The sequence below is a fragment of the Oryzias latipes genome, chromosome 13 (assembly GCF_002234675.1).
Source record: "Oryzias latipes chromosome 13, ASM223467v1".
NCBI lineage: Eukaryota > Metazoa > Chordata > Actinopteri > Beloniformes > Adrianichthyidae > Oryzias > Oryzias latipes.
Genome location: NC_019871.2, coordinates 7,988,272 through 8,117,537, shown reverse-complemented (window position 1 = coordinate 8,117,537; position 129,266 = coordinate 7,988,272). Strand labels below are relative to the sequence as shown.

Here is a 129,266-nt window from a genome sequence, read left to right as displayed (position 1 = left end):
AAACCAGAGTTCCACAAAATGTTATAAATCAACCAAAAAAGGCGCTGTGGTAATCAAAACAGCCTAGCATATACGGTATTTCTTCTCATAAGAAATGGGTTGATGAGCTAATGCATCCTAGCCCAGTCACCTCATATGTAACTGTCCCTTTTAAGAGCCTTTCTAAAGAGGTGCATGCTAAGGAGCCCGGTGCTTTGAAAACCTTTCTCCCAATACATGTTGTCCTAGCTGTGAGTTAAGATCAGCAATAGAACAGATCCACCGTTTTCTGCAAGAAGAATACCTCCCTGAGAAGTTTTTTTTCCCCCACACTGTGCTCACTTTTCTTTGAAGTTGCATGTTCGGTTAATTAGTAACTCATTTGCTAAATTAGTTGTAGCACTCCACCCAGTTTGCTGACTCTGCAACATCGAGGAATATTACAGACATTTAATAATTTTCTACCAAGATGCAAAAAGTAAAGGTTGAGAAAATATCAATGGTAAACTTGAAATGTTTTACTTTCCATATAAGTCATTGCAATCAGCAGAAAGGATCTTCTGCTCTAGTTCCTAATATTTCAATTTTCTGGATCAATAGTGGTAAAGTAGTTGCATAATAATCCGAGGGTAAGTCCCTCGTGGCTTTCTTTTCTTGAGTAATCCTCTTGTTCTCCTATCCACTATAAATTAAACAAAGAACTTTTGTTGAGTATGTGAGTCTATGTTAACAGGCATCTTAATTTGCAAACCTCGTATAAATTTCACATGTTTCTTTGAGACATTTATTCAGAAGAAACTGTGTTTTGAGCTTGATGCCAAATAGTAGCTTTTAGTGACATGAAGGGCCGTGCAGCTTCAGTGGACATCTTGTGCACAAGATTCCAAAATGTAAGCCTTGCAATGATTCACAACTCTGTTCTTTGTTTTCTGATTTTGAAATGTTTTAATTCATTGAATCTCACTTGATGAACAATTAAGGCCTTTGACACTGCTGAAATTTGGTTTAAATATAAGTAAAAGCTAAACATAAAGAAATACGCATAAAGGACTTAAAAACTAAAATATAAAGTTTAAAGAAAGACCAATACAGTGAAAAAAAAAATATTGTTAAAGTTTTTTAAAGTCCAATGAAATTCCCAAAGAGGCCTTTATTGTGCCATGGGAGCTCATTTGAAGCTGTATAACAGAAAAAGCACGATCCCATCTGACCTGACAATTATTGCAGGGATACTCATGAGCATCTGCTCAGCTGATCTGGGTTCATTTTTGAAAATAAGGGGGAAAATTGAGGTAGAAAAGACCTGCTCTTAAAGAGATTTAAGGAATAAAAACTATTTTAAAATGAAACCTAAACTTTACAGTTTGCAAGAGCAGCTGAGCTAAAACATAGTAAAAGCGCTAATGCTTTGAAGTGCTGGTTAAAACACGTACATATTTTAACATACTCTGCATTACAATATTCTAACTAAGTGGTGATAAAGGCATGAAATCACGTTTCAAAATGCTGGCACAACAAAATTGGCCTTACATAATTGTGTAAATGAAGAATAAATAATTGAGATTTTTTTTTTTTTTGGTTTGGTTTTTACTTTTTCATTAAAAAAAAGAGGAGGAAGCATTGAATATCGTGCAGAAAAACCTGGTAGGAAACGGAATTACCAGATTAATAGTCATGCATTTTTTTGGTTTAGATGAAAAATTTGTCTGGGATTTTGATCGTTTAAACAAATAGTTTGCCTAAAATGTGCTTGCTTCTTCCGCATTCTGAACATTGATGCATGTTCCGGATTTTTTAAACACTCGATGATCAGACTTGAAGTTCTTGAGGACAGTTTTCCAAACTTTGAGTTTCGGAAATATGAATGACTTTGCAAACTTTTTCCTCTTCATTAGGCTTAAAGAGGAGAACCGGGTCTCACTTTCTGCTCACAGCATACTAAAGTATATCTTTGAAGTCCTGACATACATTGGCACATAAAAGCTAAACTTTTGAACAAGATTAAAACACAGCAAGTAAACTTAAAGAGTGAAGGGTTTAAGCCTCTTACTAATTTAAACACATTCTACTATACAAATTAACCAGAAAAAAAACGTCATACAAAATCAAAAAATAAGTTTAGCATTCACAGGACATATAATTGAGGTTTAAAACAAGACAAAGGTGTTTTTGGTGCTTTTTTTCTATTGAGAAGAAGACAATCTACAGAACTAGAGTTTAATCACAACTGCACTATCCCAAAAGACTTTGCCTTTTAATAGAACACAGTCAGTGTCCTGCTTTGTGGCTCATTCACAGTTCCTGCTCATCAGCTGGTTCTGATTCAGGTAATTACTGTCATCAGACACACCTGGGAGATGCCCTTTATGGACATTCATTCAGTTTCTGTCAGATTTTCTCAATAGAGCATCAGACAAAGTAAAGCCTCGTTCGCTGAGGCCTGTTTACCTTTCAGTCTTCAAGTGTGACTGTAGATGTCCTGCATAACCCGGCCTCTGCACTCCTCTTTAGAATTGGATTATTGCCTCTGTGGAGAACTGTTTATGATCCCTGCTTCGTTTATTAGACCTGGACCTCCTGCTCTGACCCAAATTCCACCTCTGCATTCTGTCACTTGGACGTCTACCTCATGTTCAGGTAAGTATCCTTTTAATTGACTGCTGTTCCTACAGCTAAGGACTACTATTCCCATGTTGCACAAGAAAGTACACTGAGATGCTCCATTAGATCTTTTTCTTCCTTCCCCCACTGAGCCTGTCTTTTTTTTTTCTTCTTCTCTTGTGGTCCAGAGCCTAACATTAAGTTACAGAATTGAAACACTTCTACTATTGCATAATCAAAGTTGATATCTAAGGGGCAGGCTTAGATATAATTAGTTACGCAAATGCTAACGTGACTGTACATAACAGTATTGATGTAAATATAAATGTCTGACCTATTCTGTGAGACAGATTGTCCCGTTCTTGAAACATATTTGAAAAAATATGGGAAAAGAAAAAAGTTAATTCCTTTTCTTTTTCTTTTTTTTTTTTTTTTAATAGTTTGGTGTAAAAATAACCAAACAAAGGTTATCACATCAATCATGCAGTCATGACTGCATTTTTCAACCATAGAGCTGCGGTGAAAGTAACACCACAACACTGATCCATTATCGAGACTGGTAGTTTGAACCATTTACAGAGTATGCTGTCTTTGAATGACATCTGACATCTTTTTATTTACCGTACATTATTTGCAGTTCCAGTCTTCCACTAATTTTTATTTTGAATGACTACACTAAGACGAGCAGAGACGTGTTTTCATTATTAAAAATTATTCATTAACTTGGGACTTGGGATTAATTCTGCCACTTTTTCTCAGTACATGCCACATTTCAAGTTTACTCTGCTGAGTTACCTGCTTGTATGTGGTTACGTGGAGCTGAAATGTTTACATGAAATTCACTGAAAAGAATGTAACTAAACTAAAAAGCAGAAGCAGGAAACGCCTCAAAAGAAATTTCCCCCAAAAAATGGTATTTTGAAAAATGTTTGCACTGGTGCTGAAAATTCACACCCTGTCATTGGTGAAAATTCTGTTATTTAGGTCATGTTATTGCAGGATTCTGTTCTTCAGGGCAACTCGACTTTGAAAGCTGTTGATTTTTTTTTTTGCTTTATTTCAAGTAGCTTCTGAACTGAAAAAGCTACGTACTTGGATGAGCAGAAAAAGCGGACCAACTTTTTAGAATGCCACCCTCTACAAACAAGAATCCTGTATTTTAACATTTTATTTTTTTCTTAAAGACAAAACTTTAATGTCTTTTCATCTTTGGAACATTATTTTCAGGTTTAATATATAAGAGTTAGTGCCACATTAGCAAACAAAGTGTGATTTAACATTTTCAGCTTCATGCACTTTAGCTGGTGGATAATGAGGGCTCTTGCAAATGAACTTTAAGATAAAACTGCACTTCCTGAATGTTTTTTAGAAAATGTGCTAAACAAAAGATGCTTGAAAGATGGTTGAAATTGGTAACATTCATGTCTGAGTTCAAAATGTCTTATTCAAATGTATGTTTTCATTTGCCAAATGTAACCATGCAACCTTGTCAGTGGCCTTGTGCGGGGGTGTCCCCCCTGTAATTGGAAGGTCGTGAGTTCAAATCCAAGCCGAGTTGTACCAAAGACTCTAAAAAATGGGACCCAGTGCCTCCCATTGGGTCCCATTTTTGTTAGGGGTTAAACCACCAAATGGTTCCCGAATGCGGTTGTGTCTGCAACTCACCGCTCCCCTAGGGGTGGGTCAAATGCGGAGAACAAATTTCACACACCTAGGCGTGTAACAGATGATGGGACTTTGAATTTCAGAATTGCTTAAGAAGTGATGCATGTCTTGTAGCAAAATTTTTACTTTGATTAAATTGAGGTATTTATTATTTTGAAACCATATTATAGTTTATGTTGGCGTTTCATAAACGATACTTTTAAAAAGTAATCCAAACTTTCAATCATTAAGCTCTTGCCTTTTTCTTTTTTTTTCCCTTCAACAATGCTGCTTTTAAGTCCAAGGTTTGGCAGCTGTAGAGTAAACTGTCAGACCAGCAATGACCTGAAACCTGTGAGAACAACTTTTCAGTTTCTGGGAAACTGTACTGTTGCCATCTCTGATTGCAACTTTTCTCAGGCAGTCTGGGGAAGTTTTAGGGTGGGTCAGAGTAAAGGCCCACATTCGTAAGTCTAAACATATAAGTTCTCATTACTGATCAGATTCTAAAGTACTACAGGAGAAAGTCATCCAACAGCATCCCAGGAAACATAAAAACCTTATTTTAAAAGCTTAAATTGTTTCTCATCCTTATAGATTCCTAAACTTCTGAGTGTGTTTGGCACCAACATCACTCTTTCCATCTTCAGAACCTGCTGTTTCTGTTTCAGGGTCATGGGGTTGCTGGGGCAAACCCAGATTCTTTTAAGCAAATGCGGGGTATACCATGACCTGATTGCCAGTCTGTTGCAAGGTGGCATTACTATGTCATGCTATACATAAGTAGTAAACTATATCCATATATATGATAATATTTTACCTTTGGCACACTAAAGAACACTTTCAAAAAAACATGAAATATGAGTTATTTTTGCAGCTCATTGTCCTACCAGGAAGTGGGACGACTCGATCTCTGAGGCTCAGCATTTTGCTCTTTGAGCGTGCCACCCATTTGGTATTGTCATTCTAGAGCCGGCGTTGGCAACGTATTTGAGTTTAACCCACGAAAACAAACATCCAAACTTTTGCAGAATGACTGTATATTGTGAATATAAAATAAAAGCATTTTACTGATGACTGCAAGCTCCATGGAGAAAGTGAGTGTGTGCGTTAGCTTGGGGGCGGTGCTGGCAACGCAGACTCTTCCTGGAAGGGGCTGTTCCTCACTTTGTGATCTCCCAACGTCGGAACCCACTCGTTTTCGTGGATTGGGACGAGCTGGTGCTCTGAGCGCAGGAATACTAGAGGAATACTCAGATGAATGAATGAATGGATCAAAATACCGTTTTGGGGTTGTTTTTGTGAGGAATAAACATTATAATACACTTAATTGCTCAAAGTTTATTTTGATATAAGCCCTCTAATGTTTCATGACAAATTCTAGGAACTCCTGGAATTGTGTTGGCACGGAATTCAATTTTCATGTGCACTCACTCATCACCTGCATTTTTATTTTTTAGGATGTTGTTGGAAAAAAATGTTAATAACCACTAACTAAAGTTGTTAGCGGTTATTAAAAAAGTTGTTTTTATTTAACCTTTTTATGTACCCAGGAAATGTCTCATTGAGATTAAGTATATCTTCTTCAAGGGAGTCCTGGCTCAATATTGTGTAAATATCTTCAGCCATTATTGTAATTATTATGTTTTTAATAGCTTACCTGGTTAAAAAAAAGTCAGACAAACTTATTTGGTCCAGATTACTTTATGAGTAAAATAAGATCTACAGGAGTCCAATTTTTGGTATTCAATGAGCAAATATTGTCTTTTTGTGATCTGCATTGATGGTAATGTTTACAGGGCTGCAGAGTAAGATTGTGAGGATTTAGGAGATAAGACCTTTAAATGGGCAGTTCAGTTTTGCAGTGCAGAATGGAATTACCATTTCAAGTACAAGCATTAAGGTCACCCTAAAGCCTTTAGATTGTCCCCTGATGATTATCATGAATGAGATTCTGGCTCCATCCAGCATTTTGATGCTTACTTTCACCGCAGCTCTGTGGTGGAAAAATGCAGTCATGACTGCATGATTGATGTGATAATCTTTGAGCATATAAAGCACACCACACAGACAGGTTAACAAGGTGGAAAGTATTTTTTTTTTCTATTAAAGATTTAGTTTGCATAAGTTGTGTAATAAATCTAGATCAGGAAGAGTTCAAAAAAGTCATTGAAAACCTGGTCCAAACCTAATACTGCCATGACATGTAGGTCCATGATAAATGTAAGGAAACACCCAACCAGAGTGAAAACTCCCTCTGGAGTCTGAGGCTTTAGGATTTGAGCATTCCATTAGCTTCCAAAATTTTTTTGTTCTTATAATAAAAATATAAAATCAAATTGAATCAGTTTAAAGAATGGGAGCCAGGAATAAATTTCCCTTGCCCTCCTGTGACTAACCTGTCCAGGGTGTACCCCGTCTTGGGACGGGCTCCGTAAACCTTGTGAGCCCCAAAGGGACCTAGCAGGTTAGGGAAATGGATGTATGGAAGCCTTGTCCTGTAAATATTTGCAAATACCTTTGAAACTACTGCTCAAACGATTACCTAAAGTACATCTTAAATTAACATTTTTAATCAACCTTACTTAATTCGGTCAAAGTGACCCTCTCCTTTTTCTTTATTTATTTCTGACATATTCCAATTGTTTAATGCATTCAAAGTTCAGACTAGTAAGACATTAACTAAAAAACAATACAATCTTACACCTTACTCTTCTCACATTTTTTTTCCTAAACTTTGAAAAACAAAATCTTTTGAAACGATACCTTTTTATTAAAAAAAAAATTATCAATAAGTAATTAATAAAAAAAGTCACCTGTTAACTTTGAGAAGGGACTAAAAACAACTGTTCCCTGTAAATGTTTTTTTTTTTTTTGTTTGTCAAAAATATTTGGCCCTGTGCTTTTTCTTTGACTATATAAATAATCCAAATACAGGCGCTGCTATTTATCTATCATTCATTCATTCATTCATTCATTCATTCATTCATTCATTCATTCATTCATTCATTCATTCATTCATTCATTCATTTTCTAATCTGTTTTTACCTTTCGGGGTCACGAGGCTGCTTGAGCCTTTCCTGGCCACTTGTGGGCGAAGGCAGGGGACACCCTGGACAGTTCGCCAGTCTGTCGAAGGCTGCTATTTTAGCCTTGGGAAAAATGTTCAGTGGCCCCTTCTAACTAGTGTTTCTGTTCACGATTTCGGTTTATCTAACCCATTTCTTGTATTGATTTTATTGTCTCATATAATTATGATTTAGATTTTTTTTTCTTTTAATGTACACTATTCAAAATTACAAGACTGTTTTTGTTGTTACCTTAACTTTAAATTCTAAAGAGGAACAATAAACTATGTAATCCAAACCCTAATAATGTAAACACAGTGTACAAAGAAACGCGGAAAAAAACATTTAAAAGTCTGAGCTCTGTTTGCAGAATGTAAATGTAAAAGGAAGTGCATTTTTCATTTAAAGATTAAAATAATCATTGATGTTATGGTCTGTAAGCAAATGACTTGCCTGCTGACGTGTCAATTTAACTGAATATAATTTGTGAAAAATAGTGGTGGGCTATAGTGGGTAGCACTCTCATTGAAAAAACCCTGGTTCAAATCCAGGCAGGGTCCTTTATGTGTGAAATTTGTATGTTCTCCTTGTATCTGCATATATTCTTTTCCATGTACTTCGTTTTCCTTTAAAAGTCTAGTAGTGGTTTTAAAATTGTCAGTTTGGTGTGAATGTGAGTGCGTGGGTGTATGTGTCTGGGGTGGACTGGCAGCCATACCCAACAGTGGCTGGGGAGGCAATCATTACCCCAAATGGGACGAGGTGGGCTTTTAAAATGGACGGATGGATGTCCTGATGTTTACTAAGAACCTTTTGAATTCATAATTTATTATTATAATGTCACCCCCAGACACCTCTTTGGCTCACTCTACCATCAGCCGAAATCTAAAGATCTTGCTAAGTGTGGTTTAAAAAAAAAAAGCTAGATTCTTGATGTAGTTCGTAATTGATGCTAGAGAGGAGAGAAAAAATAGCAGGTACTTGTCAGAAGCAGATATGAAGTACAAGGATCTTGCATAGAATCAGTTAATTGGGCAAGAAAGCTGATAACTGACTGAAAAAGTAATTAATTTCAAATTTTCTTTTAATGGTTTAAATGGGATTAAAAATGTTACAGGAAATACCGTGTCTTTTGCACTGCTGGTCGTTTCTCTGTAAGCGCAAAATTCTCAAGCCAGGCTGTTTAGTTCCACCAGCGAAATTACAACTGTTGTCAAAGACTAAATACTGCTTTAAGCAAAAAAACAAAACAAAACAGTACACTTAGTTTTTTCCACAGTTTATTCACAGAACTAAAATGTGTTATGCCATAGACAAAGCAACATGAGCTCCAAAAAAGTGTTGTTGGGAACATTTCTCATTCAGCAGAAGAAAACCAACAAAACACCAATTTTATTTTCATCACAAAGCACATTTCTTTTTGTTATAGAACTAAAGACATAAACATGTTATGCAATTGTGAAAACATAATCTCCAAAAAAGGTTGTAGTGAAACTTTTTTTATTCAGAACCAGCAAACTTTTGCACCAAGGTTTCCCTGTGTATTTCAATGAAGGCAAAAATCCTGGAATATCTTGAAAAGTTCAAGGACTTGAAGGACCAAAAGTTATAGGTGGAAAAAGCTGAACGAGCTGAACATTTTAATAGTTGATTGGTGAAAATAGCTGAAAAAATGTAGGAGTTAAGCACCAAAAAATGGTGGAGGATACTATAGTAACAAAAGAAATAAAGAGAAACAGGAAAACAATTGGTTGAATGCTTCATAGCATTCAACCAATAAAAATTAGACATTTAGGAAAACAAAAGTAATTTTAGAAAGCGAAATGAGATATTAAGACTAACCACAATAAGAAACTGGAAAAGGTAAGTACTATGGGACATCGCTGATTGGATAATGATGTTAGATCTTTGACAATTTTTTTTTTTGTTTTTAAATGCGTCTTCAATGTTCGCATACTTAACAAAAACGTATGACTAGTACACATCATATCCAGTATCGCTTCATGTCGAAACTTTCGGTTGAAATAATGGACAAACATCATCATAAATTAATTGATGTCCCATAGTACAGACCTTTCCCGGTTTCTTTTTTTTGTTTGATTTTTAACATTTTGATTTCTCGGAGAAAAAAAAAAAAAAAAAAAGAAAAAAAAAAACGTCAGGGAAAGTGGAAAATGTAGGTCAATGCAAATTGGATGACATTTGCTCATCATTTCAACCAAAAGTTGTTTGGCATAAATTCAGACTGGATGCCCTCCATGTGACCCAAAAGTCATTCAATCAACGATGTCCAACAATACATCGCTACCTTTCCGGTTTCTGATTGGGAAATCAGCATTTCATTTTGGTTCCTGGAAATTACTTTTGTTTTTCAAAATGTTTCATTTTCATTTTGTTTCATTTTTCTGGAGTTTTGTTTTGATTTCTAAAATGTAAAGATGTAATTTTGATTATTTTTAATTGTTGTTGGGATCTTTAAAATGTGTTAGCGTTAAGTGATTTGCGCTTTTGGGCCACCGTAGTTTTCTCCCAATCTTCATTGTTTTGCAGTCTCAGCAATCGCTTCAAAAACATTTGAGAGCAATTTGAAGCTCTGACTCGTGTGTTATTCAGAACCTTTTATTGTAAATATGGTTCTTCATAAACAAGTCAACATAGCGGGGGATATTTTCTGATTTTTCAAACACTAAACTCTACTTGATTTGTCATTTGCTGTTCCCATCATCTGTTTCTTTCACAAAGCACCAACAAATCATTGAGGCCAAATGGCATTACACTGTGGCTTGGAATGCGGTGCATGCTTTTGCAGCCGGCCTACAGAGAGATGCATGATGAAAATGAATTAACTATGAGAGATTAATTAAAATAGACTGACTTAAACATTGCAAGTTTCAGACAAGTTGAAAAGGGTTGAAACAAATCAAAACAAAGTAATGACTGAAACACAAGCATATGGCCCGCTAATGGGAAGCAGGTTGGGATTGTTGCTAAGTGACAGGGTTCTAAGATGAGGCTCCATAGTTTGGCTGTGGTTTTACAGGGGAAAACACTTCTCCTCTCTAGTCTGAGCTGCTCTTGTTCCCCATAGTGCTGTGGTTGATGCTGAAGGGGCAGGACAGAAGGCAGGCCTGGTCAAATGAAAAACAGACCCCCTACACCCCAGTATTGCCTATTTCTCCCTGTGGCTTTTTTGTTTTCAAAGAAAAAAAAAAAAGGAACACACCAAAAATAGATTTGGGGCTCGCGTGCCAATGGGTTTTGAAAACTTTTTTCCACACCCTCTAGTCACGCAAGTAGCCTGGCAGGACCTTGAAGGGAAAGGGAGAGAAGGGAAAAACCAGAACTCAAAAGACAAGAGGATCATGGAGGAGGAAGAAAGTCTCTTTCAGTGTTTGGAGGGAGGATCATGGTAAGCTGAGAAAGAAGCATCCCTGGACCCTGAGCTAAAAGTACAGGCAAGAGAGACTTGTGTGCAAGCTCCAGGTATGAAGGGTTTATGAGTAATCCAAGCAAGAGGATGAGAACCTCTCTCTGGTCTGGCCTACTTTTAACTGAATATAAGTCTTGGCTTCTCCAGAGCCTGATCCTAACTGAAGGGCCTGCAGACAAAGCAAATGCAAACATCCCTGTTCTCTTTCTTCACACCGAACGGGTCTCTGCAGCTGGACTTAATCTTTTACGTGTCGCATCATATTGAACTGCATGTCCTCCAGATGAGATCACCACCTAGATTATACATAAAGTTGCTGCTAAACTCTAGCCAGCTACCTGTTTTTGTAGTATCATTATAGTAAGAGTTTTAGGAAATTAAAGGGGAGGGGGGTATCATGGCCTCAGAAGCCATCCTAAAGCTGTCACATCCTCCAGTTTGAATAAGGAGGACTTTTTTTCAAGGCTTTGTAAGCCAAACGCTGGGAGATTCAAGTCAATATCTTTTGATTTTTTTGTAAAAAAGTACTCTTGTGCTTTAAAATGTGTTATATAAATTTGTTTTCTACCTTGTGATTTCAAATCATCGACTCTGCTCATATTTTGATTTTTTTTTTTAACCATCAATGTATACAAGTTATACAGCCCTTTAACTGGACTGACTGACGTCATTTTGTAGAAAAAAATCTACAAAATTATTAAGCAATTTTAGTGTAAAGGTTTGAATTTATTTCAATAAGATTTTATACCTTAAAGTGTAGTAACAAAAATATAATCATTACAGCACATTTTCCTATTTATGGAGCTCTTGTTTTGCCTGCAGAAATGTTTTGAGACAAAAACAGACTACTTTTCTTTCATTTCCTTGGAGTGAGTGTGATTGGATTCTAAGCCAATACTTCATGGATTTGTTTGACATCCCACTTTAAAGTGACTGACAATTTACGTCACGGGAAAGTCCAAAAATCGGAGCCAAGATTCAGTTGAAAAAAGAAACAAAATGGATTTAATCGGCTGCAGATTCACTGATCACTTTACTGAAAGCTGTTGAAGGTATATTCACTTTGACATTTACACACAAACAACAGGTATGCTACAAACTGAAAGCACAAGAAACGCTTAAATATGTGACAGATGTCTAACCTTTAGAGTCCAACTGAAGTTTTAGCAGACATTTACATGCAGATGAAGATGTGGCATCTGAGGGACTAATCCTCATACTGCTTATCAAATGCTGAAATAAATAAATTTAGATTAAGTAGTATCAAACTATACTATGAAAGATTGGATTGGATTAGATTGGATAAGTGTGTTTTAAAAAGATGAATAAACAATATTGGCTCAAAGGTATTACTTGAGTTTGCAACAAGAATTCATACCAATAATCAGGGTAGTGAAACTCAAATTTGCTGTAATACTATGACACCGCAATGATGACTTGACCTTAAGCTATAATAAATAAACATTTTTTATAAAAGCCCAAGTGAAGTAGCCAAGGCACTTGATTTATTGAAATCACATCTTCCAATCAAAGGGCTCAAATTACAAACCAGATTTTTTTTTCTGAGGCTTCCTTATGGTTACCAAAAAGAATACATTGTGAGGCTCATTAACTCAAATAATAAACAACCAAGTCTTTTCTCAGCTGAAAACAAAGAAAACCAACATCTGATCCTTTGTATTTTTGGCAGTCGGTTATCATGGCCAAAGAAAAGATCATTTATCTGTATAGAACAACTGCCTTCCAAAGGGATTCTGAAAAATGAATTATGCATCGCTGGAGCTACATCACTTGATCCATTTTTAAGTAGTCTATTAGCAGGTGATCAGTGGTGATCTTAAAATTAATTTATTCGCCATAGACTGTGATGAGCTTTCATTTAATCATGAAGTGTTTAATCTTGTCATGCTCACAGATGTTTGAAGAATTTCAAGCTCAAGAGTTTAATTACAAAGGGGTAAAGACAAACACTGTGCCTGACATGCAATTAGACAAATGAGGCCGATTTGAATAAGCAGTCATACAACTTGAAAAGCTTTTGGCTCACAGAATACGGCTGCACTGAGAACTATCAGAATGCTACTAGCAAAATGGAAATATTCACACATGCAATCAGAAAGCATGATCAGAGAACTGCAGGTTTCCCTCTCTTATGTTGCATCCATTCAAAAATGTTAGAAATTAGGTCATCCAACGAAGCATCGAAAATGATCAATGTGGAAAATAAAACGTATTTTTCTGCAACAGTTTTAAGGATTTCAAAAGTAGAAACTTTCTTAAAGTAAAGAGTGGCTTAAGCTTTAACGTCATTAGCTTTACTCATACTGGGTCATCTAACATAGCACAAGGGTTACGGGAAGGCAAAACATTATTTAAACATTGTAAATTAAAAATGGGTATTTATGAAACTCATTCTTTTTTGGAAGGTTTGGGTACCTTATTGAGTACCCCACTATAGGACACACACGATTGTAAAATAAATCTGGTGTGTTTCACCAAAAATGAACAGTCTATTATCTTTCTTATGTCAACTATAGGGAGCGCCAAACTATTAGGCGCAATAGGCGAGACAAATTAGTTGGAAATGGATCCATCAGTCAGACTTATAAACTTTGTTCACAGTAATTGTAGAACTTGTTTGTAACGTGGTATTCGTTTGCCACATTTGAAGCGATAGCGACAGTAATGTATTCACAATATCTACTGTCAACCTTGTTTGCACCTTGTATAAAAATAACAGACTGTTACCGCTAAAACTAACATTACAGTGAGTACGCTAACTCCAAACCGTTGGTAACATGTAAATTAAAACACCGTTACACATTGGCGTATTTACAATAAACCCAACCTTGTTTGTAATTCTTTAAAAAAGACTGACATTGTCAAGATTTCCAGGTTTGATTTGTTTCCCCTGCACTTGTACACGTTGCACCTTCGCTTTTATAAGTATGAAGCAGGATTTCACTCAGGCTTTGTCTTCTTTTTTAACATAGCACCGTGTACCTCTCATAATCACTTCAACATCAGTAGACACAAATGTAGTTAATCATAATAAAGGAGCTCTGGATTATAAGGCACATGTCCGTTTTTCGAAAAAAATAAAATAAATTAAGGCTTTTAGATGTGTCATCGTACGGAAAATACAGGATTTCTGTGGCTTTTTCTTTCATTAACAGAAGGGAACCAACAATTTTGTCCAGTGTGTGATGCGCAGTGCTTCCATCAAACCAGTATGACAGCAAAAATGACGGAAAATGACTTTTGAATTCCATTTACTTTTATTCTTCTAGGGAGAAAAATTGGCAGTTTGAAACTTTTTCAAGGGGAAAAAATAAAAAGGAAGTAATTCTGGTAGCATCACGGCAAGCCTTAAGGAGATGTGAAGTTAAGTGAATGTGTAAGAGAGGAGGGAACGGCAGCCTGGCACTTAAGCATGTCTAACGGAACAACCTCCTGTGTATTCACTTTGTGTTGACAGGAAAATGATAGATTTCATTGAGTTTACGCAGACCCTTTAATTTAAGCTTGAGTAATGACTTAGCTTTTGCCCTCTTACTCATGAGTCTTGTTGTGTATATACTGGCATGAGATCCAAGGTGCTCCGTTTGGGTCACAGCGTTCGTCTCATAAACCTGAGTCTGCTATGACGCTCAAACCCCAGTGTGCTCTCACCAATTCCACCCAATCCACCTGTTTTCAGGCTGGAAACCAAAACACATACAAACTCACCTCTGTGTGTGTGTGCAGTTTCTCAGAACACCACAGAGATTAGGTTCCAGCTCAATAACAAGTCAGAGGCAGATCTTGGCAGAAAGGCAGAGTGATGCTGGTCAGTTTCAGCCCCGCTGCACTTGGCCAGCAGGCAGGCTGTTCAACCTTGAAGTTAAAGACCAGGTTTACATGGCAGGTGCAGGAACGTATGTGCTTGTTATGAAATGTGAAAGTTCAGAATTGTTTAAAGCAATTTTATGTGAGGCAAAACGTAAAAAGTGTGGCCGCAGGAAAATTTTTGCATTACTTTTAGATTAAAAAAACACTTATGTACATGATACATGATACTTATACATGATATTTGCTTAATAACTAACAATAATGGATAAGTGTATATGATCTACTTGCTTATAAAGGAAAGACTTACAGTTCAATATTTGAGCATTTACTGAGATCCATGGGCAGTCAATCCCCTGATGATAGGGGTATCATCATTGACTAAGATTAAGAAACCATCAATAAAAGCTTTTGAAGCAACTCTGCTATTCTCATTTCTCACCCTTCAATGGTCTTCTGACCCCCTCCAGCCTCTCCATATAAAATGTTCTAGCTCCGCCCCTGCCTAGGTAAACTAAACTTTCTTTCTTTTCTAATTTTTTAAGTCATGAAGAGGAACTTTTGTAATGGCAATCACTACATTTCTTAGGCATCTGCATAGCCATTATTGCAAATGACTTACTCGTGGGATTTTTTTTTTTTTTACATCATACCGAGGTCTAAATTACACTTGATAGCTGTCATTAAAATAAAATACTGTCTAGAATGCTTTAAGACTGACACAATTCTGAGGTGGACTGTTCTGACCCTTTTTTTCCCCCACGCCTCATTCTTTTGAATTTTTTTATTTCTTTGCCGTTACTTCACGAACTTACAAAAAATGATGTTTGACCTTTTTTTCTTTATTTTTAACTCAAACTCAACAAAAGGGAAATTCAGATGGAATCGTAGCTGAAATCTGTGGAGTATGACTCTTGTCGTGTCTGTGAGGACAAAACAGAGGCAACAATGTGATCATAAGCACTTTAATCAGGCACTTTTTTCTCAAAACATTTTTCTGGACAAAGGTTTAATGATATGCGGGATCATCTGCAGATTATCTGCAGCATTGACGAGCTTGAAAAGGCAAGTGGCAGCTCATTTTTTAGACACCTGTTGAATAGAAATCAACAAAAGCAAGAAGATACTAATTTTATTGAACAGATAATCATATATGCTTTGCTATGGTCTATATAAACACCCTTTACCTTTCTGCTTCTAAAAAATGTCTTCATGGAAATGCCAAGTGTTAAAAAGGGCACTGGGTGATGTAATATGTTTTGTAAAGGCTGCAAGAAAACCCACACATTTATAATCATGAACACTTATGGATGTAGGCATCTCTGTAAAATCACAAAACATTCCCCAATAATGGCATTTAACATTAAGAAGAATGTCTCTTTTAAGCTAAATATGCTTAGTATAATTTCAGTAAAAGTAGAATTGTAGACCTAAAGTGACATCATCAAGTTATGCTCATAAGTACAAAACACTAAAGCTATCTGAATTAGGATTTTTAAGCCTCCTGCAAATTTTAGTACAAACGAGTGAATAAAAATAATAAAATCAATGTGTGGGGTGTGCAACAAAAACAAAAAAAAAGGGGTTATATTAGCTATTGCGTGTTCCTCAACTTGCAACATAAAAAGCTGTAAGGCTTGTTGTGAAATGTTAAAGCCAAGCTGGCTGGGTGCACAGGATCAGCGGGGGTTCAGGTCTGTTTTTTTTCCATGGCACCATTTCAAACGATGCAGGCGAGAACGAGAACTCCTAGCTTTTCACATTCAGCTCAACACTTAAATTAGAAAGAAATATCACACAACATTCCGATGCAGTTTTTGATTTGCACTGATTTCTCTTCTGGAAATATATACACTTATTTTCTATAAAAAAATGATGAAAATTCATAAAATCTTCATGAGGAGTTTCTGTTTTAGACCACAAAGTTAGGAGTACAAGAGATACCACAAACTTACAGTACAAAGTATACAGTACAAGCTACAAATATACAGATATAGAAATATACTCTGTGGTTCTTGCAACTCTTTAACACTTAGATGAAAAGTTTTTGTCAGAAACCACATGAAAGCGTAAAAAAATAAATGATAGTTTTGTACAAAAATTTGACACAGTCAACATGAATGTGCAAATGAACACCAATGTACATTAGCGAAAGGTTTTGCTCACAAATAAAGGCATAGTCCATATTTTTTGCCTATATTTATGAAGGTTTTCATCAAAAAGTACCACAGCTTAATTGATTCCCTAGTGTAACAGTGTGTGCTTGATCTCTTGAGAAACAGTCAATTCAAGTTAGACCCTGTGGTCATACAGTAGAGCAGGTATGAGACAGCAGTGACTTCATTTTTTTCCACTGGTATGAGTTCAAATCCTCAACTCTGCCTCCTCACTGTTTTCCAAGTTGTGTTCACTTGTGCTTATCATGCAGGCAGAGGGACCCTGGGAAACATTGAAAGGTGTAACTGCAGGGGAACGTGCCGCCAAAGGTGAAAGAGAAGGGGAGAAACTAGGAGACATCGCAATGGAGGAGATGGATCCCTCAACGCTGATTGGAGATCTTCGTAACGAGGCCAAATGTGAAAAAGTCCTGGATTTGGCAGGTTTTGGAGGTACAGTTTTAGCCCCAGGATGGGCCACAGATGTTATGAGAGGAGGCGGATCGATCCTCGACTCTCCTTTTGCTTTTTGATGAAAAGGTCTGCGAGGATGAGGAGCGGTTTCATCCTTTAAATGGGCTATTTCAGTAAAAACATTAGCTAAGGGTTGGAACTGGGGGCACCAGTTGAGCAGATAGTCCCAGTTATAGCTGCCCCTTAGCTCCTCATCACTGGCCACGATGGCTGTGAGGCAGCCATCCACAGCGGGCTTCCCATCCTCAGGGAAAGCATAGTTCTTGGAGTGGGAGATGCTGAGTCCTCTACCCACACCCACATACCCACCTCCTTCATCCCTGTAAACCGGCACCTGACCAGATAATAAACTCCCATTCAGACCACCTGATTTTTTACCTTTGAACCAATCCATGGGGGGCTCACAGGATACATCTGATAGCTGATCAGAATCTTGCTGGATTCCAGAGTCTGGACCTCTGGCAGAAATGCGCTCCTGCATGGAGGAGGAGATACTCGACACTCTGGGATATTCATTAATCATCCTGATCTCGTCATCCTCTGCGGCCTCTGCAGAGCCACGGCCACTGGAGTGGGAAGGGTCAAGGGATCCCCCACGAGTGTACGGACCTCCGCTACTGCTGGTCTGATCAGCTGCATATCCAGGAAGAGCCTGATGGTAAATCATTTCATTTGCTGCCAGTTTGGTCTCCTCAAGATTATGCAGCAGGGTGCCAGGCTTTGAGGTTTGTTTATGTGTGTTTTGCTCTCTTTTATGGCGCCTTAGTTTAACAAAAAACAGTACCACAGCAGTTAGTATTAGCATAATTATGGTCCCAAGAGAAACCGCAATGACACTGACGAGCAGCATGTTCATGTCTGTGCTGAAACCAAATGTGGTATGACTAACATCTATAGTGACTTTGGCCACCGCTGTGCGAGAAGTCCGCAGAGGGCTGTGAGCGGTCACATCCAGTGTCATAAGACGTGCCTCCCTTTTGGAGCGACTCACGTGTCTGGTGTTGCTGTCCGTCTTTAAGGAGATTGTTCCAGTTGAGCTATTGACTTCAAAGTAAGGCGAAGATTCTGATAATGAATACAGGACAATGCCATCGACCCCTTCATCCTCATCTCTGGCTTGAACTGTTCCAATGACCTGACCTTTTTTAGCTCCTTCTGGGACTTCAAACAACAACTCAGAGGAAGTGAAGACTGGATCGTATTCATCTTCTCCTGTAATGTAAACCTGGACTGTCACAGTTGCAGAATAGTTGCCAGGGTCCACAGCTATGGCCACAAAATGGAAGGAGTTCTTCTTCTCGAAGTCAAATGCAGATCGAGTCCGTACCTCTCCTGATGTTTGATTAATGAGAATGCCCTCTACCCCTTCTTTAGGGGAATCTAACATGTGATATGTCAGCATCCCAAAAGCACCTCTGTCCTGGTCAATAGCATGAAGGATGGTAACTAAAGAATTTTCGGGCTGGTTCTCCTTGATGCTTGCAGTAATGTGCTGAAGAGGAAAGAAGGGCTTGTGGTCATTGATATCCTTCACTTCAATATGGACTGGGGCCAAAGCATAATGTCCCTGTCCATCAACAGCCTGGACAACAATGGTGTGGGACAGCTGTGTCTTGCTGTCTAAAGGTCTTTGCAACCTCAATGCTCCAGTCCAACTGTCCATCTGGAAAAGATGTGTCTCGTCTCCTGAGCTTATAAAGTATTGCACCTCTCCATTGGGTGCAGAGTCTGGATCACTGGCAGATAAATGCAAGATCTCTGTCCCAGCTGCAGTGCCCTCACTCAGCACAACAGTGTAATCGGTGCGGCTGAAAGCTGGAGGGTTATCATTGGCATCTTTAACACTTATTAGGACAGACACGCTGGAACTGTGCTGAGGGATTCCACGATCAGACACCACAACGGTAAGGTTATAACTTGGCAGTGCTTCAAAGTCCAGCTTCTCCACGAGGATCAGGCTGCCAACTGTCTGGAAGCCACGTCCCTCTAGGAAGTGCACGCTGCTCTCAATCTGGAATGCATTACCAAGGTTTCCACTTGCAATGGCAAAATCAAAACCGCAGTTGTCCCTAAACAGGTCTCCATCTACTGGGTCTAAGGTCAGAACAGTGGATCCGAGAAGGCCGTCTTCAGACACTGTGGCAGTGTACTTTGACTGCTTAAAGATTGGGGCATTGTCGTTGACATCGGACACTTGAATCTGGACTGTGGTAGTAGACGACAGAGGTGGAAAACCCTGGTCCTGTGCCTCAACAACCACCAGTATGGAGGGATGCTCATAATCAAATTCTGTATTTTGCCCTGTAAAGAGGGTGCCTGTAGAAACCAAAACATCTGTTCAGTTTCAATACTGAATTAATGAAATAATGATTAATGCACCTGCTATTTCTTTTTTTCATCTTGAATGTAGGTTCAAGCATAAACTGCAGATCATCTTGATGCTACGTACACTCCAGGCATGTAATGCACGTTCAAAAACACACTGAACGCAGGTTTTTGAATATGCTTTTAGCCTATGATGTTCACACCTGACTGTCGCTACCCAGTACTATTGCATGTACCAGGTAGTGACACACCTGTGTGAACACTGTATGCTAAAAGCACATTCAAGAACCTGTGTACAGTGCGTTCTTAAAACACGGATCACATGCTTGGTGTGTATGTAGCTTAAGAACAATCAGTATTTTCAATCATGCATCTCAAATCAAATCAAACTTTATTTATATAGCACTTTTCCTATAAAAGCACAAAAAAAAGTGCTTAAATTAAAACAAAACAAAATAAATACCTACAAACAACCCATCCCCCACCCCTTTCACACCTTCCACCCCCTAACTGATGGGGAAAGACAATGAGAAATGGGAAATAGGCTGAGCACGAACACAAAATGTTTGTTATTGGAAACGCTAATAATAATTAAAACTTCCTAAGCTAACAATGTAAAATCTACATTTCAGTTACTTCAACTTAATAAAGTGATTAAAATTTGTTTTTTTAAACATACCAACAACCTAGACAAAAATCGAAGGTGGGACTTTTGGGTGAGGATTTATTATAAATGCAAAATTACCGTTGCTAGGATCAATGTAGAAAATGCCTTTGGTCGTTGACATCACTCTGTATGTTATCTTTCCATTGTTGCCAGAGTCTCGGTCAGTGGCTGTAACAGTGATGATTGCACTCCCTGCCGGAAGATGCTCTACTACGGTAACCTGAAAAGAGACGGGGTGTGTAAATGTACAAGACCATTTCCTGTACCAAAAAGATTCTCTCTGTTCTGAGTCACTGGGACATTCTCCAGCTGTTATCTTGGAAAGTATGGTACACTTTGTCCATCACAAAATGACAAATAATTTGACTCTGAGGCACGTAAGCTGTTTCAGACACAACCAAACACAGCTGAGACCGAAAACCAGAAAATCTACACTGAAGCAAAAATGTTATACACCACCCTGCAGCTAATATCAAGACTACTACTTGCAAACACTTGTAAAAAATAATGTGTGATCTAATGACACAGGTGTAAAAGTATTGTCACCTGGTATAAATCATGAGTGAAGGAGGGGGCGTTATCATTGACATCATCCACCAGCACAGTGAGGTTTGCTTCACTTTGATGTGTAGAGTCGGACGTGCGGACCGTCAGAGTGTACCACGTTCTTTCTTCGTAGTCCAATTGTCCCGTTAAAGACACCCCTCCTCCAAAGTGGTGGATCCCAAACATGTCCTGGCTGCTTCCATCCAGGTGTAGTGTGTAGGAAAGAGGAGGTCCCGAGTCCACATCATTTCCGGTTACTTGGGTGATGACTGTGCCAAGCAGAGTATCTGTAGGTGTAGTAAAGAAGAAAGGTAAAAGAAGAAAATAAAAACTGAGATTCAGGTTGCAATTTAAATGAAGCAAAGAATGGTATTTATAGAAGAAGAAAAAAAGGAAGAAATATCCTGCATTGGACCCTTACTTAAGAGACAGGAAATGAAGAGAGAGGTACTGGCAATAACTTGTTTTATAAAAAGGTCAGATTTTCCTCACTGAGCCCTTCTGGGTGAGTTTCCAGGGAGTGTGATGTGAGGCTATAGAGTCAGAACACTGAATTGACTTCCACTGCAAAGCTTACCCTCAGGAACTCTGATCTCCCGAGGCAGAGGAATCATGGGACGGTTGTCATTGAGATCCACGATGATCACAGTGAGAGTAGCAGAGCCAGCGAGCCGCGGGGTCCCTCTGTCTGTTGCCGTAACAACAAGCCTCGTGCCACAAAAGGAAAATCAAAATCTGACCTTAGTTTGAACTTTGTAGCATAATGTTTTATTCCCAACTACTTGTTGTTTTTTTAACAAGATTTTATTAATAATAAACCGAAGGCATACAGCAAATATAGAAATGGTCTGCAATAATGCAAAAAAATGAATTCCAGTCCATTGTATTTACAGAACACATTTTTAACAATTTTAACCGTTAACATTTGAACTATCCTGCATAGATAAAATTTTAACTTTTGTTTCTATTTCTTTTAGCATTTCAAAAAGTATTCTTATAAGTCCAAATTTTGCTTGAAAACCCACTCCAATGAAAATTGCTTTTGGTCATTTTAACATGTTCTTGTGCCATTTCTCCTACGATGGAGGACATATAAAAAGAAACTTAAGCTTAAAATTACATTTCTGAATATGCTTAACCATGCTTTATTATATGCTTAAATATTTTAATCAAATATCTAAAATAAAATGATTGTAAATCAGGAGAAGAAACATGCCATTTAAAAAGCTTGTAGGTGTGACGTGGAACCTACAACGGCAGGTCACAACCTCCCTGCTCCGCTCCGCACTTATGCATCCACTTGCAGACAACTACAGTAGATCCATGTACATCTTCGTTTTCCTCGTCTGGAATCTGGCTTAAAACTGTACGAATGGATAGCTCCAATGTTGCTTGTCATTTTTGCTGCACCGCTAATGTTAGGTTGGGGTTCTGAGGGACTGTAAGCTAGTGGTAATGAAAAAGATAAGTGGGGGAAGGCTTACTCCAGACCAAAGGTCCCACCCACAACTAATAAAATACTGCTGCTCTGCCTAGAAAATGTCCTAAAAAAACAAGGTTTTTATTTTATTTTTTGCCATAAATTGCATAACTAAAAATGCTGTGGTAATGCTTTTACAATAGATCAAAAGATGATCAGGGTGGGTCTATAAAAAGAAACCTGAAAGCCAGATTACTTGATCGTCTTTTTTGATAAAAAAGAAAAGAAAAGCAGACTTAGCAAAGCAAACAGAGTCAGCAGGAAAACTCACTTTGTTTGGGTCCAGATCTCTCTGTCCATTATAGCTGCTGTGGAGATGCTGCCAGTCAGCGGATCTATTTTAAATAAGTTGCTCTGAGATGATGACCTGATGGAGTAAGTCACCTGACCATTTTGACCCTGGTCCAGGTCATTTGCCGCAATCTGTGGAAATTACCACCACATTATGGAAACAAAAACACAGAAATATGAGCAACAGCTGTTTCAGTGAAACACGAACTAGTGAGCAATATTGAACTTGGATGTCAAGAGTTCATAAAAAATTAATATAGAGTGTTCAGCCCTCATTTGGGACTCTGGGATTACATGGAGCTTGACAGAGTCATTTCTCCTTAGGGCTGTACCAATCTGTTAACTTTTTTTCAAGTTTGAAGTGTTTCCTTTTAATTCCATGAAATCAGACTTAAACAACAGCCAGTTATAACAAACATGCGAGGGATGAGCTACTGCACCTGAATGATGGGGAAATCATGACTTTGAGCCTCTCTAATGAACGCCACATAGTTCTGGAGCTGGAAACGTGGCAAGTTGTCATTAACGTCCTGCAGAATTAGGTTGACAGCCATGTAGGAGCTGGAGGACGCAGTCTCAGCTTTCACCACTAGGCGGAGTCTGGGGGTCTCTTCAAAGTCAAGCCCCTCAGATTTCTGGACCCATATTTCACCTAATTAAAAAAAAAAAACACACACACAATCAAGTCTTTATTGCACTGTAAGTCTGACAGGTTCCCTGTCTGATTTAATTTGAGTTCTTACCAGTGACAGGGTTTATTCCAAAAGCATCCATTCTGTTTCCACTGAAGATGCTGTGGCTGATTCCAGTTTTGGAGCCATCAGGATACTGGGCTTGAATTTTTGTTACTACTGTGCCTTCAGAAGAAAACCAAACAAACATTTCAGTATTTTTACATTAAGCAAACATAAACAATCCAGTGAAAAACGACTTATGTGAATCAAACCTTTTACAGCATTTTCTTGAAGACTGACATCTCTGGCCACACGGGAGAAGCGAATCCCCTGGTAACTCTGCTCCCTGATATAAATGATAACTACTCCCAAAGAAGACTGAGCTGGTTTTCCTTGGTCCATAGCCTGAACTATCAAAGTCCTTTGGCTTTGGGTCAAGGTCTGAGGCTTTTCTGTGGCCTGTATGTCTCCTGTTAAAGAGTTGATGGTGAAACCCCTAACAGGGATGGCAAAACGATAAAAAACTGATCCGTTTGCCCCAAAGTCTTTGTCCTCCGCCTTCATTGTGGCCAACACTCGACGAGTAGACAGGTTGCTCACAGAGATGTTCACAATAAGTGGGTCTTGAATGAAGAAGGGGGCATTGTCATTCACATCCTGAATGTAGATGGTCACTTGAGCGGTGGAGTTGCGTGGGTCTGCAGGGGAGGAGTCCGTAGCACACACCTCAAAGGTGTAGGAGGCTGTCCTCTCTCTGTCTAGAGGTGCTGCTGTGATAATGCGGCCTGTGTTCTCATCAATGACAAACATGCTCTTGGAGCCTCGGCTCAGAAAGTACATCACCTGGCTGTTGGGACCGAAGTCTGCATCTCTGGCTTTCACCTCTAAAACCAAAGAACCAATGGGAACACCTTCGGAAATATCTGCGGTGTAGCTATTGCTCTGAAACTGTGGGCTGTTGTCATTGATGTCCAACACTGCAACCTTTACAGTGGAGGTGCTGCTCAGGGAAGGGCGACCTTGGTCCTGCGCCACGATCGTAAGAGAGTATCCAGCTGTCTTCTCACGGTCCAGAGGCCTTGAAGTGGACAGAACACCTGAGTGTCTGTCAAGGTGGAAATCTCCAGATGGATCTCCAGCTGCCAGTGGAGGAATGAAAAATGTTTACTTTGAGTAAAAAAAGTCACAAACCAAAACATCGAAATAAGTGGAAAATAACTATAAAGACATTTCACCAGCAATTCGGTAGTTTATTTCCCCACTGCTCCCTGCATCCGGATCTGTGGCTCTGAGGGTGAACAGAGGTAGAGCTTCTTGGTTTTCAGGGACCTCAACATTGTAGTAGAGACGACCAAAGATGGGGGCATTGTCGTTCACATCCACCACCTTGATCTTTACAGTCGCTTTAGCATAGTTTGGTGGGAGGCCTCCATCTTTTGCATATACTGTCATATAAATAAATAAAAAAAACATGAATTCCATGCATACTGTCAACGTGCAATTTCATTAAAATACATTATGTTTTCCTAAGGTTTATTACAGTCCCACAATAAAATGATGAGCAACCTGTCACAGTATAGCAGTCCTGAGACTCTCTGTCCAAAGATTTGGTTGTCGTTATGACACCAGTGACTGAGTTGATGCTGAAAGCTCCATGTGAAATACCACCATATGTTATTTGCCCATTTATTCCTGAAAAAAGACAAGAAAATCCACAAATCCTCCAATTAAAACAAGTTCATATTGACGGCGAATGATCAAAACAATGAATGAAAAACATTTCCCTTTGAATAGCTGAAAACATTTTTTGTTTGTCCTGAAATGTGCTGTTGAAGTATGTGGCAGAGTGTCATGATGCCAGATTGCCAGAACTCTTACAGGTAGGAAGTCTGGCAATCTCACCTGTTTACCTTACTAATTGCTTTTCAGTAGAAAGTTTATAACCATTGGGGTTTATTTGATTCTGAATAAGTCAAGAGGAATGCATCCTCGTTGTTTTCCTGAACCCTCCCTCCTGAGAAGCCTCCATTAAAAACACTGATAAAGTCACGTCTGGTGAGGACTAATTCAACAAAAATATAGATCATAAAGGAATTGAAAATTTAGTGCTGTCATGTAGTTCATTTTTGAACAATTAATTAATTTTGGCCTGTAATTAATCCAATTAGTTCATTTGGAACCTGATACTTGCTGTTCGCATAAATTAATTAATTCGACGGAACGGAATATTATCTTGTGGGAACAAGATAAATTTTACTTTTTTAATGTCAGGACACGGGCTCCGTAAATAAACAATTAAAAAAAAATGTGGTACATTTCCCCTCTAAAATGATGCTTTGTTTAACTTATCATGATACTTAGATACCACTTTCCTCTGTTGCAGCAGTGCAGTTTAGTCCGGGCTCTGCAGCTGTTACAATGACAACACATTGCACAGCGAATTAGTCCACTTTTTATAAAAACGATCTTTATCCCTTGCCTGACAGATAATAGTTTGGCTTTATCGTATTGTTTTGGGTTAATTCTGTTAAGAACTACTAAGTCGCACACTGATGATGTCACAGCATCGACAGACGTGTGCTGCATACAGGAACAGCGAAAAAAGGTAAAACCCAATTTTAGCTGAGTCCAAATAAAGCTTTCCTGCAAGCAAACTGTCGGACTATTTTCTTTATATTTGAGAGAACACAAGTATAGGTATAGATTTAAAATGAAATTATGCACAATTAAAAAAAAAATTGACAGGAAAAATGTTTATTACAAAACTGAGATGGCATTTCGTCTTAACCTTGATCCGAGTCCGAGGCAGACACCGTCAACACAGTTGTTCCTGCAGGCTGATTCTCAGAGATTTGGGCTTCGTACTGGGCCTCTTCAAACAATGGGGTCTCATCATTTACATCAATCACGTGGATGCGCAGCAGTTGACTGGACGAGTGTTGGGGTATCCCATGATCCTCAGCGACTATGGTGAGGTTGAAGACATCCTGCTCCTCACGGTCCAGAGGCTTGGAAATGGAAAGGGAGCCTGTGTAGAAATGAGTCAGAAATTAAATGTTGTAAACGATCTGAACACAAAAAAAACTACAAAGTGTCTCCAAGGCGTTTCCAGAGTGTGCAAAACGTTTCCGTGTGAGGACCAAATCAATGCTAACACCCTCCACCCGTACGGCCTTCCCTACCTGAGCGCAACCACCACCACTGCAGCAGCAGTTTAAATGGTGTGGCCACAGTTTACGAGATTTTCCACTGAAGAACGCCGCAGTCATTGAGAGAGAAGCAGTAAACACATACTCTTGACACGCAACAGCCAGGCCTTCCGTGCTCTGTAGGAATTAAAGGCACTCCAGCCTTTTTATAACCGTGCCCTTAGAGAGCAGAACTTACATTGATTCAATTTCAGTTTCATGCTCCAAAATGAAATGCAACTGTTAAAGTAAGGGATGGCCCGCTCTGTTTTGCTTTTAACTTCTTTGTACATGCTTTTTCGTGTCCTTCTAAAACTGACATAACTTGCCCTTAAGCTTTAATCTGGTAAAAGTTTAAAGCTTGGATGTTTTTCACCTTAAACTGATCCTTCTATGATCCTGCTATGTCCATGGTCAACATATGGGTATTAAGAAAGAACAGACAAGGACATATTGGAAAATATTTTTGTTTTGGAGGGTTTTATTTGCAACATCTAAAGCATGCATGGGACTGTGGCGCCAGCCCTTTGGACCACAAGCTGAGGGACGGCAGAGGTTGCTCAGATAACACGCAAATCTTGTCTGATGCTTTGAAGCCGTGATCAGATCTTAATGAGTTTATCTCTGAACGTTGGTTTTTTTCTGCACGGAGAACGTTTTTATAAGTCTACTGACCACATTTCTAACATAACCTGACAACAATGAACTGTGACCATATACATGCCTTACAATGGCTTGACTGTTCACTCTATTGTAGGTAATGAAATGGACGTCTTAGCAGGTCTTCTGCCTCTGACCCCAAAACAGGAGCAGACCAGGTGCACAGTGAATTAACTCTGTCATTCTAACAAGAAACCAATGTGGTTGAAAACACTTCAAGATGAGTTCTGTGGAGAAAAAGAAGTGACATGCATGACGGACTCTGAGCTGGCTGCTTTGTCCTGTTGGGGGAAATAAAGGGAAAGCGAGCAAACGTCAGCACGTGTCTCAGACACCATAACATAACCCACAGGATCAAGCAGCCAAAGGTCAGTGTTGACTAGGTGACAGGCTAATGCAAGCTCACAAATACATGAGTGTGCTCGTGTCTGCTTATACATAAACACACTTACAGACATGCATATAATCACACACACACACACCTACACACACACACAAGCATGTGCAACTGATCCCTTCTCTAATGATTACCAGAAGCCTGAGCAGGAGGTTCTTTGGTCTTTCATGGGAATAGATCCACAGTAACAGATGATAGGTTGTTGTGTGTGCTCGTGTGCTTGCAGATTCTATTGCATGCAGGAGTGTGTGTGCACGATATTTGGCACACTGCACTGTCTAGCATCCAACTGAGACAGATAAGTCATAAAAGGTGAAGTGAATGTTGTGTACCCACGAGTAGGTAGACTAGTTAAACCTGAGAAATATGATTTTAATCCATAACAACAGTTGTTTTAGGCTACCCATCAAACGTTGCCAAAACCCTTAACTATTATGCTACCTTTACACCAACCTCAGCAACACGCCTTTAAGTGACCAACAAAATTTTGCGTTTTGGGCTTCTTCGTTCAAAACTTGCATTCACACATCATTATGCAAGCTTTTAAGTCCATTTTCGGGCTCTATGTACAAAAGGCTCAGCCATTGAACGCAGGTTTAAAGTCAAATAGTTTAACTTTGATGTATAGATGGTGTTCTTTTTAAGTTACAGAATGACTGACCGCTTAAATATTGATAATGAAGGAGAAATTAGTTATAGCAGTTTGTGCCCGTCTGCAATTATGTGACAAGTCTTTTATAAGTCGGAATGGAGCTGTGAAAGAAAAAGCCTGGCTGCACAAGATTCACAAGACTTGCGACATTCCAAACCTCTTCCAACTATGAGTAGATGCGCTAATATCAGGTATTGACAGTACAGTCTGACCACCATATGCTAAATGTCCATTCAAAAGCCCATGTTCAATGCATTCCTGAACACTTGCCCGGTGTAAACATAGCTAATACCATGATCCGGGTGAATACTAGATCCTGACTGGCTGCTGGGTGTGCATTAAAAAGTTATAATGCAAAGAAGTTCCGGTCACATAGCTTAAATGTTCTATATCACTGCGCTGGCTTCTTTAAAACAAACTTTTGTTTCATCATCTGGACAAAAACGAGCGGTAAGAAGTGCCGCACCACGTAACAAATAGTCCGCTTTTAGTGAAAAAAAGCAATCCAAAACGAAAAAAATAAGAATAAAGTACCAAAAACTGATTGAATGTTTAATTTGTAAGTGACCACGGTATAAGCAGGATAATGGCCCTCAAAGTGGGAATTATCAGAATTAACGTACTTCACAGAAGGTTCACATTGGACAGTTCAGGCTTCCACAGTGCCGTTCATTTCTCACAATGCACACGTTGTCGATACCTCACATAATAGCCTCATATTCATTGCATGTTGCAAATATTTAGCCTTAACACTCCTTACTTCAAACATAAGGAAGAATATGCAGCACAAAGAAAAAAAACTTGTTAAATTAGGGGACAAAAAGAAATCTTAACATTTCCCACACCTTTTCCTTCCAGGCTTGTCAGTGGGCAAAACACAATTCGTGCATAAATCCCAAATGTTGATCAGCATATTTTCTACAATTGGACTAATTATGGTTTTTGTTGCAAGAAACTAAAATTCTCAGAAACGATGATTCGTGATTATCTTTAACGATCCAGAGAACTGTAAAAAAGATAGTTTTATTACCTAAAAATTCATTTTGTGTTTTATTTTGGCAGGAAAACAAGGACATTTTTTTTAATACTGTACATCGTTTTGACTTTTTCCCTTTTCCAAAATCTGAGGTTTTTGAGATATGGTATCAAATTTTTGGTCAAATCTTTGGGGAACCCCCTCTGCTGGGTCTATGCAGAGTTGAGAAGAAACCCCTGCAGACCAGTCTGTGCCATAGGGCAATGGTTTTTTGAAAGCTGTTGTGCTTCAAGCTTTCTGTGTGCTGTTGGTCTGAAAAATAAATCATTAGTGGAGCGAAGGAAGGAGAAATCTGTGTTACTGCTACTATGCTTGTTGTTCCCACAATAGAAAATATCCACAAAGTCATCTTCATTCTTTTCAGATATTATAGTATTTTAAAGGCTGTAAAACCCTCACTACACACTTTATACACTTTTCTCTGACAGAAATTAAGATTTTCACACTTTTTTCCCTTGTTTAAACTCGCAAAGTTCAAACCTACATAGAAATTATAAGTTAAGTATTTTAGAATGAAACCAAAAATCTGTTGGCGACTGATGATTTGTTTTTTCATTTTTTTGAGCTAGACTCCTTCTGTACTGGACACAGAACACAATGAACTGTTCACAAAAAAAGTATGGCAAAATAGCACTAAAATCAAATCCGTGAAACGGTGAGACTTTAAAAGGTGAACCGCGTTAAAGAGACTGTGCTGCTTGACTTACCTGTATTAGAGTTGAGGCTGAATGTCCCTCTTGTGTTGCCTGACTGGATTCTGTACGTCACTCTTCCATTCTCCCCTTGGTCTGCATCTCTGGCAATGACGAAAAGCACCACAAAGCCCATTGTCTGGTCCTCCATCACACTAACGGCTGTGGGGGACATGAAGACCGGCAGGTTGTCGTTTTCGTCGGTTACATACACGCTGGCTGTCACAGAACTCCAGCGCCTCTGGCTCACATCAACAGCAGAGTCGGTTGCCTTTACAACCAGAATCAATGTGGAAGTGGTTTCATAGTCCAGCTTATGACCCAAAGAAAGAATACCAGTGACAGGGTCAAGGGTCAAAAGGCCAGGGGTGCTTGGAGATTGGTGGAGAATAGAATATTTTATTGCACTATTTGCCCCGCTGCCATCTCTGTCTGTAGCCTGGAAAGTATAAACGGAGGACCCAGGGTCCATGTTCTCAGATATCACAATGGTGATAGGATCCTCTGCAAACTCAGGAGTGTGGTCATTGTTGTCCTCAATGATAATGTCCAAGTGGACCAAGCTACTTCTGGGAGGGACCAGGGAAAAGTCATCCACCTCAATTTCAAGGTTGTAGCGAACCTCCTGCTCATAGTCGAGAGGATGAGCTAAGTAGACATCACCAGTTAGACGGTCCAAAACAAAAGTCCCATCTCTGTCTGTACCTCCCACGACTGTGTAGGTCACCTTGCCCTCCTCCAAGCCTCCTCTGTCATGAAGGCAAACAGAGCCAATAATAGAGCCTGGACTTGTGTCCTCCACAGAGTTGAAAGATATTGAATGAAACTTGGTCTGTGTTTGAGGTCTGTTGATGCTAAGAACCTGCAATACAGAGAAAAATCTGCTGTTTATTAAATATCTGGTGACAACCTGAATTTATAGTTTTTAAATTTAGCATTTTTTTAAATCATGGAAACCAACAAACATTTTTGCTTTCTTGTCTCATTTGTGCTGCATGTGTTCACTGCAGTAAATGAAACCTGTTACAAAAGGCTTTGATAGGCTTAAATAACAAGACTCCCAACATTAATCACACTAAAACTGACAGTCTTGTTGATGCCAGGAAAACAATGGACGATAAAAGGAACATTATAGGAAGACAAAATGGGGAATGGGCTTTTATGAAACGGTAGGCACACCGTATATTTCACAGTGTACACTTCCTTTGAAAAGGATTTAGGATTCTCAAGAATATGTAGCATTGCATTAAATACAACACATTTGAAGCAGGAAGAAAAGGAGGAAAAGTCTGAAATCTGATTGAGTTTTCAGTAAAATTACTGCTTTGGAACATGAGTTGACTTTTATAGCAAAATAGGGCTCAAAAAAAGGTTGTTGACAATCTGTAATTGCTTTCACATTAGAATGAAAAGAAGTGCTCCAAAAATAAATTGATATATTCCAATCCTATTATTGAGATGATTAGACATGATTAAAGGGAAATTACATAAGTGCGTCAGCAAGCAAGAACAACACTACAATAGTAAATCCAATTAAGTTATCATTATGACTTTCTTTTTTGTGGGTGTAGAAGGCAGAGGAATTGAACAAGCACTTGCAGGGGCTGTTTATGTGCCAGTTTTATTTGCCTTAATCCTATAAATCTGAATTCCCTTCAGAAGTTTTTGACTGTATTTATATCTGTTTTATATTAAATATTAACTTTAATCACCATCAGAGGCATACTTTTTTATGTTGAATCCAAGTAAAGCCTGTATGAAGGCTACTGTATAAAAAGTACTGAAGTCATCAAGTATGACCCTGATCAGAGCAGTCTGCAGCTGGCCCTCATCATAAGCCAGCTGGGAGTATTTGATTCAGACCCACTTTTCTATGTCAGATAAAAATTTCCCTTTTAAAAATTCACAAGGGAAAAAAGGAGAGGGAATGGGAGGGTACCTTGTCAGAAGTGAGGCTGATATGTCGGCAGCTAGTCTGAGGGGCCCAGAGACATGGATCCTCTGAGCCCTAAGTCTATTCTTTGATATTAAATAGGTGTATAGTAAATGTGTTTATGCTGGCTGCACTCCAGTGGGAGTCTGACCTGAATGGCGAGGGAGCAGGAGGCGCTGCGAGGGGGCAGTCCTCTGTCAGTAGCTGTCACCATCAGAGAGTATTCAGCTCTTTCCGAGTAGCTAAAGGGGGATGATGAACGCAGCTCACCGTTGATTGCATTTAAAGAGAAACGCTCTGCTCTGGGACCTTGGGAAGACAAAAAAGTCAACAATGGACAAAATAAGTGGATGGATGGATAGATGGATGGATGGACGGACGGAGGGAGGGAGGGAGGGAGGGAGGGATGGATGGACAGATGGATGGATGGATGAATGGATGTGTGTATGGATAGATTGATGGATGGATGGATGGATGGATGGATGGATGGATGGACGGATGGATAGATGGATGAATGGATGTGTGTATGGATAGATTGGTGGATGGATGGATGAGAAAAAAAAGTTTGACTTTTTGTGGCAATAAAAAGCAGCTCTCTGTGATCTCTTTTTTTTTTTTTACAAAAGACAAAATTAAAAAGGAAACAATTTCAAACAATTTATAGTTCATGCACCATTCTATTATCAGTGATATTACACAGATATTACTTGATTTTCTCCTTATGGAGGACATACCTGACAAAGAGTAGAAGACAGTGCCATTCTCTCCTTCATCAGGGTCTTTAGCTTGGAGTGTGCCTAACAAAACCCCAGGAGACTGACCTTCTGTTACCTTCAGAAAAACCAACACACATATAGATGTTACAAAAATAACATGATCTTTATTTTTGTGGACATTTTTACTCCCAGACTTGCATAATGAATACCTGTATAATGATGGATTTCCCTGGTTGGCCGTGAATGAAAGTGGGGTCATTGTCGTTGTCATCTAGGACAGTAATGAAGACCGTCCCTGTCGCAGTACGAGAGGGTGAACCTCCGTCGTGTACAACCACCGCCAGCTGGTGGCTTGACTGTTGCTCTCTGTCAAGAGTCATCCTTGTGCTGATTTCACCTGCAGAGTGAAATCAGCGATGAGTTTATGCAGGGACACTCGTCCAATAGAATGCTAATGAGAGACTTAACAGCCAGCAGACTTTGATCAATGAAACACAACTAAGAGACACACATGGTGTGCATATTCATATATTCATATCCACACATTTTCACACACTCCCAGTCATCAAGAAAAGGATTTGGGGGTCTTACAGATGCTGCAGCGATTCATAATCACAGCCAGAAACGGATCACAAAGCATAGAAAGAACCTCCACCTGAAGCTTCGACAGGCTAATTAGAGCCCAGCTCCAAGCAGGGCAATTGTCACCATCATTTATCTCATTTATGACAGAGAGGAAGAGGAAAATTTATCTCTCTAAAGTTTAGAGAGATAAATTTTCCTCTTCCTCTCTTTCAAGGTTTAGACTCTAAACCTTGAAAGTTGACTTAATAGTATTTTTCTAAATATTAACAAGTAGTTAGATTAACATTTTATTTAATGGAAAAACTTCAGCCATAGAATTTTCTAACTTGCAAAAAAATCTATAAATTCTGTCGGAGTAGATTGAGCCAGATACCAAGCTATAGCCCATGATCTTTCTTAATGACCCAATCTGATAACAATTGTGTTAACATGTTCTTGTGGCATTTTCTGATGATGGCGGAGATATATAATAAAATTTAGGCTTAATATTGCATTTCTGAATACTCAAAAAGTTGTGAATTGGTAGCAGATGAAAAAATCCTGTTGGAGTGACAAAGCCATAAGCTTCCTGCTCTGCTACATTCTGATTCTTGCAGACAAATGTTTTCCTTGTTTGAGCCTGCATCTGGCTCAAAACTGTATGACTGGACAGCTCCATTGCTTTCCATTTTTGTTGGACTGCTGAAGTAAGGTTGAGACTGTGAGAGGCTTTAAGCTAGCGTTAGAGAGTGCAACAGATGGATGACGGGAGGTAGGGGCGGGCTTGCTCTGCACCAACAGTCCTGGCCACACTTCAGAAGGGAATTTCCAATGAATTGTTGTTTCTCCACAGAAATTATGTCCTATAAAGTGTTTCTTTTTTATTTGTATTTCAACGAAAAACGTCATAATCATTATTAAAAGACCAGTGGGAACGTTTATAGGATAAACCAAAAGATGATCGCAGTGGGACTTAAAGTGATCAGGCATGAACTCTTCTCCACTTAGGTCGCTATTTCCAATTTCGGTAACCATCAGGATTTTTTTCCTACTAACCTGTGTGGGTGTTTATCTGGAAGTGGCGGTTGGGATGAAGGAAGGAGTAACTGAGGCGTCCGTTAGGACCACTGTCTCTGTCTTTGGCCAGGACGTGGCCAAATCCTGTGCCTGCCGGTAGGTTCTCTCTGACAGCCATGAAAATCCTCTCCTGCGTGAAACGAGGTGAGTTGTCGTTCTCATCAGTCACCGATATCCGCACTGTGGCACTGCCTGTCTTCCTTAAATGTCCATGACCTACACTGGCCAGCACTGTTAGCAAATACATGTCCTTCACTTCTCTGTCCAGGGTGCTCTTTACAAACAGCCAGCCACTGTCAGATGCAATTCCAAATGCTCCAGCATCTCCATCTGGACGCAGGTGATATGTCAGAGGAATCAGGAGACCTGAGCCTGGAATGTCCCTGCTTAACGCTCTCACTTGCAGGAAGCGTGTGTTCATTGGTGTTCCTTCTTTTAGGTCTACGCAGTAATTTAAGGTATCAAAAACTGGTCCTTGGTTGTTTTCTGCTTGGATGTGAACCACCAGCATGAGAGTGGAACTCAGCTGTGGTACTCCGCTGTCCTTTGCGATCACCTGAAGGTCATAACGTGGGGTAGTTTCGTAGCACAGGCTCCCCACCAATCGAATTTCTCCACTATTACGGTCTATGCTGAAGACCTTCTGGAGTCCGATTGGAAAGGAAAGATCAAAACTTAGTTCCTCGTTGACTCCAGAATCTTTATCTTCAGCTTGAACACGATACACGACTGTACCCATTTCCGTGTGCTCTGGAAGCAGCAGGGACTCTGATGATGAGGGCAAAAATACAGGCGGGTTGTCATTGACGTCTGCAATATTGATGTGGACTCGGGTTTGGCCGAAAACCGGGGGACTGCCACTTCGAGCTTGTAGGTCCAGATTAAGAGACGCTTGAGATTCATGATCAAGGGGCAGACTGGTCCTTAAAGCTCCAGTGTCAGGGTCGACAGTGAAATACCCAGTGGGGTCCCCAGAGCTGATTGCATAAGAAATGTCTCTGGAAATGCCTGGAAAGTGGGAAAGAAGGCAAAAATGAGAAAAAAATCACTGGGAGTCCCTTACTTAAATTTTTCATGCAATTTTTATGATCCAATTTCAACTTTTTGCTCTCGAACTTTCTTGTGTTTAGAAAAAAGGGCCCTATTTCTCATTAAAATGCTGGTAGAGAATGCATTACAACCCAAAAAAACCAAATTTTTGTCATTGTACCCACCTGTTTTACTGCTTGCCTGAACGGTGCCTACCATTGTCCCCCGCAGGGCATCTTCTGATACAGTGAAGTGGTATTGAGTTTGCTCAAAGACAGGTGGTGCAACCAGCCCTGCTACTATGCTTATGTTAACCTTTGCATTGACTAAGGCAAACAGACCGCCGCCATCTTGAGCAGACACGACAATGGGAATGACCGAGTTGGCTTTACCATAGATTGACCGAGACAGAGAGATGACGCCTATAAAAAGAATAGGACAAAAATATATTTAAGTCATTTAGTATTCTGGTTTTTAATGTAAAACAATTATTAATTTTACCAACCTGTGTCTTTATTGAGAGTAAAATACGGGGAGTCTCCTCCAGGCACTGTTTTATATGTGATTCTACCATTCTCCCCTAGGTCAGGGTCATAGGCCATCACTTTGGCGACATACGTCCCTGGGGCGCTCTGTGTGCTCAAGTTAACAGCATAGCCGAGTGGGTAGAAGGCGGGTCGATTATCGTTTATGTCCTCCAGATCTACCCTCACATAGGCTTCAGAGCTTAATCCACCCTGAAGAGGAAACAAAAGGCTCTTTTGTTAACACCTTCACATAGTTATGACCAGAAAAAACCCATCGGAAAGCAGGATTTGGGCTGTGTTATTACTGCAAGTACAACATATTAATGGTGGAAGTAAAAACGCAGTTAAAATTTCAATGTATTGCCTTTAAAATCTGGTCCCAGCAGGTTTGTTCAAGAGTGCAGATTGATAGTTTCCCTTGAGAAAGAGCAATATGCCATGACCTGTGTAGGATGAGGACGCTTGCAGCAACTTCAAGATCTTTCATAGGGTTTTCATTTGCAGTGAATACAGTGCCGGCTTTTCATTTGGACCAGGTGGCAAAAAGTAGGGGGGCAGCAGTCCAGCTTGTTAAAATATCACTGCCTGACAGTTGAGGTATTTCTCCATCTGATTGCTTTAACATGCCCACTGTAGTTTTCTTTTTATTTTGAACCTTTTATTCTTAAAGTATTTTTTGGCAGGCTGTGAACAGGATGGTTGAGAAAGTCTACCTACCATGGAGAGCAATTCAAACTTTTTAACTTGGCTGCTCAGATCGGTTTCTATGCCGTTTCTCTTTCCTCTCTGTCAGTAGGAAAACCGTGGCTGCTGTGTTTATGGGATTAAACTGTGGCTCAGTGGATTCATATTAAGCATGATTTTAAATATTGATGACTTACCCCATCCACCGCCATAACAGTAAAGTCGAAACTGTCTGGCCCTTGATCCCTGTCTAGGACGGCATTAGTGCAGATCTGGCCAGTTTCTTTGCCAATAGTGAACTGAGAGGAAATGGCAATGTTACTGCCAGAGGCAAGGGAGTATGTTACCGACCCAAAGGTGCCCCCGTCTGCATCCACCGCAGTCACCTATAAGCAAAAAAAACAAACATCAGACTTGAAAATTTCATTCTGTACACTAAATGAGTTGAAAAAGCTATTTATTGATGTAGATTTGAGTAATATGAGCATCATGGCCATCACAAATTGTAAGAAAAGCATCACTCATGCTTTGAAAGCATCGTTAGACCCATTCTTTGTTGTTTATCTGAGCCAGAACATGAGCCAAGCAGGCCTGTTGGCAGAGAAAGCCTGCAAGGCAAACAAGGAGGTTGGCAGGATAGAGGGTGATTTCTCCAGGCTCTGGGAGGGATGCCAACAGGAAATACAGCCTGGTCTCAGAAGGACAGTGACGGGGGTTGCTGGACGATTGTAGGAAACCTCACTCACACCCAGCATTGCTCATAATTTTTTTAAATGTTAAGTTATGTGCATGGCGTGGTTATGATAACAATGCATATTGACAGTGAGGCAGAACTGTTAAAGCTATCAGTCAAAGAGTTCTCTTAATTACAGTTGGGTCTCCCAAGACAGCGCAAAGCAAACAGACCAATCAGATCTGGCCCCTGTGCATCAGCGGCATAATTGCAAGCAAGTGTTGGTCATAGATCGCAGACTACAGGAGGGTTAAACCTCACGTGTTGATTGGAATTTTTCCTCCTTCCACGTTTTATAAATGGAGCATTTCAACAAAAACACTAATTGGAAGAAATGCTCTGGTGCTCCAACTCTAAGCAGCAGGTAGACTGCTCTGCACAAGACAGGACACTCATCAGGAACCCGGCCAAGAAAAACACGGAAAGCCAAACATTTCATCAAACGCTGACTTTTTTTTTTTAAGATGGCATCAGCGCAACTGTGAAAAGTTGGAAATCATTCACAGAAGGTGATGAGTTTGGCTATGGCCATTCAGCCTCCATCCCCCTTCCTGTGCAGATGGCAGATGAGGGACACAGCAGAAAGCATGGCCCAGACTCTTGAACGTAACTCCTGCAGGAGGGCGAGTGGTTTGCTGGAGCGAGAGTTGTGAAGCTGGCAGAGACGCTAGCCAGAGAAAAGAATAATAAACCACATGAGGAAAGAGGAAACCAAGAGCATTTTATTCTAGTTGTGCTGCTTACTGTAATGTTTTATCATTTTGTGGAGCACCTTGGACTTTCTGTGTGTGTTGCTAATATCTACATTGTCGCCTAATTTTAAGCTGGGAATAAGCATTGACAACATATGACAACAAACAAGAAATGTAAATAAAGGAAACAAGAATTTTTCAAAACAAACTACCAAAAAGTCATCTTCATTTAAGATTTTTTTTTTGTTAAGATTTAAAGAAGGTGCTAAATGTTAGGCTACGTTCACACAGGGTATGCAACATGGGTTCAAGAACACACTAAACACGGGTTCTTGAATGCACTTTGCTTGGGAGTTCATTTACTACACACTACACAGCGTATTATATAGTGAGTTTGCCATTTTGTAGTGCTGTCCAAATCTACAATTCCAAAATAAATTGCCATAGAAATTTCCCAGAAGTCTCTGCAAAAAACCAGTGTGCATCAATGCCCAATCGATTGGAAAACATAGACCACAATTCAATGTGTTTGAACAATTTTTGTTAAAAGAAAGGTATTTAAATGTATTTTTTTTAATAAACCATCCAGGTTTTTGTCATCAGAATACACTGGTTCGTAAACTTATCGTATTTATTAGGTTTTAATTCTGTGAAATCGGTGATGTCCTATTTGCTTTTTTTTTTTTTAAAAAGCAGTGGTGTTGAACTGCTTTTAAAATCCAGGGTAATAAATAGTCCTGCACTATAGTTTTTTTGTAGTTAAAAGTTAGTTGAAGTGGATGCTATCCATGCATCACTTCTAAATTTGAGTCCCTGATTGGTCACAGTTCAACTTGGTTTAACTTTTAATGTATGTTCAAAGGCTGCTGGATTTAAAGTAGAGCTCAAAAATTATCTTAAAAATGTGTGTAGCTACACATAAACACATGTTTTGAACCCAGAAGCCCAATACATCTATTTAAGTGTGTTTACATAGGCTTTTCTTTAAAAGTGGTTGCTTGAACACACGTTGCTATTTGAGGAGGCTCATCCTGCTCTGTTTAGGCCTAAATATTGTTCACCTTTCGGCATTTCCCCTTTCCGCCACAGCGATCCAGCTTTCACTGATTTGCACAGGTGGTTTGGCAGAGATTTTTACCCTGAATGCCCTAAATCCTCTGTGAAAATGTACCCACATGGTACATTCCACTTACACATAAAATAAAATAAAAATAGAAACACAAAGATTAGAAAAAAAGGCAAAAAACTATTATACTTTTATAGAACTTTAAGCTCTCTATTACAATTTAGTTACAAGGAATGACTTTGATGCTTTCCATTGGAACAATTATGCTTCCTCACTGTGTTTCATTTGAAAATTCGCACAGAATATGTTCGATAAATCAAGATTGCATGACATTAAACCGCATAATCACATTTTCATAAACTACCAGTACAATGTTGAAGCTGTTCTTAAAAAATCAGCTCTGAATTCCACAGACACTGAAACTTTTGTTTTCATTTATTTGGGGGAAACGTAACATATTAGCTGGAACAAAGAAAAATCTGTCTGTCTGGGGGACTAATCTTGTCAGTTATACAAACAAAATGTTTTTATGACTAAACAGTGAAATGAGTAAAGCAATTAGAAAAACCACAAATCAAGTGAGATAAAGACAACCTAACATAGTCTAGATGTTCGTACCAAACACATAAAAAGAGAAAATAAGACAACTTCCACTTTTACTCAAACAGAAGTGCTTATTTATGTCTTTCTCAGAGTTTTTTTTTCTTGCATTTTCATTCCATTTGTAATCACTGCTTGTGCAACATGCAGAGAATATTTTAGTGGTTCATCATAGATGACACATGCACTCTGTAAACTTTAATATATCAGGAAATGGAAGGGTAATATTTGACACTCCTTACATAAAGAGGAATTTCCTGTACAGAAAGATATCACCCTTTTTCATATCAATCTTCATATTTAAATTCATAGTCTGTTTATCTAATATTTCCTTCTTAGTGTGTGCAGTTTAAGGAACTTTATGGTCAACTATAGATCAAACTTTCAGAAGTAAGAACAAACCTAACTCATCTGCTGCAAGAAGACGTATTCTCGCTGCAATTCCTTGGTAAAGAAATGCAGTCCAATTGCTGTTTGACACTTCATATCTGAGAGTGAGGTACGATTGGAGCCGTCTTATCAGCAGGAGAAACCCAATGTTTGGCAGAATGCTCAGTAAAACAAGCAAGAAAAAAATGCAAAGATAACTGGGGCACTTTGTGGTTCCTGCATCAGATTTCAGGAGCCTTTTGGAGAAAACGTTCTGACTGACTGACTGAAGATGATTCACAGTTGTGGAAACGCCTGTATATGTTTATGTAATGTGCCAAAAGTGAATGATGATCCGAAAACGTCTGGATGCTTTTAGTTCTGCTCAATTAAATATCGTTACTTTGTGGTCTGAGAAAAAGGCAGTTGTGATACAGAACAGGGCAACAATTGTGGTGATTTTTCCATATTAATTTTGGAGGACGAGACATTGAGACGCACTTCGTATGATAGACCCAGTGGCCTTTTCGTTAAAACATCAGATATGTTATTGTAACCGTATTTGCTCAAGCTACTGCTTCTTTCACAACTATCACTGTGCAGCCTCCCCAAAAAAGTCTTTGGAAACAGGCAGAATAAAAACACCATGATGCAAAACTAAAATCACTGCAGCCAACAAGGGGGTTAAATGAGGGCAACATAGTTTTTAATCATCTTCCCTGTATTTTGGAGTGCCCAGTTAAACAATTCTTTCTCATGCAGTTCTCACTGAAACTAGCCAATCAGGGCCATGCCAGGGCCAATCCAAACTGGCCACAAATGATGGAGTGTGCATGTAAATGTTTGCCAACTGGGAAATGATCACACACATCAATCAAATTTGGTTTGCACATGTTTTGGAATGCAACTTAGATGCATCAGCAAAGACACAAACAGTAAGGACAAAGCTTCGCATTTCAGTTTCCTTTTGCTTGAGTTAAAAAAAAGCACGAGAATGAATTTTTCCTGTGGTCTGATTGTATCAGACCCTAAATATTATTGTGTTCTTGTTGCAAATCGACCATTTTCAAGTAATTTTGTGTTTGTTGCTACTGTGACTCTTGCTCTGGTTAAACAAAATGCAACACTTGGGCATGGAAACATTTTTTTTTTTACTGGGAGGCATTTGAACTGAAATTTATGACTTCTTTGTTTAATTTCATCAGATATTTATATATGTACTGGAAAAAGAAGTGACGTCGATTTAATAAACTGCTCCCTAGAGGGGTATTGTGCGTGTCTTCTCAAAGGCTCGTTGATTTAGGAAACCTCAATGACATTAATAATAAAGAGGGCTAAATGCATCCAACGTGGTTGTTGTAGTAACTATATGATGAGTAACTTACACTTTCATGACGGGGTTTTATACAGCTGTCAGTGTTTTTTTTAATGGCAGTGATTTGATGCATCATGTTAAAGATTGATGAAATGACACGGATCATTAGAGCAGTTGCAGCAAGGAGGAAAGCGTAGGTTCAAAGAAAACACAGCAAGTGGGTGAGCTGCAGAAATCTGGACTGAAAGACGCTTTGAGCTTTCGCAGCTGCTGTGAAGCACACGGCCCTCTCCCTCTATTGTCCTGGCATCAGTTCAGAGGAAAGCAGGGATGAGGAAAACAAGGTGAAGACCCCCTCGAGGCCTCTTTCTGTACTTGCTAAGACGGCAGACATGCAGGTCAGCGACTCGGTGACATGTCCACCACCGCACGAAAGACAGAAAGAGACCACATCAGGCTGGTGGAAGGAAGGAGCCCACACACTGTTGATGAGCGCATCAAAATGACACACATTTGACACACAGATTGCAATGTGTGGATTTAGAGCAAACATATGGAAGAGACTAATTTTTTTAGTCAAGGAAATAACCTTAAAGCATATGAGACTATTTGATATTAGTTCCCTGTAAAAGCAGACGTCAAACGGTTTGTCCCACACGGACACATCTGATATTTAAAATCATGGCTATTTTGAAGTTTACAGCTATAGATATGCATTATGTATTCAGTAGACATTGATTCAAAGAACTCTATTGGACATTGATGCCATTCATTCATTCATTCATTCATTCATTCATTCATTCATTCATTCATTCATTCATTCATTCATTCATTCATTCATTCATTCAATAAACAGAAAAGAGTAAAAACAATCGGGCATGACTCAATTTAAAAACAGGTTTTCAGCAGGTTTCAGAATAATTAACTCAAGACATTTATAAGAAAAAACAGAACAATCATCCATTCAAGAACCATTCAAGTAGAAACAGCATGAAGGGAAGTTAGAAGCAACGTCAGTGGTTGCAGCAGTATCTGTCTTTCAAATAAAGTATAGAGGCTTTTTTAAAACTTCTTAGTGATGTTACAGTCCTAATGGCTTGTGGAAGTTCATTCTAGGTTTTAGTGAACAAAAAAGGAGGATTTCTGTTTGTAGGAGTTCCTAAAAGTACCCCAATAGACACCTAAATTACCTAACTATTAAATGGCTACAAGTAGATGTGTGGGAGACTTCTATATTTCAGAACACTATTGGTAGACCCATAATAGTGTAACAAAATTGAGTTTACTGATTCATCTACAAAAGATGTATAAGTCTTCTAATAGACATCTTGTGCCTGGTGGGGTGGTGCATGCTTCGTCAATGTGCAATAAAATGTAATTGCTTGTGCACAAAGTGTGCGCACACAACATACATTTGCTTTAAAAAATGCAAAGACATAACCCCAATGGTTTGGCAGTTAATGCAAGCAGTTAAAAAAAGTATTTTGTCTATTTTTTTTTTTTTTTGAGTTTGACAAATGTAAGATTGTGTTTTTAAATAAACGGTTTATATGGAGGCCAAGGGTAATCAAAAACACTAGCATGTACCCCAGAAGGCCATTAATATTCATGGAGCCAGAAGATAGCCAGAAGACACCTTCTCACATGTGTGTGCTGAGGAAGGCAAAAATGTTGACCTTTAACAAAGTGGAGATGGCCACACATCGGACAAACACACAGTGGTTTGTCTCTACTCTTGTAAAGAAACGGGTGTTTTTGGTTCAGAGTAAGGGTGCTTATATCATCTCATAGGGAAATGTTTTTGATAACTAGATATAGTTATCGCTTTCCTCGTTGAGCTACCAGCTGGACAGCTTCAATATTGCTCCCCATTTTTGTTGCACCACTGATGTTAGGTTGAGTGTGTGAGGGGCTATAAACTAGTTGGAGAGAATGGAAACGGAAAGCTCTCAGTTATGGGTGATGGGAAGTGGGGAGGGGGTTGATCTGCACCAATGTCCCGCCCACAACTCAGATGCGAATTTCCAAGGAACTACTGCCACTCTGCAGAAAGTATGTCCCAAAGTTTTAAACTTTGCAAACAGCACTACCATAATTCCACCGTGAACGCTTTTGAAACAGATCAAAAATGATCAGAGTGGAACTTTAAAGGAAAGTTCATTGTTTTGTCCTCAGGTTCTTGATGTAGATTTAGTCAGTTTGTCAAGAGCACGAACCAAATATTCTAAATAAACGAGACAAAGAAATGTTGATCCCTGAAAAAAATACTGCTTTTTCCTTTTTAGCCATGTAGTCACTGTCATTAACGTGAAGAGCGAGCTTCAACGGCAGAAGGTTAAATGTTTCAAAGTCTAAAAATCTGGCAGAAAACAGGAAGGAGGAACCATGGCAGACAGGGATTTAAATAAAGAGGCTTGATGGTTAATAGCAAGAAATAGACTTTTGATTGCTTTATTTTTTTTGTCAACTTCACTTATGGAATTAAGCTTATACTAATGTGTGCATATACAGTATCCAGATAGTCTTTCAACATGAAAGCTGGTAGGTGGCCTGTGTTTCTTAAAACTTTCATTAGAGTTTAAGACTTTCCTGTAGTTGAAGCATCTGGTTCTCATCTGAACCAGGCATCTGGAAACAATTAAGCAGCAAACCATTTAACCAGAGAAGGATTCTAAAAAAGCCTAATGAACGGAGAAGAGAGATATATGGCAGTGAAATAAAAAAAAGTTATTTCTAGACTGAATGAAATAGAAAAGGCACTTGTGTAAAATAATCCTGTTGCTTTCAAAACAGCTGGACTGGCCATTCTGTAAGGATCAGTTTGACACATGGCTGTAATCATCAACAAACATCAAGCTGACAATTTTATGGAAAGTTTGCCATCTTGTAAAACAAGATCAAATTACCATGAAGAAATTATAATTCCACATAAAATCTGGATAATTTCATACTGTCTAGTTGTAATCTATACTTCTTGTAACCTATTTTAGCTAAATCATTTCCAAATGCCGTATTTTTTTAGACTACAAGTTGCTCCAGAGTATAAAGCTACGTTAACACTGGCCTCGGCAATGCACATTCAAGTGGTCTGTTGTCAATGTGCCTATATGCGCAGTTTGGGCTTCTGCGTTCAAAAGTCTTGCGTTTACAACGTTTTTAAGTCAGTTCTTGTGCTCTATGTACAAAATTGAATCCACGTTGACGGTTAAACTTGTTGAACTTTTACTCGAATTTGGTAGTGTCATATGGATGGAGTCCCCTGTAAAATCCCCCTCCAATGGAAATCAAGTTTTTTGAGTTTTTAACTTTTTTTTTAAATGAAAGTGAACAAACGTAATAAAAAAGAATTTCATTTTTGCATTTCTGAGTATTTCTCCTTTTAAAAAGTTGTCAAACTGTCACAAAAACACATGGTTTGAATCAATGAGCTGTTGTGAGGTCACAACACCCAAGAGCGTCAGCGCAAGCTCCCTGATCTGCCCCGTCCGGCGCGCACAGGCTTAGGTGCGGGAGAAGAGAAGATCGCATGTTACTACATTGGCCGCACATATTATAAGCGCGTCCAAGGCTGGATTTTGTTGTTGGACGTACATCTTTAAAATTAAACAAAGTTAAAGTCCCAAATGTGTTCTCCGCATTTGTGTTCTCTCTCTGACCGAGTTTGAAGGCTTGCTGTCCCGCATTAACCAGAGAGGGTGAAAATCTCTTATTGCCTCGATGAAAATAAGAACAATATAAAGTTCAGCAGGCCCGAGCAGGCTGGCTGCCCATCCCGCTAAGCACGTTCTTGAATGTGCGTGCGCTCATTGAGCCTCAAGCTGCATTCATACCGAACGCGAGTCGTGTGTCCGGGCGTCGACTTTCACTGTTAGGTTGATGTACAGTTGCTATCAAAGCTGCTGCACTGTGATTTGAGTGTCGGCCGTGTTGAGAGTTCAAAAATCTGACCTTTGTGTGTAGTGACTCGATCAGTAAGTGGAGTACAAATCCAACATGAAGGATCGATCTGATCGTTCTCGTTCACAACTTCCATCCATCCATTTTTTAACCCACTATATTCCTTCAAGGGTAATAGGGTTACAGAAGCCTATTTGGTTATTGTTGGGCGAAGGGTTTCTATTTGGTGAAAAGCCATCAAATTAATACATTTTTTACTATAATCCAGTCTATACCAGTTAATTACATATCATCCAGTAGTGATCTGAGTTTTTATAGCCTATTTTAGCAATATAAATTCCAACAAACCAATTTAGTAAGACACAACAACAGAACCGGAACTACAACAAATGTAAAATGACCAACACTGATTGCACATTTTAAATCAAATTATGACTTGAAATAATAAAGAAGCAATGCAACTATAAGCTTTTTTCTAATAAGAGTCACTAGAAGATATCTGCATGAGTGTAAATGTTAGCAGTGAAAAGCCCACCTGCCAAACACACTGCTCAACATCTGAAACACTTCTGCCAAGCATTTTGCACACAGTCTCAGTTCTTTTACAGGTTTTATATCAGATAAAAAGATAAAAATGACACAAACTATAGCCGTCTGTGCTCTATCTTATGCTAGTCTAAAAGAGTCACGAAATAAAGCTTGATGGATGTTTCATCCTAAACTGCTGAGTATACGCTATTTTTAAAGGTAATACTTTTCCCCCGTCATGTTTTTGTTTTTTTAACAGAGCAAATTTTTTTAAGTCAGTGGTATTTAAAATGTTAAAAATGTTTAACTTCTGTAAGGCCTGAAGAATCTGACTTTCCCTGAGAACTACAGAATCACTCACTGAAGCATTGGTGCAGTGACCTCTCGTGAACCCAAAGTTTGGTCTGTGAGATGAGCCAATGTTCGACACCTGTGTGAGGATTCACTCACAACACTACAGGGAAGTGACCTTGCATCCGACATCCACAGCGGTAGCCAGGTCAGACTCTGTTTTGGCCCTGGTTCAGCCACTCATGCCTTCCGCAGCATCCAATAGCAGCTCTGATCGGCTGAGGCAGACCAGGCAGCAGATCTCTGGTTTGAGTAGGTGGGAGGGGGACGCTAATCTGAACCATGCAGGAGCACTGATGTGGGTTAGGCAAGTGCTACAGCGGCCAATGGTGGGTGGGAGAATGCCCACTGGGCCCACCATTCACACACAAAGTGCAGATGCAGAACCAGATAGGAGCTGGTTACCACATATCCACGAGCCAGATTAAAGAGATAGATAGCTCTTTATTACTTGGAGATTGACTGTTTTTTTTTGCACCACATCATGCAGTACAGTGATCAAAATGTCTTTTGATAAGATTTGTGATCACAAAGATGAGTTCAGAGTCCTATAAATTAGGTTATCAAGATAAAAAGAAACTGGGCTGCATGGTGGCATAGTGGTTAGCACTCTTATAGAGCGGGAAGTCGAGAGTGCTTTCCCGCTGTGGTTCTAATCCCAGTAGGAAGGTGCTAGTTCTAATCCCAGCTGGGACCTTTCTGTGTCAGAGTGTGCATGTTTTCCTCGTGCATGTTTGGGTTATCCCGGGGCACTCCGGCTTCCTCCCACAGTCCAAAAACCTGTTTCGTAGTAGGGTAATTGAAGATCTCTAGTGTGAATGTGTGAGTAGCTGCTTCTCCATTACACGTACTGTATGTGCAAAACTTTATAAAAATTCTAGAAATGTTTAAAAACACAATTTTGCAATTACATGGATTCCATTAAATCATAAAATGTGAAAAAAACACAAACCAACTCATGCAATAAGTCACTTTTAAAAACATGGTGACAGATCTGAACAATACTTTGATTTCCAGCAGATATATTTAAAATTAGCTCGTCATCATCTATTAAAGGAGACCTCTTGTGGCGCCTGCTGTGCATTGCCCAAGGCAGTCAGTTCCTACCAAGAAGCGCATTGCCATTCAGTTGTTGGTCACTTGACTTATTTGATTCGAAAAAAGTGTTTCCATTACAGTTCTGTAAAATATGTCAATTTCGATACGCCCTAAAAAAACACCTACTTCAAGCGCAATTTTATTTTCGATAATCCAAGTTTTTTCTAAATTCTCGTGTTTCCATTAGGCAAGATTATTATCGCAAATCCAATTGCGCAATTTTAGAGTCAATGGAAAGACTTCGGCAACCGCATGATCCCAAAAGGGATACACGCTCCTCCACTAGCTTATAGCCCAGGGGTCGGGAACCCATGGCCACATCTGGCTCGCAGACACATTTTTAATTATAAAAAAAAATAAAAGTTTCATTTGACCAGTCTTTCTAGGGCGCGATGCGATACCAGTTTGTAACGGCCTGAAACAAGCTATTGCCGTCCTGGCAGATGTGCGCTACCGTCTTTGAGAAGGAGCCGAAGGAAAAGGGGAGGGGTAGTGGGCGCAGGCAGCAAGGTGAAGCGGCGCACTGATTAGAACACGCTGCCCGTCACATACCACACACTGCAGCGTGTGAGTAGTGCTGTGCTGACAATGTTTGGCTCTACGTATGCATGTGCGCAGTCTTTCTCACATTTAAAGACCAACCTATGATCACGTTTCTAAACACCTGCATGAAGCTTAAACTCACCACGTATCAACCAGACTAGACCATCAGCAAAACCACCACGCAGCACCAGAAGTCGCATTAATGGTAAGAAATACTCATCATTTATTAGCAACAGCACAACGTGGTGTCCCTTTCCCACTCTGAGGTACGGAAACTTAATCTCTTTCAAGGTTCTTTATTTTGGTTACTGCAGGCTGTAACCAACGCCGTACAACTTATTTAGCAACTCTTGAATCTTGAATCGCAGAGAGCGCTCTCCTCAATTTTTTATTCCCCCGCTGACGCACCAGCCCTCCTATTTCCCTTATTCGGCCCATAGCTGAATCCTTTCGGTCTAAACTACCCAACGATAGGCTGAGCGACAGAACTGAGGGCAAACCAGCATCTCTGCTTGATGCGTTCAATGAACTCCGGAACTTAGAACGCGACCCAACAGTCACCCAGTCCAACTCAGTCCGCTACAATGACAATGTTATTAAAAAGAATTCACAGACTTATTGTACTTTAAAAGTGTTGAAATTACATAAAATGCACACGATCACTTGTATTTTTAGTTTTAAACATATTGTATGGCCTTCACGAAATGACATTTAAAAATATGTGGTGTTCATGACTCTCTCAGCCACAACGGTTCCTGACCGCTGTTATAGCCCTTCACAACCTCAACCAAATATTTGGGCAATATTGGAGCCATCCAGCCGTAAAGTTTCCAGCCAGATGCCAACTCAGACAAGGAAAACAGAGACGTACATGGATCTAGTCGTCTACAAGTAGATTCATCAGAATGGAGCAGAGCCGGGAGGTTGCAGCTTGGTGTTTTATGTTCTGCGCTACAGCTAAAAGCTTTTTACAACAGATTTTTTAAATCTGCTTCAGATTAACAATTTGATCAAATAAATACCCAGGAATGCAGTTTTAAGCTAAAATTGGCTTTATATACTGTATGTCCTCCATCATGAGAAAAATGCCACAAAACATGTTAAAATCATCAAAAACACAATTTTTATCAGAGTGGGTCTTTAAACCAAAATGTGTTTGCACAAAACAGTCAGTTTTGGGTCATATCTTAAGCATGGAAAATTGACTTTATAAACATGTACTAGAAAAAATCATTTGTATGTGTTGGATTTATTTCTTTTTTTTCAAGGAAAATGTTGCGCTGACAGTTAGAAAAACGTGTTTTTTTTTTTTTTTTTGTTGTTTTTTTTTTAACTTGTCCTGTCCAACAGCTGGGCAGACAGACGAGAGCTGAGGGCCTCTTGTGTTGGACATATTTTGCTTTAACAAGAGGGGTTATTAATCTTCTGACAAACCAAAGGTATGTCTGAATAAACCCCTTTTGTAATTGAGGCCAAACTTTATTAATTTCAATCATGTCTGAAAATCTTTGGTGTTGGACCGGACGGAAAAGGAAAGAGGGGAAGAAGAGAGAGGGACGTTAGAGAGAGGGGGGGGTAGGGGGTGATAATAGGAGGGGAAGGGGGATAAGACCATGAAGCAGCATACAGCAACAAGTTTACTGGTTGTTAATCATTATGGTAAGGTTCAAATGCAGTACAAAAAGGGCGGGGCCCGTCCACACACACACTCAAATGTTATAAACACACCTGCTAGCTGCAAAAATGTCCACCTGTCGACATGTACACAAAACAGATAGTGTTCACACACGCATACTTATGCCTTAAAACCAACTAGTGTGAAATATTTCAGTCATTCAGTCATGCAAGCTATTAGTGCAAAGGTGAGCTAACACCAGTGCTCAGGTGAGGTTTTATGTTCTTCTAAAATGGATGGTGGAACGTGAAAAGAAGGAGGGAGAGTGCCCAGCCATCCCCACCCCAAGACCCCCACCGCAGCAGCAGTGGCAGCCGGAATCCCCCCAACGCCACAGGGAACCGGCAGGGAACAACCGCCGCCCGGGCGACCAAGCCCGCCACCCAGGCCAGGGCCAGCAGGGCCGCCGCAAGGCCCCCAGAGCCAGAGGCCAGGGAAGCACGGAGGGAAAGAGAGCGCCGCCCCAGCCCAACCAGGAGAGCAGCCCCCCCGCCGCGCCGGGAGAACCCAACGCAGAGCCCCACCGGAGAAGGACGCCCACAGCCCCAAACGAGCACCCCACCACCACCCAGGAGTTCCGGGCATCCCCCCGCCCCAACCCCAGGTACGAGCCAGGACCCCCCAAGGGAGACCCGCTCCGCACTCCAGGCAGCCATCCGCCCGGCCCACGGTTGGTCCAGGGAGGAGCGAGGCAGGGGGCCCGCCGCCCCCGCCCAGGAGGGGGGAACCCCGGGGAAAAAAAGAGGGCCCACAAGGGGTGTTATAAATATGGCCCGACCAGGCTCGGCCTCAGTTGGAAATTTGGCGGGGCCCAGCACTCAGGAGCAAGGACCAGAACCCACCCCCCAGGGACCAGACACCCCCGGCTCAGATGTAATGTGAACTCCCCCACCGCGCGGAGAGAGCACCGCCGGGCCCAGGAAGCCGGCACCCCGGGGACACGGCCGCCGTTGCAAAGGGGCCCGCACCCCCCACCAGGGAAGAGGCAGGGGACAGATGGACCCAGGTCCCACCTTCCTTACAAAATGTGTGTGCGTGTATGTGTGTTTGAGATGGTGTGTGTGTGCATGTGTGTGTGTTTATGTTGGGATGTATATATTGAGGGGGGAGGGGTGTGTGTACTAAGGGGGGTGCAGTTAAAATTGGCGGGTAGGGCACTAAGGGGACATCTCCTGATTACTCACAGTGACGTCCCCTCACCCTCCCCACCAAGGGGCCCTAAATGTCTAAGGTGCGGTTAAAATTGGCGGGTAGGGTGCTAGGAGGACATCCGCTGCTTGCTGGCAGTGATGTCCAAGCACCCCCCCTACCAAGGGCCCTACATGTCTAAGGTGCAAATAAAACCGAAAGAGGGGGGGCCCACTCCATATGGCAACCATAGGAGGGGGGCCACTGCCTAGTAAACCCCCCCCCAAGGCTCATCGCAGGCTAAGCCCCCCACCCCCTCACCCTATTATGAGGTTATATGAGGAAGGGGGTAAGTTGGGGACAGCTGATAGACTGTCCCCCGGTGGTCAAACAGCTGTCCCCCGCCCCCCCCCAGCAAGGGGGCCAGGCCCACCCAGCCCAGGGGCCCCACCCCCGGAGGCGCCGACACCCCAGGCCCAGCACCACCCCCCCCACACAGAGAGAGAGGAGCCAGAAAGCGCCGCCCCCCCCCCCCCCCCGGAGCAAGCCCCGGTCCCCACCCCCAAACGCCGGCCCTAAAAGAGCTCTGGTCAGGCCTCGACGGGACCGAGGCAGCCAACCGGCCGGGGAAACCGCCGATGGCCTCAGCGGAGACCCCGACCCGTCAACCCCCCCTGCCCCGAAAAACGTGTTTTTTTTTGTTTTTTGTTTTTTTAGAAAAACGTGTTTACGGACAATCATGGGGCCATGGTCTTTTGTTGCTGGAAAATAGTAATTAAAACGGACAGTGACAGAGTACTGTGCATTTGCTTTTTGTTAAGTTTAGACTCACAGTCTCACAAATTTACACCGACCCAGAAAATTTGCATCAAGCAAAACACAAAGATTTCTAATGCTTTAACATTGCATTCAATTTTTTTTAGATTGGATTTTTGCGAAGTACCAAAAATAACTTAAAATATTCACTTTGATCAGTAGTAATTTAATAAACACAAATTACAGGAAATCTGTTTTCCCTTTTTTTTTTTCAAACACTGGCTCAACTTCATGGCATTTCCTCTATTTATAACTTTTTCTGGCAGCATCTACGATGACGTTACCCTGGGTTTATTACTCACTCTTCCATGTGGCACAGTTGCTTTATTCAATGTTTGCTTGGAAAAGAAATAAATTCATCCATCAGCCAAATATACCAGCAAACATACTAACCCAGTTTATCCATTACTTAAACTTGCCCTGTCACAAAGATTTAACTACTATATCATTTATTAACTACAACTATGTTTGTCTCCAGAAAACAGATCAATTCAGTTTTATGAAGCTGCCTGTCATGTAAATCAGCCATGAAATAGGCTGTTTTCTGGCACAGTGAGGAATTTCATCATCCATGTAAACATCCAAGCATTTTAGTGTAAGCATACTGATTAAAAAGAAATGACTACATCCCAGCTCTCACAGTCAGAACCTCTCAGACACTGCTGCACAGCACCACTTGCATGGTGACAAAATCGGTTCTGGGAGGAGACAATTTAATCGCTGTTCAGAGTTGCTGTCTGAGGAGTAAGAAAGTGGGCAAAAAAGGAGGGATTGAAGAACGGCCAAGGGCAAAAGGGTGATGAGGGACTACTGGAAGTAAACAGTCACTCTGTGACTAAATGAGAAACTCTGCAAACAAACCAAGAGTGATCAGGCTGAGTGTTGGACTAAACCGGCTTTCATAGTATTATAGAACTGAAAGTCCTAGAATCTTGCACTTTTCTCTTTCTTTTTATGTATTTTTAAGCACACCCATACGGCTTCACACCTTTACTTGAACTTTACTAAAAATCAAACAATTTTATTCGTTATAGGTTTCCAGCAAGTCTAGATAGCACTTTTCAGAGCATTCTGACCTTAAATTCTCTTCTAAAATTGTAACGGTTTCAGTTTCTTTTCTTTTGTGTTTGGTTCTTTGTTGATTCTGTAAAGGTTTGAGTTGACTTCCTGTTTTATTTTGTAGAGTTTCCTGTTTTGTTGTAGTAGTGAGATTTACCTTGGGTCCCCATCTGTCCTGATTGTGTTCACCTGTGTCTCGTCTGTCTGTGTGTTGTCTTTCCCTTCCTCCTGTGCTGGTCCATAGTTTGATGTTATGCTGTTCCCCTGTCTCTGTGTAGCTCTGATGTCTCCCCTTTTGAGTAATTTGAGTTTAGAGTATTATAGCCTGCTTAAGCAGTGGTTTTTGGTTTTGTAGTTTTGTTTATTAAAGCCCCCGTTCCCCTGCAACTTCCTGCCTCCTCTTCTCTGCGCCTGGGTGCTTTCCTCAATCTCTCGTCATAACAAAAATGGCATTTAAACCATTGACTGTATGTCAACTATGAAAAATTACTTTAAGTCAATGCAGTCGCCATTTTTTTCTCGATATGGATGTCGCCGTGTTGGAGCCAGATGATTCAAATCGGTCTGAGTCATATGGGAAACTATCCCACCAATCAGAAGGAGACTTAATTTAAGTTCACACCCCTATCACTGGATAGCGGGCTTTGGAGAATCTGTCAATCAAATATTTTGAATATTGAATGTGGGAGCCAGCAGGCACCTATTAAGGCATCTGACTGGCTAGTTTATAACTTAAATAACTTGTAATAAAGAAAAAAATATCATGAACAAAATTTAGGATTAACAAGAACATGTTAAAAAAAGGTACAAGAGCAATAATGGTTATTCTCACAAATATAATGACTGAGTAATAGCTGTTTATTTCTCAATAGAAGTCTATGGTTTTTAGGCTTCTTGGTACCAGCAGGTACCAGGGGCGACGAGTCACTCAGTCCAGTTTCTCATATACAGTCAATAATTAAAAAAATATGATCAGTCAAAAAAAACATTTCATAAAATAAAACAAAACCAAAAGTTCTTATAATAATTTTTGAATACATAATATTAATAAATGCAGTAAATAAATAAAGTATTATTTTAGTATCGGGGGTATATATGACTTGAACCTTTGGTCCCATTTTTTTCCTTAAATATTTGCCTCGATCAGAGTTGATAGGGTTGTGTAGAGCAGTGTTTTTCAACCTTTTTTGAGCCACGGCACACTTTAACCTTGACAAAAATCCCGCGGCACACCAGCATCCAAACATTTAAAAAAAGGAGAAACTCATAGTCTGTATTGATCTACAGCCTTTCCGCAATCTCAGATATATTTTTGTGATAATTGTGGCAGAAAAAGCTGGAAGTTGCAGCTGTTTTTTCTAAAAGATGTAATAAAAGTTAAGTTAAAAGATTTAAAAACTGTTTTATGTGTGTTCGTTGTCGTCTCAAGACGTTTAACAAGGACGACTCATTGTACGCTGAGACACTGTCACTTTAACCCAATGCATCATGGGAGATGTAGTGCAAACAGCCGCAGACAGACTCTCTTCTCTGAGCTACATTGTTTTGTTCACTTTTTCCATGGTCTGATACCGGATTGTGTGGAAAGCTACACCGCTAAAGACGAACTTTAGCTGGTATTTTTGTTGGAACTGAGCGACTTTATGAGCAGAATCAGAACAAAGAAGTGAAGACTTTAACCACTTCTGATTGGTCAGACTGACGTGTGATTAAGCCTCCAAGAATGATTGTTAGAGACAGTTAAAGGGGCGGGACCTTTCCGAAAACAGCTGTAGCTGCAGCTAAATCTCGGTACTGTTATTCTTATCAAAATGTCTTTAATAGAATTAAATAAACACAAAGAAAAAAGTATTTTGCGAACTTTCATATTCCTAACTACTCAGTATTTTATCAGGGCCTGTTTGGATGAATAAAGAGCTGATATCCTGGAGAGATGGTAAATGGTTTAAGATCATTTAATGAGGGCAATTTCCCACGGCACACCTGACCATCTCCCAGGGCACACTAGTGTGCCGCGGCACACAGGTCGAAAAACACTGGTGTAGAGAGTATGAACTATTGTACAGTGTTGCATGAGGAATGTGCAATAAATCAAAGTCTTCTGCAGAAAGTCTGGAGGTGCTACAGGAATTTCTGAGCATGCCGGCCCATTGGCTTCCTTGCCATCTGCTAAACAATATTTCACATAGCTATAACAGAATTTTGTAGCCCTGCATAAATAAATGGCATCAGCTGACTCAGAAGCGCCCAGAAAATATCCTGATAAACTGAGAAAGATAATCACAGAGAATAATTATCATCCAGATGAATGAATGATGTATGAAACCGGCCTCTTCTGGAAGAAATCAGGCTGCTGCCGGACTGACCCGTGCCAGACACTCAAATCGCGCTGCAGGACCTCTTGCATTTAACTGATAAAGGAGGCGCTCCTGGTTTTAAGGCACAGTGACACTCCTAATTTGCGTTAATAAGTACGTCTATTCCTCTGAATAAAAAAAAACAACTCTTTATGTTGAGCAATATTCCAATGTTCTTTATTAAATGTTTTACAAAGCATCCTGTTTCAGAAGGGTTTTTAATGAGTAAGAATCAGTAACGGGCATTCTTCGGTTGCAGGCGGTGGGGGGTGGTTCTCTGAATTCGTGGATTCTGCCTATTGGCGGGTGTCTCTGGTCCCTAAACTCTTTGAATAGAGGTGGAATACTGTACATAGTTTGTGCAAAAATGCAATAATTTGAGGTGTAAATTGGTAAAACTTGTGATAGCAGTAATACATTTTCTTAGAAATGTGTTTCTGTTCTCACTGTTTGAATCTGTTTCTTTGGTTTCACCAAGTCGCAAAACTTTCACGTCAACACTGATTCACACTGAGTGAACGGAGGATCGTCCACTGATTACCAGATGAGTGCAGACAGACACAAATGAAAAATATTCTGTAATTTTCCAGTTTCCTGCCAGGCTAGCTACAAACAACAGCTGTTGTACTGGTGGCATGCCATCATTACAAATGTTTCCTCAATTTAATTTTGCTGGAAAAGTAAAAACTATAATGGGATTTTCCATATTTACACTTGCAGATTTTCCAGTTGCGTAACACATGGATTCTTCTTAACTACTACAGATTATTTTCTGATTAATTACGGTATTATTTTTTATGTTGTTTCAGGTAAATTCTAAGTTTCTACTGCTATAAGCAAGCTTCATTTCCTGTCTCCGATATTTATTTGGCCCTCAGTAAAATATTTAGATGATGGAGTAATTATATTTTTTCTTGTATACATGTTCTATCCCCGTCTTCATGTGATTCATTTCAAACAATCTTCTCTGAGTATACATAAGGTAGTCCGTCAGTACTCGAGTTGTTTCTCGACGTGGACGAGACTTCTTCAGTAAACACGTCCTCCACAAGTTCGTGCAAGCTCTTGAGAGGAGGCACACACACAGATGTACACACATGCAAGTCCAAATCAAACATGTCCGTCTACTCAGAAGGTAAAAAATGGCTTTGGTTCACACAGCACAAAGGAGCAGAAAGACCTACACACCTCAGTTTCACCTCAAACACAACTCAAAGGGAACTGACAAGCCAAGATCTGCTCCGTGATTACATTTCCTACTTTATGTTAAGCAGTGGGACTTTCTCAAGACGATGTTGTTATCATCGTGTGTCTGGAGATACACTTCAGTTTTTAATTACTTTTCCAGCTGTGCAGGGGCATGTCTTATGTTCGCAGTCAGAGGGAGCTTTCCACTGCATCAGTAACATCAAATGACAGCTCTAACCTCCATATCTGAGTGTTTTCTTCATTTTCAGAGCTGTCAGAGCACAAAATTAAAGGCTCGCAACAACAAAATCCCACATTGAAATAGATCACCATTTACGACATTGACAATCTTTTAATTTAAGTTTTCATCAAAACGATGAACAAAAACAAGATGGAAAAAAGAGCAAAGACATGCAGCTGTTGGCTGGAAAACACTTTTCTGTTGCTGCAAGCTTCACAGATACTTTCCAGGAGACATCTGGAAAAATTTTGCTCAAAGCAGAGCAGCAGACAAAATAAATAAAAATAGTTTTTTTTATTGTTTTTTTGAGAACACTGGTCTCTATGTGAACATTGCTTTTATATTTATCGTTTAATAACAAGTACATTCAAACCTCTTTGTTAATCTTATGACAGAAATCTGGTAACACCCCAAATAACAGTGTGGTCTGATTTTAAGGATGCACTCCTTTCATAGCATTATAGTGGTTAATTTGGCTTGTTATGTGCCAGGAAAGTACACCCAGTCTACAATCAGCTGTCATTGTACCCCACTGGAGTTTATGCTTAATAAAACTCTTGAAAAACTCAACAGGTCGGTTTGACCCACTTCCTCATTGCCTGAAGAAGTGATGACTTGCTCCCTTCCTCCCAAAAATTCTTTGATTTACCTCACTCTGGATTGAATCCTTTCACGCAAAATTTGCACAAAGAAATGGGCAACAGAATTTCAATGCAGAAGAAGTATTCAACCACTGCCTTTCTCCGGTTGGGTTGGGTTGCCCCCATTGCCATGTAAAAAATCAAACGTGTCTTTGAAGTCGTAACTGATTTTATGCCATCACAGGATGTGGTTGAAAGGAAACTTTTCCTGCGCTTTATAGCCTAGAAAAATGAGGCAATATTTCGAAGGCTCCAATGGAGAGACCATCAGCAAAGCCAGGGCAACACGTTTTTTGCTATTATCTATTGAACAGGCAATTTATTGTTTTTGTGCTGACTTGTTTTCTCTCTTGATTTATATTACAGATGGAAAGCCAACCTATTACAGAAAAATCTGAACTTCCATGTGCAAACTATAGTAAAAAATAGATGTGCATCCACGGGGGGCAAAGTTGTTTGTGCATGTGGCGTTTTGAAATGTAAAACTCTCATCTGCCTACGCAGACACCCTAAATACTGAAATTCTGAGACTTAGATTTTTCTAAACTTTAACAACTTTTAAGACTTGACAACCTACAAAAGGGTGACTCAGAATGGATCTGTATTACAATGTCTGTCCATCATTGTCCAAAACAGATCCATATAGGTACTGGCTGGACAAAGATGTTGTTTGGTCTGGCCAGTTAAAACCCATCTTATGCCTTAGTCACAACTACCCTTAGAGGAGGCGGTCTGCCGCAGATCCTAGACGATTTGGTGATTCTTTAAGGTGAAAATCTTTATGCACAATTTTTTTCTATGGGTATGCTGCGAGCAACAGGTCATAATGAACAGTCAAACAATACCTAAGTAACAAAGAAGTAGGCGAGACGCATTATGTGTCACATAGAATTTTCCTTTTTTTCAAGCCCCCGAAATCTGTGCACTGCACAAGGGGGGCCGCTGTCCAAGTGATAAGTGTGATCTCCATGCTTGCAGCTTGACTGTTAGAAATTAGGAAAATAGACAATCAGAGCGTCCTACCAACATCCTACAGGCACTTGTACATTACATACACACGCAAGGGGCCAGTGTGCGCAACTAGTATTGTACAAGAAGTACTGTAAACAAATATGAATAAAGAATGTATGTTGATTTGAATAATCCCAGTGGATACGTGCTGTACCAAAAGACCATTTTTTCTTGACTTTTTCATTTGTTTAAAGCCATCTTACATTTGAAGCTAACAGAAATAGCATGATGTTCCCGTCTGCAGAAGGTCTTGTTGGTGTTAACGTTCGCCTAAGGCCGATTGATTACCAGGCCTGTAACACACCTGTGAATCCCATTAAAGTCTTATATCTGTGTGTCTTTGGTAAATTGTATTTAGCCAACACCAGACGCTCTGCGTAAAACCTTCTGCTTACTCATCAACTTGAGCTTAATTCGATGACGTTTTACTGAGGACAGTCCCAACTGCGCACAAACAGAATGCTGTCTTTCAGTTAGATTCCATGCAATTACTACAACAACAACAACAAGGGTCTGCAATGCCTGCGGTCGTACATGTGCGTCTCCATGACTGAGTGTAATCTGCTCCTTGCAGAGATATGGGTACAAAGCATACCTTATCTAATCCAATCAAACAGCATGCCCTGAGTCACATGTACACTCTTAGGTCACAGAGAAGCCAAAAGTCCATCTGCCCATTCTGACCTTCAGCCAAGCAACCATCTCCTCTGGCTTTCATGTGTGGAGCAGCCAGCAGCCACTCAAAAACAGATTCTTTAAAGCACATGAATTACGGTGCAGGACAGAAGACTAATGTAAATCACAGATTGCTTGGCACCTATACCTTTTTCTTGATCTTTTGTCCGTTTCCATATTCCAATGACTTTTCCTTTTTGCTTTGTAATTAAAGGATTTTGCTGAGGTTTGTTATTATCTGTCATCTCAGACCAACAAACGACCTTCAAATAAGCCACAGAAAGTAACCTTCTTATTTAAAATGAAAGTCAAGCAAAAGACAACACTCCATTTAATGCTTTAATTTCTTCTGCTACGGTCTTGTAGCATTCATACTCTGTCATTAAGATGTTGGATTCCGCGCTTCATTGGCCTTGGTGAAATCTCATTTCCAAGCATTATCTGTTTCCTTTTCAGCCCCAGTCTGTGGCAAGCTGTTCTGTTAGCGATGAAAATGATAAAATAAAGTAAACAAACTGCTGCGAGCTGAAGTCATCTTAGGATCACTGAAGAGAATCAAATTTTACAATTAAATAGATAAATGTAGCGTGGAGGAATGTCATACTTATCCACACACATTTAGAAAGTTTGGAGTGAACTTTTGCTGTAGGATTTTAAATTAGGGTATATTGCAAAGGTCTGAGAATAACCTCAAATTGTTTTTTTTTCTATTTTTCTTTAGCCCAATCACAGAGGCATTTATACTGGTTTATGTTATAGGAAACATTCATTTTAATTATTTTAGATGATTACAATTTTTTTAAGCAAAACTTTTTTTTCATTTAAAAAATGCTTTAATTTGCATAATAGTAGGATCACAAGACTTTTAGAACCTTACCCTATGGATACACAGAAAACTTTGAAGAATTGGTAAACATGTAGTAAAAATTCCATTAGAATATGAGCACAACAATGACTAGATGGCTCAGTTGACTCCATGTAGGACTGGGGCATTGGAAACCATGGGTCATTTTCCAGGGGGTTCGATGACCTTCTTCCAGTGTGGGTTTTTGGGAAAATACCCTTCATGCTACTGCTATGTAGCCACAAGGGGAACCAAAGTATGGGTCCCCTCTGTGCTGGTCCCCAGCCCGGATAAAAAAATACAGGATTTTGTGAGGAAGCACATCCAGCGAAAAAACCTCTTTAAAAATTCCTGTACAAACCAGTGAAGACTGCTTCGCTGTGACGACCCCTGAAGGTATGTGCTGAAAGGTGAACAACAACACGGATATAAAACCCACAGTACCTTAGACAAACTCTCCTTTCTGCTGCTGAAAGGTTGGTTTGTTTATTTATTTTGCTGCAGGTCTTGGAGGTTAGTGCAACAACTCAACTGTGAATCCTTGTAAATAACAATTTGTACATATTGAAGCTATTGCTGAAAGCCTAAAGCTTGGCTTTGAATCAGGTCATGTAATAACAGACTGATCAAAACTAAAAACCTAAAACAGAGTAGCTGAAGACAAAACCTTTTAAGTCTGCCAATATCGACTTCAAACTAAGAGAAATGCTTCAGCATGACTTAAAGACTTACTCTAATGAAACTTCTGTTTTTAACATTTTCTTGAGGCATTTTTTTGATGATGGAGGACACAGTCTATATAAAAAAATGTAAAATTGCATTTCTGAGTGTTTCTTTATTTGAATCGTTGATTAGGAGCAGATTGAAAAGTGTTGTTGGAAAAAGGTTGTAAATGTTACGAATAGTTTACTAAAGTAAGCCACAAACTCATTGGTCCACTCCATTTTGATGCATCCACTTGTAGTCAACAAGATCCATGTCAGTCTTCATTGTCCATTTGAACTGGGATCTGGCTCAAAACTGGATAGCTCAGATGTTGCTTACTATTTATATTGCACCGGTAATGTTAGGTTGGGGATGTAAGGGGCAGTAGCTAGCGGGGGAGTACGTAAACAGATGGATGATGGGAAGGGGGAGGGCTTTACTCTGCTCTTACAGTCCCACCCAATACTCAAAGGTGAATTTCTAAGGAATTACTGTGACTCTGGAGACACTGTGACTTGGAAAACAATACAGGTTTTGGCTAAAAACTGCATAATTATTATTTTAAGACCACTGAGAACGCATTTACAATAGATCAAAAGATGATTGGAGCGGGATTTTTAGGAGCCTCTCCGTTATCCAATGCTTCTTTACTTGACAAAATACTAAAATTAAGAGAACATTTCTTTAGCTGCAACTAAAAAGGGCTGCTATGATATTGCTTAAACAAACAAACTGATACACATGCACTCTTGTTTTAGAAAACCTCTGTTTCACATGGCCAAAACAGAGTCAGCTGTTGCAGATGCAAAACTAATTATTCCCCATTACTTTAGGTGTCCTGCACACACTATTGTTCAGATGCCAATATAATCCAGAGTTATGCCCACAAGTCTTTCAGACTAGCCCATGAAAGTTAAACGGATGAGCCCATTAAAGTTGTACTACACAGGATCTGAATGGGGCAAATGTGTTGCGACCTGCTGGGAGACCTCGAGCTGTGACCCCTGTCACTCCGTGGTGCTCCATTGTTTAACTCAACACCCTCGTGACAATGGCAAAAAATAAATCAGAGCCTGAATCCAGAACAGAGATTTATCAAGGGGATGGAAATGTACCGTGTGATTAGAGAACAGCCCATCCAAACAGACACAACAACAGCCAAGGGTCGCCGTGCCTTTGGATTGTCTATGCAGCACAAAAATGAGAATTCTAAACCAGCTTTTTTATGGAATTATAAGTAGTTACATTGAGCACCAGTCTGCAAACTGTCCAGTTTGTTGGTATTCTGATTTGCATCCTCTTTGTCCAGTTGGGGTCACAAGGGTCAATGAAACCCATCCTATCAGGCAGAGGCAGGTTGGACCCTGGAGAGAGTGGTAGTCCATCACAGCACCAAATTTCAACAAGCTTTCAGCATAAACTATTTTTTACAAAATAATCTGGAGCACATTATATATGACATAAGTTCGAAAATAGACCATTCATTGACAGTGTGCATTATAACTCAGTGCACCCTATAGTTCGGTGAATATGATACTCAAAACTAACCCAAAAAAAAAAGGAAATTGATGACAATTCTATCCAAAAAGGTAAGAAATTGCTTTTGAATCACTTTAACTGAATTATTTGGGAAGGATGGGACAAATTAAACTGTTCTAATAGAATGATGGCAACCTAGTGTTGCACAACCTGTTCAGATATTGTCCACGAATATCTGTGTATTGCTTCTTTTTATTGTCAACTTCATAGCAGAACGTCTTGGGTTCTCAATTCTAAGGCAGTGTTTTTCAACCTTTTTTGAGCAAAGGCACACTTTATCCTTGACAAAAATCCCGTGGCACACCAGCATCCCAAAATATAAAAAGGAGAAACTCTGAAGTCTGTATTGATCTATAGCCCCCCTGAAATCTCACGTACATTTTTGTGATAACTGTGGCAGAAAAAGCTGGAAGTTGCAGCTCTTTTTTTTTTTTTTTAAGTTGTAATAAAAGTTAAGTTAGTTTTCAGTAAAAATTTCAACTAAATTATTTGACATTTTAACCTGGTATTTTTTTCCCTTCAGTTTATTATCATTTTTTATGTAACCTCACAAATAACCAAATATATTTTTTCTAAAAAGTGATTTATCAAACATCATATTGTTCAAAAACTACAGTTTTTGAACATTATGATGTTTGATAAATTTTACACAAGATAAACTAATATTATCTTTATGTTTTCTGTAGCTACACAAAAAATGAAGATGTTGAAGTTTTATTCGTTTTACTTTTGTCTTAATCAAAGATGAAGTCTTTGAAAACTTAAACTAAAATATTTTTTTCTTTTTATATTATTATATTGTTTCAATTTAGTTTAGTTGTGTCTGATGGCCACTTCATCTTAATACTGTTTTTTAAATGTTGTTATTACTTCTACTTACTTCTACTTAAGCTTAACTGTTCATTTTTCAAAAGTGACTGAAGTCTGAAAGCGAATTTGTCCTTCAATCGAGACATCATTAGAAAAGTGTTTCAGTTAGAAAGATTATTGGACCAAACTCTGGGATGATTGGTTGTTAATAAAAATTACAAACCTTGAAGGAGAACTATACTGTTGACCACTGATTTCATCAAGAAGATTTAAAAACTGCTTGATGTGTGTTTTTGTTGTGATTTTAAGACGTTTAACAGGGAAGACTCATTGTAGCGCAGAGATGCTGTCACTTAAACACAATGCATCATGGGAGATGTAGTGCAAAAACTGACGCCGTTGCCAGACAGACTCGGGTCTCTGAGCTTTACTATTTTAATCACTTTTTCCACGGTCTGATACCGTATCCCGCAGAAAGCTACACCGCTAAAGACGAGCTTTAGCTGGTATTTTTGTTGGAACTGAGAGACTTTAAGAGCTAAATCGGAACAAGGAAGTGAAGACTTTAACCACTTCTGGTTGGTCAGACTGACGTATGATTAAGCCTCCAAGGATGATTGGCAGAGACAGTTAAAGGGGCGGAACTTTACCAAAAACAGAGCTGAAGCTGCGGCTAAATCACGGTGCCGTCATTCTTATCAAAGTGTCTTTAATAGAATCAAATAAACAGAAACAAAAAAGTATTTTATGATCTTTCATATTCCTAACTACTCAGTGTTTTATCAGGACCTGTTTGGATGAATACAGAGCTGATATCCTGGCGATGGTAAATGATCAGTGAAAATGGGTAATTTCCCACGGGACATCTGACCATATCTCATGGCACACTAGTGTGCCGTGGCACACCGGTTGAAAAACACTGCTCTAAGCTGACTGCACAGTTGACCTTGTGTGCCTTTTACACTGAACACCAGAATATCAGCAGATTCTTTCAGCACCTGCTCTATGAAAAATTGCTTAAGCATGTAAGAGTCAGCTTTGTACTTCTGCGAAGAATATTCCTGATGTAAAACTGTCAGTGTATTTCAATTTCAGCATTAGCGCAGAAGCCAAAGTGTGTCCTCATTTGGAGAAAGCAGCACTCAAAGTGATATTTCAGGATTGGAATACGGCAGAGGTCACGGAGGCAGCAGTGCAGAGAGGGAGGAAGGACGCAGACCTTTACCATATCAAAGAGAGGGGTTCCATGAAAGGGGCAACGATGCAATTCAGGTTCTGCAGCAAGGAGGATAAAGTTTCTGAAAGACAACAGTTTTAGGGCCTCTCTGAAACAGGAGAAGAGGCAGACGTTAAGGGTTGCAGATTTTTTTGGTGATGGAGGATGAATCCATGCCTGCACGGAAACAGCTTGACAGAAGTGTTGATAGATTACCCAAATAAACAACCCAACATTAATAAACGTCATAGATATAAAGAGAACAGAGAAGATAGTGATTTTGAGTGATGTTGCTCTGTTTGTAATAAAAATAAAAATAAAGGTTTAGGGTCATTAAGTTTGTCTGGCAAAATTTAAGCAAAGAATGACCTTTTATTTGATTTTTCTCTTTCCCAGTACTAAGTAATGTATTTTGAACTGAAATAAGTGCGCCCACCTGCTTGACAGAAGCACAGCGGGCATGTAGCGGAGGATAAAGAGAAAAATGCACCGCGTTGAAGCTTAAAAGCTGAATGTGAAGGAGCAAAGTGGCAGAGCACATGGCATCCTTATGGGTTTACTGATTAGTCCTGCCTCGTCAAACACCTTTGTTTCAGTTAAGACTCATAAAAGAAATGAAAAAAGAACTTGAGCCGGGCATATTAAATGAATTAATAAAGAGACATTTCTGGGTAGTTTGGTGTGAATGGTTGCTGTATAAAAATATACAAAGGTTAGTGTGAGGTGTTTTTTTTTTATTCAGAGGACCAAATTTGCTATTTCACAGTCAGCAAGCTCCAGTTCAGTGGCTTTGTTGGGCTTTTTCTTCTTAGACTAAGGTCATATATCCCAAAATGCCACCATGCAAGTTTTTCAGCAAAATCGGCAGGTGGCTGCGCTTTGGCATTTGTAATCAGGAGCCAGCAGTCGCATTTTGTCCAAGGTCCCCAAGATCGTTTGATTATTGGCTGATTTCAGACTGCCACCCTTCAGCCACCCCATGCTGCCATCCCAATGCCACCGTACAGTGGCAGCGCAGGGACTTGACATAACCAGAATTAACCAGACATCAAAGTGGTCCCAGCCACCTGGGGTCCTACATATAAATGGAAAAGACAGCATTGATGCTACATAAAACTCAGAATGGCATTTGTGCCACAAATTAGGGTTAAGGCTAAGAAGAATACAAAGAAGACAGAACATTGTGCATGCTGCGCTACTCATAGAAATAGAGCAACGAGTACAAGAAGAGAGAAGAAAAAAAGTTGGTAGCAACGCTACTTTTTTTTGACAGTATACACCCCGGGCTACAGAAGCATTTACACATCATCCGATCAGAGCCACTGCTGACCAGCGATCTAGCCTGTGGCCGCCTGATTTTGTTATTACGTCGTCCCTGCCTGCGGCAGTTTTTTTTTTTTTTAAATCAGACACGGGCATGAAATTTTGAAGATTCTTTTGATGCCTTCCAATTGCATGGTGGCACTTATACTTGTCACCGTAGTCTTAGTCACATTTGTATTTACTTACTTACTTACTTAGATTTTTCACAGTTTATTTTTACTCTGAAATGCCCTGTAGTCAAAAATTATGGTTTTGACTTGCTGAAATATTTTTATTTTACGTACCCAAAAAGGACAAACAAAGCAAACTGAAACAACACAAATATCTACAAATAATAAATAACTCTCCTGTGACCGGTTTAGACTAAAGTTTTCTATGAATTTATAGAATGGCCTTAATTCAGCAGCACTTTTTTGGATGGAAGAAGAATTTTTGCTGTCAAGTACTTTTGTTTAAAGCATTATGCAGCTACTTACACCTGCCAATCATACTTGTCTTAACACGTGAAAGGGAGCATTGTGTTGTACAAAGAGGCCAGCAGCAAATCTAGTGCCCACTGACAAAGAGGGGATACTGGGAAAAGCTGTGAGGGAAAAAGTGAGGGGGGTGGAGTAAACCAAAGCCTGAAGAAAAGTAAAAAAGCAAAGCAAAACACTTACCCCCTGTTTTCAGTTTCCTGTCAGGCTGGGGCTCGATCAGCTACAACTATACAATGTTTTTCTTCCCATAACAGATTACACCAGGACACTAAAGTCAATGCGAATAGCTGCAGCATCTCACAAACCGTTCACTGCCAGGAAGGGGCGGGATTTTTTTAGAAACCATCGGTTTGGAGCAATGTGAAAAGTTTCAAAAAGGTTACAGGTCAATGCAAATATTAAAATAATGCATTAGAACTACACACTGCAGCATTGACGACATCCATCCATGCAAGCAAAACCACACACAGGCTTATACAGAAATCTCAATAAAGACCTTAATGTGGGGTAATAAGGGATAAGCTCCGGTTTTCCTAAACCTTTGCCATGTGAATAGTTGTAAAGTCAAAATGGGAAAAAAAAGTTTGTATAAAAGAAAAAAAGGCGTAAATTAACAATGGAGTAGTGGCAAAATTATCTACAAAACAAAATCACAAGATAACCCTTACTTTGCTTTTTTTTAGGCATAACTTATAGCCTATTTGCCTGTTTTAAGCTTAAAAATTCACATGATTGAAGGGAAACAGGCTTAGTGTGTAGTCCTACAGAAAATTCTACAAGCACCCAACAAAGAGGTTACACTGACATTAGGCCAAAGTTTCAGTGGATTAGGAGTTATGTTAAGATTTTGTTGATTATTTTAACAGTTTTCTATCATGACAGCCTAAGTGGTGGTCTTAAATGGTCTTTTTTTTTCTTGCATTTCCCTACATTTGAATAAAATACAAGCAAAAAAGGTACATTTTTAAGCTTTGATCTCAAATTTGTCTTCAGATCACAACGTCCCAGCAGTATCTTTTTTAACTGCTTCTTCAGCGATAAAAGTGCAAAAGAAACCCAAAAATCTGTTATCAATAACTGATTGTGATGATATCAGCATTTATTTATTTCTCACGTAATAATTTAGAATGCCAACAAGCTGTTAAAGTGATATTACTTCCAAATTCTAATAAGCAGTTTTATGTGGAAACATTCGTTTCTTTGCAAATCACTTGTTTTAGAGATCAAAGTTTTCCCTTTTTGTTTTGTACGATGTGTGGCCTTTGCTAAATGTTAAAGACAAAATACTCAGAGAAACATAGTTTACTCATTTGAAGTTCCTATTATTATAATTAAACGGTGACATAAGGGATATTGGAGTTCAGACACAATGTTTGTGTTTTTCTTCACTAACTGTTTTTGGGGAAAACACATGAAATATTTTTTCATTTCATTTTCAGAATAAATTTGATTTGTCAAATCACTAAAAATAACATAGAATTCAGTGTTAATTAAACACAAATCCTAAGCAGATATTGTAATCTTGTTAAAAAAAAAAAAAAAAAATTTAAAATAAAATCCTTATCTTTTTGCTTCTCTGTCATTTTTTTTAATAGTTTTTGGTTGGTTGGATCACTGCCACTGCAGAGCAAAGACAACGACTATACAAGCAGAGGGGTGACTGTAAACCTTCCCAGACCTGACCTCAGCCCAGGACCTCATGTTTATGAGGTGCTTTTGAAATGTGATGATGTCACACACCGGCTGTGAAAACATATTCAGGGACCTCGCCGTGGGTTCTAATGACAATATTAGTAATTGACACAGGGCATGGGGAAATGCTCTAAAGGGGGCAGGTGGCACTGATCTTTGTGTGTGGCCATGCAGGATCATTTGTAATAAAACTGTGTGGAACTGGAAACTTTACAAAGCCCCTGACAGACAAGCTGCTGGGTAACACTTTTACAGAGCTTAAAAAAGTTTTATTTCATGTCAAAACTGTAATCAACAGTATCTTCATATATATATCATTCTAGACTTCCATCAATCAAGTTTTCCTACAAACATCTTTATGTTTTTTATGTTTTTGTGTTGATAAGGACCTCAAGATTCATGATGTATCAGATGACTATTGACGTTTCAATTTAAAAAAAGCAACAAAAACCTTGTCTCAGATGAGATTTACATCAAACTTAGATACTTTAAAATAACTCATGTCTGTTTAATGTATGTTTTAGATCCTGTCATCCATTGGCAGTCTCCAGCACATGGGTCCTCCTACAAAATGAAATGAAAATAAAAATGAACCAACCACTACACTCATGGCCAAAGATCACACTGAGCCCGGTAGGAGATACTTATGAAATGCTTTGGTTTCTGTTTCTATGGCAGCTCATGGTCTTACTGCTCAAATTGGCATCGCAGCCTCTGACTGTGTATGAGAACTGGACTGACTGTCAGCCCCCTCCCACCCCGGGTGCCTAAATAGGAAGAACCCGCTGATTTCAAAAAGCCAAAATCCCATAGACTTCTATAGAGACATAAACAGCATTTACTCAGTCATTCTATTTGCAACCATCGCTGCTACCTTTTTTTTTAAATGTTCTTGCTAATTCTGTATGTTTTTTATTCTATTTTGTTCTCTAGGGCAAGTTATTCAAGCTCTAAACTGACCAATCAGATGGTAAGTGGTTGAACTTTCAAATTGGTTTATTGACAGATTCTTCCGAGTTCCCTTTTAAGTGGCAGGGGAGTGGATTTTCAACAAGCTAACTACTGATTGGTGAGAGTGGTTGCCATTGAAATGTTGAGTCAGACCAACTTGGACTAATCACTGCTTACTTACGGTGTTTGGTTCCAACATGGTGACTGAATGGGCTTTATTTGGTTGGAGGCATAAGCTAGTCATTTTCTATGGTTGACATTACACTCACTCGCTCAAGTTTTCATTGACAGTAAATGGTCACAGCAAATTTCTAGCCTATGCTTTGATGAGGGACCTAGGGGGCTCCAGACCCTCTACAGTGGGGAGGTCTTTTGGGACCCTTCTCCCCCTACTTGCTTGAAGGGGGTCTCTGGAATGTACCTTATCTTGTCTACTCTGCGGGGGGTTCCGGGATGCTTCTAATCCTGTCTCTGTAAATGGTCTCTGGTGCACTCCTCACATATATTCAGATGAGAACGGGGGATCACTGGGATGCTCATTATATGCTTTGCTGCGAGGGTTATTTTTTTAAGATGCTTCACCCTGGCTGGTTCAATTATGTCCCCAGGACATCTATCACCCTATCACCTTGCACCTGCTCCACAAATGACCCCAAGAGAGGTTTAACCACCAAAGCCTCTTAAGCTAGACCCTATGACGACCTGGATTCTGTTTTATAGCTGTTGTCCCCTGACCTGGACTTTATATATGCCTCACCTGGATCAGTTTCCATTCGGGTTTTGTTCCATAAATATTTTCGAAAAAGAAAATGAACAAATACTACAGTTCACATTTTCAGAGGAACTGTTTTTTTGTACTTTTCTCATGGTATGATTAAAAAAAATGTAAAATAACTAGTGAGAAGAACAAAACAAAAAAGAAAACAGGACAAACATAAAACAAGGCTTCTGATGATAAAATCGAAAACTGCCCAAACTTATTTTCCTGCTCACATGAGAGAGATGCTGTCTTGCTCTGTATGAGAGCGCAGGACTTGACTGATGCCCTGTCCTCTTGGGATTGTTCCAGCATCTGCTCATGCATGCCTCTAAAAGGATAAGCAGTCATTGCTAATGAACAAGAGTGTTGGCAACCTCATTAGACACCAATGGGACATTCAATTCCACACGGGATGAAAGATGTATAATCTGATGACAATCTGGGCAACTTTTTTTCAAATCTTTTCCTTCCTGGTTGACATTGATTCATCAGGTGGAAAACCTGAGCCCCTTTTCAACAATAAAAACTAACCTTTGTACGAATCTCACAGAACATTTTGTGTTTCATAAGAAGTGTAGAACTGTCAACAGGGAGAAAAAAGTCTGACAAGTAATTTTGCTTAAGGGTCCTATAAATCACAAAGGAGTGTTCTGCCATTGATCACAGACAGAGTTTACATTGTACAGCAGTATTTAAGTTTTATTTCACATTCGCTGAACATGGCACATGTACGATTGTTTATCTTTGAGGGACTATGACTCAAGAATAAAAAGAAACTGCTTTAAATTGGCCTTGATCTTCTTAATTCATAGGATGGAATTTTTGAAAAGCATTCAGACAAGATTATTTTCATAAAGTAAAGTATAGAGAAAAATGGTTTTGAGAGGGATAAAACATGACTACATTTAATTACAATTCTTATTCACAATTAAACTTAAAATATTGGCCTGGGATAGAAATCCCATTTAAGACAAAAAAAAAAACAAAGCCAGGTAGGCTAATGATGCATTAACATTATTGCTTCTAATATTTCATATTCCTGTATTTTCTACAATAAAAGACACACTTAAATGCCTTTTTTTTTTTTAAAAATCGACGGTGCACCTAATAATTCAGAGCGACTTATATATGGATTAATTCTTGTTGTGCTTACTGATGTTAAAATGTTTTTTTTAAGTGCTTATGCCATGAAAGATCAACTTTTTGAGCTTTTAAGTGCTTTATAATGTTAATTCTTCACAAAAAAATAACCCCAAAGCGGTATTTTTATTTATCACACAATTTTGAGTTTTTCTCTAAAAATCTGCTCTCTGAGCACCAGATCTTCTGAACCCACGAAAAAATCACATTGTGATGCCACAAAGTGAGGACCTCCACCTTTTTGAAAGAGTCTGCGCTGCCAGCACCCTACAGGCTAACACGCCCACTTTCTTTATGGAGCTAGTGGTGATCAGCAAAAACGCTTTATACTCATAGCCCATTCAGAATCGGCACATCCATCTCTGTAAAAGTTTGGATGTTGTTTATTTATGAGTGTGACACACAGACACGCTGCCGAGGCCAGCTAAAAGATGACGTCATGAAATGGGCGGAACCCAAAAGGTGCGAAAGCCGCTGCATCAGAAATCTAGTCGTCTTACTTCCGGGTAGGAAAATTCGCTGCAAAAATAACTCATATATCCTGAAAAATCATTCTTTTGTGTGCCAAAGGTAATATATTATCTTATATATAGATTACACTGTAGTTTACTCTGAAAGGCTTAAGACAAGCATGATATAGGCTCTTTAAGAGTCATATGGCGCTCTGTCAAAATGTTTGGTTGGGTGTAATTGTAAAAACGCTAATGCTGCTAATGTTTTTTACGTGTTAATAACAAGGTTAGAGGGTTGACATAGTTACAGAATTTTTTGTTTTAGTGGGATCAGTTAGGTTTTTTTACGTTTTGCAAACAATGTAAATGTAACAACAATAGGGAGTTACAGGTATCCGGACGCTGCTAAACCTTTTAAAGTTGCTTGCGTAGTTAATAAATGTAGTTAATAAAGTCTGACTGACTGATGGACTTACCTCTCACTCTATTCTCTTACCTAATGCGCCTTACAGTTTAGTGCACCTTATAAACGACATTTGTTTGTAAATAGCCCATTCATTGACAGTGCGCCTTATATTCCGGTGCGCCCTATTGTGCAGGAAATACGGTAATGCAATTTTTACTTACGTTTTTATCAAATTGTTTTCCAACAAAACCTTCTTAAAGGTTAAAAGTCCAAGACTTTAGGGCAAATGCAGATCACTCTGCACTCAGCAATGCATGTTCATGTGACTTCTGCCAATGATAAGTCTATGTAAACGCATCCATGTGTTTCGGGCATAGCTGCCCACACTTTTTGACCGTTTTTGGGCTCTACCAACAAAACGCGTGGCCATAAAGAGGACATTAAAAGTTAAACCAGATTGTACTTTAACGAATCAGGGACTTAGATTTAGGGTGCCAACCATTTGAAAATTGATCATGGAGGAGAAATCAATATTTACGGTTTGATCCCAGTCTGATATAACACCAAAACTATTGGAATAGATCCGTGAAAGACAAAGTCAGGATCAATATTTGCGAGATTATCTTATATTTGACTTTGTTTGCTTTCAATGCGTTCAGGTCATTCTTTAACTACAACAAAAAGTGCTATTCACTGATCAATCCATGCTTCCATTTAAAAGCATGTAAAAACTGTGGGGCCTCCTCCACATTCTGTTTCTAATATGACTTGAAAATCTGTAAAATGATATATAGTCATCTTTAAGCTGACATTTTTAAGATTCACAGATCAAACACTAGGTCATGTACATGCTTATCTCACCACTACTGCAGTGGGACTTTAATAAAAAACAAAGTCATTTAAAACAGTAGGCATCAGGGGAATAATACAGAATTACGGCTCTCATATGGACGGCGTTGGTCACAGACCGCAGAGTTTGTGGGATAAAAGCTGTTTTCTCACCAGACGATGGTTTGAGTGTAACTGGTGCCATAACAATGAGTCATATAAATAAGACGGATCATAGTGAAAGTAACATTTCTCATATAGTACAGTCAAGTTTTTCGTTATTACAGACAGAAACGACGCATTTATCATTTTCGAAGAAAGAGAAACTGAAGCAATCATGGAAAGTGCAGCTATCTCACCTGTAATTGTTAAAAGTGTGTAATTCCGAAAATAAATAAACACAAAACATGTTTCTTCCTTATTTTTACAAGTGCATAATCGGAAGTATATATTTTTTAAAACTACAAATTTAGAAAATGTTGCTGATACATAAATGGCTTTAAAAAAGATTCACTTTGTGACCATTTGTCTTTAAAAAACATTGTCATTGGCTTTTTGTCACACAGGTTTTCCATAGAAACTAAAAGGGATGATACAAAAAAGCTCCTTCCTCGCATTTTCAAAAAATTCTAACTTGTAATTTATAAAAGAGGGTGGTGCTGTAGGTTTTGTTTTACCTTATATCATAAAAATTTGATTTATTCCCAAATCATCAAAAAATGACAACAAATCATTCATCAGTTGGCTTCAAACTGTCAAAAAAACAAACAATTTATTTTAAAATAAAATAAAGTCAAAAAAACATTCAAAGTAAAAATACATGTCAATGCTGCATGGTACATACAGATTCATTTCTTCATACATTTTGTAAACATAAGTAGTTTGGTCATCTGTGCCTTTTTTAACCTTTCCTTAAGTCCTTATTTGGACAATAAGCTGATGTTGAGTCATAATATTTTTAGGTCCTTAGACTTTCCTCAGACTCCTCCCCCAATAGCGGGACTTTAAACTGGATGAAAAATTTAACAACCTAAATCAAATAAACAACAGGGGCAGCAGAAGTTTTTAAATATTTGCTTTGCTAAGAATTCTGAAGAGGAAAAAAAACAATTCAAGAAAGAGTTTCAAACATCTGTCAGAGATTATGGGATTTCCATAGGAATGAATGGATTTCCATGAGTGGTATGAACACACAAGGTGCAGGTTATTCTGTGCACACACAAAATTGTTGGGTATCAAAACTATGACACATTTTTCTGCTTATTTTTGGCTGATAGAATTAAGAGCGTTCTCCCAATCTCACCCCTGATACTAAACTTTGAAGACCCACTCCAATTTAGTGTCTTTAACATGTTCTTTTGGTATTTTTCTGATGATGGAGGACATATATAAAAAAAATTCAGCTACAAAATAGGATTTGAGAGAATGACGGGAAAGGGGGCAGGCTTCTTCCGTGTTAGCAGGCCCACCCACAACTCAGAGGCAAATTTCTAATAGATTCCTGTCTCTCTCCGTCTCTCTCTGGGTTTTGGCTAAAAAAGTCTTAATAATAAAACGATTACTGGAAATGTTTTGTTTTTTATAAATCAAAAGGTGATTGGAGTGGGACCTTAATCCAAGACTATCTGCAAGACATAAGGTCCTTATAAAGCTTATGGATGTTTACCTTCACAAATTCTTCCTTCAAACACTGGAGTCTGATAAACCACGCCTGTCTTTCACAGCAGCTTCATTTCAGCCACTCTTAACACCTCCAGATAACAGCCGAACAAACACTCAGATCAAGTTGAAAAAATGTAAAACAATATTCTGTGTTTTGTGTCTGCAGAGTGTAACTATGTGACTTAACACGACGTCTGCAAGAAGAAAGCAAAACAATGAAGCAATCCGCTCCTTTGGGTCCAGCGGCAGTGCTAGAGTCACTTTTACAGATAGGATTGTGTTTTTTGTTGTTCTTAACTTACATCACATTTGTCATAATTACCTTTTGATAAAGTGTTTAAAGCTAGCAGACAATCACTCCCTCACTCTGACCGACAATGTTAACGGCCCTCTGAATTTAGGCTGAATGCATTTGCTTTAAGTTGCTCCTTGATGATTTAAGACACTTCTTGTAATTTGATAAGGCATGAAAACTTCCTCTTCTCAGGGTTTCTTGGCCTTTGTTATTCTTCACCCCCTACACACAATCACACAAGTGCTCAAGGCGTCAGATTTCTCCTGGCTTGGATCTGGATTTGTCTGAAACATTGCACCTTTGGTTCTCTAAGCTAAATATTGTGTTCTGGAGAGTTCTGTGGATGAGTCTAAATAGCTTGATTTCAGCTAATTTTTCATGGCTGTACATGTGGCAAGTCAGTTCCTTTTTTTTATTAAATGTGTTTGTGTTTGCTTTTTGTTTTGTTTATTTATTTGTCCTCTTTTAAGGTGGCAATAGCTAATCGAACTTTTTTTTTTCCTTCAAATTATCTGTAATATTTATGCCTTGGCAGCTTGGTTGCAAGATAGTATTTCTTTTTTTGTTATTTATTTTTATTTTTTTACTAAAGACATAGGTTCTGCAGAGCGGCATAAGAAATTCACCTCTTAATTGTCATTGTTGGCGTCGAGCAACCCCGCCCCCTTTTCTCATCCCAAAACTACTGAGAGCTAACCCAAACCCTCTGTTTACATGCTCTCCCGCTAGCTTATAGGCCCTCACAGACCCCATGTAATGGCAATATTGGAGCTATCCAGATGACAGTTTTAAGTCAGATACCAGCACATACAAGGAAAACGAAGTCTACAGTGGATGCATCAGAATGGAGCAGAGCGGAGAGCTTGTGGCCCGCACAGTATGCTTTTTACATTACAAATATTCTGTTTTTCAAACGGCATGTCTTTCTCCCGATTCACAACTGTTTGAAATACTCATAAATGCAATTTTGATCATTAAATCTTTTTCATTAGAGAAATGCCGCAAGAACATTAAAAAAAAAAAACAAACACCATTTTTATTTAAGTAGGTCTTTAAAAGTGAAAAACAGTTTTGGGTCCTGTATGTATGCAGTGTTGTTGTCAGTTCCTAAAATGCTTTGACCAATCCTGCTAAAACACTAAAAGAAAAGTCTTTGATTTGAGGTAATTCCAGGTAATAGTTTCCAGAAAGTAATTCAGCACAGAGGAATGCAAGGTAATCTGCTGAACCTCTCAGAAGAGCCAGCAGGGTCATCACCCTCGTAACACCAACCCACATTTACGCCCCGTTACTAAAGAAACCTAAAGGAAGAGGGATGAAAGGAGGGTGGAAACAGAGGGGGGGGTCACACATCATCAAGGGAACCAGCTTCACAATTAGCGTGTCAGAGTGCCATAATCCATAGATTTAAGTTGTTGATTGGCTAAATGGAAATAGCTTTTCCTATGGAAACAGTGCCATTGACTTCAAAGATGATTTATAAAGACGTATAAAGCTGTTCTGTTTCTGCTTAGGAAAGACAAATGTTCCCACTTTTATAAGCAAACTGTATTTAAAATTCCACTTCTTTCTCATGATACACATTTATTTAGAAATATAAATTTTGCCACCGCAAGGAGAAGTTGAATGTTTAGCTGTCAGGGCATCTAGAGTGCTCTAAACAAAAGCAACAAATAGGAAAACAGTGTATTATCCTGCAAATATGATGGGCAGGACTTTAGGTAAAATCCCATTCCAATCAACTTTTGATCAATTAAAAAAAATCCTAGTTGTATTTTAATTATGATGATGCTGTTTTCAGCCAAAATATAAAATCTTTTGTCATTTTCTTGAACATAGTCTTTGCAAAGCAGCAGTAGTTGATCAGAAATTCACCTCGTAGTTATGGGCGGGAACATTGGCATGGAGCAACCCCGCCCCCCTTCACTTTCCTGTTGCAGAGTGGACACAAATCACAAATACGTTCTTTTTCAAATTGTAGTTTTTGTCTGCTCCTGATTCACAAAGATTTGAAGAAATAAAAACTCATAAATGCAATTTTAAGTTTACTGTATTTTCTGAACTTTAGAGCTCACCGTCAATAAATGGTTTATTTTCAAATGTATGTCATGTGTAAGGCGCATCAAGCGAGACGAAAGAGTCAGCGATAAGTCTGTCAGCCCCACTTTCTGAACTGCTTTCACAAAAATAACTCTAGAACCTATTTGTTGTTCTACACGTTAGCAACATTATAAGTGTTATTCTCAATACCTGTAACTCCCAACTTTGATTTTAACACATAAAAAAATAGACTGACACAGCTAAATCAAACATTACTGTGACTACGCTAACTCCCAACTGTGTTTGCAACACGTAAAAAAGCAGACATTTAGCCTCAAAGTCGCTTCGACATCAGTAAACACAACCAGAATTAATTCATATCAGTGACCTAAATACTAAACCTCTTATCTGAAAAAATCCCTCTTTCAGGTAAGAAGAATTTTTTCAACTATTCCAGTCAATGCTGATAGGTTTTTGCCTTGTCACCTTTATGTCACAAAAAAAAAAGTGCAGGATTTTTGTACAGACTCACTCAAAATGTGGACTTATATTCGTTTTCACCATTTGATGTAAAAACTCAATATTAAAAAATTTGCAGATTTTGTATTTTGGCCATCAATGTGTGAGACACTCTGGATTACAGTACAGACCAAAAGTTTGGTCACACCTTCCCATTCATTTGAATGAGGAGGTGCGTCGAAACTTTTGGTCTGTACTGTATAAGGCACACTCTGAAAATGATTAAGGCTTTTAATTGCACCTCATAGTGAGGAAAATACAGTAATTTTCTCCATATAAGTCCTCCATCATCAAAAAAATGCCACAATAACTTTAAAAACAACTGTCGTAAATGCAGTTGTTTTTCTCCCTGCTTCTGCAGAACTCTAGTGGCAGCTTCGCTCAACACTATGCAGCCAAAAAAACAAAAGGAAAAACTAAACATAAACAATCAAATGTATACAGTATGTATTCTTCATTGATGCTTCATGGAGCAGACCTTAAACAAAATCTTGACAAATACCTCCTTTATGTATTACTATTTTTTCTAATAGCTAGGAAGCGTTGACAGCATCGCCTAACTGGATTCTCAGTTACCGTGCTTTATGTTGAAAGGAATTCAAAGGTCAGATCAGTTTTATTGTAGCTTCTTGACCTCTCCTTCCCCTTAAGTCTCTGGTGCAGTCATTTGTACATCCAGGCATTCCTTTGGTCTACTCGATTCATTTACCATCTTCTCTGTTCTGACACTTCTTATGAGGAAAAACCTGTTGCATGGCAGCGGTTCACAGGACCATCTGGACACTAAACAGTCCTCCAGCTGAAATATAACTGCATGTTTGGGAAAACAAAAATAGAATAATTCATCAATGACAAAAACCTCCAAAAGTATTCAAGTTATGTGAGTCTGTCACACTCTCTAGGGTTGGGAAAAGTTTAAATTATCAGTAAAAAAATCTAAAAAGATGAGAAAAAGGAAGTTAAAAACCTTTTTGACCAGACTTGTTTGGAAATTACAAACTTAACAGTTTCCTTCTTGATAGGCAACCCCATGACACAAGTCTTCAAACACTTCTTTTTTTTAAGTGACGCTCCGTGCAAACACATCACATGCTGTTAACTACTATTGATATATTCCTTTTTGGGATAAACAGAGGCTTAATGAGCCTAACAGAGAACACCAGGTACGAACAAAAAGATAAAAGCCAAAGAGGAAGAAGCAGAAAAATTAGGAGGAGCCCCACTCTGTGTTGTTCTTGTTCCCGTTTGGAAAAAGTTAATTCAATAGAGAATCCTGGTGCACAGCTGAAAGAAGCATGTCTTCAATTTACCAGAATTGATTCTGCAGAGCTGCTGTGCCTGCAGTTGGCCATCCTGTCACCCCTGACCTTTGGCCTTCAGAACCTAATGAACTGAAGGAAGAACAGAAGGAGAATGCGTGTTTGGTCTTCCACAGAATGCTGCTGTTTGAAAGACCATTTCATCACAAAAAAAGGGTTTTTGCAAAACATTGATGCAAATTGAACTTTTTGCTGGTTGATGTCAAAAGCATCAATGTGGTTTTAAAGACTTTCACATTTTTTCTTAATGTTTTTCCTGTTCAGAGTAACTTTTCTTGATGTAGAACAAAGCTCCACCACCTAAAGTTTTTTAGTATAAAGTCTGTGTAAACGGGCATAAATATGCCCGTTTACACAGACTTTTCACATCTGAAATTCAAAAGGCACATTTTTAAGATTGTTTTCTCACTCTACATACAAAAAAATTGCTATTGAGCGGGCATTGAAAGTTACACCAGGTCGAACTTGGACCAATCAGGGACTCTGATAGGTGGTGACGTTTGGATGGTCAACCATTTTAAATTTGATCATGGTGGAGAGAAAAAAATATCTAAAAAATCTCCAATTTTTTGACTAGTTTTAAACTTAAGGAAACACATCTTTAAAAAAGAAAAAGGGATTTAATTGTTAATATTCATCACTGTTGCAGGAGAATCTTGGTTGTGATGACAGCAATGATGGAAAAACATTTGTTTTGAATCAAGGGAACAACTGCAGGATTAAGCCAGACATCTGAGTAGATGAAGTGAGATCTACCGTCTAACAGCTCTATTTTCACAACTGTCATTTTGAGATTAGTGCAGCTGACAGACAACACGTGGGCACTGATGAAGGCTCTGCTAAAGCTCGCAACTCGAACTAAAGTAAGCAGGAGTGTGGTTCCACTTTACACAGTCGCTATACTTCTTTTTAAGTTAGAATAAACCTTTTCTCCAAACAAGCTTTTGTTATCCGAAAGGTAAAGTGTTTTGGCTCAAATGTCTTTGCAGTAAGTGTCACTATTTTTGCAAACTTGCACCTGGGCAATGCACGAGAAACATGCAAGAAGAAGCCCTGCAAGCCCACCTCAGTCAGCCACTGAAGGAACGCACAGTTGCCCAAAATGTGATCACACTACTCTGCTTTGGAAATCAAAACAAGGGGGAAAAAATTGGTGCATTTCATAACATTTGGTTTAACGCTAGACGGGAAGGACCACCAGGCTCATTCATTCAAGTCTATAAAATCCAACTTTCTCATGAACGTGAAATATAATACTTCAGAGAACAAACCAAGCGGGCTAATTTTCCTCTAATTAAGAGTTGCTTTGTGTCCGTTCAAAGGAAAACATTTCTCTTTTTTGGAATTAATGGACTCTTAGCTTTTTCCGAGTGTAGCAACCCCAAACGAAGCTTGAATGCCACCAAGCTGTGGAACAGAGAAGAAAAAGATTGACAGTTCTGTCATAAGACTGAGATCTATTACTAATAGAAGTAAGGTGAGATAAATTATCCCCAGTCAATGCCGTGTCTGCATTTTCACAGTCTGCCTGGTGCATCCTGACGATAAGGATAACAGTGTGCAAACTTCACTGCAGGGGCTTAGCAGAATTAATGGGCAACCACAGACAATGTGCAAAAATATGGTTATTTTTAGCTTTTTGCAAAGATACCGAAAAAATATGGAGAGGCAGGGTATCGGGAGGATAAATAAGGAGAAGGGACAAAGCTTTGATGGCAAGATTTCTTTGGTTTGACTACTAACACTTCTGTGCAATCTTGGAACATTGTATTTTTTCCAGTCTAGCCAGATCTCAGTAGCCGACTGGACTAACTCACTATGACATCTACTTCTAAAGTAAAATGAGGAAAAAAAGCTCATACTCAAAATGCAATCTTAAAGTCCACTTGCTTTCACAGAAAAAAAAACAAAATAAATTTTCGGGTCTCTGAGAGCAAGCCGGCTGTTCACTGGGGATTCTGCAGGAACACAGAGGTGAGGGGGGCTGCAGACCTTGCCTTCTCTGTTATATCCCAGAGGGGTCCTGCACTACTTCCATTTCACAAACAACCTAAAGGACTGCTGTGCAGGATGTGGGAAGTGGAGTAGCCAGCTTACAAAACAGAGAAACTGATATAAGTCTGAGTCTGGCATGAGACCAGGTTTATATCTGTGTGACTCAGCCCTGACAAGGAGGGAAAGCTCAGCGAAAAGGTGTTTGGATAGCAATCATTTGAGCAGTTGTTGTGCTGTAATAATAGCCAGTAACAACAGAGACATTGGTGCTCCTTTTGGGCTTTGGCTTGAATGAGATTTTTATTTAACGACAAACATTGTTGGCCCTTCGTCTTAGTGATTAGTACTGTCACCTAACAGAAAAAAAAAACAGGCTTAAACCACCACATCTGTGTGAGTTTGCTTGTTATTTCTAAACCAGTGAAGATTTTCTCCAGGATCATCCATCTTCCTGATTGTATTGGTAAAAAAAAACTGGCTAGAAATTGTCAGGAAACTGGTTGTAAATGCTAAGACTAGCATTAAATCTCTATTTTGAATTGATTTTTGATCATAAAAAGGCTTATTGGTGTCTCTGAGTGAGTCTGACTGGCAGCCTTTTTAGGCTACGTTTACATTGTCCTTGGCAACACATGTTTACACGCCAATGTTTAATGACTAGTAAATGTAAACGCGCGTATATACATGTTTAGGCTTTCCGCATTAAAAAAGTCTCAGTTCAAAACTCTTTTTGGGCTCTACATCGAAAACATGTGGCTATTGAACATGCCTGTAAAGGTAAATACTTGGTAGTGACGTATAGATGGAGCCCCTTTTCATGAATGGAAATGCCAACTGTTTAAAAATTGATCATGGAGAAAAAATAAAAATTTGCAATTTGTGCCTGGCCAGAATTACATGACACCAGGTCTTTGATATAGCTGAATAGAGCTGTAAAGTATTGGCAGCGACAGTCCTCTCTGAACATCATATTCCTGGTGTGAACATACCATTGAAGACTGTTTTTGGTGTTTTTAACATCTCCTTGTGGCATTTTTCTGAATATGAAGAACATATATAAATAAAATTAAGCTTAAAACTGCATTTCTGAGCATTTCTTTGCTTTAATACTTTTGAATAAGGAGATTGCCATTTGAAAGAACAAATTCAGATGCATCCACTTGCAGACAACGAGATCCATGAACGTCTTCGTTTTTCTCGTCTTAGCTGGCAGGTAGGAAGTGTGAGGCTCTGTAACCTAGAGGAAGAGCGTGTAAACAGAGAGCTCTCAGCCCCAGGGAGGGGAAGGGGGTTGCTCTGCGCCAGTGGTCCCAACCCAAATCAGAGGCAACTACTGCCATTCTGCAGAAACTTTGTCCTCAAAAACAACAGTTTTTTTTTTTTTTATGGTTAATATTACGCTGTATTTTGGCAAAATACAGCATAATCATAATTAAAAGACCACTGGAAACACTTTTAGATGATCGGAGTGGGACTTTAAGGTTGTACCCATTCTCTCTACCCCAACCCTCAATCCCATTGTAACACTTGATTGTTTTTATTTACTAACAAATATATTTATTTTTCTTCTTTTTGGTGATATTTTCATCATTAAACAAGATCATCAGTTCAGCAACTCTTTTTTTTTTAATGTGGAAAACTTGATGGTGTCTTAATGAAAATGACAACTCTCATAAGTTTGTCTCAAAGGGCCCAGAGATGTAAGAGGGTTACGTGATACCAAATCAGAGTGAAGCCATGACACTCATCATACTCGTAGTTTAAGATGTAAAACAGCTGCTGCTCTCTGGACCTGTACTTCACCTCAGTAAAGCTAATTATGAAAATTATAACAGTAGTAAAAACATGGAGAAAAATATACGTAGGTCCTTATTTTAACCTCATAAATCTAGACGAAACTTTCCTGCTCTTTTTCCTATCCTTGCCATATTTAACAGTCAGAGTTAATCATCTAGAAATACAGACATTATATGACATCCTGATGGTTTTTTTGTTTGTTTGTTTGTTTGTTTTTGACACACAGATCCTTGTTTTTCAGAAAACAAGATAGAAGTTAAATGAGAATCCTCCACATGAGTGATTTCATTTTGGTGAATTAAGGATTTAAAAACACTGAAACATCTTTGTAATCTCAGGGGACGCGAGCACTCCACCCGACTCTGCTTTCTAAACCTGATTAGGGCTGAGCTGGGTCACATGCAGCTGGAGGTCAGCAGCCAGGGCACAGACCAAAACCTGATCCTGAAATCCTTTCCCCTTTTCTGGGGGTTCTGTCTGTGCTTCTTTTCTTTTTCTTTTCCATATGCAGTCTAGAAGTAATTCCATCCTTATCTTAAGTGAATACAGAACGACGGTTAATCACGTCTTTGTCTGGCTCATTTTAACTGGCTTTATTTAGACACCTCTCATTTCCTTCTGTCAGTCTGGTAAGAGCAGACATCCTGCATCCTTCAATCCCATGATGCAGCCCTGCGTTGACCTTTGAGAGGGGATGCATTGCAGCATTGATCAAATGCCCAGTGCTGGAGGCAGGAGCGAGGAGACGGCATCCTCTTAGGCTCCTTTTCATCTCCCCAGTCGGACAGTTAATATTCCCGTTTATCCCAGGTCTTAAACTTTAAAGTTAAGCAAATATGAGTTGTTTTAAGTCAGTAGATAGCTGACGGCTCTCTCATCCCACTGTGCCATTATCATCTGTCCACAGGATCAAGACAATTTAAAGTGAAAAGCATGGAACCGGTTAAAAACAGCAAATATATCTCCAATGTGTGATGACTCTTGGTGGAATTCATAAAAAAAGACAAAAAGATATGCAGTCCAGTCTTTGGAACGAATGCATATGGTGCACATAACCTGGCAACAATCATTTACATTGCATGCTCACAGCACCCATTTTCTGTTTGCTCTGGAGTTTACGCAATCTGGTGCTCATTTTCCACATCAAACCCAAACAGTGTGGTGACTGTCTTATGAAACATAAAAGAGGGACCAATTAAAACCATTCTGCTGTATATGAAATAAGCACATTCAACTGTAGCCACACTGTTATCATAGGAGTAATGGACAGGCGGCAAGCTAAAAAAAAAAGAAAATCAAAAAAAAAAAGAAAAAGGGCCTCACTTAATTCTGGTTCTAAAAAAAATAGGCGGAACTTTGAACTGATTTCCCTGTTTTCCTGTCCTTACAAAAGCAATCATACAGAAAAAGAAGTCCAACGCAGTATTTTCCATTTTAAAAGTACATTATGCCTCCGTACGTTTACACTCCCCTTCACATTTCATTGCAGCACATGACAGTGCCTGATGGATTGGGCTTTTGGTGACTGAAGGCTCACGAGGAGATTGCTACCAGATGAGAAGGTCTCAGAGTGCAAAATGGGCGGGTCGACATAAAACTATAACTGTATTCTCTCTAAGAAGAGTTTCGAGGACCACACTTCATAAAGAAGACCATAGATATAAATTTAAAAGGGCTCCAAATAGTCTGTTAAAGGGACATTTTTAGGAAAATTCTCATCTCTTTGCCTAAAACAATACATCAGAAGGTATCAAAAGTTTGCTTTGAACAGCTTTTACTACTCTATCTGGGTTTTTAAGTTTAAAACAACAGATCATTTGTGGTGGAAAGTTTTTCTTGTTTGGCTGTGGTCTTTTAGAAGCCCAAACGCAGACACCAAATCAGACAAGTGTGTTTATGTGTTATCACTTTATCTTGTTTTAAAAGGGGTTTCTCTGGATTTTAGAAGCCGTAGTCTTGGCAAAGCAAGACATTTCCCTTCACTGTGCTTTTTTCCCCCCTCATTTCTTAAGAGTTTCATCATTTTGACCTCAAATGGATTCTGTAAAAGAAAAGAAAAAGTCCTTTGACTTTAAAATGACTAATTCAAAGAACATATACTCACCCCCTCAGACATGACAAATGCATTCCAGATGGTCTTCTCTTAATTGAGAAGAAAAAAAACACATGTACAGTCCCCTAATAACCCTTATATGTTACATTAAAAACTGTAATGAAAATATTTCCCCACTGACCATCCTCCAGGTGAGTGAGCATGTTGAGCTGTCAAGTCTTTTTTTTTTGTCTGTCAATACTTGAGGGATGACAGCACACGATCCCGGATCAGAATTAGTTGTTTTCATCAGAAGCACTGCGTCCTTTTTTTTAACATATTTTACAATAACAGTATGAGGCGGGACCTTTATTTGACATCCCTTAAGCTGCTGTAGATGAGGCAGATCAGAGGTCTTTTTTTTTTCTTATTAGAAAAAATAAAACATTTTCACCAGACCTCTAAGGACAGGAGTTGGGGTCTGGTTTACTGAGAAGTTTTTTTGCAATCTTTAGAGACTGCAATCTTTTTTTTTATTTTAAAATAAATGAAATGAAAAGATTAAAAACTTGTGTCATTTTCTAGGTCATAGTATCTGCAGAGTGGCAGTAGTTTATTAGAATTTTGCCTCTGAGTTGGGGGCAGGACTGTTGGCGTGGAGCAACCATGCCCCCCTTCCCATCACCCATGTGTTTATGCAATCTCCCGCTGGCTTAAAGCCTCTCACAACCTCAAGCTAAGAAGAATCAATACTGTAGCTGTCCAGCCACACAGTTTTGAGGCAGATACCAGCTCAGATGAGAAAAACAAAGGCCTACATGGACCTATTTGTCTGCAAGTGGATGCATCAGAATGAAGCGGGGCAGGGAGCTTGTGGCCTACCCACAGTATTTTCCACATCTCAAATATGATCTTTTTCTAAATGGCATTTTTTGTGTTCAAGATTCAAAATAATTTGTTTAAAGAAATACTCAGAAATGCAATTTTGAGCTTAATATTCGTCATATCTGTACTCTATCATGAAAACACCAGATTAATCAGAGTGGGTCTGTAAACATTTAAACTATCCATCAAACTAAAATATTAAAAGTTTGAAAGTTTGTCACCTGACTTCTGCAGGAAATATGAATGTCCACACTGACTTGAGCTTTAATAAAAAAAATTAAAAAAAATTAATAATTAAATGAAATAAAATACAACAAAAGGGCTGTGTCTTTTGAGCCTAGTTTCAATTATGATCTGTATTTAAAGCCTTTGATCAAATCTACAAAAAGAACTACGGTACAAGTTGGAAAATGAAAACATGGACTTTTGTACGTTTATCTACAGAGTTTGTTTTTGCATTGTTTTCTCTATCGCAAAACAGAATTCAAAAGGAAATCTAAATGGATGACGGACAAAACTGTGAGTGACATTTAGGTTAGCAGAGGGAGATATTCCAGCACTGCAGCTGTTTATCTTAAGTGCTGTGAAAATGCTGCAACTTGATCTACTTGATTCAAGTCTGGACTCTGCTTTGACCTTTGAACTGCAATGGCAAATCATTTGATCGGACATTGACCAGAGTTGGCATCATTATCAGCCAGCTTCCCTCCTTTTGCAAATGTTATTGCTGATAATTTTGTTTGTTCATAGTTTTTCTTCTCCACCTTTGTAATTTTTTTCTGCAAGATTCCGCGACTATTTTCGGGCCCTATGTACAAAACGTGGAAGCACTTTATTAAAAATTAAACCTTATTAAAGTTTGACCAATCAGCGACTTGGCTTTCGTAGTGACGTTTGGATGCCCTCCCTTTTTAATTCACGGAGGTGCCAACCATTTGAAAATTGATAATTTTACTCTGAAAACTACAAAAAAATGCAAAGGGAGAAAAGATTAGGCTTTTGAAACTCACAGCAACATTTAAAACACACTTCTCTCCTTAGTTTGATGAAAATAAAAAAAAGTTCTATACTTCTAAATTGTCACCCGACCAGGACTCTGCTAGTATCTCTGCTTTCAGGCATGAAGGGCCACCCTGTCATGCAAAAAAATGGCTGCAGGTCATTGTTGTGTTTCACAGTCTGAGATGCCTAGTCGTTGGAGTCTTGGCAGTAAAAAAGAAAGCTAGTGTAGGTTCTCCTTTTCGGCAGGGAAGCTTGGCGCCTCAAAAGGTTAGTGAGCTGCCTCATAGAGACACCGTTTCCAGTGCAAGACTATTTTTATACAATTTTTGCACTTCTCCTACTCGAATTTTTGGATTTCATTCAGTACTACCTTTCCCCTTTATCACTGACTCCTTCTATGATGTAGATTTGTCTCAGAGTGCATAAATGGGGGGAAACCCCAAAACTTTTTGTTTGCAATAAGTTGTTTTTCCCTTATCTCCCTTATAAGAGCTTGCCAAGAGAATTGAAGCTCTGTTTCACTGGTTTTGGCAGCATCATTGCTCTGTGTATAAAGCGCTGTAACCCTTACCAACAAACAGAGGCAATGTAAACTAAAGCCCTGCCCGACTTCTTGCATTTCAGTTCAACTTTGACTCAATACAAACCTTCTAGCGTTGACTTTCAGAGAGATCCATCATTACAGTGCAAAAAAAAAACTGGAATAAGCTGTCTTTGCTGGCATCCTAATGCCCAAAATGTCCCAACTGTACTTCTAAAGAAAAGGGTTGTGCGTTTACCTCTGCTAATCCTACACATTGAGCCACATTTACATGCAGCGTGGCTGTGCCCGTGTGCACACAGGGGGTCCCCAACTCTCAGGAAGAGAGTTTTCCATTATAAAGCAGCTGCCCCACATCAACAGTCTGCACACACACTGGCAGAACCCGTGTTTGTGCCATAAGCCGCTCTACAAACTGTAGCAACTTCTTTGGCATTTCTCACAGGCTGGCAAAAAAAAAAACAAGCTCTTAGACTGAAAGGTGTCTGGACCAGTCTCCTCTCACTTCACATTGGAACCCAGGGTCAAAAGAAGCAATGCAACAAGGATACTAATGTGCTTAAAGACTTCATTGGGACACATCGCAAGACTTTTCGAATGGACCAGCCAGTAACTGCAGCAAGTTTTCTAATGGAGATGGAAATTGGGTCATGTAGAAGTTCAAATGTGGCTGCAGGTCCAGAGCTGAGCAGGCCAATTTAGCTACTTAAGGCAAAGAGGCATTTCAATTAGTTATTTGATTAATTCAGAATGAATCTGTTTTCCTCCCAGCGTCCCCCTTCATTCACCCAACAAGCAGGCAAATGAGCTCTGTATTTCAAAACAGAGGTTTTACACAAAGTTTCCTGTCAGCTGTCCCGACGGGGCTGAATTCATTTGAATAATTTACTTAGAAGAATAGAGTGAATCTGGGGAAATGGTTGATCCATCAATCTAGCCTGACTTTAGAAAAACAGTTTCCCCTCTGTTCTTTGTCTCTGAATATCCAGTGAGATAGAAAAATATAAAAGGACAGAGGATAAAGGCAGAGAGATGTATAATAAAGCCTTTAACCGGTGAATTTGGAGTGGATTCAAAAGCTGCAAATTAGTTTGGTGCATTATGAATGAGCCGTTTCCTTCGTGTCATCCACGGAGCACTGCACCGCCGGGGTGTTCGTTTCCACTGGCTTTCCTTCTGTACCCACATCTGAGGTTTCCCAGGCTGTAGCAGAGCTTGAAATGTAATACACTGTCCGGTGTGAACAAAAGCATGCGAGGAAACCTCTCTTTTCCAGTCAGAGGCCTCTGACATCACGCCATTAATCCTTTTCACCACACCTCCCAAAGCTCAGGGAGACCACACCAACTGCCTCACCTAATCCCCCTGAGCAATAGAGAATATCATTCTGACTGCTTTAATGAGGCTTATTACACACTGTAAACCAGTAATGAACTTCACAGGAGACATGCACCAGTAAACACGGGGTCATAGCTCATGGCTGTTTACAGTTTAGAGTTCATGGAAGAAAACCTCGACTCTAAAAATATGAAAATGTTTACAAGACACATTTACTCGACCACACAATAATGTTTACGAAGCAGCTGACAGGTAGAAGTATTGATGCAGCTCTTTGGTGCACCAAAGTATGTTATTTTCCATTTCTGTCAGGATGGAGTGGAAAGAAAATTGCCTATTTTTCAGAAACACTGCGCGATACTGCAGGCTTTCTGAATCAATCTTCATGTCCGAGGGCCTGTTTCTTGAGGTGGATCACGCAACTGCAGGAAGTTTGTTTCCACACCAAACAGAGATCAAGTGGAAAAAAAATTAAGAATGGGGGAAAAAAGAGGGGAAAATTGGTCTAAAAGATAACTGAAAGCAGGCCTTGGTTTCATGTGTGTCATATCTATATTTACAGACAGACAGACAGACAGGCAGACAGGCAGGCAGGCAGGCAGGCAGGCAGGCAGGCAGGCAGGCAGACAGACAGACAGACAGACAGACAGACAGACAGACAGACAGACAGACAGACAGACAGACAGACAGACAGACAGACAGACAGACAGATAGATTTTTTTCCCTGTCATTTTTTTTGTTACCTGTGGATATTCGTGGGTCATTGCATTTTCTTGAGGAGGGGGTTACAAGGAACCCCCCCCCCCCCCCCCCCCCCCCTGCACATACCCATATCCTCCAGCCATGATTGAAACTCTGGAAATAAAATAGTAGAGCATCTACGTTCAGGTAGACATTGACCAAATTAGAGGGTTTTTGTGGATTTCATGACTCACCAGGGCTCAAGTGTTCCAAAACAGAAAGCTACACCTTGACATTGTAACTTTGCATTTGTTGATATACTTCTACAAGTAAAATGGTTTTCAATAGACTTTTTCTTCCTTTTTTTTAATTAAAAGAAAAAAAAACTGTTAGCATAAAGAAAACCTCCCAATGTTTCCCCTTTAAAAACTCATACCGGTCATATATAGACAGTGCAAGAGTATGGATGAAAATAGAAAAACTTTCCAATAAATCCTACTGGAACATTCAATTTTGTCAAATTACTAAATTCTTAACTGATGCTTACTAATTCTAAGTGAGTCTAGTATACCTTTGACATGCTTTTCTAGCTTCAGCACACTTTTTACCTGCATCCGAATAGAATACAGCCAACAGGAAAACAGAAAAATTCATAGTTTTAGGTATGTTTGCTCAAAAGAATTTGATTTAATAATTGATGAAGTCTTGGATTGCTTTCAGCTCTTGCTGATCCTTCTGTATGCATCTGCTATGGTTGAAGCTTTGTCTCTTGGATGTCCAGGCACTGGCCAAATCCTGCAGCTTTGTTCCACCTCCCCCAAACTGGCTGCAGAAAATGTTGCCACAGAATGCGACAGTTTTCTCATTTGGTTTCCTTATTTTGTTTATTTCTTGCTATTTAAGTTATTTGAATGTTTGGCAATTAGGTTAAATCTTAAACTTGACTTAATATGCTTAAGAATTTCTTAAATCCTAATCGTGTTTCACTGCAGAAAAAATCTCAACTTAATATGTTAAATACAAGAGATTACACTCTAAAAAAGGTTTTCATTTGTGTTTGAATAGCTAGAATAAAATGAATAATGTTTTCAAAAGTAGGGGAAATTTTTACAACATGAACAAAAAAAAGGAAAGCAAGCTCATTAAAGGAAAACAAGCAAAAGAAAATAAATCCCTTTTTTTCAGCTTTCAGTCAATAAATGTGTTTATTTCTTATCAAATGGGGAACTTTTGTTGACATTTCCATACATGCACTCTGTGTTTTGTGTATTGGTTTTGGCTAGTTGACTTTTTATAAGTTAAAACCACTTCATTCCATTTTTGTAACTTTTGCTTGGAATTCTTATAAAAATTTTGCAACTTCTAGACACGTTTAACTTTACTTTTGGATAGTTTCTAGATGCCACTTTTGTCTTAAAGTCAACAAAATGTCTCTGACTCACTAAATCTGAGATTTCAAACATATCCAGTTACAGCAAACAGGCGCCTTTTAGTCTTACAGAAGCTTTCCTTGAGAGTTTGCCCACAAAGGCTTTGTCCAGAGATAAATCGCTTGTTTGTTTCTTCTTGTTACTAAATTGTGGGAGATAAAGGCTGAGCCACAGGAACTGTTTGCCAGATTGTGACGACAGGGGAAGGTACTGTAAGTGTGGAACAAGTCTGTTTCTGATCAAAAGTCTTCCTGCGAAAGAAACGCTTCCTACCAACAAAGAGAACACAACAAAACAGTTAAAGTGCCTCCTCAATGCTTTGTCAGAAGCTGAAGGAAAACTATGAACGAGAATCCCTATAATCACATGAATGGAAACTAAAACAGCTTTTAAAGAGGTGAAACCATGAGATCTCTTTACTGAGTTCCCTTCATTTGAAACGCAGAGGGCCAACGTCTGGCATCATGTGAGGGTTAAGGGGGAGGAACTTGCTGAATAAACACATTCAGTCCACTGCCACTCTCGTGACTTCCCATCCAAGTGAAAACTTCCATCGATATACAATATACATTTCAGGGATAGCTTAGTTTATAGTTTGTGTTTATACACCAGGATGAATGTAACCTCTACAGCCAAAAGATCGAGATTTTTCCATCTCCAAACAAACATTCCGGTCTCGGCTGCACGTTCTCCGTACTCCTAGGATGAGTTGAAAATGTCATTTGAAAGCTGAAACAGCAAGATGGTCCCAAAAGAAAAACAAAGTAATCTTGGAAAAAGGAACAGCTTAGCTCTAAACTAAGCTCACTGGATTAAAAAAATGAAATATGTCCAAATATTATGTTTACACAAGCTGGGCTTTCCAGTTTTCTTGAGTACGCATCTTCTCAATTACAGCCCCTAACTGCTGAACTACTTCTAATGATGAGGTGTAAGTTTCTGTTTAAGCTTCTTTTTACTCTTTTTTTTGTGATTTGTTTTGTCACAATCATCCAATCATGTTAGCAAACATCTCTGAAAACTTTACATCAGGGCAGCATGATATGAGGAAAACTTGTGATGTGCAATATTAGTTATCACTATTGCCCAGACGATATAACTTGCGATACATGATCATATAGTAAAAGAAAAACAACTACCGTACTTTTTGGGAAAATAAATTGCGTTTTTTAATTTTATTTTTTGCATAGTTTATATGTGATTTATAAAAAAAATGAATATTGGCTCATATATTCCTTCCTTCCCACTAACAACCAGAGACCCTTTAGCAGTTGTTTCCCTCTAACAACCGTTTATGATATTTTTCTTCCTTGCTTCGAGACAATATTATTCTTGTTTTAATTTTTTTCTTGTTCAAACTAGCAAGTCAAACTGGGTTACAGAGACACAGGTACCGCTGGCTCCATTTCCCCAACGGCTACTTCCTATTGTTCAATTGCAGAAGCTGTCATGATGTTTTTTAAAGGAGGAGCCATAGCAACTCCCACAGGCAAAGGGAATGTCTAGTTTATGAACTCATTTTTGGACATGCATTGAGCCTTGAATTTGATGCACGTCGAAAAAGTGTACCGCATGTGTACCGCATATGGTGTGAACACAGCATTACATTGGGCTAGGCAAAGTTATTTAGAAGTGGTGAAGTTTTCTCCCAAAAGTGAGCATTATATATGTTTTTCTTCTATTTTATGCATTTTTTTGGCTGCTGCGATTTATATTCCATAGCCCGCAAAATACAGTAACAAATCATTTTCATTTTACTGACACAGTTTTTTATTTGAATTAAAGTCAACATATCTTAAACTATACTCCAAATGATCCTAGTCCACATCGGAGGCGGGCATCTGATATAAAAGGGCTCCATTTGATTGGTCAACGACGTAGAATGGTCCATCCGATTGGTCAAATGCAAGAAGGGCTTTATTGGATTTGATAAATACTTTAAGCCTCCATGAGATTATTTTATGATGTGTGTAAACATTTAAGGTAACTATTTATGGCATTAATTTACACTGTTTTGCAATGTGCATATAGCACAGGCTGATATCGCAATAGCAATATATGTGCGAAATTTTGTGCAAACCTACTTCATATAATTGTTGCCATTATTTGCAAAAAACTATTGAAATGTGTCCTCAGTTGTTGTTTTTTCTAATATATATACATATATATATATATATATACAGTATATCAATAGATAGATAGATAGATAGATAGATAGATAGATAGATAGATAGATAGATAGATAGATAGATAGATAGATAGATAGATAGATAGATAGATAGATAGATAGATAGATAGATAGATAGATAGATAGATAGATAGATAGATAGATAGATAGATAGATAGATATACTTGTATATACACATACATATATGTATTGTATATACAGTATATACTGTTTTATCTACTCTCCACCATTCTATTTACTCTTTCTCAATTAAGGAAACTTACATTTCATGCATTTTACTTGACATAAATAAGTTACAACGTATCTTCTTTTCTTTTAGTTATTTTTAACCTTTGAATCACAACTAAATCAATTCACATTGATTTGACTTTAAAAGTTTTTTTTTTCACCAGCAGGAAAAAAGGAAAACTTTCTTCAACATGTCTCTCAGAGATTTGGCCCTTTCCTTTAATGGCAATGGGGCCCTTCCCCCAGTTCTTCTGTAAAAACACCATATGTCTATGTGCATGTATGTCAGCATGATGAATAAAGAGCGGAAGGAGGGAACAGAAGTAGGCAGTCAGAACAAGCCTGAAGAAAACTTAAGGCGCCTTTGATATCTGGAATATTTTCTTAGGACAAAATAACCTTTTGCTCTAAAAAAAAAAAATGTAATAAAAAAAAAGCATTGCACAAGTGTGTTTGCATGCAGCTTTATGTAGTTTGATGTGAAAATAACAACAGAAAAGATACCAAGAAGCCCATTAGACTGCAGAAACGGTGCTTGAGGTGCAGAAAAACGACGGAAGGAAAGGCTCATAAATAAAAAATGCAGGAGTGATGAGTGCAACAGTGACAGAGGAAGGGTGCTGCTTGAATATAACAAAGGCTCACAGCCTGAAAAGACAGCTGATAACTTTCAAATTCTCCCATAACACAATCATGATCCTTTGTGAATGACAGCTTGCTAAAATGCCAGTGCATGTAACCTAACTTTAAGCACTTGCATGCACTGGCATGACAGAACAAGCGTGAAATTGCATATGGATGTCATTACAGCTTCATATGAAATAATATGACAAGCCATAACAGTCTTCAGTAATGTGCAGCAAGCTGGTAAATGAGAGCGAATCAGCTGCTTTCCAAGTCCACTGTGAAATCGTACAAGAAAACTTGACGTGTTCACTCCTCTTCACTTGATGGCAAATTGGGAAAACCTGCTCCCATGCTGCATGTGGAGTAAGAAATAACTAAATCCATCATTCCTGCATCCTCTCTTGTCTTAACACATTACTATTTTAGGTGAATCTAGGCACTAAATCAAAAATCTCGGCACTTTTCTCACATTTGTTGTGAGATTGCAAATGAACATCAACACTCTTCTTCTTTCTCTTTCGGCTTTTCCCATCAGGGGTCGCCACAGCGAATCATCCTTTTCCACCTCACTCTATCATGAACATCTTCTACCCTAACATTAGCCAACTTCATGTCCTCTGTTAAGACATCCATATATCTCCTCTTTGGCCGTCCTCTTGTCCTCCGGCCAGGCAGCTCCATCTCCAACATCCTTCTACCAATATATCCACTATCCCTCCTCTGAACATGTCCAAACCATCTCAGTCTAGCTTCTCTGACTTTGTCGCTAACACAGGCAACATGAGCCGTCCCTCTGATGTACTCGTTCCTTATCCTGTCTAACCTGGTCACTCCTAAGGAGAACCTCAACATCTTCATCTCTGCTACCTCCATCTCAGCCTCTTGTCTCTGTCTCACTGCTACCGTCTCTAACCCATAGAGCAGAGCTGGTCTCACCACTGTCTTGTAAACCTTTCCTTTGAGTCTTGCTGGCACTCTTCTGTCACACAACACTCCTGACACTTTCCTCCACCCGCTCCAACCTGCCTGCACTCGCCTCTTCATCTCTTTTCCACAATCCCCATCACACTGAACTGTTGACCCCAAGTACTTAAACTCCTGCACCTTCTTCACCTCAGTCCCCTGTAACCTAACGCTTCTACCTTGATCCCTCTCGTTCAGACACATGTATTCTGTCTTACTACGACTGACCTTCATACCTCTTCTTTCCAGAGCAAACCTCCACCTCTCTAGCTGTTCCTCCACCTGCTCTCTACTCTCACTGCAAATTACAATGTCATCCGCAAACATCATTGTCCAGGGAGATTCCTGTCTTACCTCGTCTGTCAGCCTGTCCATCAGCATAGCAAACAAAAAAGGACTCAAAGCTGATCCTTGGTGTAGTCCCACCTCCACCTTGAACTCCTCTGTCTGACCTACAGCACATCTCACCACCGTCATACTTCTCTCATACATGTCCTGAACTACTCTGACATACTTCTCTGCCACTCCAGACGACCTCATACAGTACCACAGCTCCTCCCTCGGCACCCTGTCATACGCCTTCTCTAAATCTACGAACACACAATGCAGCTCCTTCTGACCTTCTCTGTACTTTTCCATCAACATTCTCAAAGCAAAAATGGCATCAGTGGTGCTCTTACGGGGCATGAAACCATACTGCTGCTCACAAATCTCCACCTTCTTCCTAAGCCTGGCTTCCACTACTCTTTCCCACAGCTTCATTGTGTGGCTCATCAACTTTATTCCTCTATAGTTGCTGCAGTTCTGCATGTCACCCTTGTTTTTAAAGATCGGGACCAGAACGCTTCTCCTCCATTCCTCAGGCATCTTCTCGCTCTCTAAAATCCTATTGAACAACCTCGTTAGAAATTCCACTGCTGTCTCTCCTAGGCACTTCCATACCTCCACAGGTACGTCATCAGGACCAATGGCCTTTCCGCTCTTCATCCTTTTCAGAGCCTTCCTAACCTCATCCTTTCCAATCTCTGCTACTTCCTGCTCCACAACAACCACATCTTCCTCCCTTCTTTCCCTGTCATTTTCCTCGTTCATCAGCTCCTCAAAATACTCCTTCCATCTTTTCTGTACACTCTCTTGGGTTGTTAGCACCTTTCCATCTCTGTCCTTAATCACCCTTATCTGTTGCACGTCCTTCCCATCTCTGTCTCTCTGTCTGGCTAGCCTGTACAAGTCCTTCTCTCCTTCCTTTGTGTCTAACCTGTCATAAAGCTCATCGTAAGCTTTCTGTTTGGCCTTTGCCACCTCTTTCTTCACTCTACGCTGCGCTTCCTTGTACTCCTGTCTACCTTCCTCAGTCCTTTCTACATCCCACTTCCTTTTAGCCAACCTCTTCCTCTGGACGCATTCCTGTACTTCCTCATTCCACCACCAAGTCTCTTTACCGTCTTTCCTCTTTCCAGATGACACACCTAGCACCTTCCTACCTGTTTCCCTGATAATCTCTGCTGTAGTTTCCCAGTCCTCTGGAAGCTCATCCTGACCACCCAGGACCTGCCTCAACTTCTGCCTAAATTCCTCACAAGTTTCTTCATTCTGTAGCTTCCACCACTTGGTTTTCTTTTCTGTTTTCCCTATCTTCTTCTTCCTGACCTCCAGAGTCATCTTACACACCACCATGCGGTGCTGTCTGGCTACACTCTCTCCTACCACCACTTTGCAGTCATTAACCTCTCTCAAATGACCTCGTCTACATAGGATGTAGTCCACCTGAGTACTCCTACCTCCACTTCTGTATGTCACTCTATGTTCCTCTCTCTTCTGGAAGTAAGTGTTGACTACAGCCATTTCCATCCTCTTCGCAAAGTCCACCACCATCTGTCCCTCCAGATTCCTTTCCTTCACACCAAACCTGCCCATCACCTCCTCATCACCTCTGTTGCCCTCACCAACATGCCCATTGAAGTCTGCTCCAATAACAACTCTCTCTCCTCTGGGAAAACTCTCTATGACCTCATCCAACTCACTCCAGAATCTCTCCTTCACTTCTAACTCACAGCCAACCTGTGGCGCATACCCACTGACTACATTCACCATCACCCCTTCAATTTCTAACTTTAGGCTCATCATCCTGTCTGAGACTCTTTTCACCTCTAGAACACTGTTTACAAACTCCCCCTTCAGAATCACTCCTACCCCGTTTCTCTTCCTATCAACACCATGATAGAAAAGTTTGTATCCTCCTCCAATACTACGTGCCTTGCTGCCCTTCCACCTTGTCTCCTGCACACACAGTACATCTACCTTCCTTCTCTCCATCATGTCTGCCAGCTCTCTGCCTTTCCCTGTCATTGTGCCAACGTTAAGAGTCCCTATTCTCAAACCTATGTTCCTGCCTTTTCCCTTCTCTCTCTGGCAACGGACCCTTCTGCCTCCCCTCTTTCTTCCACTATCCACATAAAAAATTTACAAGCAAACAAAACACAAGAAGGTTCTGTTGATATGACAGTGGAGCTGAGACAAGGGATTATCAAAAAGATTGCTGTTGGTGATAAAGTAGATTGGATCTTGATCAACGATTCCTTAAAGAGGAGATAATAGTGTTAACTGGCGGAAATAGCTGGGATTTTGAAATAATGTCTTCATCAGAAATGAACGGCTTTCTACTCTGGCAATGTTGAATACCTAAAACTTGTTGTTGCTTCACTGCAAACTATTTGATCTTAGCAAAGATTTAAAACCTTGGTTTTAGACATCCAAGATTTTTGACGATGGTTTGTTTGAAGATGTTTCAATTTCTCTTTTCACCTTTCCTATCTTTTCTCAAAATCAGCAGTCAAAGATTTCTTCACTCATTGGTCAGGAATTATGAGGGCGGGGCAAACCAACTAGAGGCAGAATTTATGGAAGTCCTGTGCTTTTAGTTCATTCAAACTTTATATTTGAATGCTTGTGTGGATCTCTTTGTTTCTAGATTTTGATATTTTATTAGAAAAATTCATTCTAGATAAAAAGTTTTGCTGCATGGACAGATTATTTTACTGCTTTACTGCCTTTATGTTTACCAACATCGCAGAGCCAACCCAAGTGGACCTGAGTCTGCAGTACATCTCCACCTGAAGGCCACAAACCACTCTTTCAAGGACAGTGAAGTCCGAATTCTAGCCAGAGAGAAAGGATGGTTTGAGCGAGGAGTGAAAGAAGCCATCTTTGTCAAGAAGGATAAACCTTCTCTTAATAAGAATGGTGGTCTCAGGTTTATTCTTCCATCCATCTACGGCAGTGTTTTGAAACCTAAACAAACCAAACCAGTTCCACCTGAGTCGTTAACCGCTGAAAGAGACGACCATTTTGGAGAGGGAGTCACTGACTCCACAACCCCCAGCTGAGGACAAAGGACTATTAACGACCCGAAACCACATAGGCTAAGTGGACAACACCTCCAGTTTCAGGTCTAACTCCTCCCCCAATGAGCGCATATATACCAGCTCTTAGACCAGCTATTTCAGAATTGACAAAGCCTCTTGGATAAGAGGTGAAACGTCTTCCAACTTTAAAACCAAGTCCAGATGACATCCCCTAAACCTACTACAATGCTTTCTAGTGATTTTTAGGCTTACACCGCTGACTGGCTCCTACATTTATGAGAGCTGATTTAACTGAGTCGAAGCTACTGCTAAAAATTATGGATTTCCACAAAAATGAAAATGAAGCATTTTTTTCCTGTCTTGGCCACATAACAGCAAAAGATTATGGTTCATTTTCATTTCATTTCATTTTGCATCAAATGAAGAGCAAACTAAGTCAACTAGATATGTTTAATCTTTGCCTTTATGTTAAATAAAATGTGTTAGGACACTTTAATTTGGTAATGTTAACCAAAATGTGAACTGGCCTTAATTTACTGCATCGGATTCACCAATTTCAATGATTTATTCACACAAACCCATTTAAAATCTTCTAAATACCACTAAATGCATATGTGCTTTGATTAACAGCTTTCTGCTTCATGCTGTGATACCACACCACAAATCTTCAGTCCTGTGTGGGGCCTCTGACTAACTGCAACAAACTCCCACAGCTCGCCGCGCTGCTTTCAGGTTCCCCAAAGCACCAGGCCATATTCAGCAACATAAACAAAAATTTGCCCTTTCAACGCAATGGTTAAAAGAAGTGACACCGGACCAAATTAGCTTTATTGATGAGGTGCACAACCTTGTGATAATTAGTTCCACTGCTCAATCTTTAAACAACCTCTTGCAGCTCAGTGAAAACCCTGATTAAGCAGAGCAGATTTCTTCCTAAAACATCCAGGATGGATTTTACCACTGGAAAAAAAATCACATACTTATAAACCAAATGATTTTTGGTAGATGTGATGAAGAATTGAAAATATTCAAACCACAGCGAGAAGGCGGACCACCATGGAGCATCAGCAGACACAGACTTGGGAGTCTGGTTAAAGCAGACCTTGGTGCCTTTCTGTCTGAAGCCAAGACAGACAAATTTGGCGAACCGCAGAGTAAAAGTGGAGCATCTCATCCCACAAGTCTGCTTCGCTGGCCGCTGCTTCCCTCATGTTCTGCTCTACAAGGTTCGGAAAAACTACTAACATGATAGATCTGGACATGGTGCAAGGACGGAAAAACATTTGCTTATGATAAGGTTTCTGTTTCCCCTCCTTTCTCTGGTTTTTTAAGTACAGACTGGATATTTTAAGCAATCTTTTTTTTAAAACAACAAAATCTCACACTGAATTTTATGCACAGTTTAGTTAGAAACTTCACTGGAGAAAGGTAGTTTGTCCTCTCTGAGTGGGTGGAGTGGAGTGGAGGTGTTTAGGTACCTCAGGGTCTTGTTCACTATTGAGGGAAGGTCGGAGTGCAAGATTGACAGGCAGATTGGAGCGGCGTCTGCTGTCATGCGATCACTGTGCCGGTCTATTGTGGTGAAGAGAGAGCTGAGTCAGAAAGCAAAGCTCTCAATTTTACCAGTTGATCTTAGTTTAACTCTTGTACTATCCTATGGGGTTCAGATGACCCGATCCTTCCATTGACGTGTTCTCCCAACCATGACAAAGGTGGATAAAGGTGAAGAGGATTTCATATAATCCATGGACACCAGTGAAGATCACAAATCATTGAAGAAAAAAGGTTTAGCGCACTGTCTAGTGGGGTCTAGATGACCCAACTCCCAATGTTAAAGTGCCTGGGATAGCACAAGGGTTAAGAACAAGGTCTCGAATAAAAATGGCCGAAATAAGTTTCCTCCGCATGGTGGTTGGATGCTCCCTTGGGCTTCGTTCACACCAGCCAGATGCCTCCTCTGTGTTTCCCTGGGGAGGTGCTCTGGCCATGTCCTACTGGGCGACTGGGAAATAATTAGGACACACCAGAGAAACCTTGTCTCTTAGCTGAGCTCAGAAGCTTATCTTCAGTGTCTTTTTCCCACTATGTGTTCTGTAAGTCAATAGCCCCTACACTCAGTTTCTTCCACCTTGACTAATTCCGATTCACAGCATCTTTGCCTGTCTAGACCTGTGTAGTTTGTTATGGAGAGCATGCACACCTTATAGCTCAATGCATCGGTCCTCAATTAGCTCGGTAGGCTTAATCAGGCTCTCCTCAATCGTTATTTCAAATGCCAGTCAGCACAGCAGAAATAATGGAACGAAAAAAAAGAGGCTGAGGTTATTGGCAGTCAAAAGCAGAGCATTCTTCTGCAGTCAAGTTTTGGATATGGAGACGTTCGCTCTGTGGTTTGGATATTTTCTGTCTTTATGTGCATTCTTTTGTCATAAATAGAAATTTTTACATGCTGCTGCTGCTGTTTTGTACCATTACTGTACCCGCCTGTCATCATGACATGACGGGGATTTGAGGTTTGTTGCAGATTTAGATTACCGGTTACTGGCTAGTGTCACCTGGCGAGCTGTCAGTCAGCATCTGCTTTCAAGTCTGTTGGCTTTTTGGACAGCAGGGACCTGGATGGATGAATTAGCACAGATTTGCCTTTGGAAGGGAGATAATTTCATGAGCAGATGATGCTTCCCAATGTCTGGCTCGCTCAGTGGAGCCAACTGCTTCGCAAATGTACAGGGGTGCCAGGGGAGTGAGAACAGAAGGGCTGGCAGCCGTTACCACCCCCAGTCTTAAGGTAAACCCCACACATTAATTTGTCTCAGAGGAGGAGGTAAAGTGAATAATCGCCTCTGCTTACACAGGTCAAGAAAAAGAGGCTCATTTTGTGCCTGAATGCAGCACAGCAACACTGACAGCTACACTGAAGCAGGCATGAGAGGCGCGTTCAAGAACATGCATTCCTGAACGCGCATTTAGCCCAATGTGCTCACACTGGAAAAGAAGGGAGGGCCCCCCCCCCCCCACCACCTCAGTGTTTACTAGCACATGTCCACCACCTACAGTTGGAGGAAGCTTACATTTCTTCCCCAAATCCTAACCTTACCAAATTCAGTTTCCCACTTAGTCAAAGTTCAACCTGGTTGAATTTTTATCGCACATTCAATGGCAACACGTTCTGTACGGAGAAAATGGTCATAGAAACTTGCGGAGCTAAGCATTAATGTGAGAGTTTTGAACATGGAGGCCCGAAAAAAACATTTACCCGCATTTACGTAAACCTTTTATTGGAAGTGACCTCTTAACCATTTGTTTCTTAGGGTGAATGTAGCTTGAGCCTGGAAACACACATCCACCTGCAGAGTGACCTCACCCTGCTGGAAACGGACACCCATTGTTTTTTTTGTTTTTTTGCTTCATCTAACTAGATAAGCTGGAGTTGGATCACAACCCAGACCCGCAAGGCAGCCGGCTGGGGTCAGTCCGGATAGAACTGAGCATCCCCAGACAGGCAGCTGTGCGCTATCGTCTACTCCAATCAACATGTCACTACACAGTGGGGAAACAGGGGGATATGGAGAGGAGTATCATGATCACAGAGGGGACACAGCAGTGTGGGAACAGGAAATGGAAAGAGATAAGATGTCTGGTCAAACACAAAGAGCAGAGAAGCAGGACACCTCAGTGTCAGAGGATAGATTTTGGAAGGAGGTTCAACAGCAGGATCCAGCTGTGGTGTCTGAGTTTCGTCCCTCTGAGGACTCGCAAGTGTTTTCTTTCTGGCTCTCCGTCCTTTCACTTCACTTGCACTACTTCACAGAAACTTGGAAGCCGTACAAGGAGGTACGCCACACCTGCAGCCGACAGTCTGGGCGACAGACTGAAATGATGAAAATCTGGTCCCCCCAGAGAGCCGTATATAAACCCATCTAATGTCCTTGACAGATGTGGGCAGGAAACCCCTCGAGCTGACTTTTATCCTTTGGAGCGTTCGTTTAGCAGACGGTACTGCTTGTGGCTGAAATGCAACACTTGTGAAGTCTGTTTGTTATTCCCCTAAGATGGCAGTTAAATAAAATCTAAATGTGTTTCACAACAAATGTGTTCTTTTATATGACACATTGATTATCCTGCATACGTTTAAGACAAAGTGGGTGGCTGTTTAGTTTCTAACATAAAATAAACTTAAAGAAATAACTCAATAATATGTAAAAGAGCTGCTAATGTCGATGTCATTTTAGACTTTTATTAGAAGAAGAAATAGTTTATGGAAATCATGGAAAACAACCTAATGAATTTTAGCATTTCCTTTTTTAAGAATCACCCTTGAATTCAAAGGTAAAAAATATTAGCGAAAGACTATGGTCATTATTTACTTTTTCAGCTGACATAGTATCTAGGACACTGCTGAACCTTGACCTAAGCAATTAAAGCAACCCCAGGTCATAATACTACCCCCACAGTTTGGATTCCTCACATTATCAACAACTATTCTTATCCTAAGGTTCCCACCACCCTGCAGAATGACAGATGCGTATTGGCCAACAAAAACCTCTTCCTTTTTTAAACTCAGCAGTTTTTACCACCAGCAGCTAAAGGTACATTAAATTTGCGTTTAAAAATGTGCCTTCTTATTTAGATTTTTCCAAACCTTCACAGAACTCATTGATCCTGGTCAGTCAAAGTTTTTTCTTCTCACCTGAGCTCCTCTTATACTGTTTTACTCATTTATTTGCAGTTTAAAAAAAAAAGATTTATGCACCTTTTTTAATTTCATGTTGTTTGAGCAAATTATTCTTTTTTATTCTTAATCTAAATAATACTTACAATTTGGATTGTTATGGAACAAGTAACCTTATTTTTTTATGAGACAGACTGGTAAAAAGTAACATAATCATTACTTTGTAATGCTTTAGCTACTTTTCTAGGAAAAGTAAGCGTGGTATTTTACATTTTTATACCTTTATTTAGGGTTAAACTATCCAAAATGTCAGTTTTACAAAGGTAATTTAACCATTTTTCCCTCAGCTTCTGTATTTCAGTGTGACAAATTTAGCCAATTCTTGTTTCTTTTAGGAGCATGTAAGTGAATTTACTGATAGATGTCAAAAAACCATAAAATACAATTTTGACCTAAACACATACACTCTATCCAGATATCCATTGATGCATAGGATTACTTTGTTGATTCTGCGAGGGCCGTGAGTGTTTGAGGAAGTATTACATTGACAAATACATTTAGTAGCACACGCAGTTTCCTGCAATTTGACCAATTCCTGAAAATACTGTAACACCGCAGAGCCACAGTGAAGTTCAGTTATTAGGAAGAGGAAAAAGAAACAGAAGAAAGTCCAAATGCAGAGTCAGCTTGCCTCAAGCTAAGCCAATCTTACTCTGCTCTAGTCTGTCTAGTATTAAAACTGACAAGTGAACATTTTATTTGACACACACGATCCCCCAAAAATATGTCTGGTGAGAAATGATTATATGGTTTGTACCAAAATACCAGTCACAGCTTCCTTCATCTCCATAATTAGCTTTTTTTATTTTCAGAAAGCTGTAGTTTTGTTTCATAAAGTCACAGAGAAGACTTGAATTTTGCTTAAAGAATCATATTTGACGTGATGCAAAGGCTCATTTAAGGTGAAAGCATGCAAGAGGAGATTTTATTTTCAGCACTGGTTAAGATTCAAAGGTTACGCTGTATAAGAAAATATAACAGTTTAAGGCATGACACAATTTTTTAAATACATTAAAGGAAAAATACTTTTGTCTGCCAAAGCACATCAAATACAATTTTATTTACTTTGCATTTTTATGCACAAGTAACACAAAGTTATTTTGCAGAGTAAAATATTTTAAAACCTACAGGAAATCACACAAAATCTCCCACTCAAACTCACAAAAACATGACTTCTGATTTCTATCTTATGGCTATTGACAGATCAATGTAATACCGTAATTGAACAGAAAGAAAGCTTGCAAGATATTAAAAAAAGGAAATGCAACTGCAGTCCCATTTTAATGCCAGTATGATTGTGATTATTATGATTATTTAGATTGCCTTGGTGCAGACTGTAAATAGACCAAAGTCAAACAGGGAACATGCTGTATTTCTGCACCAACAATTATTATTTTTGTCAAACCGAAGCTGCTAAAAGTGCAAATTTATGCTGCATGGCATGGACCTTTTACTACTCCTATGAACAGAAACCTTCCTAAAATTGGATTTTTGGTATGAAAAATGAACATCTAAAATGTTCAAAAAATGTTCGCTGTCTATAACCTGTCTTTGGCACTCCATAATAAAACAAAATGTGTTATTATTTTTGAAGCCCCAGCTTTAAGTCTTGAGTCTGTTTCAAAAAAAAGAAGGAATTCATCAATAAAAAGACATAAAAGGAAGTTTTTCCACAAAATTAGCTTGTTCAGCAGTGAGCATCATAAATATTTCTTAAGAAGCACATGAGCCTTTTTTCAGCAAATACTGCATTGAGAGTCGCATGTCCTTGGGTATTGAAACCAACGTTATTAGCACCTGCCTGGCAATTACTAGTGGGTGGTCACTTTTATAGAAAAGAGCTGTGGAAATTATGAAGGGTAGCATGAAAGAGGCACAATCTTTTCATCGCTCGCACTTTTCTTCCGGGCAATTATGAGCAGTTCTCTTCCTCCAAAAACTGGCTGCTTTTATGTTGGCAGCAATGAAGAAGTGTTTGAGAGGGCCACTTCACTCAGGTGCCTCTTTCAACTTGGCCATCTTAAAAAATGTTGGAGTAGAATAAGGACATTTTTGGAGTGTTGTTGCACAAATGCTGCAAAAAGATTTGAACTTGGAGCAGGTTAAGAAAAAACTGACAATATTGCATTACCATAAACCAAAGCAAAGTCAGAAAAAAAAATTGTAATGATGAAAACAATAAGGTTTTTTTTTTTTAGAAACAAAGTACTTTACTGAGAACAGAAGTTGTTTTAAAAAGGTCAAAATGGCAAATTATTTTCTTTAACCAAAGCAATCAGTGTTTGTCTCATGTTGCTTAGGGGTTTGCAACAACGACAAGTGAGCCATTCTTCAGTGGAAAGAAAAGGGGGGTGCATAAGTTGAAGAAGAAAAAAAAGTCCGGCCTGTCCTCACACCTTGCTAATGAAAAATGAAGGAGGATCAGATAAGATTTTGGAAGGAGTCAAGCCAACGGACAGGAAAGGAAGCCCCCCGCTCATATAACCTCCGCCAGCCCTGCAAGCACTTGTCTGGGTTCATTTCCCTCACAGCTGCCAAGAGACCCCCTCTTGCCTTTCTACTGGAGCCAGAACAACCCCCCCTCCCCAGCACAGACAGAGGAACAATTCTAAGCAAGGACCCGCAAATTAACCAAAACCACAATGATTTGTGTAAATTATTCCCCAGTGCAGAATTTGGACATAACTAAATGAAATTACTCATTACATCATGAGTGAAATAACACACAGCAGACTATACGGTAAACACAGAAAGTGCAGTGAGTTTGAAAATAAAAGTTGCCTGAGAAGATTTATTTAAAGACCACACAAGAGAAACCTGCTCCACACCATTAAGACCTATAAAACCTAAGAACAGAGAATTGAATTAGTAATACTTCGTGAAATTCATTTCACAGTTATGTTCACAGTTTATAAAATGTTGTTTTTCATAACATGTTCGATTTCCTCTCTCAACAGTGACCTATTTTCTTTGCAACATATCCGAGATACTGAATTACAAGATTGGTTGCTGTTAATGAGCTTAAACCCTTATTTTTAGTAACCTCCTTCCCCAAAAACACACATATACACACACACTCATCCTCTAATACGTCATTCACAAACATAAAAAAAAACTGTAGATTTATATGTGGTTGGCAGAATATCGCAGAAACAAAACTGAGTGCTTAGATAAATAGAGAAACCTCAGTCATAATGTTCACATTGGGATCATTTCTTTGGAGAACATTTTGTGTGGGAAAAAGGGGGATACAGTGAATAGTATCCACAAAGAAAAGGGGCAGTCATCAGACGCCTTGCTGCGATGTTGGGATGTAAACCTGGCACCCCAAGTAAAAGCAGTCTGTTCTCATACAGACCGCCAAACACCCCAGTAGCATCCAGACGGGCCAAGAGAACGTGGAGAGATGTGGCTTTTGAAATTTTGGAGCCTAAAAGGCCCCAAAATCAAGCACATCATACCCTGAAAACTGTCCTGGACACTATAGGCATCAGAGCCACACAGCCTTCCAAAACATACATCCTTTCTTCCCTCCATTCGCTATACACGCTTCATCCTGTTCAGAGTTGTGGGAGGCCTGGAACCTGTCCTCGCTGTCACTGGGAAAAAGGGAGGGTACATCCTGGACTCCTCCCAAAGTACATACATATCTTAATAATTCTTTCATTCATTTTTTGACTTCTGTAGCTATAGCCTCTGATGGCTTCTATTCATACTTAGACTCGTGGTTCTTATGATTTACAATATGGGGACCTCCCATATGAATCATCCCAGCTTATATGAGAACCCTCAAGCCAGGTATTGCAGTAAGGCATGTGTCTTCCTTCACCACTCCCACTCCCATAGCCTAAGCTCGGGCCAAGATATGATCCGCTAGGCCCATCTGGACTGCTCTATACACCTCCCTAACTAATGCAATAGCACTGCAGACACTTGCCAAATGTATTTTTAACCTGTATCCATCCTTAAATATATATGTAACAAAACAAGCCTGTTGAAATGAGAAATCCTTTTAACATGAGTTGAGTTTCTTTCTCCCCCCTTTATAATTGCAGTCCGTTTCATACAATAGCCAACATCAACTGGAGAAAGCCATATTTTCTAGACTGCAGTTAAATGAAGTGTTATTTGTATGACCTTTAATTCATCAAGCCAAATGTGTTTTATTTTTCATTCCTGTTCAAAAAACTCTCATTAAAGTACCCTGTAGGAGGGAAGGAACATATATTTTCCTTAAATAAAACTCCAAATTTGTCTCTGCCTGTGCGTTTGCAAAAAAAACTTTTTGTCTGAGGAGTGCTTTGAAAAAGTCTGTCTGTAACCCTGGAAACCTTTTCAGAGGTAAAGGAGAGGACAGCCAAAGCGAAGATCACGTTGGCCTAAAACTGCAGGTAAATCTTCGCTGCGCTCGTCCAATTTCAACAGCTTTTTCATTAAAAAATGACTTTCCTCAAAGGAAGAATTCAACAAATGATGTAAAAAAATGATCTTTTATGCAGTATGGCTACATTGGTTGGGTTTTTTTTCAATTGCCCCCTTGTTGTGTGGAGAGGCTCTAAGTGGCCTCATACAAAAGAGTTCACCATATCAAATATCATATTTAGTGAAAAAAAAAGGTCTAAATAAAGTCCTACCTCAAGAATGCAGGTTCCAGGTGCTGTGTTCTCCTTGATAGACACGTTGTAGAAGTTTCTCTCAAATACGGGCTCATTGTCATTAATATCCTGAAGTAAGATGTTCACCACTGCAGTGGAAGAAAGGGGTGGGTTTCCACCATCACTGGCCACCACGGTTATACTTGGATTGGGATTTTTTTCATAATCCAGCTGGGATGAAGTAGTGATAATGCCTGTTACAGAATCTATGCTGAACCAGCTGTGGTAGACACTTTGGTCTTTCAGGATGCTGTAACTAATGTCCCCGTTGGGCCCCTGGTCTTTATCTCTGGCGGTTACCTGTAACACAAAGCTCCCTGGGAAGACCACTTCAGGGATGGCCTGTCTGTACACTGGCTGGTCAAACAGAGGGGGATTGTCATTGACGTCAGTCACTTCAATGATAAAGGAGGACTCTGCTCTGAGAGGAGGTGACCCGGAGTCTGTAGCCATCACCCTCAGCTCATACGTGTCTCTCTCCTCCCGGTCCAGAATCTGGTCTACACAAACAAGGTAAATAATGCTATCTTTGGTGGTAAGAGCGAACTTTCCATCCCCGCCTTCAAGGGAAACGTTGACATTGGCATACTCTCCATAGTCTGGGTCAGTGACAGAGATTCGGGCAACATACTGGCCTGGCTGTGCTCCTTCTGAAATTCTGGGAGATCCATCTTCACTCAGAAAGATGATAGTCATTGTAGGCTGGTTGTCATTGTAGTCTCTTACGTGGACTGTGACAAAGGCGTTGCTCACTTCTGGCTGTGTTGCGTTGTCCTGAGCTTGGATCACCAGCTCATGGACTCTCCTCATCTCAAAGTCCAGAGGTTTGTTCAAGGTGATAACGCCAGAGTGAGAGTCTATGACAAAATACTGGTCTGGGTCACTTTGTCTTCGATTGATTTCATATGACACCATTCCATTTTGTCCCTCATCAGAATCTGAGGCAAACACCTGTAGGATGCTGTTACCAGGCTGGAGGTTCTCCGATATTATAGTGTGATAGCGGCTCTGTTGGAAAACTGGAGCATTGTCATTAATATCTTGTACAGTAATATCTAACGTCATCTGATCAGTTCTTATTGGGGAACCACCATCAAAAGCTTCCAAAGTTAAGGTATAGGTTGACCTTTTCTCTCGATCTAGAATGGTATTAACTACCAAGTCCAAGTAGAGAACTTCATTACTTCCCCTCCTGGTTTCCAAGGTGAATGCCTGGCCAGTGTTTCCATCCTTGATAAGGTAGCCCTGTGTTGTAAGCTGGCCCTTATCCTTATCAACAGCTGGCTCAAGAGGAAATCTTGTGCCAATCGCCGTCTGCTCAGGAATTTGAAACTTTGCTCTTTTTCTTGGAAATTTTGGGGCATGGTCGTTTATGTCATTGACCTTGATAGTTACCTCCACCGTTACACCTGTCATGGTGACTGCAATGAAGTTGTATCTGTCCCTCAGCTCTCGGTCCAGAACTTTGGCCGTTTTAATAATGCCCGTACTTTCATCAATGTCTAAATCACTGCCCACTCCTGTGCCCTCATGGTCTGAAATGAAGTACAAAGAAGCAGTAATGCCAGGTGGAAGTCCCGCACTGATGTCCCCCACAATTGTTCCAGCTGGTTGTTCCTCATCAAGCTGTAGTTCAAGAGAACCAAGAATCAGAGTTGAGTGGCATGTGATCAGCTCTAAGGCCAAATACATCATAAGTACAATCCTTTTGCTGCACCAGCCTTCATGTTGCAAAGGATCCATTGTGGACTTTCCAAAACCTCTGACAGCTGCTTTCATCTCTGCTCCTTGGTCTTAAACCTGAAGAGACACAAAAAGGGAAAAATTGGGTAACAGTTTTGAAATCTTACAGCAGCAAAAACTAAAATAAATATTTCCTAATATTTATCTAGTAAGTTTGCTTAAGAAAAATCTGTCTGTAACACCTACCTATATATTTTACTGGCTCCGTTCCTTACCACAGCATAAACAAAAGAGCTGGCACATTGCATTTTTCTGTTAGTTTAACTAAAAAGTCAACACCTTGCTTCTCCCTGTACCAAAGTGCTCTTCTTTCCTAAAAAAGCTTCAAACCCCGCAACCACAGCATACCGATACATACAGAAGGCCTGTGTCTTTTGCTATTCAGCTTTAATTAAAAAGGTGCAAGAAATTGTTTGCCAGAATACCCAGCAGGTCCTCCACAGCAACAGGCTGGTTAGAGACTAGTTTAATACTGCCAACATGTTTAGCTCTCGTGAATGGAGAGAGTAAAATAACTTCCAGGGGAACACTTTAAGTATTTGATTCTCATTGGGCGAGGATATCAAAGTGAGAGAATGAGAGAACTGACATAAAAAATTAAGAGACTGAAAAAAATAAAAAATTCCTTGCAAAAACAGTAAAAAAAAGTTTTGGACTTTTTTCAAACCTGCATCATATGTAAGTAAGAATGAAGAGTTTAGCAAACAATGTATAGCTGGAACCCACAGAACACTTCAAAAGCAGAAAATTATATATATATATATATATATATATATATATATATATATATATATATATATATATATATATATATATATATATATATATATATATATATATATATATATATATATATATATATATATATATATATATATATATATTGTTGTTTTTGTTTTTGAGAAAATGTCTACAGATTGCGGTTGAACCAAAAAAAAAGCTCTTCAAGACTCCCCCTAGTGGTTGGAGTAACACCTGTATTAAAGAGGTTTGCCTGTGTGTGATAGTATATGTCTGTTTTCCACTGACTAAATGCCTCCCATGTGTTCCTGAACGTAGTGCGGTGATCTGTCTTAGCCACGGTGGTAACAGTGTGTTTGAGTGACAGAGTAGCAGGCTACGGCAGAATTGAAGGGCTCCACACAGTCTACCTCTTTCCCTTTTTCTGGCTCTGCAGCATTGTAATTGAGGTCCTCTGGAAGTTGGCCATATGCACACATGATTCCAGGGCTAATTTCAGTCTGCCATGATTCAGAGCCCACAACACAGGACATGCTAACTCTAAAGTCATAAATCAGCTAGAATTCGACACAAAACGAAAAATTAAAAGTCCTTGAATGTTGTTTTGCAACATAAAGTATGAATCAAAGCATTTTTACTGATCTTGTAATATTCAACAGTAAAGGATTATTAATACACACAACTTGAATTCTTATTTTTTAAATCGAATTACTTTCAAAGAGATCCTGAAACTCCTAAAATTCATTATCTAGGGTTTTCTAGCCATTCTCTGCCAAATGCGTGTAAATGTATATGAGCATTTCATGACAGCCAAAAACACAAAAATTCAACATAATCTTAACTTTAAAGTCTCAAAGCACCAAAGATAGCTTTTCAAGGCCTGGATCTTATACCAAATACCACAACTGAAATAATGCACTTTCTAGTCCAACTGGAGGACCTCTGCGGAGCAGCACAGGCTAATGGATACAGCAGACGCTGCTGAGGAGGATAATTGCACAATTGCAGATTGAGAACAACAGATGGTCTCAAAAGATTTCAATGTGATGCTGCAAAGCCTTTAAAAAAGATGAAAAAGACACCAACTATATCCAATAATAATCTGTTGTTAATCCCTTTTACCCACCAGCAGAGGCACGATGAGTCTTAATTCTAAAACGTGGTGCTCACTAAGCAACCTGGATATATTAATCATTCACAGAGCTGCAGGGGAAAAAATCTGGAAAAAAGAAGAAGCTCCTTGGAAAAACTGATAAAGATTTTTCACTTATTTTGCATAATTGACACAGATCAAATTAAGCAGCTCTCACTAGTGCGTAAGTATTAATAATGTTTTTAAATATGGCACATGTAATTACCAGAGAATTAGTCCAAGAGCCTTCCTTGTGAAGAAATTGGTATTTTTGATTGGCATTTTTCTTGTGAGCATTCACATAAAAATTCATCCAGTTACTTCGGGGTTTTTTTTACTAAATCAGCTGACTAAACTGCAGATGGACTTTAAGGGAAAACATCCAACTACTTTGTGAAATCCAGTTCAATAAAAAAAAAGCCAGTTTTACTCTATTTATATTTGCTTATTTGCCCTTTTTAAGTATTATTTTTCTTCTTGAACCATCGTCAAAACAAGCAGATCAGTGGTTTGGCAACATCCTGATTCCTATGAAACAAAAGAAAAAGCGCTAGTCTATAGCATTCCTTAAAGCACTGCCAACTAAAGAAAAGAAAAAGAAAAAAAACTTTTGTCAAAACACTGCTAGATATATTATTTAGACTGTAATCTTAAATAAAAAAAAAAATCATAACACCATATCTGGGGCAACATGTTGGAGAACTTCCCATAAATAATAATCATCCAACATGATGTGCATTCCTGATTCAGTTGAAAGAAAGTACACATCTATTTTTTTGTTTTTCTTTTTATTTTATTTATGTGCAGATAACTTTTAATGGCAAAAGCAAATCATTTTTTCTACCAAGAAGTCCAGAGGAACAAGCCCAGTGATAGACTTTGTAAAATGAGCATGCTGGGATTCCAGTTAACTCAAAGAAAATGTCTGTGGTTTCAAAACCATGCCAGCCTGCCTGAAGCTCAATGGAGCCATAATGGAAACCACAGACAGAACTGCAGATTGCCTGGACACGAGGATGACAGGCTTAGCACAAAGCAAACGCAAATGATCTGAATGATTGCCAGACTGTGTCTCTGGGCTTGAATAGTCTTTTTAGCCTTTATAAAGCATGTGGATATGGAAAGTCATCAGAAGAATGGGCATTTCCTGAGATTAGCAAAGAAAGTGTGGAAAAATCTCACTCTGTAACCCTCACAGTCTTTTAGTCTGACAAAAAAAAAAAACACGCAGATCAAAGTGCTGCAAATTTAAACCACACACACTTCAGGTTACAGTAGCAGAGTTGCAACAGCTTCAGGTAAAAGTTCACCTCACATTTGAACAACTGTGTGCTTTCGTGTGAGACTTTTCACATCACTTCTGTTGTTTTCTTGCTTGGCACTGGGATGTAGGCTGTTTATTTTCACAGGATAGATCAAATGAACTCCAGAGATGGCAGCTCTCTGCTGCAACACCCCCAAAAACCAATGTTTTAGTACACTTCTGATTATGATGACACCGCAGTAGGATGAGTCAAACCACAGGAAGGCAAGTTTCCAGAGCAAAAAATGGTCTGGCTGTTGTTGATGCAGCGACGCTGGGAAAGATATAGACATTCTGTGTTTTTTGACTGGCTTGCTACAGAACAGGGACTGCTAGCTTCAACAGCATGTGTGCAGGACAGTGGGAGAAATATGGATATGGTTATATCATGGACTGTCCCATGGATCCATGACATAATTCTTGGATTGTTGCACAAATCTATGGTGGCTTTTATTCAACACCGTTGAAGAGTTTTACTTGTGAACTATAGGTTTTATTTTAACCAAGAAACTGCCAAAACTTGACTTTCGCACTGGTTGCAATCACCAAATCATATTCTATAAGTCTATAAGTCAAAGTCAAACTTATATCGATGCATCAATTTCAAAGAAATGTGATCAAAAAGTAAAATGTACAAAAGCTTTTCTTCCAACAGTGCAACAACCAACAGCAGGAAAAAAAAAAAACTAAAGCTTCACCATGGCAACCAGCAAGCTCCTAACTTTTTTGTTGAATGTTTAATGAAACAAATGAGGGAAAAGGAAGGCATCTTTGCGGTCAGTGAGCACAACTCTGCCATGGAATCGGGGAGCCCTCCTGTGCGTAAATGTTTGGTAAACTGGACTCAAGGCACATGTGCTGCAGCAGCGGCAAAGCATCCAACAAATCCACGGGCTGAGCACTTCCAAAGGAATGTCTCTGTCTCTGCGTGGCTTTAATCGGGAGACAAAACAGGCTGTTACATTTTCTGGCTGCTCCTCAAAGCGGCCGACATGCTCGGGGCGTCTGTATGCCAAAAGGAAAGATGTCCATTCGGTGCAAAAATATTTTAGGTAACAGAGCATCCTTTTGCAGCATGAAGATGTGCACTGCAAAGAGAAAATTTTCCTTATTTCTTGAACAACTTTTGTTAATTGGGTGCCTGTTTTTAAACAACGCATGAGAATGCCTGAAGACACTGAAGGATGATGATGACAGAGCCGCAGATATGCAGCGGAGATGTTTCCCACATCCCTCCACAGAAGAGTAGAACAACTTCTCCACCTCAAATACTTGTGGATGGACTTTTTTTTAGATACTTACAGTCATTTGTTCCTCTCCGACGTTGTTCTGATGATGAACAGATTCTAAAATATCCAAAACAACTTCACTAACTGCAAAAAAGATTGTGCGCAAAGTTACATCCAATCCATCGCAGATAGGAATAAAAAAACAAAAGAATGTCTTCTGTTTTGAGTTTGATATATTCCTTGCGAGTTTACTAAAAACTGAAGATGAAAAACTTGTGGAAAAACTTCCCTTCTTTTAAGTGGACCTTATCAATGCATCTACACCCCCTGCGCGCGCGCGTCTGCTGGCAGACACGCAGCTGCAGCTCGGTAACTGAGACCAAACGATGTGGGGGTCGCGCAGTGAACGTCCGTCTCCACGATCTGATTTATTCAACACGTGACGGGGTGCAAACCTCCCGCTCGCTCCTCTGTACCGCCGCCGCCGCTGCTGCTACGATTATCTGGAGGAAGGAGCCACACCGACTGCAGGGAGGCAGTCCCAGCCACAGCTGAACTTTGGTGCCACCACCCTATCCAAAAGGGAACTGTAGATTTCTGCTAATCCTGCAAGGGTCAGTTCTAAATCGGATTTAGCCAGTTCAACTGTTTGATTGCTGTGAAGAAACTTTGGTCAAATTTGGAAGAGTTTATTATCTCAAAATTAATATTTGTAATATCAAGTTGTATTTTGAAGTACATGGGTTATTCAAAAACTTATTTAACTTTTTATTATTTTTTGATACATTTTTGAATAATTTCATATGAGAAATACGTTTTTTCAACTTTTGATGGAGCTTGCATGAAAGTGAAATCCTGTAAATTGGTATTAAAAAGCGATAACTGTAAAAAAAAGAAGTCCACATTCACTCAAATTCTTGAGTCATTTTTTGTTGTCTGAGTCACATAAATAGATTTAGTTCCTTGGTCTGTGCCTCTCCTATGATAATCCTCTCTGCCTCCTCAAACTGAAGCCTCTCTACTGTCTAAGGTATAAACTATTAATACGTATCTGTCATATTCCACTGCACAAAATAAATAAAATATCACTTGAATTAATTGGAGTTGGTACCTGAAATTCCTGCACCTTCTAAACCGGATCCGAGGGGCAGGCAACATCAAAAGAAAACTGTCAGACCTACAGCTGTAATTTAAACTAAGTGCTCTCGTTTTAAAGCTCTCTGGTGCTATAAAAAGGTCAGTTTACATCCAGCTGTAATGTCTATTCAAATTCCCCTCACCAAACACTCTGAGGTTACCCACAAACAGCATTTTCCCCTCAAATGTTGACAAGTTAGAAAAGAAATCCCTGCAGGTAATTTTCAAAAAGAGGCAAAGCCTGAAACTTTTTTTCATGTTGTGTGACTTTTACTTAAGACAAATAAAATAAAAACACACATAGCAAGGATCACGTGTCAGCTCCCACAAGGCGCCCCACTTTTATGTACTGGTGTCAAAACCTTGCTTTGCTGTGTTGTCAATCATGGAAAGTTCTGGAAGTTACTGAACCTGTGTCACTTTGTGTTTGGTGCAGATAAATGAGAATGCCACAAAGGGCACCCTGCTGTGTCTGCATCTCCCAGTAAAACAACAGACATAAATCAAAGTACGACATCCATCGTAATGATTTATGTTGTTCTACAAATAAAACAAATACACTTACAATGATTTCCCAGGGAAAAAATACAGATAAAGAAAAAAAACAGTGGTATCCAATCACAATTATGGAGTACCAGCTAAGCGAATGCATTGTCAATGCAGCATTGAGGTTAATTTTTCTTCTTTTTTTATCTAGTCTTATTTTCCCTTTCAAACATATCTCCTAAATAAAATATAACCATCATCACCAATTCAGCAATATGAACATGGTTTGCCTAATTCCGCCTTTGACAACCTCAAGATCCTTTTTCCAAATCCAAGCAGGTGCCACTACTGACAAAAGTAGAGAAGCATTATGCAAAACCAAGCAATGGCAAATTTAAAATTAAGAACAACACAACACAATACCAAAGCAGGCACTCATGCAACTGTCATCTTGGTGTTGAAAGAAAAAAAGTTTAAGCTAAAATGTTTGACAGCTGTTCTTAGAAATGAAATCTAACATATTTTTGAAAAAATCATGACATATATTAAAATGTTCTCTGCATTGCATGTTTTTTAGAGCAAACAGAGAACGTAAAAATATTGAGGCCCTTAGGCATGTGCCCAGGTAGCCCTCGCAGTAGAGTTGGGCCAGTAGATTGTTCTGTTTGTTCTGGCTAAGAAAAAGCTTGACTCATTCATTGGTCAATGTTTGTAACAACTTCAACGTCTTCTCCTTGCAGTTTAGTTATTTGCTTGGAGTTGATGTTTGATCTTCGGGGGTAATTTACACTAGAAAAGTCCGTTGGTCCGGACCGAGTGTGCCTAATTAGGTCCGGATCGAGTCCTGAACCTTGCCTTTGGTCTATTTTCAGACTGCCGTCAAGCAGACCATTCTGTTACAAACCAAAGTTTGTGAACAAAAGAAAGTGACTACGGATCTCTTCAGTCATTGGCCAGGAATTACAAAGCCGGGTCAAAGTAACGAGAGAAACGTTGTGTACAACACTTTTTGCTCGCTGCTTTGGCACGGCAGAGGCATGCTGTATTGAGGAGGGGGCAGATATAAATGTGTGCTAAGTGTTTCTGCAAAGAAAACAGTGTAAGACGCAATCATATCACAATAAAAATTGTTTTAATGAGCCTGCATTCATCTGACCAAATTGAATGGTCAGATGAACTGCTGTGTCTCCTCTATTTTGTTTACATTCTGTAATTCCCAGCTACAGTGGCCATTTTGGTTCAGTTTTTCCGCTCCGCACGAAGCCCATTCAAACTGAGGAATCTCAGAGCAAACCAGAGCTTAGTCTGATTGGAAACCAATCAAGACCATCTTGAAAGATGGGTCCTAAAGCGATTTCGGGTCCTGGACCAGGGTCCGCTTGGGTGCATTCAGACAGAAAATTTTTCTGGATTATTGGGGGAGAAGGGAACTCTGGTTCACATTAAGCAGACCAAATGTGTCCTGTCTGAATACACCCTTAAGGCACCAGCTGAGAAGCAGTTCAAGCATCATGCAGCACAAACCCTGTAGCTTAGCTTCCATTTGGAAAATTGATCTGTACTTGGTGACTTAGCGCTAAAGGCAGACAGGCAGCAAGACCCATAACGTTATCAATCTAGTTGTGTTCTGTAAAAGAACATAAAAAGATTTATTTTTAAGTTAAACATGAAGTACATTACACAAAATCTCTTTTACCATGACAGAAGTAAACAGAATAAACCACCTTGATTTAGAAAAAGAAAACAAACTGTTATTGCACATATTTTCCTCTCTTAAATAACTTGTAGCTGTTTTATATCAGCTTTCACAATAACTTAAACCTCCTATCATCTCATTGTGTTTTTTAGGGATAACAAAAGCCGTCAACTTGTCAAAATGAAACTTTTTTGCAAATATCCATTTCCATTCATACATTATTTTGCAAATATATCAAAGGAGAGATGAAAGCACCTTCTTATGATATGTTGCCATATTTTTTGCTCGGAGCATTTGAGTTAAACCATCAACTTTGGCTTTGATTTCAGCCAAATGTTGAAATTGTTACCTCACACTTGCATTGAGTGAATGTTAGATGTTTTTTTGTTAATGCGGCATCATCTGAGACATTTAATGTAGTGATTCTGGCTCAGATCTAAGCCAGTTCAAACCTTTTTTTGACTTCCGTAATATTTTTAGCACACTCTATGTCGATTCAAGGTGCAGTAATATTAGAGAAGTCTGCAGTTTAACTTTGAGGTTAGATGTTGGCCACATCACAAGGATCAAGTCTTAGTCATTTCAGCGAAATTGCTACTTTCGTGACATTTCGTCAGGGATTATAGAGGTAAAACCATGTAGTTGGATTGCTTCAGCTTTTAAAATCCACAAAAGAAATAATAAATATAGTCGAGATTAAATCTAGATGTGTCCGTCTTTCATTAGAATAAATATTATTCAGGACAGCACACAGTTTAATACACAGTTATGACAAAACCTTGATATTGGATGAATGGTTTCAACAAACCTCATGATTTCTATCTTCCTAAGACAAACAGCAGCTGACGTTCACACTATTAGATTTGCAACATTCAATATAAAACTTTATCCATTCCAGGAAAAGCTGGGGTGGTTCTGACTGAAGGAGTCTGACACTAAAATTATAGAAAATTTGTCAGACTAATTTGGTGAAACTGTGGAGCAGCTGGAGCCTGGGAAAACGAAAGACCTGTAAACCTTTGACTACAACCACAATGACTTTTGTGAAAACAAGAGCACAGGCTGGACTCACTGTCTGAGCACCTGTGTCCCTGTTTTCTAATTTTCTTTTTTTTTTATTTCTTTATGTTGTTGAATATGTATATATCACAAATGTTTTTCGTCTTTCAATTTGCAAAATTACTTTTTTTCTATTTTTTTAGATGCTACTGGAGTTATCAGAGCACACATAAACCATTTGACAGTATAAGAGAACTAGACTGAGTGACCTCTCCCCCTTGTGTTCCAAACAGGAAGTTCCCGCTGGTTCCAAGAAGCCAAAATCCCATAGACTTCTGCAGAGAAATAAATGGCTATTACTCTGTCATCCTGTTTGTCAGAATAACTTTTCCAGCTCTGATATCACTTTAACGTGTGCTTCCCATTTTTTATTGATTTCTTTCCTTTAGTGCAAGTTTAACAACTCATAAACTGATCAATCAGATGCCTAAATAAATGTTGGTGGTGCCGTCAGTCCTCACGTTCAATATTCGAAGCGTTTGGATGACGGATTCTCTTTAACCCGTTTTCAGCAGTACGGGTGTGGATCTCCAACAAGCTAATACTTGATTGGTGAGAGTGTTTTCCATAGTGTTACATGCAGAATTTTTCACTGGCTTTATCAAAATCCCCTCACTAAATACTGAACTTCTGCTTAGTGTGGGACTATCTAGTGCCCAGGATTTTAAAATCACTTTGCTCACAACTTGTTTTTTTTTTTTTTTAACAGCAAATATGATATGATATGAAACAGATTTCCCAAAGTAAAACCCAATAAATCTGAACATTTCATGAAGACTATTTGTGAATCCACTGTGTTCTGATGATGAAAGCTTGGATGGTTTATAAAAAATAAATTACAGTGCATTATTTTTACAGGAAAGAATTGTTCTAACGCAATGCATGGTGGTCTACACATGAGCATTCGGCTAGCATCCTCACTGTCCATTTTAACAAAAACTTTCAAAGCCTTTTTTTTACACTGTAGTCAGGCTTTTGATACAGCGAGAAACTCAGCTTTTTTCTAATGTTTTTATAAAACTTATTTATACTTTTACCTTTAATTGTTTTGACCTCTTAGTTGTAGTTTTTAATGTTTTTAAGCTTTTAATGTACTTTGCCTTCTTTGGCTGTGGTCATTTTAAGGCGCCATAGAAATTAATAAACTTAAACCTAAACTAAATTTGCCATTCTAGGGCAAGACATCTCACCCTCCCTGTTTCCAGCATTGCTGGTGTGTGAATGCGTATGAATGATCCCGGTGATGGTCAGAGGGACTAATGGCACGCACTGGCAGCTACACCTCTGTCAGTCTGCTCCAGGGCAGCTGTGGCTACATCAGTAATTTACCATCACCAAGGATGAATGACGAGTGAATAAAAAATGGACATACATAGTAAGCACTTTGGGCTTCTGCAAAAGGGCATATAAATCCAATTCAATATTATTATTTTGTTTGTTTGTTTTTTGGTGGTGAAGGGGGTCAAATGTAGACTTTTATTAAGGTAAACATTAACCAGTCCAGAACCCAATTGTTCTCTCTTGACATTAGCTCCTAATAAAACATATTAAAGTCACATGTTCATGAGGCTTTTAAACAATCAATGAATTTAATCTATGTACGTGTTTGGTACATACAAAATATATCAATTTATTAATTTATATTTTAATTATCTGTTTGCTTGTTCACTTACAGCTGTGGGTTATAAGGACAGAAAGCACAAGTGGTTTCCATTTGCTCAAGAAAAGTCTGCAAGCTCCCACCTCTTTGTCATCTTCAAGTTAAATTTGATGTAAAAGATGTCTTATAGATTTTTGCACAGTCCAACTGCTGCTTCCAGCCTCCAAAAATTGCCGCCATAAATCATTTGTGTTGAAAGAAACATCCACATTTCTTGTGATACCCAAAACTGGACTCTGAAATGAAGGCAATGCACTGACTCATTATATGAGCCCATTATGCCTGATGGATGGCATGCCTCAGCGAGAGTTGGCTGGGAAAAAAGCATTAAGATTTATTTCCAAACTGCCCTTTGCTCTTAAATTAGTCTCTTTTTAAAATCTGTTCAAGAAAATGATAATTGTAAATGTCATAAATGAAAAAAAGAAAAATGATTGATTCATATTTTTCCTTTTTCTGTGTAATACAGCTTTAATGGATTTTTTATCTTTGTTTTTATTTGTTTGTGTAAATATTTAGAATCAGGACTGTACCACATTTACAGTTTTTTTCAACATAAAATAAATCTTATTCTAACATCAATTCTACAGCAGGGCCAAATTTTCACACCTATGTTTTGCAACTTAAGTAAAATTGTGTATTGGTGTTTTACTGCTTGTTTTAGACAGACAAGGGTGTGAGAATAGCAACAAAAAAATTTTACTGCTTGTTTTTCTTATGAATGTGCAGGTAAATGATAAAAAAATATCTTTTTGTCATTTTTTTGTTTTGTTTTGAAAGAATTTTGTGCCAAAATGGTCATCTATTTGTTTAGAACTCAAGCATAAAGATAGTTCGAGACATCCAAAAAATCTAATATCATACAAGAATATTTCAATGTCTGTTATTTTTGTAAAACAAAGAATGGAACCAGAAAATAAAATAAGAGTTTAGATAGCATTGAATATTTTCAACTGAACAATTATCATTTTTGCTTAATTTCCAAAAAAGTAAGGACCAGTTTTAACCTTTTTTATGTGAATTTGTTTCCAATTATGTAAAAATAAAATTTCTGTTCAAGGTAAAGCTAAATTAAGTAGAATTCTGAATTTAATGGTACATTGCAAATCAGCGATGTCTGGCAGGAAAGGGTTAACCTTGTTGCAGGACACTTTTCAGGTCTTCTTTGGGTCTTTGCCCAGTTGGCAGCACTCCAACCTCTAACAAAGACACCACCACCCAACCAAAATGACTGCTCCTTAATTAATATACTATCAATCACATCCTGTGACGTGGCGTTCTCCAGATGAACGAAATTCCAGAGACATTGTAGAGAGTCTTAACTGATTCGGATGGAAATTACTTTTATTCTCCAGGAATGCATTGTGTTGTCAGGAGTGGAATGCACAGTGTTGGGAGAAATGCCCTGGAGTTCCCAAAACAATTAAATAGTTCAAGCAAACATTTCTTTGAAGAAAAAAAAAAGACTTTAATCCTATTACCCCACACTTCACAACACTGTCACTTGAGAATGTTTAGAATTTAATGACTATTTGGCCTCGTCATTTTCAAAAACACAGCGATGAGCCTTGGCAGTGAAGCGACCAATCGTGGTCAGGGTCAGGACGGGGCACCCTGGGTGCATTCCTTCATCCCATCACCATGGTAAGATTAGCCAACATTGGTACAAAGGCACATGACTACAGAACGATACAACAAACCGCTCATTTAAAGCATCATGGAGTGACAGGCAGACCTGAAAAAGCATATAACCGTGGAAACTTCTTTTCATTGTGCAGCCCTGAGTTTGCTGCTGTGATCATTTCCTTTGGCAGATGTGGAGCTTCTTTTCCACAGGAAACACAAATGACTCACACCCTCAATCCTCAGTAAATTTTCTTCATTTATAGTCATGTTAAAATGAAAATACGCCCCGCTGCAGCATCAATTATAATAATAAATCATGTGGTTCTTTCCAGGTTTTACAGTTAGGAAAGTACAACCTCAGATGAACAGCAGAACGTGATATATTACAGCAGGCCTTCGTTTAACACAACCCACAAATGGAAAAAAAGGGAACACCTTTATAGCTTCCATAGGAATTAAGGAGAACGCAACAGCCAGGTGATGCTTGTCAAATGTACAAGGTCTGCTAATCGTTAGCACGTGGGAGAACCTCCATAAAAGCAGGACTGTAGTATTTCTCTAGTTTAAGAGGATTCCAGCTTGTGTTTAAAAAAAGTTCTTGAAGAACCGATACTTGCTGCACATCAGTTTTTCAATGGGTCACAAGGCCATTTTAAATTTGAACCATTACGCTACAGATAAAAAGATTTACAAGTAGAAAACGCTCAAGACAGTAAGCAGTCCTCCCTGGAGTAAACCTCCCCGCATATTCAACACAAGGTCAGAACATGCATTGTTAAGAAAAGTTAGAGAGGGCCATGGAGCTCAACCTCAGTTTGACATACTTAAAAGGCATACTTAAAATGCTAACCGAAAATGCTGATCTAGAAAAGTTTGTTTAGACAAGCTGACAAGGGATTTCTCTCTAAAATTAAGAACAAGCCAGGAGTAAAGTGAAGTTTTGGAGAAACCTTAATCTTAATCAGTTATTGTGCCTGCACAGTTTAGTGAAATGAGGGTGATAGGGGTCAACCAGCACATCAGACAGATCAGAACCTGACAATACAGGTTCTGTAGGACTAAATTATATCCAGCTCCACTGTTATAACTATCTCCAACATCCAGTTTATAACACTCTGCTGCAGGTTTACGACAAGTGATGTACCCTAAAATGTTAATACAAGGCAGTCAAACCTGTCTCATTCTTTAAGTATATCTACACAGCAATCAACACATTTTTAACTTATTGCAGTATTTATTAACATTTTGCATAGGAATATGTTTTCTTCCATGGTCAAAGCCTTAGAGAGGGGTTAATGCTGTGGTAAATTGTCTTTTTTTTGTCAACTGGCATAAACAATATTTAATGAATTACATTAAACCACATAATGTAAATTGAGTGTACAAATGAACAATATGTCATATTCAGCAATCTGATTTCTTTTTTTCTTTACCTGCATGTCTATAGAAGCTGAGGCCATTTATGCAGATGACTACTGGTAGCTCTTTGGGTCATACCATGTGCTTTATTGTGTCAAGGAGAGTGTATTCTCATTGGTTTCTGTAGTGTTTGGGTGCAGTTTGGATGTCTTTATTGACCCCACTGTGTTTTCAGGTGGGCCTTAATCAAAAATTAATCATATAAGACCTTCCAGTCTAGTGTATCTGCTGTGTTTTTTAACAAGTTCTTGTGGCATTTTTCTGAAGATGGAGGACAAATATTAAGAAAATCAAGCTTAAATTGAAATTCTGAGTATTTCTTTATTGAAATCTTCGTGAGTCAGTCAAATAAACGTATTTGAGACATGGAAAATATGCTGGGCAGGCTACAAGCTCCCTGCTCTACCCTCCTCTGACGCATCCACTTCTAGACGACCAGATCCATGTACGGCTTTGTTTTCCTTGTCAAAACTGTACGGCTGGATAGTTCCAATTCTGCTCACCATTTTGGTAATGTTAGGTTGGGGGTGCGAGGGACTGTAACCTAGTGGGATGGGAAAGCGGGGGGCGGGCTTACTTTGCGCCATCGTCCCACCCATTTCTAATGAACTACTGCAACTCTGCAGAAACTGTCATAGAAAACTACACAGGTTTTTTATTTTTTATTTTGCCTAAAATCATTATTAAAAGACAACTGGGAACACTTTCAAAATAGATCTAAAGTTGATCGCAGTGGGACTTAAAGTTTTTTTTCATTGAATTGTTCCAATCCCTTTCATTGTTGGTCCTCTTCTTACTAAAGGTTTGATTGTCAAACACAGTGGAGGAGTTGTTATAACTTGGGCTCATTTGAATATTTTTTTAATTACAATTAATTCATCTCTAAACTGTTCTTTATCAGGTTTCCAAATGTGACGTGTGCAACTATTGTTTAATAGAAAAAGTCAAGTTATAACCGGGTAAAACCAACAACATCAAAAATGACTGATAATGTAAACCCAGTCAAGGTTCAGATCTAAACCTGATTTGCAGAAGACCTGATCAAAGTTGGGTACTTGCACATTTCTCTGTATTTAGCCACCTTGCAGAAGTGTGAGAGATTGTGATAAAAGAAAAAGATCACTTCAAGATAGGAGAGACTTTTAGCAAGTCTTACAACATTTTTGGCCATTTCTGTTGTCTTGTTGGTAAAAAGGAACAACAGGAGATGTTCAAATATTCATCAGCCAGCGGGACTTAAACCAATCCTCAGGATTCTTTAAAGTATCAACTTGAAATGGTCAATATCTTACCTCTAAGATCTGCTCATCCTTTGGAATTTTACCTTAAATTTATCGAGTGAAGCTCACACGAATATAGTGAGATCAAAGGCCAGGAACACACAGCTGTGGCCACGCACATCCATCCTCTGAAGGCCGGGCCAGTAGTAATCTATTACTTTAAATCATTCAGCTGAAAACCTCCATAGCATGCAATGCAGTCTTCAGCGTGAAAAATAAGTCTATCTTGGGAAACATTATACATGTTTGACAGAGCTTTAGGAACAATGTTAAATAAATGTATGGCACACTCAACTAGAGCGATGGACTACAAAGATGATGGGGAGTAAATTTAACATGTGAAGGACCCAAGGGAACAGCCTACATCAGTAAGTCATGTTTCAGTATTAGTAATGCACAGATGTTCAAAAAGAGAGCTGCTGTACTGTCAAAGCCACATGTGCGCTGTTTCGCACAAACACTATAATCAGTAGCACTATAAAAGCCAGCTGCTGAGCCCACAGTCGAGGCAGCAAGTCAAGACTTACAGATAAATACACCCGCATGTAGAGAGCATAACTGGGACAGAAATAATTTTCTAAGATCACCTCATTATTATTCGCTGAAGTTTTGAACCAAAGGTTTTCTCAACTACTCAGTTAAAAGACTAAATATTTAACAAACCATAAGCTTTTTTGGTATATAAAATATTCAGATGATCACTGTGGTTAAAAATACCCTTTTTTTTTTACAAACTATAAGGCACATTTCTTCCTCTTCTGCTCTTCCTTTCGGCTTTTCCCTTCAAGGGTTGCCTCCATCTAACCCTGTCTTCTGAATCCTCTACTCTATCACCAGCTACCTTCATGTCTTCTTTCCTCCTGTACTTCAGTCGTCCAATTTCAACCTACACCCTGCCAGTGGACAGCACCAATGGCAGTCGCTGTTAATTCGGTCCTCGAACAATCCAGTTCGAAAGTCATAATGTAGGTCTGATTCACAAATTTGGTTTGGCAAGATTTTACATCAGATGCGCTTCCATATTTATCTGGCTTGAGCCCCTCGTGGCTACATTACTATGAGGCTATCTCGAAACCCTTTTTTTTCTTTCAAAAAAATCTGGAGCAGTTTGTAAATTGATTTATTCTGGTCATGCTTATAGATGTCGAAGCGATTTTAAGTTTGACGCTCTTTCAAATTGTCCCTGGGTGAATGAGTGTGATTGTGTTGTCCTGCAATATACTGGCAACCTGGTCAGGGTACGGCCCGCCATCGCCCAACAGTTGCTCAGTTGGCTCCAGCGGCCCTGTGACCCCAAAAGGGATCCAGCGGGTTCTGAGGATTGACGGATGGATGGATGGATGGATGGATGGATGGATGGATGGATGGATGGATGGATGGATGGATGGATGGATGGATGGATGGATGGATGGATGGATTAAGCTCCGGCTTAAAGGGCTTCTGAACATCTACAATTAGGTCAAGATAAGTAAAAAGAAAAAGTATTTATCTGAAAATGTACCAAATCGTTTTTTCTTTAAAATGTGTCTATTTCTTTTGATTCCACCTTTATTACTAGGTTTTGTTGATTCTTCTTATAAAGTAGTCCTGCAGAAACACTGGGTGGTTTCCAAAGAGCTCTGTTCCACAGCTGAAGCCACTTTAGCATGCCTGTTTTCTCCACAGTGAACCACAGGCCCTTCTGTAAAGTTGCTGCGCTTCCGCTCTGAGCCTCTCAAAGCCTTTCAGGCCCTCCTCATCATAACACTACAGCCAACGCCGTTGAAGGATCAAAGATCGCCTTCTTGCTTAACAAACACTAAGACACTCTGCCCATCAGAAACATCTGGGAGTGGTTGATTGCAGCTGCTGGTGTGTGCCCACGCCTATGCAACAATACGACCAGATGTGAAGATCGTCTCACGTAAGCTACAGATGTTTTTATTCCTCAGAGTCACTCACCACAGGGAAATGATGGAGGATGCTTTCTGAAAGCAGAATGCTCTCTGAACCACTATTAAATTTAGACTGTTTATGCTGCACCCATACGGTGCCTGAGGACATGCCACCAGCTTGTGGGTTTGTTGCTATTCAACAAATAGCGCTGAAACTCCAAGTGTTTGCAGAAAACATCACTGGGCTTTTATTCTAAATGGGTGAACTTGAATATTTACAACTGTGATCCCATTTATGACGCAGACGTGACCGCTGCTCCACTGTTTGACTCATTTCATAAAATAAACACTCACATGTAACAATCTCCAACGGCGCTGCATTCATCACAGCAATGGATGCGAACGTTTTATACACATATGGCACATTCCTTAAACGTGTTTTCAAGTCTGAACATTCCAGCCTGTGTTTTATAAAGTTAGAACAATTATCATTTTTGTGTTACATGATATAGTCCAATTCTTGCCAAATTAATTTGGCAAAACTTAAAAAAAGTTCTTGTTTTGAGTAAATATTTTAAAGTCTCACTGTGATTAACTATGGTTATGCTGTTTTTAGCCAAAATCAAAAAGCCTATGTCAGTTTGTAAGCCATAGTTTCTGTAGAGCGGCAGGAGTTCATTTGAAATTCCCCTCTGACTTGTGGGTGAGACTTTAGGCATGGAGTAAGCCTCCCCTCATTTCCCATCATCCCTTTGTTTAAACTCTCTCCCACTAGTTTACACCTGTTACAACCTCAACCAAACATTAGCGGTGCTACAACAATAGTGAGCAAAATTGGAGCTATCCAGTGGTAGTTTTGTGCCAGATACCAGCTTGGCAGAGGAAAACAAAGACATACAACAATCTTTTTGTCTGCAAGTGGATGCATAGGAATGGAGCGGAGCAGGGAGCTTGTGAACAACCAGCTGTAGCACCTACGTCACTGCTACAGACTATTTCAAATGGCATTTTTTTTGTCCTGATTCACAACGATTTATGAAGAAATATTCAGAGATGCTATTTTAATCTTAATTTTTTTTATATATGTCCTCCATCATAAGAAAAATTTTATGAGAACATATTAATAACACCAAAACACAATTTTCAGTAGTGTATGTCTTTAATTCAATTCATTTCATTCAAATTTGCAAAAAAACATATTTTTTAAGTGACTGTTTATCCGTCAATTCTCGTATGTGATCTTTTACAGTGTTCTTTGAGGATGCAACAGGAAAGATTCAAAGAAATGTGGACTCCCACAGTGATTGTAGAGTTGACATATTAATGCAGTGGGTCTGATGTTAATACCAGGCCTGACATGGTCTGGAGAGAGTCTTCCGCCCCTGCAGACTCCCTGTGATGATTAGAAAAAACACTTTGGAGGATATTACTCAGTGTTTTCTATTCCTCTCCTTTGTTAGGCTGTTCTGCTTCTGTCTGCACAACATTAAAATAACATCTTTGGCCCAGGCATAATGAAAAATAAGATCAGAAGGTAAGTTAAGGGAGGGTTATCCTCAATATGAGCCCGACATACATATGAATGAAATAGTTTTGCTCAGTTTTTTTATTGGCTGTTGACTTAACAAAGCAAAGATTTTTATCCTTCAGACTGGTTTTGTTTTTGACAAGCAATGTCTTTGCCTTAAGTGTGTCTCCATGTCTTATAATCCACAGATTCTGAAGTTTATAACAAAGCCTGTTGCCAAAATATCACTGAATACAGCTTTCAGTATCAAATCAGAAAGCTTGGACATGTAGATAATTAAATGAGTAGTTTTATTTTTGTAAAACAGAGCAGAGTAGCTGTCACAGGACTTACAGATGACTGCTATCAGACCCATATACAATGGACTTTATGGTTGTTGTATGTCGATCAATCTCAGGCTTTTTTCCTCCCACAATATCAAGAATCTACCAGCAAAGATTACAGGAGCAGAAAACAACCCTCACCACCAAGTCCGGCGCACTGTGCAAGGGGCATGTTAATGCTATTCAAGTGCACACTCTTTGCACACCCATTGCACGGTCTTATAAATGAGGAAATTAGACAATCAGAGTGCAGTTTGTGTGGGGATCCTATAGACACTTATGTATCTCATGAAGCATTTGGGTGCAGTCAGTAAGGCACCTGTACTTGCACCACATTATTGTCTTTAGAATGGCACAAGGACACCGTACAACTGCATCACCGGTATGTCATAAGTGTGTGTAACTTGCATTATTCTTCCAAGTACTTCACAATAATACACTTACAGACACAGTAATGGTACATTCTAAAATCGTAACATCCCTTAAGGCCCGTTCACACTGGGACAAATTTCGCGCGCGATATTCGCCGACGTTTAACGCCTCGTGACTGAACAAAGGGCACCAAGGTGAGTGTGCACACAGACACGAAAAACGCAACGCGTAAAAGCGTCATTATTTTCAAAAACGCCTCGGGTTCGTTTTTTTGGTTTGACGCACCGCGTCAAAAACTATACGACCAATGAGAATGGCGCTTTTGCACAAGTGTCTGTAGCTTCTGAAGTTACAGTAAAACACAACTTGGGGGCGCTCAAACACAAAACTGTCTTGCTGAGCACACATACGTAACGGCGGAGAAGATATACGCCAAGTAGCGTCTACACTGCCGCGAAGAAATAAGACGAAGAAGTCGAACTCACTGATGGAAATTCTAAAATATCCCCGAAAACGCTCATGATACATTTTCAGCTCTTGTATCAGTCGATAAAACTCTCCATGTTCTTCTCTTCTCGTAACTATGGGATGTACCCAAAATCGGCGTCTTTTCCGGCGTCTTTCATCATTCAACAGAACAATAATTTCTTTATCGCTGGATGTTTTCTTTGTATTATTCTGACAAGCGCGTAAATACTTGCTCTCTTCTTCTGAGTGAAAAGCGAGTTTAAGAAGCGTAAAGTTGCACAGCGCCACCTTGTGTACAGGGGTATTTCTGTTTTACATTAAGCGCCATCTAATGTCAGGGAATGAATTTGCATGTTCACTCGGCTCATCGTCAGCGAAAATCGCTTGGGTGTGAACACAAAAAACGTGTCGAAAAACGCTGCCGTTATTTGTCCCGGTGTGTACGGCCCTTTAAGGTGGCCGCACGAGCCTAAAGGGGCACTGCAAGACACACCTGCACTCTCTTAAAGATGCAGCTGCCCCTGTCTATGATTCTCCACGCCCCCAGACAAGTCAAAGACTTACTGGTGAACTCGGGAGTTCACCAGTACGGGTGCATATGTCCAAGGCCATCATGAGGCCTGATACAGGTAATGACAGTTTGTTAATAGTCATTGTACTAACCCTCAAAAGTCCAATACAACTTTTAAGGGGGAGCAAATCTTTCTTAATGAGTATTTATAAATTTGAGGTGTGTTTTCTGCACTCATTTCAATCATCTCCATCATTGTGAATCATCTACTTCTGCTTGGCCAATCTGTGGCCAAGAGTCTATTGACATCATATTTTTGGAACCTAAAGAACAACCAAAAAAAGAGAATAGGTTCTGTTTCTAGCCGAAAACATTTTTTTTAAGTGAAGTGTCGTGTCGAGCATGATAGCAAAAATTAATATTATTGTAGTCTTTTGACTATAGCAATAAAAATCTACTTGGAAGATGGGCGAAAAGGCTGTAAACTGACTGGTTAACTTTAAAAAGAAATTCATAGAAACATTCAAAACCAATGCCTCTAAAATCATCCGCTGTGTTATAGTAATTGGTTCAGGTTCAACATCCTTTTTCCATATCAGTTCTGAGTGTTTGAGCACACTCTGGCATGAAAGAGAATGCTGTCGTAAATAACCCCCTTCCTCTTCAAAAAAGGGAGCAACTTTTTTGCCGACTTGATCACACGTGGCTGGTTCCTCTTTGAACTGCTGACCATGCTGCTCCTGCATCCCATTGCTATAAAGGCCTAACCAAGCCTGTCAGAGTGGTGACAGGGTTGTTGAACCCACCATTTTGGTTCACATGGGTGATATTTTAAGAAAAAGAGAAGACTTGGCCAAAACTGCAAAAATAAACCCAACATTTATGGACCAGACAATTTTACTACCCTTATTTCCTCTGTTATCTAGTGGGCTGACAGTGGCTGTAGAAGGATAATATTTAGTGTTTATAGGGAAAAACACAGAATTGTGAAACATTTTTTTGATTGATTTGAAAACAATGAAATCTTGTTTCTTTGAACTATGATTAAAATCAAACTGTAGCTACAACACATTGAACTGCACGTTTAACACATGTTTTAGATTGAACTATACAGTGCTAGCAATATGTATTTTTTTATTTAAAAAAATACTTTTTGTAAATTTTAGCCTGTATTTCACAAATAGGGCTTGCTTCAAAAAATGTAATACTTGTCAAATTGGCCTTTACTTTTAATCAAGTTGAGGTATTATCATTTACACTGACTATTTTATTTTTCAATCAAAAAGTTGCTTTTATTTCGTTTGAAATGTAAGAAATTATAAATATATGAATAAAATCACCAGTTTTGCACATTGTAAATCACTACTTATGAGATAATTGCTTTTACAGGATCAAATAAAGCTGGTTTTGAAGAGAAATGTTTAGAATTGTTAATCAAAATTGAATTGATTCAATATTTAGGAAGTGATCCTTAGTTACCAAAGTGTTTAAGAAAATCTTGTCAAGTCATTAAGATCTTTTTAAAACATCTATCTAATCTGTCTGTAACATGTGCTGCCTTGTGTGACACGATTTGAAATAAAAATAGGGAGAAATGACTGTGAGACAAAGCTTTGAACTGAGAAAAAGTAGAAACTGTGCAATTATACTGTAAAATTTTAAGAATGGTCTCAGTGGGAAGTCTTTGGTGTCACATTGTACTTTAACTGTTAAGGACGCCTGTTCCAAAAAGCCATTTAAGACGTTTTTAGTGGTTTCTGCTCCGCGGACAGATGTGTTTTATAGCATATAGAGCAGTGAGCTATAATTAAATCCTAAGAATCCACAGCAACATTCCAGACAATAAAAGATTTTTTGGGCTCAACTTGACATAGGATGTTAAACAGACATTGGTAGTATTCAGTTCTGAGGCTTTGCCAAATCAAACAAAACATAAAAA

At 39.3% G+C, this 129,266-nt stretch overlaps 1 protein-coding gene across 1 annotated transcript; it reads right to left on the bottom strand.

Moving 5' to 3' along the window:
• Positions 1–15,499: 15,499 nt before the first annotated feature.
• Positions 15,500–112,347, bottom strand: LOC101175097 (protocadherin-16). Its single transcript, XM_023961582.1, has 21 exons — positions 111,962–112,347; positions 105,720–107,540; positions 36,516–36,704; positions 35,613–35,844; positions 35,293–35,529; positions 34,058–35,086; positions 32,647–32,834; positions 32,456–32,552; positions 31,873–32,030; positions 29,804–30,650; positions 25,952–26,191; positions 24,730–24,855; positions 24,399–24,608; positions 23,436–24,302; positions 23,233–23,346; positions 22,930–23,141; positions 22,470–22,621; positions 21,296–21,426; positions 20,719–21,005; positions 20,251–20,392; positions 15,500–19,496 (listed from the first exon to the last, which is right to left on the bottom strand). Exons 2-21 carry the CDS (start codon positions 107,517–107,519, stop codon positions 16,915–16,917), a joined length of 9,840 nt encoding a protein of 3,279 aa, XP_023817350.1. The 5' UTR covers positions 107,520–107,540; positions 111,962–112,347; the 3' UTR covers positions 15,500–16,914.
• Between the last annotated feature and the right edge of the window lie 16,919 nt (positions 112,348–129,266).

What these genes read in the sequence shown, in the direction of transcription:
- LOC101175097 (XM_023961582.1), bottom strand. Translation starts at nt 107,519, where the DNA reads ATGAAAGCAGCTGTCAGAGGTTTTGGAAAGTCCACAATGGATCCTTTG. An exon ending in CTGGAACCTGCATTCTTGAG is followed by an intron (nt 36,705 to 105,719) that starts GTAGGACTTTAT and finishes TTTTGCTTATAG; the next exon opens with GTGACTGCGGTGGATGCAGA. An exon ending in CCAGATAAACACCCACACAG is followed by an intron (nt 32,835 to 34,057) that starts GTTAGTAGGAAA and finishes TTCACTCTGCAG; the next exon opens with GTGAAATCAGCACAAGGATG.